Source organism: Ornithorhynchus anatinus, chromosome 4 (genome assembly GCF_004115215.2).
Source record: "Ornithorhynchus anatinus isolate Pmale09 chromosome 4, mOrnAna1.pri.v4, whole genome shotgun sequence".
NCBI classification, from domain to species: Eukaryota; Metazoa; Chordata; class Mammalia; order Monotremata; family Ornithorhynchidae; genus Ornithorhynchus; species Ornithorhynchus anatinus.
The window spans coordinates 107,652,369-107,796,547 of NC_041731.1; positions in this window are offsets into that span (position 1 = coordinate 107,652,369).

A 144,179-nucleotide genomic window follows, 5' to 3' on the forward strand; every position below is an offset into this window, starting at 1 on the left:
TTTAAGATGACAAGAATAATTCAAAATACACCCTTTAGTAATTTAGTTCTATAAATGTAGTCATTGAACACACACAGGCTTAATTTACCCCTTCTCCACCTACTGGAAAAAATTACTCAGTGTGTAATAATGACACTTAATCACTTTTACTTTACATTTACACGTACTCAAACCTTTTCACTGTTGAGAATATAAGGGTAATTGTCTACAATCCTGGTATATACAAAATCATTGGGATTATAGAAAATATCAGTTCTACACTATTAAGTATATGATGCCATCTATTTCATTTTTATGTTTCATACAAAACTGATTAAGTGCGAACTAAAATCTCCAGCTTAAAAAAAAATTATTGAATAGATGAACATTTCAAAATTTGAAAGTGCAGCTGAGATATTTACATGAATCACTACATCCCAGAAGAGAGAAACAGGTCATTGCTGGACAAAAATTGGAGTTAAAACACTTTTAAAGTCTGTGAAGCTTGAACAGAAGCTTGAAATGAGAGTGTTGTTTTCCATCAGAAAAGACACGTTACAAGTTTTGAAAAATACTTGAAATCACACAGATCCCCCTGTAAATACAAAACTAGAGTGAGCCACTTATTTCTCCTTGTTGTGAAATTGCCAAAGCACAGGGAAAGGAGAAAGTCATCTCCCTAAATTGAAATCTATTATTTGAGGCAAAGCAGCTGAATGATGACTGCAAGAAGAGATAACACAATAAAGGACACATATTTAAAAGCACTCAACTCAAACATGGTGGCATATGGAAATTATGAAAATGCTGGCTATTAAATAATGAAGCAGAACAGTAGCAAATGCTCTCTCGCCACACACCCATTGGTCATTTTCTATGCTGATGTATTCAGAGAACATCATCAACTAGGAGTTTTAGAGTGATTAAGATGTGAAGTATTGGTGATCTGTGACTTAATTGGGAACCACCAAAGGAAAGGTCAAGGAAGTTAAGAAAGTCTTGTAGAAAAATTTTTTACTAATCATCATCAGATGGTGGAAGTCTGGTCCTGTTCAGAGAATGATGGGCTTGAAATGTGGATGCTAGATCGTCTTATCCTAACAACAAGTAGTATTAATCAAACCTATTTACTGAGCGCTTACTGAAGATGAATTAGGCTGGAGGTAATGTGGCTAATGAAGATAGGCAAAAGTACGAACATTTCTGCCAACTTGGAAGTAGCAGACCTAATTTATGTTCTATGCAATGAATATTATGTAATTTAATGACATTAGGGTACACAACAGATTAGCAGAACCTAGTGTTTGACCAGGAGGAATACTGACCAACATTCCTTGTTCTAGAGACATTTTGTTCTTCTCTCAAGACCCTGGAGAAACAGGAAATTCTCCAGAACCATTTGATTTGGCATCAGGGACCATGGAGATTTAAAATGAAAGTATGCATAAAGGCCCCCATTGCTACATCAAAACCAGAGGACAAACCAGGTGAAAACCATGAAGTCCAGTGTAAAATTGGTCTAATGACCTCTCTAGTTAGGAACGTAATTTGCTCTAGATATCAATGTAAAACCCAGCTGATTGTCCCATTGTCCCCGTTAGGCAGTGGGAAGAGTCTGTCAGGGCAATTGCGAGGAATGTTTCAGATGAAACAGGCTCCATGTTTTTCAAAAGGAGCCATGCCATTGTAAGTTTTCACTCAATGGTGTGACCCTGGACTTTCATACTGCAGTTGTGGGTTCCTACATCACTACTGCCAATTTCCTCAACCCCTTCTGAGCATTAGTGTAGCATAGGGGCAAAAGCATAAGCCTGAGAGTCAGGAGACCCAAAGGAGAAGAAATGATAATGATGGTATTTGTTAAGCAGTTAATATGTGCCAACCACTGTTCTAAGCGCTGGGGTAGATACAGGATAATCAGGTTGTCCCACAGGGGCTCACACTTTTAATCCTCATTTTCCAGATGACCGAACTGAGGCACAGAGAAGTGAAGTGACTTGCCCAGGGTCACATAGCAGACAACTGGCGGAGCCAGAATTAGAACCCATAACCTCTGACTCCTAAGTCCGACTCTTTCCACTGAGCCACACTGCTTCTCTGAAACCTATCAAAAACCCAACAAAAAGAAACCCATCAGAGAGCAGGTAATTGAAGTTGGTGGACAGGGGGAAATGAAGAGTGGACCCAAATATTTTCAGAAGGACTGAAAGGAAGGGGTCAGAGGTGCCAGATGGAGGGGGGTTGGTTTTGAATGTAACTGGAAAATCTCAAGAAATGGCTACAGAGTGGATACGAGAATGAGAGGAAAACAGTTAAAGAACTGAAAACTGAATCAGAAAACTGATTCTTTTGATTTTTTGTCAACTATCAGCCAGCAAGATGGTAAGAGAAGAGGGAAGGGGAGCATTGGAGGGGAGATTAAAAGTCTTGAATTATATGAGGGAGATAATAGGATGGGGAGCAGATGAAGGAGAAGTAATGTTTCTGAGTGGAGGAGAGGACAGAGAGGATAGGGTTATAGCAGGTAAAGATGAATTCAAAGAACCAAAGATGGCCTGATGACTGGCTATCTGCCAATCAGCATCCACAAGCACCAGTAGGCCATATTCCTAGGCACCATGACTTTTTAAGATGCCTCTGCTTAATTTCTACTTCACTGTCAAACTGCTGGGCTTAGCAGCCTGCAGATTCAGGTTCCTACTCATTCACTGTGCCTCCCCGCTTCCCTGAACCTCACATCCCAATGTATTAGAACCTCAAGAAGGTCCTCAAGAACCCACCCACTAACCTGGAAATCCAGGGTGGCCTAGTTCCCCTCACATACTTTGGAGACACCATAGTTTCCTTGGGCTTAAATACCTGGGGAGAGAAGCTCGGGGAAAGGAAGGAGAGCAGGCTAGGGAATTCCTCACAGCCCAGTGGGGGACTGGGGAGCCTGGTGAGCTAATCACAGCAACAAATCACCAGCTCTGCCTAGTTACTACAAAACTATGAAAGTGCAGTATCACCATTTGCAGTGAAATTTTGTTTTGCTCCATATTTTTGCTTGTTAAATATATGTATATGTACACACACACACCCCCACACACACACCAAACCATCAAATAGTCTATGATTTTCACTCTTTCTGAAAAGATTTCATGACAATTTGGGGGCAATGCTGACTTTAGTTTGAAGACTTTAAAACCCCAAATCTATTTTAAATAGCTTCTTTGGATTGAATAGAGCTAAGGTAACTTTGAGTCATTTCAGTACTCAATGCCGATTTTGGTGATATAAATGCTGTTTAAGGACTTGGATATTTATATATTTGAACTCTGAAATCCATTGAGGCTAGATAAGCTCACTCCCAAGTCTAATATTGTCTACAAATTTTCAACATTTTTACATATGCTATATTTCAGAAAAATAGTGGCAGAACTGGGATTATAACACATGATATAAAGCAACTAATGATTGATATAAGATTAATACTCCCTGGGGAACATAGTTGCCTAGGAATACAATAAAAAATAAGCAAATGCTCCAAGGAATAGTTAAATCTCTGCTTGAAAATTGACGAACTCACAGAATCTTCTCATCAAAAATGGAAGGCTTGGGGAATAGGGTATTTTCTAGATGCTGTGCAACTGACTTTTCACTATTATTTTAGTTTAAAAAATGCATAGATGATATCATCTCTGTAGCTTTTTCTTTCTGAAGAAAATGAATTAAAAATAATCTCTAGATTTTTAGGAACATGGCAGGTAACCATCTGTCCAAGATAGCTTCAATCTCGCCCATCTGGAGGCAGGAGAATGATGCTCCAAAGACACCTTTCCCCACATAATATTCAAGGAAAGCCCACATCCCAGAAATCCATATTCATAAATCCAAATTGCTTTATCAAGACTCTTGGGGCATTTATATTACTTGCAGTGTTTGTTAAGCACTTACTACATGCCTAACACTGCACTTAAGTGCTGGGGTAGATACAAGACAATCAGATCAAAAACAGTCCCTACCCAATATGGGGTTCACAGTCTAAAGAAGAGACTTCACTGACTCCCACGCCCATGCCCTTTGAATACTGGAAGCAGCATGGCCTAGTGGTAAGAAAATGGGTGTGGGAGTTAAAGAAGCTGGGTTATAATCCTGACTCTGCCACATGACTCCCGTATGCCTGACCTTGAGGAAATCACTTAACTTCTCTGTATTTCAGTTTTCTCAGTTGCAATGTGGGGTTTCACTACCTGTTCTTCCTCTTTTACTGTGAGCTGTATGTGTGTCAGGCACTATGTCTGGCCTGGTTATCAGTACCTACCCCACCCAGCAATTATTACCATGCTTGGCACGTAGTAAGTGCTTAACAGGAACAGCAATTATTATTATTTTCCACTAGGCCATATTATTTTAGCTTGATGGTATGGAGAACAGTAGAAGCAGGTACAGATAGCAAAGAAATGTCTTGTGGACAAATGTGGTGAGGACCGATGCTACTAGTGAGAAGCAGCATGGCTCAGTGGAAAAAGCATGGGCTTGAGAGTCAGAGGTCATGGGTTCGAATCCCAGATCTGCCACTTGTCAGCTGTGTGACTGTGGGCAAGTCACTTAACTTCTCGGTGCCTCAGTTACCTAATCTGTAAAATGGGGATTAAAACTGTGAGCCCCACGTGGGACAACCTGATCACCTTGTATCCCCCAGCGCTTAGAACAGTGCTTTGCACATAGTTAACGCTTAACAAATACCACCATTTATTTTTATTTAGTGTAGGCCACAAGGAAAACTGAAGGCCTAGAGATCATATGCAAAGACAAACTCCTAAATACAGTCAACATATTAAACACCAGTCAAGAGGGCATCACAAGTAAAAAGAGAGAGCAAGCTGACAAACCAGACTTTCATGGCTTTAAAATGGGAATAATTAATATACTTTGTTCTCCCTTCAACTTAGACTGTGAGCCCCATGTGAGACAGGGACTGTGCCCAGCCTGACTAACTTGTATTTTATTTCAGCACCTAGAACAGTGCTTGACACACAGTAAGTGCTTAATAAAGGCCATTGTTATTTTAGTAACTAATACCTGTATATTTCACACCCATTTTCCCCTGTTTCCTACCCTCACCTCTGTGAATGAGGTCCCAGTGCAGTTCAGCCCCTTGACAGTGAATAAGCATGTGACCAGCCAAAAAGGTTGAATGGAACCATCTAGAGCGTTTGGACATGGGGATCCCAGACCCAAGTCTTGCGGGGAGGACGTTTGGTTCCCTGCCTCTTCTAAGAGCTCTATCTTGATGGTCAGCAGAACCGGTGGTTATGGGTGATCACTAGACAACTATCTGCCTCTGGAACATTGTTCTGGATAGAAAAAGGAGCTACTCCATCCATGAGTATGGTCTGAATACGTCTGGGATATGATCCAAGGTGCAGATCCCCATAAAGACTTTGGGTTTCACTACCCCAATCTGATCCAATAATTTTAGACAGAATTGGACCTCTCTGTCCAACATCAGGTGCCTATTTCTGACTGTAAGCAGCAGTACCATCCTTGCCTCACAAGCCCTTAACCTTGGCATTATCCTTGACTCCTCTCTCTCATTCAAGCCACATATTCAATCTATTACTAAACCCTGTCAGTTCAACCTTCACAACATCACTAAAATTCCCTCTTTCATCTCCATCCAAACTGCCATCATGCTAATCCAAGCACCTATTCTATCATGCCTTGATTACTCTATCAACCTCTTTGTTGACCTCTCTGCCTCCTGTCTGTCCACACTTCAGTCCATATTTCACTCTGCTGCCCAGATCATTTTCCTTCAAAAAATGTTCAGTCCATGTTTCCCCACTCTTCAAGAACCTTCAGTGGCTGTCCATCCACCTCCACATGGAACAGAAACTCCTTACCATCAGCTTAAAAGCACTCAATCACCTTGACCCCTCCTACCTCAATTCTCTATTCTCCTACTACAACCCAGCACTACACTTCACTCCTCTAATGCGAACGTATTCACTGTATCTCAGTCTTGTCTATCTTGCCGCTGATCTTTCACCCTAGAGAAGCAGCGTGGCTCGGCGGAAAGAGCACGGGCTTTGGAGTCAGAGGTCATGGGTTCGAATCCCGGCTCGGCCACTTGTCAGCTGTGTGACTTTGGGCAAGTCACTTCACTTCTCGGTGCCTCAGTTCCCTCATCTGTATAATGGGGATGAAGACTGTGAGCCCCATGTGGGACAACCTAATTCCCCTGTGTCTACCCCAGCACTTAGAACAGTGCTCGGCACATAGTAAGCGCTTAACAAATACCAACATCATCACCCACGTCTTCTCTCTGGCTTGAAATGCCCTTCAGTTTCACATCTGACAAACAATTCTCTCCCCACCTCCAGAGCACATCCCCTCCAAGTAGTCTTTCCTGATCAAACCCTCTTTTCCTCTTCTACCACTCCCTTCTGCATCATCCTAATATGCTCTCTTTATTCATCACCCCCTGCCCCACAACATTTATGTACATATCTGTAATTAATTTATATTAATGTCTGTCTCCCTCTCTAGACTGTAAGCTTGTACTCATGGAATGCATCTGGAATATTGTTGTATTGAACTCTCCAAGCATTTAGTACACTATTGGCTTTAAGCACTCAATCTTTTTGCCCGCCTCGTACCTCACCTACTCTCCTACTACAACCCGGCTGCTCATTTTATTCCTCTAATGTTAACCTTCTCACTGTACCTCAATCTCATCTTTCTTGCTGCCGATCTCTTGCCCACATCCTGCCTTTTGCCTGGAATGCCCTCTGTCCTCATATCAGACAAATAATTGCTCTTTCCCACTTCAAAGCCTTATTGAAGGCACATTTCCTCCAAGAAGCTTTCCCGGAATAAACCCTCGTCTCCTCTTCTCCCACTCCCTTCTGCATCACCCTGACGTACTACCTTTATTCATTGTCCACAGCATGTATGCATAAAACTGGAATTTATTTATTCATGCATATTAATGTCTGTCTCTCCTTCTAGACTGAGTTCACTGTGAGCAGGGAATGTGTCTATTTGTTGTACTGTATACTCTCCCAAGCACTTACTGCATTGCACACAGTAAGCATAACTAAATGAATTAAATAATTTATCTGTGCATTAGTTCCAACATCTGTAAAATGGAGATAAGACTGTGAGTCCCATGTGACACAGCAGTATGTTTGACCTGATTAACTAGTATCTACCCCAGTATCCAGGACAGTGCTTGGCACATAGTAAGTACTTAACAAGTATGATAATAACTACTATCATCATTCTATCCAAAAGGCCTTAAGTACTTTAATATAGTGCTTGCACACAGAAAGTGCTCAATTAATATGATTGATGGAATGAATAAACTCAGTGAAGGCTGGGATCATGTCTTATGACTATTAAATTCAACATGAACCTTAAGTTTAGTAATTTGCATTCATTCATTCAATAGTATTTATTGAGCACTTTCATTGTGCAGAGCACTGTACTAAGTGCTTGGTTCCCTATCAACATCCATTCAAAACAAAACTCCTCACTCTAGGCTTCAAGGCTCTCCATAACCTTGCCCCTTCATACCTCTCCTCTCTTCTCTCTTTCTACTGCCCACCCCGCACACTCCACTCCTCTGCCGCCCACCTCCTCACCGTCCCTCGGTCTCGCCTATCGCGCCATCGACCCCCGGGCCACGTCCTCCCGCGGTCCTGGAATGCCCTCCCTCCTCACCTCCGACAATCTAATTCTCTTCCCCTCTTCAAATCCCTACTTAAAACTCACCTCCTCCAAGAGGCCTTCCCAGACTGAGCTCCCCCCTTTTTCCCTCTGCTCCCTCTACCCCCCCTTCACCTCTCCATAGCTAAACCCTCTTCTCCCCCCTTTCCCTCTCCTCCTCCCCCTCTTCCGTCCCACCGCCTCAGCACTGTACTCGTCCGCTCAACTGTATATATCTTCATCACCCTATTTATTTTGCTTATTTTGTTTAATGAGATGTACATCACCCTGGTTCTATTTATTTGCCATTGGTTTTATGAGATGTTCTTCCCCTTGACTATTTATTGCCATTGCTCTTGTCTGCCTGTCTCTCCCTTCATCACTCTGCTGTAAGAGATATATGATTTGTTCTGTGTGCAGAACATTGTACTAGGCACTTAGAAATGTACAATCTGTACAACTCTGTTTACAGCTGAGTTGGTAGCTATGTTCCCTGCCTAGAACTATCCTAAAGTCTAGAGGGGGTGGGGCAGATATTGATAAAAATCAATAATGTATAATCTATAATTTATGAATATGCACATTAGTGCTATGAGGTTGAGGTGGGGTAAATATCAACTGCCCAAATATCTCAGATCCAAGTGCATCCTCCCCACTTATATTCAGATTTTGACCCTCCCAAAGGACAAGGATCTTGTTTAATTCCCACCTGTGTATTCCTCTGCATACGGAAAGCACTTAAAGTACTATTACTACTACTAAAGCCCTTGTAATGAGCTACCCTGGTTATGATTAGGTACTGACAATTTTTATTAAAAAAAAAAGAGAAAGAGTAGTGAAGAGCTGAGGATGCTTTCTTCCCAGCAATAACCCGCAGCTGTTCTCTATGCTGTTTCTGTTTTGATTGAACTGGAGTTTTGTTGATATTACTTTCAGTATGTGTTGGGATTCCCTCCACCTCTAGATTGTGAGCTCCCCAGTGGGGCTGGGTTCACATCTCAATCAGTGCTCTTGTAGTTCTCCCCATGACTTAACACAAAAGTTTGCACAGGCAAGTGTTTAATGAATGTTATGGCAATTTTTACCTCGCCCCTGAAGTCTTCTCCATTAAGCACTATATTGCAACACAACCAATAACTCATCTCACATATTCATTTCATTTATACCTGTGACTGTGATTTAAAAAAAAAATCTATGTCTTTCTCTTCTATATCTATGCTTATTTGTTTAGCCTACATGGATAATACATTTTCTATTTTTACTACATGTCCTGTAAATTTTGCAGTGCCTAATTTAGTATATAGCACATTGATGCTTTCAACAAATCATATATCTTGATTAATAAAAATGAAGCTGTCTCTCTCTTGGCTCTGAACTGTGTGGAAACGATATTTTAGATGAGACTCAATAATCCCACCCTTACGAGGTAAATCCGCAGATATTGAAGTGCAAGCAGATCTTTGAGTAGTATTGAGAGTGCTTCTTTGGTTCACAAGAAACATGATAATTCTTGATACACACCTTAGAGAGATGCCAGCTTTCACACACCCACACACATCAGTCTAAATAGAAAAGGATATGAATTAACAGAAAAAGAGTAAGGTAACAGTTTCAAATCCACTATTACCTTCCTAAGTTTCTCACACAATAAAATATTGAACTAGCTCATATAAAAAAAAAATACCCAGTTGGAGAGGTTTTACCAAGAGACAACCAATGTAAATTCCATCAAACAAAACCAGGCATCAAAAGAAGAACCAGTCATCTTCCTCCTCACCTGGTGTTAAATTTTCCAGCATAAGTGGGTGGGGGGAAGAGGAAGTGCAAGAAATTATACTTCCTGTTGATTAGTTAGAATGTCCTTTGCCTTGTGGTAAATGTAGTCTCGTTAGGACGAATTGACTACTGAAGATTTCTTTCCCTCACTCCACCTTCAAAAGTGTTTTGAATAATTTCTTTAATCACTATTTGTTAAATTCTTACTATGTGTCAAATACCAACCTAAGCACTGGAATAGGTGCAAGTCAATTAGATCAGACAGTCCTTGGGACTCACAGTCTAAAACTGATAATAATTATGGCATTTGTTAAGCACTTACTATGTGCCAAGCTCTGTTCTAAGAGCTGGGGTATTTACAAGGTGATCAGGTTGTCCCACGTGGGGCTCACAGTCTTAATCACTATTTTACAGATGAGTTAACTGAGGACCAGAGAAGTTTAGTGATTTGCCCAAGGTCACACAGCAGGCAAGTGGAGAGTCAGGACTACAACCCACATCCCACATCTGACTCCCAAGCCTGTGCCATTTCCACTAAGCCACACTGCTTCTTAATTAGGAGGGGGAAATAGGTATTTCCATTTTACAGTTATGCAAACTGAGACACAGAAAAGTTAAGTGACCTACCCAAGGTCAACAGCAAGCAAGTGGCAGAGCAAGATTAGAAACCAGGTCCTTCTGAATCCCAAGCCTGTGCTCTCTCCACCACAACACCTGCTTCTTGAATACTTGTTTCTAAGACAACACAGCTCCAAGTCAACTTCTAAATGAATGCTACTTAGAAGACATCTTCCATAATCATGGACAAATTAAGGAGTGGAACCGCAAGCAAATGGACAGAAGAAAAGTGAAGTGCTGCAGTGAATCTTGAAATCCCATGGGATAGCCATAGGGCTCCTGGTATTTAACATCAGCATCTGAGTAAACCTGGTATCGAGAGAGAGAGACAGTGGGGTGTGCCCTATGGACAAAGACAAAACATTTAAGGCAGAGAGGCCAAACCGTTCCTATGGTATTTATTAAGTGCTTTCTCTGTTCCACACACTGTAACAAATGCTGGGGTAGATACAATGTTATCCAGTCCCTGTTCTGCATAGGGCTCAGTCTTAATCCCCATTTTATAGATGAGGTAACTGAGGTTCAGAGAAGTTAAGTGACTTGCCCAGAGTCCTACCGCAAACAGGTGGAAGAGCTGGAATTAGATCCCAGGTCCTCCTGATTTGTGATCTATACATTAGGCCACGCTGCCTCTCTGTTAAACCATGCCAATTTTCTGTACTAATCTTAAAATAATACTTTCAGCTGCTCAGTAGAGAGTAGATTTTGTAATGCTTAAAAGCACCCACTGGGGGCTCTTTCAGCAAGATATAACAACAGTGTCAGTCTGGATCAACAACCCTGAGCCCAAGGGACTCTAGAGAGGGAAAGTATCTGAAGAGCTATGTTTGAATGTTATTTTCTATTTATTCAGCCACTGGTGTCCCAAATCATATTCAATAAATACTACTGATTGAATTCCTACTCTGGCTGAGCCCTGTACAATCTGCTCATGAAAGTACAATATAAAGCATGGTAGGTAAACCGAAACACTGCCCACAAGGAGTTTATAATATCATTCAGTCAGTCATATTTATTGAGCACTTACTATGTGCAGAGCACTGTACTAAGCATTTGGGAGAGGACAAAATAACAATAAACTGGAACATTCCCTGCCCACAGTGAGTTTACTCTAGAAGGGGAGACAAACATTAATAGAAGTAAATTACAAATATAATAAATAAAAGAGCATTGGTGGAGCCTAGAAAAGGAGTCAAAGGAGGACCTAAGGGCTGGAAGGAAATTAAGCTACAAAGACTGGGGTCCTCATTCCTCCCTCAATATGCTGAATGTGTTTCCCTTCTTGTAAAACACTACAAATGAATAATAATGTTGGTATTTGTTAAGCGCTTACTCTGTATGGAGCACTGTTCTAAACGCTGGGGTAGATACAGGGTAATGAGGTTGTCCCACATGAGGCTCACAGTCTTCATCTCCATTTTACAGATGATGTAACTGAGGCACAGAGAGGTTAAGTGACTTGCCCACAGTCATATAGCTGACAAGTGGCAGAGCTGGGATTCAAAACCATAACCTCTGACTCCCAAGCCCAGGATCTTTCCACTGAGCCACACTGCTTCATAGAATCTAATCTATGTACATAGAATAGAATCTAGCTAAGGACTTGTCAGAAAGTCTAGTGTTGATGAAAGTTTTCTATTTTTGGGAAGTTTTTTATCTTTCTCTCTGAAATAATTTACAAAATTGACCTAGTACTATGAAATACGTGAAAAAGGGAGCAGGGGAGGCTGGAGTCAATTCCTCTTCCAGGCAATCTCTAAATAGTTAATCAGTGGTATTTACTGTGCATTTCTTCATGAAGAGCAGTGTATGAAGTGCACATATGCTCATTCACCTTCTCACCATTTTATCTCCTTTAAATTTTTTCCTCTAGTACATTTTCCTTTTTTAAAAAATAAAGGTACTTTCCTCATTCCTTTGTTTTAAAAACTGATTATGAATACTAGAATAATAGTATTTATTAATGCCTATTCTGTGTCAACTACATAGTACAGTACCCTGAACACTGTATGTGTTCAATGAATATGAATGATTGATTGAACTGCTGGGGAGTAGATTCACTTTAAAAAGATCAGACACAGTCCTGACCCACATGATGCTAAGTATCTAAGAGGGAGGGAGAACAAGTATTGAATCCCCATTTTAGAGATGAAGAAAATGAGGCACCGAAAAGCTAAGTGAATTGTCCAAGATTACACAGGCAAATAGCAGAGCTAGGATTAAAATCTAAGTGTCCTGGCTCCCAATCCTGTCCACCTTCCACTATGTCACACTACTTCTACAACTTTGAGTTTATTTTATAATTTGCTATTTTCATGATTTGCCCTTCTTCATACATAGTTCCTTCTTCTTTTTCCTTTAGCAGCTGTCTCAGCTTTTTCTCCTCTTTTGCTTGTCTTGATGCCCTCACACTGTACCAGAACTAAAAAAAGCAGAGTTTTTGTTGTTATAGTTCTTCACTGACTTACATTATGTTTTTGGACTTTAGGACTGCATATACATTATTTACAAAAGGATCGGATAGTTATCTGGAATCACACCTGCATTTGCAGGCAGGTATCTGTAGATGATTGTCTTCATGTGTTCACCTTAAGTAGAGAAGCAGCATGGCTCAGTGGAAAGAGCACGGGCTTTGGAGTCAGGGCTCATGAGTTCGAATCCCAGCTCTGCCACTTGGCTGTGTGACTGTGGGCAAGTCACTTAACTTCTCTGTGCCTCAGTTCCCTCATCTGTAAAATGGGGATTAAGACTGTGAGCCTCACGTGGGACAACCTGATTCCCCTGTGTCTACCCCAGCGTTTAGAACAGTGCTCGGCACATAGTAAGCGCTTAACAAATACCAAATACCAACCTTCGGGAATTCATTGAAACTTAATGCAGATGAGGGCCAGATCTCCAGCAGAGAATATTAATCTTTAGGGTTCTTATTTAGTGTGATTTAAGCATTTCTTAAATGGCATACTTCTTAAAGAACATGAATGCAATAGTATATATTCATCACAAATGTTGGGTTAATGAGCATGTTGGAGAGGTAGGATATGTGAACCGTGATTTAGAGAATCACCCTCTGTGACAGATGACCTTGATCCTATTTCTTGTAGTCAGGAATCTTGTCTACCGGTCCTGTTGTACTGTACTTTTGTAAGCATTTAGTATAGTGCTCAGCATGCGGAAGTGTTCAATAAAAAAGATGGACTGATAATGGTGTCTCTGCATACTGTTAATGAAATCTTTAAAGACCAAGATCATGTTTTCTATCACTATTGTACTCTCCCAAGCATTTAGTATGGCGTGTCACATCCACAAAACATTCAATTAATTCTATTAATAGAACTGAATGACTTACAATGTAATATTTTATATTAATAATGATAAGAAGCAGAAGAAGGATATGCTTACTCCTCATAACTATTCAAGCCTTTTATGTTGCTTTTCCGACTGATGGGTATTTAAGTACTCTGGCAATTTAGAGGAAATATTAAATGTGTTTAATATTTAGGTTGAAATAGTTCCTTGAAGATGAAGAAAAATATTATTTCATATTTTCCCTTCTATTTCTCTAGGTTAAACTACTTTATAGATAATTTTAGTTCTGAAGTAAGAAGCTTACAAATCGTGTTTCATCAAAGCAGAAACTGTCAGTCAATCAACCTATCATATTTATTGAGTGCTTGCTATGTTCAGGCATTCATTCATTCATTCATTCATTCATTCATTCATTCGTATTTATTGAGCACTTACTGTGTGCAAAGCACTGTACTAAGGGCTTGGAATATACAATTCGGCAACAGATAGAGACAGTCCCTGCCCAACAACGGGCTCACAGTCTAAAAGGGGGAGACTGACAACAAAACAAGAAAGAACAGGCATCGTACTAAGTATTTTGGAAAGTACAACACAACATTATAGCAGACACATTTCCTGCCTATAAAGAATTTACAGTCTAGAGTGAGAGACAGACAATATAAGCAAATAAATTACAAATATGGACATAAGTGCTATGGGTCTGGGGTGGGCGTGGGGAAAAGGGGGTGGTGGTGAATAAAGGAAGGAAGTGCCAAAAGTGATACAAAAACAATTTTACACTAAGGCATTTACTGAGTATAAGAGACAAGACTTGAGATTTCTAAATTTCAGATTTTTTTTCTTTCTCCTTCATATAGTATTTCTTTGAGGGTGAATTAAAAACAAATGTAATGGAATTGTTGATCCCTCATTTAAAAGAAAATATCACTTGATCATCAGAATACCTTATTTCAAATACTTTTTGTAAGTTTTTGTGAAAAAGTCCTTCATTTCCCCCAAACTGAAAAGTGTGAAAGTGTAAGCAGCACAGTTTAGTGCTTGGGAGTAAGAGGATGTGAGTTCTAATCCCAGCCCCACCACTTGTCTACTCTGTGACCTTGGGCAAGGTGCTTAACTTCTCTGTGCCTCGTCTATCCCAGTGCTTAAAACAGTGCTTGACACATAGTAATTGCTTAACAAATACCATTATTATTATTATTATTATTAATCGAACACTTTCATTACTCACATAAGAAGAATAATGAACAGATTGTTCAGAGAATCAATAGAAATTAACAAATAAAGACTTTACATTTTTGGAGGAAAATTTATGCTCTTTTAGCATGGAATATCAGAGTTTAGAATAGGTGTCAGCATAAAGGGATTTTCAGAATACAAGGCACCTACACATTTTTATTCAAACTTTTTTTTTCTGTCTAAGCATTTACCTGAAACCCCATGGAATTATATCAAACTGGGTACTAGTCATCCAATTGTCAATTTTAGCTGACATATTAATCCATCTCTCCTTTGACTGTGCTTTGGTAAGTCAACTGCGTTGTATTAATCTGATGGCTAGTGGATAGAATTGGATAACACACTGTTGAAAGGAAAGAGTGTGGGAAAATGCATACATTCAAATTTGGTCTACAGCTAATATGTAAAAATCCTAATAGTTCAAAAGTAACTGTCATTTCACATACAAGGAAGTCAATGTAGTAATCTTATGTAAAACTGTTTTGATGAATGTGTCTCATCCTAAATATGGAAATTTAAGAAATAAATCATTTGAACTTTGGAACAGCCTATATATTCCATCTGTAGAATATCTTGAACTTACCAAAGAGTAGTTAGGAATATTGTCTGGGATTTAGCCTGCAGGGTAAGCAATATTTTCATTTCTAATAAAAGTCTTCTCCAATTAATCTCTTATAGTCCACATCCCCCTAAATGCAACTTCACTAACTACCAACCATGCATTTATGCACTCAAAACCATACATAGCATTTCTACACTTATAGGCTTACGTTTACAATCATTTAATTATTTCACAGAATTAAATTTAATTCTTAAATGCCATTTGAAAATTAAACCATAAATGAAGCAACTTTTTCATCTCTGCAAATTAGTTGTTTGTCTTTATTTCCTGCTAGATTAGAAAATCCTAAAGGGTAGGGATCATGTCTACTACCTTTATTGTGTTCTGCACACAGCTGGGCTCCATTAATTCTATGAATTTCTGCAAAAATTTCAGATTTGTTATTTTCTATGTATATGATGACATGACAGCAAGCTAGACAACAAAATACTACTTATATAGTATTGTTCTGTTATTGAATTTTGATCAAATTATAAATTAATAATAATAGTAATGATATTGGTATTTGTTAAGCACTTACTATGTGCCAAGCACTGTTCTAAGCGCTGGGGTAGATACAAAGTAATCAGGTTGTCCCACGTACGGCTCACAGTCTTCATCCCCATTTTACAAATGAGGTAACTGAGGCACAGAGAAATTAGGTGACTTACCCGAGGTCACACAGCTGACAAGTGGCAGAGCGGGGATTAGAACCCATGACTTCTCACTTCCAAGCCCGTGCTCTTTCCACTAAGCCACACTTGGATACATCATGGTCTATCCAGATTTTGGAAGGCATTTGAGGACAATTTTGGAAAAAAATATAAATTTCCAAGTATAGAATCATTTTGGAGAGACTGGCATTGAGGTTGAGGAGCCATCAGGTAGTTTTTAGGGTATTAAAACTGTATGTATAGGGAAGACAGTTCCTAGCAGTAGAGCAAAAGGAACTAAGAAAAGCGGCGTGGCTCAGTGGAAAGAGCCTGAGCTTGGGAGTCAGAGGTCATGGGTTTAAATCCCGGCTCTGCCATTTGTCAGCTGTGTGACTGTGGGCAAGTTACTTCACTTCTCTGTGCCTCAGTTACCTCATCTGTAAAATGGGGATTAACTGTGAGCCTCACGTGGGACAACCTGATTACCCTGTATCTACCCCAGTGCTTAGAACAGTGCTCTGCACATAGTAAGCGCTTAACAAATACCAACACTGTTATTATGAGACCAGAGCAGATCTTGTCTTGTCTTATGCTATCTAGCTGTCTCCAACCCTTAGCGACTCTATGGACGCATCTCTCCCAGAATACCCCACCTCCATCTGCAATTGTTCTGGTAGTGATCCATAGAGTTTTCTGGGTAAGAATATGGAAGTGGCTTACAATTGCCATCTTCCATGCAGTAAACCTGAGTCTTCCCAGGGCAGGTACATAATTGCAAATAAGACACAAAAAGATAATGAGATCAGAACAGTTACAAGCACAACTGAAAAAGGAAAATAGGGTTACATCAAGAATAGATAATCCTATCATCACCAGGAAAACTACTCATGATGGCAATAGCAAAGGGGCAGAGAAACTTCCCCCACCTTCCGCCGGACAATCACATTAATGTTCTTCCCAGTCACAGGTCACACTAGCTGACCTGACCATGACTTCTTTACAAGGACTAAGCAAGTTTCTGACTGGGGAACACCCTGGCATATGTGACAGACCTCACTTTCTGTGATTAATGTCAAAGGCAAGGAAGTCCACTTTGGGGTTCAAACAGGGAAAACAAGGAATCCTGGGTGGAGGAACAAGAAGCAGAGGCATCAGGGTCAATATTTTTTTTTTTTTTCTGCAAGCTGGAGTTTGCTGAACCCTACACCAATATAAAGGTGGATCTTTCAACATGTCATTTCATTCTTGGGTTGGCAATTTTGCCAGAGTGACAGACAGGAACCCGGACATGCTGTTGGAGGAAAGGCAGTTGTCAGAAAAAGAACTGTTCCAACTGAAGTGTTCAGACTGCCTCGTGGTGGTTCTCTCTGACCTCTTTTTAGCTCACTTTAAATGCTTTGATACCCATGTCTGGGCTGAAGCTGGCACCGATTGTGCTCTACCTCATAAGTCCTAAAACATCTTATGTCTTGGCATGCTTCATTTTAGCACACTTCAGTCCATGATGAGAAGGAAAGGTAGGGAATGCCATTCCCAGAGCCTCAGGAAACATCTAAATGCTCACACATATAGTTAGAAAATTAAATGCTGATGAGAATTGTTCTTTTTCTTGGTTTGTGTGCAAAATTTGGTGAAATCTGGTAGGAGAACATATGAAAGTGGGGAGAAGGGCAATTTGCCAATGATTCAGTTCAAAACAAGTCATTTAACTACTAATTTTAATCATTTACATTTTAACCACCAAAATTCACTCCATTTTCAATCAAACACTTTTGCATGTATTTATACCTCCTCTTTATTTATTTTGACCAACCTAGTTGTATATGTCTAGGTTGTCTCTCTCATTAGCATGTGAACTCTTTGTGGGCCAAGAATGAGTCACTTTATCATTCTGTACCTCCCAAAAGCTTAGGGTGTTCAAAAATGCTGCTATTATTTCTACCATTATTCAATCACAAAAAAAAAAAAAACCCTCTAGGGTCAATGTTCAGAGAAGAGCAAGGGTTAAAACAGAGTTTAGGATTGATTTACTTCACTACTATTTGCACTGTCTCTGCCTTAACATTAGTTAAGTTGATGTGTCGACATCTGACCACTTGATATTTAATTTTAGATGACTTGTCATAGTCAGCCTTGGCTGGTCAGAGGGATTTATTCCTGGAAAATGGCACAATTGGCAGATTCACAAATGACAAATCTTTAAGTCAATAGAGAAATGAGAGTTAGATTCCCTCACCAGTAGGAGATCATCCATTAATGTTGTGCAGAAATAAATTTTGTGCAGAACTAATGTGATTTTGGAGTATTGTTGGGCAGGGAAGCTAATTATTTTTGCAGCAATTATGTATAGGGCAACAGATTTTCAGTGGAACTAATGTTGTTTTGAATGATCTTTTTCTAGGGAATGAGTTTTGTGAAGGCCAAGAACCATGGTAGATATCTGATACTCTAGAAAACTAGTGAAAAGGCAGTGGTTCTGCAATTTAAAACAGAAGCAAAAATGAGAACCCTGATGCAAATTACCCTGTTGCAAATTACAAGTTTCTACCCTTATGTGAGATCTATTGGCTTTCTCCCACTATATATTCCGCGCTCTTCTTCCACAACACCCTAGATGTTCCGCTCCTCAAATGCCATCTTGTGCTTAGTGCTCTCAACATAGCACACACTCAGTAAATACTATTGGTTGATTGCTTTTCTCCAATCTCTCTCACAGTTAATCTCTAGCTCACACCCTCCCTCCTGCTTGGATCTTCCTCCTCCTTCATATCTGGCAGGCCACTATTCTGTCCATCATCAAAACCCTTCCAAAATCACATCTCCTTCAGGAGGCCTTCACTCATTAGCACCTCATTTCCCCAGCCCCTTTCCCCCTCTGGCACTTCAACACTTCCACATCACTTCTGTACTTTTCAACTGTATTTCTTCCCCATACCTGTAATATATGTTCATGTCAGTCTACCCAACTAGGTTGTAAGCTCCTTGAGGTCAGGGATCATTTGTACTAATTCTCTTGTAATAATAATTATGGTATTTAAGTGCTTACTATGTACCAAGCACTGTTCTAAGTGCTGGGATAGACACAAGGTAATCAGGTTGTCCTATGTGGGACTCGCAGTCTTAAACCCCATTTTCCAGATGAGGTAACTGAGGTGCAGAGAAGTGAAGTGGCTTGCCCATGGTCACACAGCAGACAACTGGTGGAGTAGGAATTAGAACCCATGTTCTCTGAATCCCAAGCCCATGCTCTTCCACTAAGCCATTCGGCTTCTAATGATGAGAGTGAATGTGGCCCAATTTGATGAGTGGGGGAGGTGTGTGGAGCAGGAGATCAGTGGAGTTGAGATCAGTCAATCAATCAATTGGTGGTATTTACTGAGTACTTATTAAATGGAACAAATTAATCTAGTCCATAACGGAGTTAATCATTGAGACTTCAGGTTTAGTTTAATAAAGGTTGAGTGATGTAATAATAATGAAACATTCAGCAGCTATACGGGTAACTCTTGTCTCTTGATTTACTTCTTTGAACAATATTTTTTCATTACTTTCATTACACCCTGATACATATCATCCTTTCAGCAACTTGAGCACTTATAAACCTATTTATAGCCACCTCAACACTAATATATTTACCTTTAAATAAAGTTATTCATACATTTTTGATATCTCTAGTTATGAAAATTTTCAAATTTCTCTCCCCAAAGTCAGGGAATATATCATTTTATTATTGTACACTTCCCTAGCTCCTGGTACCAAGCACTGAACACAGTAAGTGGTCAATAAATACTTTTGATTGATTGACACTATGGGTATTCAGTAAATGGTACTGTGGCTATTACTTTTCAATCTATAGTATTTACTGAGTGCTTTCTCTGTTTAAAGCACTATACTAAGAGCTTATTAGACAAGCAGCACGGCCTAGTGGCAAGAGCACAGGCTTGGGATTCAGAGGACATGGGCTCCCAAATCGGCTCTGCCACTTGTCTGCTCTGTGACCTTGGGCAAGCCACTTAACATCTCTGTGCCTCAGTTACCTCATCTGTGAAATGGGGTTTAAGATTGTAAACCCCACATGGGACAACCTGATTGCCTTGTATCTACCCCAACTCTTAGAACAGTACTTGGCACATAGTAAGCACTTAACAAATACCATAATTATTATTATAATTCTTATTACCAACTAAATGGTGTCCTGCATTACATTTTTTTTATTAATTTCTATCCTTTTTGCCCATTCACATCACAGGTGGACAAACAACAGGTAGAGGAAAGAGTCTGTGGCTAAGTAATTATTGATACTGGAAATTTTGACATGAGTAGACATGGGATTAATATAAACAGAGTTGTGCTCTGCTGGGAAAGCCAATTACAATCAATATTTGCTATGATTGAGCTGATGAGCTCCCTTAGGAGCAGGGACCATGTCTGAGTCTCACATGTTCTTTCTCCCAGCATTTACTACAGTGCTCTGCACACATGCTAAACATGAGTACTACTAGTTATTGTTTCCAAAGACACAGAGCAATGATATACATTAAACCACTAAAATCGATCAATTTTATTTCTTGAGGTCTTACTGTGTGCAGAGCATAATACTAAGCTTTTGGGAGCATATGATGTAACAGAGTTGGTAGGCATGGTCCCTGCTCACGATAAGATTAAAGTGCTAAATTTATTTACTTTCACATAAAATGCACATTCACTGGGAAGTAGGAATGGAAAGAGCAAGAGTCTGGGAGTCAGAGGTCCTGGGTTCTAATCCCAGCTCTTCCAATTGTCTATTATGTGACCGTGGGTTGATCAAGTCACTTAACTTCCTGCACCTAAATTCTCTCATCTGTAAAAATTAGGATTAATTCCTTCTCCCAAATACTTAGACTGTGAGTCCCATATGGGACAGGACTATGCCCAATCAAATTACCTTATATCTACTGCAGCACTTAGTCTGACCCATAGCAAGTGCTTAACAAGTTTCATTTTTAAAAAAATATGAGAGGAGAAAGGACCCCAAAGATGGAAGGACTGGGTGAGGTAAATGGCTGTTTCAAATTAACTATTATTTAGTTCACTTTTTGAAGTTCTCTAGAAAAAAAAAGTTAATCCTTCGATTCGATGAGCCATTTACCTTAGGTCAATTCACAAGTGATGCCTATTTATTTTAAAAAAGAAGGACATGTCTTGAGACCCTTTGAAAGTCACTTTCAAAATGACATGACAGTCTTCATCTGTTGTTGTGTCCATGGTTACTGCCTTAGATGCTTACACAAATCTCTTCAACAACAGAATCACACTCTTATTATAAAGCACTTAGAAATACTTTGACTGTGAAAAGATGCTATACCTAAATTGAAATTCTGTTCTGTTCCTTTGTTCCTTCTATCATATAAATTTAAATACTTTCTAAGAAATGACTGGCAGCTTGATTTCCAATTTCACAGATTTCAGAGGTAAATCAGATTCCTTATTGTTGAACCATACATTTTGCATGAACTCATGCATTTGATTTGTTTTATCATTTTCCTATTGCTAGGACATTTCTAGGAGTGTTTCTCTCTCTCTCTCTCTCTCCTTAAATTACTGGTACAGAATGAAAGGCCATACTACAGCTACAGAACATTATTGATGTATGAGATTGCAAGGCATACAATACTTGTTATATAGCATTATTAATGCATTGCTCATAACTTTGGTTAAGTCAAAATCAATGAATAGTAGCCTGAAAAATAAAGTTTTGAACTGAACCTGCAAACAAGGGGAAGATGAATGCCTTGGACAACTACAGTGAAAGATCCACCAATTCCCAAATAGATTTTCACTAGATCTGTATTTCTTAGCAGAACTATAAGAAAAACTGATGTTAGTAATCCTAAAAATACTGCTGCAGGGATGTGATTTGCATGGCAATCGTATTGACTTCTGAAACTACTGTGGTGCCCTATCAATTCTACCAACCTTAAGGTGAAGGGGTTGACTTTTTTTCCTGTATGATGCTGCCTCCCCGCTCGCTCCCCTTACCCCAGTCATATGACATAATCCCTAGTGCCTGCCCCCTTCCATTCCCTTCCCCACGGAGAATTTACAGCCTCTCTCACTCCAGTGGCAAGGTGAAACAGTTAATCATCATTTCATGCTGAAATATTGAAGTATTTGGGAATTAATTAATATGATTTGTATTTTAAAACACTATCTTCTACAAATAGAATTCCCTTTAAGCACCTGATAGTCACCCCATCCTCAGCACTTGTGTACACATCTGTAATTTATTTTAATGCCTGTCTCCCCTTTAGACAAGCTTCTGGCAGGTTGAGGTCTACAAAATCTGTTGCACTGTACTTTCCCAAATGCTTAGCATAATCATATGGATTGATTGATATGAAATTCAGTGACTGCTTAGCCAATTGTTTTGTTATCATGAGGAAACTGAATCACAAAGAAGGTGAGTTACTTGCTCCTTGTTTTTCTCTCACTACACCCCAGGTAGAAATCCCTCTCCAATCCCTATCCCTGACCACCATGTTTTCCCAAGCACTTAGTGTAGTTCTCTACACTCAATGAGTGCTCGATAAACACCACTGATTTATTGACTGACCTGACTGGCCCTAAAATTTTCAGGTGAGGGAAAGTTGAAGGTGGAGTGGGTGTTGTAAGGGTATGGGAGTGTGAGATCAGGGTATTTGGGTCATTACAATGTTTAATAATAATAATGATAATAATAATAATAATAATAATGATAATAGTACCAGCATGGCTCAGTGGAAAGAGCCTGGGCTGGGAAGTCAGAGGTCACGGGTTCAAATCCCAGCTCAGCCACTTTTCAGCTGTGTGATTTTGGGTCACTTCACTTCTCTGTGGCTCAGTTATCTCATCTGTAAAATGGGCCTTAAGACTGTGAGCCCCATGTGGGACAATCTAATCACCTTGCATCCTTCCCAGTCATTAGAACAGTGTTTGCAGGAACAGTGTTTGCACATAGTGAGCACTTAACACATGCCATTAATGTCATTATCATTATTATTACTATATGCCAGGCACTGTACTAAGATCTGGGGAGGATACAAGCAAATTGGATTGAACGCAATCCCCATCCTGCAAAGGGCTCACAATTTTCATCCCAGTTTTAGAGATGAGGTAACTGAGGCACAGAGAGGTCAAGTGGCTTTCCCAAGGCCACACAGCAGACAACTGGTGGATCCGGGATGAGAACCCATGAACCTCTGACTCCCAGGCCTGTGCTCTATCCACTTCGCCATGCTGCTTCTCTAGTAGTGCGACCATTAAGAAGTTTTGCATCAGACCCCATGGGAATCCATCCCCCACCTCTCCAGCTGTTTTTAGTGTACCCTGTGTGAGAGGCAGCAGGGGAAGGTGAAGATTGAGGCATGGTAGGGGGGTAGCAATGGGGGATGAGAGTGATGCTGTCCACATTACCCAAGGTCCAGCTGGGCCCTACCTGTGTGGTCATACCCTCCCTTGGAGCTCAAGCAGAGGCAGCTTTGCTCTCCTAAATCCTTCCTTCACTTTCCCTTCTTTCTGGATAATGAGCATTCTAAAAAGCGAAGTAGAATGCAACAGAGTTGGCGGACCCATTGCCAGGCCTCCAACAGCTTGTTTAGAGGTTCCACTATGACCCCTAAGGTCCTACCTTCAATTTCCCCTTGCCTAGACTGTTTAGGGCCACTCAAATCAATCAATAAATCAATAATATTTAATAAGCACCGACTGAGTGCAGAATCCTGCACTAAATACTTGGGAAAGCATGGTGGTTAGGGTTCAGGGTGGGACTGGAAATGCTATCTGGGGTGTAGTGAGAGAAAAGCAAGGAGCAAGTCACACAACTTTTTTGTGTCTCAGTTGCCTCATGATAATGTCCCAGACATTAAAACAAATTACAGATGCACTTAAAGTGAAAAACTGAATTTGTAAAAGCAAGTTAAAAGCAAGAGTTGAATTTAAATACAAATCCTACTTAGACTGTGAGCATCATGCGGGACAGAGTGTGTGTCCCATCTAATTAACCTGTACCTACCCCATTGCTTAATAACAGTAGTAATAATAATAATAATAATGTTGGTATTTATTAAGCGCTTACTATGTGCCGAGCACTGTTCTAAGCGCTGGGGTAGACACAGGGGAATCAGGTTGTCCCACGTGGGGCTCACAGTCTTAATCCCCATTTTACAGATGAGGGAACTGAGGCACCGAGAAGTTAAGTGACTTGCCCACAGTCACACAGCCGACAAGTGGCAGAGCTGGGATTCGAACTCATGAGCCCTGACTCCAAAGCCCGTGCTCTTTCCACTGAGCCACGCTGCTTCTCACTTAATACATAGTAAATGCTTAACAAATACCATAAAAGTCCTACATGATAGTGGATCGACAGAATAATGAACAGAACTATTAAAAAAATGAACTACTCTAATTCATAGTGTTTAAGTAAGATTTTAGAGTTCACAACCATCTTCTCTATTGCCCAGGCCAGTATTAAGTATAAAATGATGATTGGCTGACTTGTGCTTCAGAGGGAGATGAAAGGGTCAAAATCAGGCATCTTCCTACTAAGATGCTAAGATACTAAGTACTTCCTACTATTCTTGAAAATAGGACAGTATTCATAAATTATCTTTTCATCCTACATGCCCCCAGTCCCTGTTTATCCCCCTGCACTTTAATCTCTGGGTGGATGTCTTCCCCCAGGGACCGGCCTGTCTCAGGAGCACTAGCCTCCAAGTTGCCCTGCTAACCCTTCAGGACAGCTATAATGGCATAGCTCTTCCTCTGCCCGGGACCCGGGATGGTCTGGATTGGATCACATGACTTTCAACTCAAAAACTCATTTCCCTATTCCCAGGTACTGCACCCCTGTTTGGAAAGTCTGGCCACTTTTAAATATAAAGTTTGCAGAGACCTGGTTGGGTGATTCTAAAAATTACCACTAAAGAGGATCATCTCAAAGGATTAAGCTTCATTAACATTTCATACAGCAGAATACACCAAACTGTCGTGGAACTGTTATAACCATAGTTTACTGGGCAATTAGAACCCAATATAGCTTTCTGAGAAGCATCTTACTAAGAGAAAAACCACCAAAGCAAATTCTTTGGTTTCCTGGGAATTTAGTTGTGGCCCACGGGACCTCAGTTCTTTCATTTAGGTTTTCTTTGCTGATTTTTCCCTTTTACCTCTCCGGATGTTGGCTGTCTGAACTGTACTCAACAACAAACCTGATTTATGTCACCTCAGTAAAGAGCAAATCAGTGCGAAATAAAGACTTCTAATGATTACCTGTGAGCTTAATCTGAAACAGGTAATTCATAGTTTACAAAACCTTCGTTTAAATGTAATTTATATTGGTTCACCAGTGATGTATGGAGTTTTTTGGTCTTTCAGCTACCTCAGCACAGCAATTAAATTAGTTAGCCTGAAAAAAGAGAAGCATTTTCAAAAAGTCATCGATCAAACTAAAAAAAAAAAGCTCCCATTATGTTATTAAAATCAAACTATATCCTGGTTAATTTTCTTTCTTCTCGAATAGTCAAATCTAGGCTACTTTATTATGCCATTAATTATTTATAAATGAATACTGTAACAGTAACCTTTCTGCAACATGTAACCAAAATGTCTAAGAAAAGATGTATTCTGGGACTACATTGACAAAGAGATAGTTAAAGGTATTGCTGAATTGGCAAAATACTGCATAACTGCTTAGAGTAAGCTTTTAGATTTCACAAAGGAAAAAAAAAAACTAGTTACCTTTTCTTGACTATCTGTCAGGTTTTTCTTAAATGACATGTTCACTTCTTAGGCTCTTTTCCAGAAGTGTTTGTTTAGAAATGATAGGGCACTGTCAACTGAAGTCATTCAGAAAAGAGACAATCTAATAGAGGATCTATGTCCTAGTGTTAATTAGTATATAATATTTTAAACTCTGAATACAACTATGACCAAAAGGGGCAACACAGATTCTCCTAGAATAAAAGCTTGATTTGTTGTTAAATGGACAGAAAGGAAAATGATCCATTAAGCTTTCTCTTCTAAATAGTATCAGGTCCACCTCCCTTCAGTGCAACCAAATCACCAAAATAGCAGTTACAATCCAGGACGTGATTATCATCTGCTTGTGGTGGAAAGGATGAGGAAAAAAGGATCACATCGGAATCTTCTGAGCCAATCTTCAATTAAGCTGTCCTGGAGTTGTATGGTGAGGTCCCCGGAGTGTGTGAAAAGGCTAATCTAATGTAGGCTTCAGAAAATGGACAGATGCAAAAACAGACACTCTTTAAAGAGAAAGAACATTGACAATGGAAACACTGTGATGACTAAAATAGCCAGCTGGCATCTAGCCTGCTTAGCCCAGTTTTGAATAACTGCTAGGAAATTCAAATAAAACATCAGATAATCTGGATAATTTGAATTTACCATGTGAGAGGCCTTAATGGGGCCAAGACACAGGTTGATGTATATTGAACTGAATGGGGATATAGCTGTCAGGTTGATGATACTGATCCAATATCTACCTGTACACATCCCAAATAAATAGGAAAGAATAATATTATGAAATTCTACATAGCCGTGCACTGCCAGACTTTTCAGCTGTGTGCGGCTCTGTATAGAACTGTAAAATATTAAAAAATAAAATGTTAAAATAAATAATTAAAATATTTTGATGAAAAAGAAAGTCTTGGTCCACACACATATTGGCAAACTCTTAAATGATCACTTTCAGGGGTTATGACACAAATGAATGTCTTTTTATGTTATCTCCCCCATTAGAATGTGAGCTTGTTGTGGACAAAGAACAGGTCTTCAAATAATAGACACTTGCTAAAACTTAGAATGAGAAGTCTTAATAGCCTATCACCAAATTAGAGATTCAACAAGAATAAAAGATATCTGAACTCTGGCCAAATTCCAACAGGGAAATCTGCCTGCATATTTTGAAGAATTATTTTGCATGGGTGACTTCCTGACTTTTCTGTTCCTATGTACAACACTGCCATCCTCCCTGTTTCATGAGCCCCAAATCCTGGTGTTATCCTTGACTCATTTCTCTCATTCAGCCTACATAGTCAATCTGTCACCAAATCCTGTCTATTCAACCCTCACGACATCGCTAAAATCTACCCTTTCCTTTCCATCCAAACTGCTACCCCTTTAGATCAAACACTTCCTATTCCACCTTGATTACTGCATCAGCCTCTATGCTGACCTTTCTGCCTCTTGTTTCTCCACAAGCCAGTCCTTTCTTCACTCTGCTGCCCGGATCATTTTTCCACAAAAACATTTACTCCATATTTGTTCAGTCCTCAAGAAGCTCCTGTTCTATTCACCCCCTCATCAAACAGAAATTCCTTACCATCAGCTTACCTCCCTGATTTCCTACTACAACCCAAGCCCCACTCTACACTCCTCTAATGCCAACCTAGTCACTGTACCTCAATCTCGCCTGCCTCACCACTGGCCTCTTGCCCACATCCTGTCCCTGGCCTGGAACATCCTCCCTCTTCATATATGAAAGACAATCACTCCTAAGGTGCCTCTCCTCCAAGAGGCCTTTTCCCAACAGGCCCTAAATCAATCAATCTGTGGTATTAATTAAGCATTTCTATGTTCTAAGCCCTTGGGAGAGTACAGTACAACAGAACTAGCACCCTCATTCCCTCTTCTCTCACTCCCATCGGTGTCAACCCCACCTTAAATGTGTACCCTTCATTCACCCCTTAGCCCCACAGGACTTACATACATATCCATAATTTGCACATTTATATTAATGTCTGTCTCCCCCTCTAGGCTGAAACTCGCTGCGGGCAGGGAATGTGTCTCCAACTTTGTAATATTGTACTCTACCAAGTGCTTAATATGGTGCTCTGCACAGAATAAGTGCTTAATAAATATGATTGATTAATGAAGAAACCCCTTCACAGTTCAGCATCCAGAGAGAAAAGAGGCAGGAAGAGATTGTGTCCTGCCTACTAAGAGAACTCAGGAGCTTGGCTCCCCCCGGTGCACTTCCTGCTGTAGCAGTGGAAGGAAATCATGATTCATTTCCCCTTGTTTCATGGGAAATGTAGTTTCTCCTTTCCTTTCCTGAAATTCCTTTGCATCTTGAACCCAACCGTTTGATACTTTGCTTACCAATCATCAGTGATTCTTTGTGGTTCTGCACTTCCCAATGCCCAGTATGGGGAAGTGCACCAAATGCATGAATGAAGAATCGCAAAACCCTGCAAGTAAAATTTTAATTGAAAATACAATTTAAAAAAAACACCAGAAATTAAAGTCCAGAAGAAATTTAAAACCACAGACTAATATTTACACTGGAAAAAAAGTATGGCTAGATGATCAACCCCTACTTCTCTGACCTACCTTCCCATCAGCTTAATTAGGGAACGTGGACTTACCAGGGGTAATGCTGCTATTACAGTTACTCTTATAAACGTAATTATAAGAAGGGAGATCCTAAAACAACTAAGTGCTAAGTACTAAGTCTGTCTCCCCCCTTCTAGACTGTGAGCCCGTTGTGGGCAGAGATTGTCTCTTTTTGTTGCTTAATTGTACTTTCCAAGAACTTCGTACAGTAAGCGCTCAATAAATATGAACGAATGAATAAGTTCTGCATCCAGTAAGTACTCAATGAATACTGCTGATTGACTGATTGATTGACCTATCTTTGAGGGTAAAGAAAGCCAAGAAAGAAATAGAAAAATGAAGCATTTGCATTAATTAAATGAGAAGAAAAACAATGACATTTACAAAACTGAGTAGAAACTTTTTGGAATACACAGCAATAGTAGAGTCAGATGTTATGAAGAAAACGATAGCCCATATTTGAAGGTTAATCTACTTTATCCAAACTTATGCTCAGAAATGTTTTAAACTAATTATTTAGTAATCCAAATTGAACTATTGGTAGGTTGTTTTGAAGATATTTTCTATTTTTCAAATAGAATGAAAATGTATAATTTTCTCATGAACAAGCATCCCAAATACTGATTTCTAAAAACGATGTTGGTGAAGAAAATGTAAAAACCCAGGAAATGATCTTAGAAAAGATAATTTGTCAATACTTAGAGCAAAGGTCTTAATATCACAGAAATAGATTTCATGAAGTCAAAAAACCAAAAAAAAGCCCCCAAACACTAGGCTCTATTGTGAAAGAATTACACACAAGAAATATAATTCTGCTTCATAAATGAATTACAGATAATTATCACAAGCATCTACTCGGGATTGTCTACACTCTACTAGAGATTGATGAGAACTATGGAAAAATAATGATATGTTTCTCCCCCTTAAGCTGCCTTCAACCTAATGGTGGACACAGGTCAAAACCTCCAAGACACAAGCCTGCAATTAGAGAAATAGTGCAGGTAACTGGGGCATGAAGCTTAAGCCAACAAACTGACTGTGCACAAGATTTACAGAGATACACATAAGGACTGGAGTAAGTGATATGACCTGGGTGGAGAGGTTTAATTTAGAGAAATTCAAATGTCCCAGGTTCCCATTAAGCCACTGACACAAGTGAGCCCGAGAATAAACCTGGGCATGACAGGGCCTCTCATATCCTGATCCAGTTAATGCTAGAGTTGCTGGCTAAGTGACTTAAGTTTAGCGCAGAGTAGGTACTGAATAAATACCATAATTTGTGGTAAAGATCTACTTAATGATAGTCTCTGGTCTCACATCATTTTCCTGCCTTCCACCATTGTCAATGCCACAGTCTCCCTTCATTTTGATATCATTAAACTCTGTCATTGTGTTGTCTGACAGATTAGTCATTAGCACTAACCTCTCCTTCCATTCCCACCAGTGTGCAGTGAAAGAAGAATACAAGTTGCCAGTCCATGAAGAGACTTTAGAAAAGAAGACAGTGTCCATTTATGTTTATTCCAGTTTTGGTTCCTTTGGGGCTGGAGCCTCTCACCCATTTCTTTCCCTTATTGTTTCCCCTAGTAGTGGTCATTTTCAGAGAAGGTTTTCAAATAGTAATGATGACCAGGATTTTAGGCAAAACCACTGACAATGAACACAGGCCAAACCCATTTTGAGCTCCATCACTTATTCTGAACCTAGAAAATGGTCCACCGCTTAAACTCTGACGTCTTCAACTCTTCCCCGACTGATTCGATTCAACTTTATTCAGGGAGCCACTGTGGCCTTAGAGAAGAAAGCATTGACCTGGAAATCAAGTGGCATCGCTTCTGGTCCCAGTTTCCCCACTTGCCTGCTGTATGATCTTGTGTAAGTCACAGTCTATGTCTCAGTTTCCTCATCTGTAAAATGGGGATAAAATATTGTTAGACACTGAGCCTCGGTGGGGAAAGGGAATGTGTCTGTTCCCGCATTCAGCACAGCATTCGGCACAGGCCTTGACACATATTAAGTGCTAAATAAATATCATAATTATTATTATTAGCATGGAGTGGACTGGTGGAACTCCAGTATTTATGACCCTGTTTCAACTCATAGCCTAGAAGAAAGACCACAGGCCTGGGAGTAAGAAGGACCTGGGTTCTATTCCTAGATCTGTCACATGTTTGCTATGTGACCTTGGGCAAGTCACTTCACTTCTCTGTGACTCAGTTACCTCCCCTGTCAAATGTAGATTAAGCCAGTAAGCCCTATTTGGGATAGAGACTGTGTCCAACCCAATTTGCTTGTATCCACCCCTGTATTTAGTACAGTTCCTGGCACATACTAAACAGTTAATAAATAACACAATTTTTAAAATTATTATTATTACTAACTGAAGGAAGATGACTATACTGAAATTGCAAGCCTAGACATTCACAGAATTTCAGCTTTCAGTTGCTACCAAGCAGCACCAGAACTGGAAGCTTTCTATTATTCTGTTCCCAGCTAAACATATTTGCCTAATCAGGAAGGATTGCTTCCACCTTCAATATGATTGTCTAATTGCCAGAAGGGTGCTCCAAGAGGGTGCACCTTATTACTAAAATTGGACCTCAACTGATTTCATTTCTGCATTCATTGGGTGTGTACTGCCTAACTACCTAGAGGTTTTTATGTCCTTAAGTAGTCTTATAAAGAGCTGTCTCCTGAAAAGCATTTGAGTCATTCCTCATTATCCCAATGTTTTCAGGAACATAATCAGGAACAATAGCTGGTCAGACCAATTGTTCAACTAGTTCAATATATATGTATATATATATATGTGTGTGTGTGTGTGTGTATATACACACATATATAGATGTATATATAAATATACATATTTGTATAATATATATACAAATACCATACATATATACATATATATATATATATATATATATATAATATTTGTTAAGCACTTACTATATGCCAGGAACTTTTCTAAATGTTGTAGTAGATAACAAAGTAATTAGGTTGGATACATTTCATGTGGGCTGAAAGTCTTAAGCCCCATTTTAAGGAAGAGGAGTTAATGACTTGTCTAAGGTCACTCAGAAGTCATGTGGATATTATTTTCTGACTGTTCAGTGGGATGTTTGGACACCAGGATGATCATGCTTTCCCTGATGTTCAACACAATAGTTAGAGATTTGCCATTTATGATTTCAGTGTTTCCTGTATATCCCCAAGTCTCTTTATGATTCATTAAGAACAGTTTACTTATGAATTTTATCCAATCCCTCCTTGAACCTAGTGGTATTTTGGGCCCGTGATGAAGGAACAATTACAGGAATTTGTCACTGTATTGACAGACATCTATGCAAATAAATAAAATCACAGATATATACATAAATGCTGTGGGGTTGGAAGGCAAGGGAAAGCAAAGGAGGCAAGTCAGGGCGATGCAGAAGGTAATGGGTGATGAGGAAAATCAGGGCTTAGTCTGGAAAGGCCTCTTGCAAGAGACGGCCTTCAATAAGGCTTTGAAGTAGGCGGGAGAGTAATCATTTGTCGGACTTGAGGAGAGAAGGCATTTCAGGCCAGAGGCAGGATGTGGGCCAGGGTTCAGACAGGCAAGATCAAGTAACTGTGAGAAGGTTAGAACTAGAAGATTGAAATATGCAGACTGGGTTGTAGAAAGAGAGAAGCTAGATGAGATACGAGGGGGCAAGGTGATGGAGTGTTTTGAGGTCAATGGTGAGGAGTTTTTGCATGATATGGAGTTGGATGGGCAACTTCTAGAGATTTTTGAGGAGGGGGTTGACATATCCTGAATGCTTTTTTAGAAAGATGATCTGGGTAGTGTAGTCAGGCTAGAGGTTGGCTTTTGGCAGGATTGCCAAGAAGCTTCAACTCACATGGCAGAGGGTCGCATTGTGGATATACTGGGAGCCCCCGCAAGATGGGGACCCTGGGCTTCAATTCCACTGGCTCCCTGTGGTAACTAGGCCCGGTGTGTATATCCAGGAAAGCCACTTACAACTTTGGGTATTTTGAGATAAATTCTTTAATCAAGGAAATTTGCAAATATATACTTGTGCATTACCCAAATAAATACCCAGTTTAATTTTAGGGATTGCTAATTATATTTTTAACCACTGTATATATTTTTAACCACTGTATTATTAATCAGTAATTGCAAATGTTTCTTCTCCAACAAAGCCAGAAAGCAAAAATGTATCTTGGAACAGGCACAGACAAGGGTTTATTTAAAAATACCCTTTTGGGAATTGAAAAGAACCCAGTCATCTACTTGTCAGTGAGAAGTAAGTGTTTAGGTTGATGAGCACACAGAGGAATGCACTAATTCTCCTTTGCACCCAGTGGAAAATAATTTGCTGGGTCTCAAGAGCTATAGGTACTGACTAGTGAAGTTTAAAACTCTGACTTGAACAGATGACATACTATAATCCCAGTCCCCCTCACAATCCATTTTTTGTTCCTTTCTTGGAAAATGATTCTTTATTCAAGTCACAACAAAGAGGATAGACAAGTCCACATCTTTGAGTTTAATGCAGAATGGAATGTCATTCTTGAAAAAGTGAAACATCATTAATTTTCAGCTATCAACTGCTTTTCAAGGTCAGCAAAATCAGCCTGAAGAAGCTTGATTAGCTTGTACCTGGTAACCCATATACAGATCTTTATAGCAACATTGTATTGAATGGAATCCTTCAATTCCGCTATCCAGGGCAAACATTATGCAAAGATGCACGGGTAGTAAAAAAATGCAGTAATTTCATTTATGACTGAAGATAAAGTGGAACACCAAAGTAACATCAAGTTTTAAGTCAAACCAAAGTGTTTGATATTCTAAAAACCATGTGATGTGGGCTTACCACAAATGTCACATCTAGACATGGCCTAGTGGAAAGAGCATGGGCCTGGGAATCAGAGGACCTGGGTTTCTAATCCCAGCTCTGCCACTTGTCTGCTGTGTGACTTAACTTTTCTGTGCCTCAGTTTCAACTTCTGTGAAATGGGGATTAAAACTGTGAGTCCTATGTGGGACAGGGACTGTGTCCAACCCTATTATCTTGTATCTGCCTCGGTGCTAATTACAGTCCCTGGTACATAGTAAGTGTTTAACAAATATCACAATTATTATCATTATCATAGCAATTTTACTAATCAATCAATTGATTATAGTCACTGAGTTTTTACTCTTTTGCATAATAAAGTATTAAATACTTGGAACTGTATAATACAATTAGTACAAGTATTGTGGTCACCACCCTACCTTCTCTTGAAGCCCTCTTCATTGAACCCAACTTCTTTACTCCTCTGTCCCTCCATCAATCACATCACACCAATGCATAGCTCTAGATCACATCTACATTACACTTCCTTGTCTCCTGAACTTTATAGAGCACAGCTAGCAGAAATTCAAACTTGCATTTCCTCCTACATTCAGGACATCTCTATTGGAATGTCCTATCAACACCTCAAACTAAACATGTCCAACACAGAACTTCTCACCTTCCCTGCTAAATATCCTCCACTCCATCACTTTCCCATTATAGCACCACCATTCCCTCTGTCTCAAAAGCCCAAAATCTTGCCACTGTCCTCACCATATCTCTCATTCAACCCATGTATTCCACCTGTGACCTAATCCTGTTAGTTTCACCTTCATAACATCTGCAGAAGAAGCCTTATACTCTCCATTCAAGCTGCTACCATGCTGATGACATCATTTTCTGCCTTGACTACTATATATCATCCTCTTTACTTAACTTCCACTCCATATTTCACTCTGTTGCATGGCTTTTTTTGTTAAAACCCATTCAGTCCACAACTACATTCCTTAAAAGAAAAAAACAAAAAACACCAAAACTCTAATGGTTGTCATCAAACAGAATCACTTTACATTTGTCTTTAAAGCACTCAATCAGCTCTCCCCCTCATAGGTAATCCAACTGATCTTCTACTATAACCCAATAGAATAACCTACTATACTATAACAATCCACTCATCTAATAACCTACTCTCAGAACTTCTATCTCATTTATCCCACTGCTTATTCCATGTCCACATTGTCTCTCAAACCTGGACCTCCCTCCATTTCATATATGACAGTCCACCACTCTCCACATTCAACATCTTCCTAATATCAAATCTCCTTCATGAGCCCTTATCATACTAAGCCCTCTATTTCCTTAACCAATCTTTCCTCTACATCATCTATACACTTGGCTGTGTACCCCTTAACAACTACCCAGCCCCACAATCTTATGTAAATCAGTCTTATACTTTACTAATTCTCTTATCTGTAATCCTTTTCTCCCGCATGGATTGTAAATTCCTTGTGGGCAGGGATCATATTTCGTAACTCTGTTATATGGTTCTTTCCCAAGTGAACTGCAGACATTTAGCACTGAACTTGATTAACTGATTGACTGATCGATTAGGTGTTGTGAAAACTCTAGGGGGCATAGATTGCATGGAAATGGTGATATGGCATTTGGGGAATATAAATTAGGAAGATTATAAATCTCAGGATTTATAAATCTCCTCCAGGGAAGGCCTCCTGGAGGAGATGTGATTTCAGAAGGATTTGGAAGATGAAGAACGTTTTACCATCTAGACTGATGGAGGAAGGAAGGAATTCCAAGCAGAGGGAAGGGGATGATCCAGACATTGGTGGAGGGCTAAATAAAAATGGGCACAGTGTTCTTGAGAAGAATGAAAATCATTAGTTGAGAAAGGATACAAGAAAGCATACGTAAGGGGAAAAGAACTAAATGCCTTAAAGTTAATGGTGAGGAGGCTTTTTTTAATGTAGAGGGGGATAGGTGACCATGGAAAAAATTTGAGAAAAGATAAATTGAAACAATTTGAGAAAAGGGGAGAGAAATGAAGGGGCAGACATAAGCAGTGATATTTATTGAGGGCTTACTGTTTGAAGAGCACTAATCAAGCCCAGATTTCTAAAATGCTTGGGACTGGTTCTGTGGCCATTTGGATAGAGAGGAAAGGACAGGTCTAGAAATGCTATGGAGGAAGAATCTACAGGATTTGGGGACCAAGTGAATATGGATCTTGAAAGAGAGGGAGGAATCAAGGATGATACCATGGTTACTGGCTTGAGAAGTGGGGAGGATGATCTTATTGTCAGCTGGGGTGAAACTGTTACGTGGAAGAGATGATATGTGAGGAAGGAAGATAGTACAGTGCTCTGCACACAGTAAATGCTCAATAAATATGATTGAATGAATGAACAAATAAATTTAGTATGGGATATTGTAGCTTGAGGGGCTGGAGAGATGCTAGATGTTCTGGACAGTGATGCCACCTACATGTCAGGAAGGGATACAATAATAATAATTATTATTATTATGGTATTTGTTAAGCATTTACTATGTACCAAGCACTGTTCTAAGTGTTGAGGTTTATACAAGGTAATCGGGCTGTCCTTCGTAGGGCTCACAGTCTTTATCTACATTTTACAGATGAGGTAACTGAGGTGCAGAGAAGTAAAGTGGTTTGCCCAGGGTCACACAGTAGACAAGTGGAAGAGCCAGGATTAATAATAATAATGGTGGTATTTGTTAAGCACTTACTGCACATAGTAAGCACTTAACAAATACCAACATTATTATTATTATTATTATGTGCAAAATCACTGTTCTAAGTGCTGGGGGGATACAAGGTGATCAGGTTGCCCCATGTGGGTTTTTAATCCCCATTTTACAGATGAGGTAACTGAGGCACAGAGAAGTTAAGTGACCGACCCCAAGTCACACAGCTGGCAAGCCACGGAGCAGGAATTTGAACCCATGACCTGTGTCTCCCAAGCCCATGCTCTTGCCACTAAGAATCCTGGAAGGTACTCATTCTATAATCACTGCTCACCATTATGCAAAATTCAGGAAGGAAGACACCCTTTTTTACACAAGGGAGTTCTAATATTCTTCCAGGTGAGGGAATCAGTGGCAAAAGCTAATCCATTTCAGACTTTCTGATGCATAGCCATTAGGGAGAAAGAAAGACAGAGTTATTCCAAAGCAGCCTGGAATGCAAGTATAAACCCCAGTAAAAATTAAAAAATAAATTTCAATTGTCCAGTGGTGGGTGATCTAAAGTCATCTAAATGTTTTAATCATTAAAAGGATACTTATAAAATCCCTTTCTTGACCAGAGAACAAGGAAATTGGGCCATCTGTAGGTTAACTTTGATGGCAAATGTCCTATTTCTCAGACTGTTCTTTGACCACTTACAATGGCAAAATAATATGTAACATTTTCTATATCATTTCTTTGGTTTTGAAGATATCCCAGATGGGGCAATTTAATTATGTGTGCAAATGTTGATGAAAAGGCTGATGTATGTCTAACAAGCCTTTCTACATCTTAGTTTGAAAAAGACTGCCTCATAATCTGCTGTTGCATTTGCTTCCTGGCATGTCTGCCATGTGGTTTTTTGGCACTATTAACTCCTCAAAGACCTACTCTATGTGATTCACTCTACTCTCTTCAGTTCACTCCTTTCTCAGAGGCTACTAATTTCCATTTACCAGACAATCTGACTGCCACTGTAGTCTCCTAAAATAGGTTTGTTAAACAGGCCTGTTGTTTCTTAACAACGTTTTTACAAATTTGTTGTTTGTGGTCCCCTTCATTTGCATGTGGCAAATGATGGTACCCTGTTGTCTTTAATTTTCTTCATGTCCCACCTAAAAAGGTGGCATGGGGTGATGACTAATAATAATAATAATAGAATAATAGTGATAATTATTATGTACCAAGTGCTGTAAACAGTGAGATAGATACAAGATTATCAGGCTCCCACATGGGGCTAGAGGGTGAATACATATTGTTTCCCCATTCTGCAGATGAGGAAATTTAGCACACAGAGGCTAAGTGGCTTTCTCAAGGTCACACAGCAGCTAAGTGGTGGACTGGGATTAGAATCCAGGTTCTCTGATTTTTCCCAGCCCTGTGCTTTTTCTACTACATTGGAGAGTAGGCTTTTATAGTTTGTAATTGTGTCTTGCCATTTCATCTTGAGAAATTATTTGATGCAGGTATCTTGATGATGCCCACTACCTTTCAATCACTAAAAGTACCCATTGATCCTCTTGTTTGATATATCTCTCTCTATATCATTGGAAATGGGAGAGGCTTTACAATCAGAATTAGTCAGTTCTACAGTTCAGTCCAGCAGTGGACTAACTTTTCCACTAAGCCTCACTGCTCTTCCACACTCTCTGCCAGCAAGGACATACTATATCAATGATATTTAGTGAATTATCATCATGTGCCGAACACTATATTAATCTCTTGGTGGATGTACTCCACAGAGTTAATCGATATATTCCCTGCCCATAAAGAGTTTATAGTCTACATCCTTTCTCCAGCCCAGTTTGCCTATAACTTCTTTGGGAGAGGTAAAAGGATGTTGCGGGGATGATCCTTGGATATTTAATGGGGGGAAACTCCTGAGGTGGCATACAGTGCAGTGACCATGGTGACCCGGAAATGTGATTTCAGGACTGTGACCTCTGAACCACCACCATGTACCTGAGGACAAGTCTTGAGCCTAGGGGCCTTCTATATAGTGGCTTAGATTATGGAGAAGGGAGAGTTCTTCCATAGATAAAAGCAGCATAAATTCTTAAAATAGTAAAATGAATTACCAGTACCTCTTCCTATACCCATCAACACTGGATTTTTGGACAGTTGCCTTGCTTCTTCCCCATTTCCCACAACTCAGTGTAAAAAATGTAATATAATAATAATATTTTTGAGCTCTTACTATGTGCTAAGTCCTCTATTAAACTCTGGGGTAGATACAAAATAATCAGGTCCCTGTCCCATATGAGGTTTACAGTCTGAGTGGGAGGGAGAACATTTTCATGCCCATTTTTCAGATGAGAAAACTGAGGCATAGACAATTAAGTGGCTTGTCCAAATTCACACAGCAGGCATGTGGCAAAGCCAGAATAGAAACCAGGCCCTCTGATTCCCATGCTCTTTTCACCAGGTCTCGCTGGTTCTCTAATTCCCACAGACAAGCTAGGTTATAATCTCAGTCTTCAGGTATATTCTTGATTAGTTGATTCTCCTACACAGTTTGCAATCATTTGCATTTGTTCTTTTGCTCTGGCTCCAGGTTGTAAACCAGTCAAACTTTTAAACATGGCCCTGCCTGAGGGGTAAAAAAACATGTCAAAACTAATGTTAGATTGTGCTGCCAGTCCCTTTTGAAACTACTCCATCACAACATGTTCTGAGCATCAAAGACCTTCAGCCAACTGTATATACCTCATGGGCATTAAATTCATACATGTTGACTGAAAAAGTGTGAAATCTCTTGTTTAGCATTTATTTATATGGTGTATCAAAGGATTAGCTTTTTTGAAACCTATTGAATGAAAGTCTCAAAACTCTAAGTTTCTCCCTGCTCATAATGAAAATCCCAAGAAGCACTGAGAGTATTAAGAGAATGTGGCCCTTGCCGTGGAATGGAGTTAAGTTTTGCGGGGGAGGGGGAAGGGAGAGTGGATTTAACCATGAACATTCATCTCATCTATATCTTCTTAGACCATTTTGTGTGGCTGCATAAAAAGGCATACATACTTAGAATAAGAAATTCTATTCTGAACACATTTGGAAAGCAAAATAATAACATCGCACATTCTGTGTAACTTGATCCCTAGAGATAGAAAGCATCAACCTTTTTACAAGTAGATTTCTGTATATAATAACCAAACCAAGAGATAAATTAATGACACGCAAAGCAAATTTTCCAGAATTTCAAGGGTTTTAATTTTGGAATTTTTTTGCAAAATGTAACATTGTTTCCTAAAAAAATGGTAGAAATGTGAAGCTAAAATGCCAAAATCAATTAAAATGCATTATCTGATTAACTACACCTCCAAAAGCCTTAATGTTCTTTAAACTATCTTTAGAAGGAGAAACGAAACCTCTATAGCATGTATCAGAACAACTGTTTCATCTAAAAAAAAAAAAATCAGAGAAGCAAAACTCAATGAGAATTCTGAAATGATTAATTTCTACAGAATGTGCCTGACAGTAAGATTTTTTAAAGCTCTAGATAGATATCTGACCTTTTTATAAAAAAAGAAAATAATACGTAGAGTATTTCAAATTAAACACATCTGGTTTATGTTCCTAAACCTCTGGCCTTTATAAAGCTCTGCTCCCAACTCACACAAAATACCGTTTAGGATTGCTTGACATGGTGACCCTTCCCTGTGGGTGGCTGCTTGTATAAACTGATTAAACAGAGTCAGGAATTTAGCATATGTACACCAGGGTAACAGCGTGCATGTAGTAAATACTCACTATTTCCTTTCACTTTCTACCCAGTGCATTTTATGTCATTTGGTTATTTTTAACCTATGATTATTAAGAGTTTTTTTAGTTAAAACATAACCTCCAGCAACTTGGAGTTGGAAGGAAGACTACCTCAAACTGAAGAGCTTTGTGTTATTTTTAAGCTTTAACTATCACAATACAAAGGACTCTTAAGGTTGCCAGTAACTTAGACATTCTGTCACTAGTAAAAACCAGTGAAGGATATGGTTGGGTTAGGTACATAAATCCAAATGACCAGGAAATATTTAACCAACTCTTTTGTACTCAATTGAGTTAAAAATTAAATGGAGCATTGGCTGGGAAGATTTCATTTTTACCACTAGGCCATTAATAGAATATTCAGTGTTATTTGTGTAGAGTGTAATTCCTTCTGACTTTGCTTTCCATTTGCCTTCAGGACAAACCAGTTTAAAACTGTTCAGTTCACTACACCATGCATAACAGGTAATCTGTCTAATTATGGCCTATAAAAATGTTCAAAGTAAAATACTGAAGAGCAGCGATAACCTGACTTTCACCTCCACTTTGTACCACAGCTTCCCAGGCTCTGAGACACTCTGGCCATTAACTCAACTGTTTACCCTCTGAGCTCAAATTCTCCTTTGCCAGAATGGTTCATTTCACAAGTTACAAATCTGTTTTTTCATTTATAGGTAGAAGGCATTTTATCAAATTTTTACACAAGCATGCCATGTCTTGTTCTGTTAGTGAATGATATAATATTTGCCCGCAATTTCCATATGTACAGTATAACTAGAACCTAACCAATTGGAGATCTACTAGGATTTATATTCCTTGTTTTTGTGCATTCATTTGGTGCATTTCAATGAATTATTAATTATAGCCAACAATGAAATATTATTTTGCTCTGATGCACAGCAAGATAAAAGATGCCCAAGAGAAATCTGGCTGACAGCTCAAAGAAAATGGCCAAAGTACACTCATAAGTTACTCATCAGGAACAGCATAACATGCATCTGCCCATCAAATGAACCAAAGTGACGGACTTTCTGAAACTTCAGATGTAATCTAAAGGGACAAAACTCAAGATTTAGCATACAGATAAGGTAGCATCGATTTCATTTTTAAACAAAAGCAATGGCTGACTAATAGCAGAAGTATTCCTTTGTTTCCAAGTTCTGTGTCATTTTTTTAAAATGCTGGATGTGAATTTAAAGGAAGGCTCTATATTCCAAAATCTTCATTCAATAAAATCAAACTTTAATCAAGCATTGTTTAGTTTAATAGAAATTTGACTAGAGATTAGACCTCAACTAATCATTACGTCGCCACAATAAATGTTGAAATTGTTTGTATATAGATTTATTACCTTGGTTGAGGGTGGCGGGAAGAGGAGGTTGATTCAGTAATTTGCAATTCATCCTGCTTACTAGAGCCTCTAAAAATATTGTGATTGTATATTAATGCATCCCTTTTCATTTTGTTAGAACCTTCATCTTTTAAAAGATCACAAAGAAAGTATTATTATTCATATATTTTACCTGCATGACATTAGCATTCATTCAACAGAAGTTACTAATGAATGTTCCATTAAAAAATAAACAGACTTTCCTTTACTCTCAAGGTCATTACAAGAGTTGTTTTCCAAATTAAAATGAATACATACTAGAAGCTGAAGTAGATTCCTTGGTTTTTTTCAACCAATGAGACAGAATACAGATAGGGAAATATTCATATTCATAACATTGAGTGAGCAGAATTAAAAACACAAAACTAACCATAGAAACCTTTTTATTTCTTTTACTGGTATTTGTTAACTGCTTATTATGTGGCAGGCATTCTTCCGAACACCAGTACAGATACAGGAGAATAAGACTGGACAACAGTCCATTTCCCATTTGGGGCTCACAGTAATAATTCCCATTTTACAGATGAGGTAACCGAATCACAGAGAAGTTGTGATGGGCCTAAAATCTTTTAGACCTAAGATAAGATAAATGTGTGAATTTATTTATTTTTATCTCTAGAACAAAATTGCCATTGTCTAGTCCATAAAGGATTTTATCATTTGTTGTCCACAAACTTCCATTCAAGACCAGTCTAACATCCTTTTGTTACAACCAGAAACATACTTCAAGCTTGAAAACTCCATTGCAAGACCTCACGGTCATGATCCTTCATCTTCAGGTGTGGCTTGAGGATGACACTAATAAAATTGATCAAGGGTTCGGAATTTCACATAGACATAAGGAATTTTAGACACAGCTGCCTCCCTTTTTCTACCTGGGATTTGGTACTTAGTGTTCATTTTCCAAAGGACATTGATGACCTGAAAAATAGTGTGGCTCAGTGGAAAGGGCACTGGCTTGGGAATCGGAGGTCATGGGTTCTAATTTTGGCTCTGCCACTTGTCTGCTGTGTGACTTGGGCAAGTCACTTAACTTATCTGTGCCTCAGTGACCTCATCTGTAAAATGGGGATTAAGACTGTGAGATCAACGTGGGACAACCTGATTCCTTGTAGCTACCCCAGCACTTAGAACAGTGCTTGGCACATAGTAAGCACTTTAAAATACCATCATTATTATTATTATCATTATGGATTCATTTTTCAACCTTTTAAATAGGCTTATCTTTGAACGAAGTGCTCTCTATCCAAGCAGATTCGGTCGTAGATTTCAGATAACAAACTGACAAGATACTGAAATGGAAATGCATAGGGGGATAACAGGTCAAAAATCATTCACAGAATCATAGTAGCAGCATGGTCTAGTGGATAGAGCATGGCCCTGGCAGTCAGAAGGAACTGCAGCATGGTGTAGTGAGTGGATAGAGCACAGGTCTGGGAGTCAGAGGTCATGCGTTCTAATTCTGGATCCACCTGGTGGGTGACTTTGGGCAAGTCTATTCATTTCTCTGAGCCTTGGTTACATCATTTGTAAAAAATGGGGATTAAGAGTATGAGCTCAATGTGGGATTGGGACTGTGTTCACCCTGATTAACTGTTATCTACCCCAGTGCTTAGAACAGTGGTTGGCACATAGTAAGCGCTTATCAGGTACCATTATCATTATTAATCTGGCTCCACCACTAATCTGCTGTGTGACCTTGAGCATGCCTAAATGCTAAATGTTAAATCACAGTAGCGGCGTGGCCAAGTGGATAGAGCATGGCCCTGGCAGAAGGAACTGCAGCATGCTGTAGCGGTTAGAGCACAGGCCTGGGAGTCTAGGTAATGGATTCTAATCGTGGCTCCACCTGTTGGGTGACTTGGACAAGTCACTTCACTTCTCTGTGCCATTTACCTCATCTGTAAAATGGGAATACAGATTGTGAGACCCACATGGGAGTGGAACGGTATCCAACCTGATTATTTTGTATCTACCTCAGCACTTAGCACAGTGTGTGGCACATAGTAAGCACTTAGCAAATACCACAATTATTAATGATGCTATTTTTTATTGAGCACTCACTGCATGCAACATGCTTGTGGCCATGTTATCCCATGCCACAAGTACCTTGTACTGCTAATGCATGAGACAAACATTTATAAGTAGAATAAGCAAAACGAACACTTGAATACACAGTTTACACCTTTTTATGAAACTACTAAGGACGATACGATTAATATATATATGTGCTCTCTGTGACAGTGGACAGAGTATGACGGACTGTCAGGAATTAATTGGGGAAGGCTTGTTGGAAGGATGTGGAATTTTAAGAGGGCTTTAAATAATAATAATGTTGGTATTTGTTAAGTGCTTACTACGTGCAGAGCACTGTTCTAAGAGCTGGGGTAGATAGAGAGTAATCAGGTTGTCCCTTGTGAGGCTCACAGATGAGGTAAGTGAGGCACAGAGAAGTTAAGTGACTTGCCCCCAGTCACACAGCTGACAAGTGGCAGAGCCGGCATTAGAGCCCATGACCTCTGACTCCCAAGCCCGTGCTCTTTCCACTGAGCCACGCTGTTTCTCTGTTGGGAGTTCTGTTGGATTTTGGGAGATTGGCTTTCCAGGCCAAAATACAAATAATCAAAAGGTAAGGAAGGTGAGTGTTATGGGTAAGGATAAAGTCAGGACTATAGTGAGCATGAGTGGATCTATGTTGTAACGTGGAAGCCATTTTATAAGAGATTGTTCTTTGACCCTGTGAACAACAATATCAAATGAAAGATTTGAGGGAGAATAACAATAATAATGATGGCATTTGTTAAGCACTTATGTGTCAAACACTGTTCTAAGCACTGGGGTACATACAAGGTAATCAGGTTGTCCCACACGGGGCTCACAGTCTTAATCCCCATTTTACAAGTGTCTTGCTATCAGGCAAAAGAAAGACCACTGGAGGTGAAATGAGATAGGCTATCTTCCCAAATGGCCCGGCCCATGGGGTGGACCTGGGGGGTAGGGTAGAAGTCCCCCATGCCTTGAGACAGAGGCGTGGACCAGTGAATTAGGACCCACCGTGACCCCCTCAAGGAAACCACCATGACTGAATAAAAAGGAGAAAAGAACCAGATCCCATGCAACTGGTGGCAAAAGCAGCGTGGCTCAGTGGAAAGAAGCCAGACTTGGGAGTCAGAGGTCATGGATTCTAATCCCGGCTCTGCTGCTTGTCCGCTGTGTGACCTTGGGCAAGTTACTTCACTTCTTTCGGCCTCTGTTACCTCATCTGAAAAATGAGGATGAAGACTGTGAGCCCCACGTGGGACAAGCTTATCACCTTTAATCCCTCTCCAGTGCTTAGAACAGTGCTTTGCACATAGTAAGTGCTTAACAAATGCCATCATTATCATTATTAGAAAAGAAGCATGGCTCAGTGGAAAGAGCATGGGCTTGGGAGTCAGAGGTCATGGGTTCAAATCCCTGCTCTGTCACCTGTCAGCTGTGTGACTTTGGGTAAATCACTTGACTTCTCGGTCCCTCAGTTACCTCATCTGTAAAATGGGGATTAAGACTGTGAGCCTCACGTAGGACAACCTGATTACCCTCTATCTACTCCAGTGCTTAGAATAGTGCTTGGCACATAGTAAGTGCTTAACAAATACCAATATTATTATTATTATTATTATTAAAAGACTACCTAAGACCCATCCTGGGACACATACATTATGGCAGTGAGGAACCAGCGAAGACTTGAACCAGGATGACATGCTGTGGCCAGCTGGACTCCTTGAACTCCTCCAACATGGGAACATCTGTATGAACTTGAGGCAGAAGTTGGATGGGTAGCTCTGTGTGTGTGTGTCTTGTGCGTCTGCACGTATGCATTTACCTCTTCATTTAGACTAAGAATTGAATAAATTGTCACTGTATACACTGGTAGTCTGGTTTCACTTTGAATTTGTCATTGAGTGCCTAACTAAAATCTAGGCCCCAGTTGGTGGTGGATGCCCAAACATCCATGGAGGTCTCAGGCCCAAACATAAGGGAGGATCCTTAGACAGTCAGAACCAAAAAGGTTAGGCGGGCTAGAGGGTGTGGGGCTCCTTTAGTCACTTCCAGGAAGGCTGAACTAGGCAAGGATCTCAGAGACGGGTTCATAGCCTGAGTGACTGAAAATAGGGGGAGGTGAATTCTCAGATGAACTCTCAAAGGTGGGTGCCCATCAATAGTGGGAGGTAAATCCTTAAAAGCCAGGCAGGGGAAGTATCTCTGAGACAGACTCATGACCTAGGCTATGCTTAAGTGTTATGATTGGAATCCAAGCACCTGCTTCTTCAATATTAAGACTGTAGGAACCCTCGATCACATGGGGTGAGTGATCCAACTATGAGATGATTCCATTTATCATTTTACATATGATTCTGTCTAGAGTCAGGACCTGTCTTCTCAGTGGCCTCCAGGGCAAATGCAGATGAATATTGGAGGTAAAAATTCACCTTCTCTACAAGGATTGGGGAAAAAGTAAGGGTTAAATTCAGGTTCAGGATGGAAAAAGTTCAGACTCTGCATTTAAAAGGGGTATCTATGATGGTCCATATCTGAAGAAGGAGAGTTCTGATTTTTTGAAGTTTCAATCCTTGACTCGTGGTATTCAACTTGTGTTCTTGATCTTGCTATGTTTCAACTCTTAGAGATTGAAGAACCTCTCCTTGTGTTTGTATTTTCTTTGCTTCAGCCTGGTACAAAACATTAATCTTTTGTGGTCTCATTGTCAGTCCATGCTTTGTGCTGATTCTGCAAGTGATCCATTATATTTTGCATGTCTTCTAGTATGCTTGCTTCAAGAACCTTGTCATCAACATACGGCTGATTCTGGATAATTGTCTCAAGGGCCATTACTCTGTTGAATTAAAAGAGTTTCCCAGAGTTCTGGGAATGGCTTCTGAATTATGTGCTCTGTTTCTAAGCATGATTGCATAAAGAACACTGAATACTATTAACCTATTTTACCACCTGGCTTCACTCCAGTGTGAGGGAAAGTGTTGGTCAGAATATAATCTACTCATAAACAACAATCTTGGGAATTTCAAGACTTTCTATAGGAGTCAAATGCACTCAGAATCTGTGACACTGACTTTCTCAGGGAAGCAAAATCCATGCGGTTGCACCTTCTCTAAACTTGATTATGCGCTTTGAGGAAGTCATTGAAGTTGGCATCATTGCAGTAGATTCACTAGTGTCTAGCTGATTTAATTGTCAAATTAATTGTGCTTTAATAACATATTTTACTAAGATCTGCGGTTTCATTTTTATGCTGCAAAAATAAATGTGATGTGCTAAAATAGATTTAATTGAAGAAAATAGAGCACATATTTTAGAAATGACTAAATGGTCACATTTCATCATCATGATAATGAAACATATGAAATGCTTATAAAAGATTATTCAGGCTGCTTAGTTGAAGGAAAAATGAGTGTAAATGGATTTTAGTGGATTGATTATCCTAGTAATATCAAATTCTTTTTCACACATGCAGTACCCAAGAGATCATCAAACTACAGTCAAAAAGTAAGCCCTTTGACTTCCAAGGAGCACTTAATAAATTCCCAGGTTAACACCCTATGACTTGTCAAAGAAATATATTTTGTGCTCATCACTTACTTTCAAATCTTGTTCTTAAAGTTTATTAATGGTTGTTGAGGTCAACTAAAAACTAAGAGAATGATTTACCTACAGTCTTGCTTTCTTCTTTACAGATGCTTTGACAAATACAGGGCTTCTCATTTGTTTTCACTCAAGTTCTTTAATTGTTTCATAGTGAACTAGCTGACACCTGGAGAAATTCTAGTCACTTAATTTTCCATCTCTACTAATAATTCCTATTATTTATTAAAATTGAATGCCAATACCTGTGGAAAAAGTTCGAGGATCTGGGTTCTAAACCCTGCTCCATTGTTGGTCTGCTGTGTGATGCTTGGCAAATCACTTAACTTTTTTCTCTGTTCCCCAGTTTCCTCATCTGGAAAAAAAAGATTCAGAATCTGCTCTCCCTTTTACTCAGACTGTGAACTCCATGTCGGACTTGGATTGTATTCAACCTGATTGTCTTGTATCTATCCCGTCACTTAGTACAGTGCGTGGCACATAGTTAAGTGTTAAACAAATACCATAATATTAGTTATTATCACTGCTCTGCTCAAATAAAATCTTATGGTGCTACAATCCGTCTAGACTCTTAAGATCTTTGTGGGCAGAGAACCTGTCCAGCAACTCTGCTGTGTTACACTCTCCCAAGAGCTTAATATTGCTCTGCACTAGGTAAGTGCTTAACAAATGCCATTAATTGATTGATTGATCTATTCAATTATAAGTCAAATTTAGTAAGGACCCAAATCTTTCACAGGACCTATGATTCATAACATTGAACATCTATATATTTTATAAAATTACCAGAAAATTCATAATTTGAATCTATTTCAAAGTAGTTTTCATTAATTCCCATTTTAGAAAGTTTTTTTTTCTGATTTTGGGGGGCCAAAATCCCATTTAAATTGCTGAAAATTAATTTTTTTTTTTTACATCTAACTATTCCCATTTTACAGACAAAAATACCAACTCACAAGACCTGCCCTCTATTAGCTTTGAAACTTACTTGGGAGACAGACACTAAAAATATCACAGGGGAAACAATTGCAAAGTACATGAATAACTAGGGATGGAGGGGTGAATATCCAAGTGTTAACGTGCTATTTTCCCATCCTCTCACGTTAGCACTTAGATATCCACCCCTCCATGCCTAGATATTCCTGTAATTAGTCTTTATATGCAATTGTTTCCCCTGTGATTTTTTTAGTGTCGGTCTTCCAAGTTAGCTTCAAAGCTAATAGAGGGCAGGGATCACATCTACAAACTCTACTGCAGTCCCCCAAGTGCTTAGCTTAGTGTTCTGCACATAGAAAATGCTAAATGATTCTATGACTTGATAGCTTGTTTAATGCTAGCTTGCTTTCCTGATTGACAGGATCTTTCCACCTCTAATCCTATTTCCCAGTGAAGGCCTGGCCACAGACTAGGCTGCAAACAGACTCCAGGCAAGCTAGGAGTAACATCTGTCTACCTGGCAGATTTCAAGGTGGTTAACATAAAAAAAAAATCCTCAAGACAAAAGCAACCTGTTTTCACACACTCGTCTAATGTTCTTCAACTCTACTGCAAGATTAATTCATTTTATTTTTACTGGCTTATTTAAATGTCTTTAAATTCACTTTTTGTGGATGTATTAACTATGTGAATCTTAAGATATAACTTATAATGTTTATTTCAATAAATGCAAAGGAGCATTTTACTTTAGTGCATATATCAGAAGGACCTGGGTTCTAATACTGACTCTTCAACCTGTCTGCTGTGTGATCTTGGGCATGTCACTTAACTTCTCTGCATCATTTCCCTCATCTTGAAAATGGGGATTAAGACTATGTGGGACAGGGACTTTGTCCAACCCAATTATCTTGTATCTACCCTAGTGCTTAGTACAGTGCCTGGCACATAGTAAGCATTTAACAAATTCCACAATTATTATTATTAATAATTATATTAATAACAATGATTAACCATTGAGGTATTTGTTAATTTTGGTACTTGTTAAGCACTTACTCTGTAACAAGCACTAGGGTATTTTCAAGATAATCAGGTTGGACACAATACCTGCCCCATATGGGTTTTGTAGTCTAAAGAGGAAGCAGCATTGCTCAGTGGAAAGAGCACAAGCTTGGGAGTCAGAGGTCATGGGTTCTAATCCCGGCTCTGCCACTTATCTACTGTGTGACCTTGGGCAAACCACCTTACTTCTCTGGGCCTCAGTTACCTCATCTGTAAAATAGGGGTTAAAACTGTGAGCCCCACATGGGTAATTAATTATTATTATTATTAAAGGGGTGAATAGGTGTTTAATCCCCATTTTACAGATGAGAAACTGAGAAACAGAAGTAAAGTGATTTGTCAAGGGTCACACAGTGGCAAGTGGCAGAGCTGGGATTAGAACCCAGTTTCTCTGGCTGCTAGGACCTTACACTTTCTTTTACTAATAATGATGGTATTTGTTAAATGCACACTATGTGCCAAGCACTGTACTAAGCACTGGAGGAGATACAAGGTAATCCGGTTGTCACACATGAGGCTCACAGTCTTAATTCCCATTTTCCAGATGATGTAACTGAGGCCCAGAGAAGTTAAGTGACCTGCCCAAAGTCACACAGCTGACAAGCGGTGGAACCTAAATTAGAACCCAGGACCTCTGACTCCCAAGCCAGGGCTCTTTATATTAGGCCACACTGTCTATGTGGCCTTTAAAACAATTCAAGATATATCTTTTAGGAAAAACGCTTAGCTTCTCTGAAGCTTCCATGGATCAACAAGGATCCTATACTCTTCTTTATTTTAAAAGCTCTACAGTTTGTAGTTTCCTGTATTCCTTTTCACTGTCAAGGGAGAAATGCTTAGGAGAAATGACCTTCTAATGTGGTAAATTGAGATCCAATGACTAATTGCTAATTGTTATTGCAATTCTTGACCTGATCTGTAGAGCTGGAAATCAAACCTCAGTCTCTTGAGTGTAACTGGATCTAACAGGCAACCTCTGAGTTTGTGCAGACAGTGTATTAGTAATTGAGTGACTTTTAAAGTGTTACCTTAATGAACAGTATCAGACCTAGTGTGTTTTGATGCTAAACCGAGATGAACCTGCAGTTGCTTTCTTGTCTCTGACATGAATGAAGCACAGTGTTACTCTATGAGTTTTGTCAGAATAAAATTCTTCATAATAGTAAAGAAAGTATAGGAAAACATCACTGTTGGAACTTTTTAATAGCTTCAAGCTGTTAACAGTTACACTGTGCCTAGGTATGGGGTGGTGCATGTTATGGTTAACTGATTAGTTTAGAGCCTCTTGACATACAGGCCTTTTTGCGGTACCAGTATCAGCCATGGAAATGTATTTCCCATGCAATTAAATCTTAACTCCTGCTGGTTCGGAAGCCATAAACTTTCAAATTCCCATTCAAATTATTCAACACCTACCACTGGCTTAAAAAAATATAACTGCATTAGGCAAAGCCACAAAGAAATCAATTGACATGTTTTTGAGTGTCTTTTACATGGAAGAGAAGCAATACCCTTGAGATTGTAAATTAATCACACCATCCAGAAAAATGTGCTCAAATTTTCATTTCTTTACTATAAGATTTACTTTATTAGCTCAGAAACTTAATAATAAGTTCCAAAAGAGTGCAACATGGAGAAAAAAAGAGTTAAAGCAGAATTCAGGAGGTGGGAGGAAGGTTATCATCATAGGTGTTCAGGCCATGAGGGCAATATGGGAAGGGACCCTGCAGTTTCTTGACTGAACCCTGACACTCGCTAAGCCAGGGTGCTGACAAGATCTGAGCATTTAGAAATGGGACTGAAAAAGACCCCATATAGTTATTTTCCAGTCTGTTAACCCACTGAAGCTTGTCCTTTTGAAGTCCCCATTCCCTGAAGATCTGAACTCCACTAGTGATCCATATTCAAAATGAAAAGTTGATTCCTATGGTTTAATTCTGCTATACCAGGAGTAAAAAACCCCAAAAGGCCAAGTTGAAAAGTTGGAAATCTCACATATATTAATTGCTTCTTTTATACACTTCCAAATGCTTAGTGCAGTGCTCTTCACTCAATAGGCATTTAACATATTTCTTCTGCTGCCCACCCCTCTGTGCCCACTGTGGACTTAACCATCTGCCCCTCGAGTACTGCAGTGCTCCCCAGTGCAAAATACTAATGTGAATATTCTTATACTCTACTATTTTTCCTATTCCTCATCTCTTTTATGAACCATCTCCCCTATAGGCTGTAACCCCCTCGTGGGCAGGGCTTGCTTCTACAAACTCTGCTGTATTATACTTTCCCAAGTGCTTGGTACCGTGATCTGAGCACATTAAGTGCTCAATGAATACATTGATTCATGATTGAAATAAATACCACTGATTGACTGATATTGGCCGGTTTACAGGAGTTCCACTAGGAAATGATGGGTTTGCATAAACAAATGGCACCTCCCAAATGACTTATCTCACTTTGATTAAAAAACTGTTTCCACTCTGATTCTTTCATCACTCTTGTCATTACACTTCTTGCTTCTTCCATTCTTAAGTTTGTCACTCCCTTCATCTAAGTCTGTGAAAACCAGAGGGCTTTGTGTTGGCCTTGGCTTGGTATTGACCTTGACTTATTAGGAAATGACTTTCTTGTAGTTGATTGTGACTTGGCATTTTGCTTAGTATGTTCTAGGTAAAATATCTGTCCTTTAGAAAGTCTCATCCTTTATCATTCTTTTATCAAACTAGATGAGGTTGTTCCAAATCTCAGAATAGCATTCACATCTATAAAAATAGCATATTTGGAATTAAAACCTCCAGTTGAATTAAGTATAACTGAATGGCAGAATTTTCAATTAGATGTTGCTAGAGGCAAAGAAATAGCGTGTTAACACTTTCAGCTGTGGAAGTTGTAAACTTGGAATTATAATTTAGAGATAGTTCTCAAAGAATACATATACATTATGTATTTCAGAGTCAGTATTTGGTTTATATTCCCATTCCATTGGATGTAGAACATGGTTCTTCTTACAATACTAAGAGATTTAGAAGCTCACATTGAACTCAGTGAATGGTATTAACTGAGCACTTACAGTACAACAGCTTACAGTACAACAAAGTTGTTGGACACATTCCTTGATCACAAAGACTTTTTAGTCTAGAGGGGGCGTGGAATATAAGCAAAGGAAATATGACAAATGTAGGTTTTACATTTAAAAAGGAAGTTAGCCCACGAAATAAATAAATAAATGGGACATATGGGATCTTTTTGGAGGAGGTAATGATCAATCTGGAAGGCAGAGATAATTATTTTGCCATAGACTTGCAAGATTACCTGAGACAAAGCAAGTGCTATGCATCTCTAATCTCTAAACTGAGACATTGTACTTCATTACTCACAAGAATTAACTTTTAAAATGCTTTGAAATCCTCACATGTTGTAGCAATAATGGAGTGCTGTTGTTTGGATGAATGCAGGTGGCTGTGGGGAACAAAAAGACTTTATGGGCAATAAATAGGAAAAGCCAGAACCAGAACCAAGTAGGGGATCAGGGGAACTACATGCAGTGGAGACTAAAATCTTTCCAGACATTTCTAGTAGGGCCTTTCCTTGGATAGGCACAACTAGGCCTGTTCCCAAAGGCACCTCTCCCTAAAGTGGTCATGGTTGGTTGGTGAGCAGCCATACGGAAACACTATTGTCGAGAATGTTCCTCACATTTCATGGGCAACAGCATGGCCTATTGGAGAGAGCAAAACAGGAAGTTGGGAGTCCTAGGTTCTAGTTCTGATTCCATTACGTGCTGGTGAGTGTCCATGGCAAGCCACTTAACTTCCCCATGCCTCAACTTTCTTATCTGTAAAATGAGGATTAAATTGATTTAGACTGAGAGCCCATGTGATACAAGGACTATATAAGTTCATTGTGAGCAGGGAATGTGTCAACCAAGTCTGTTATATTGTACTCTCCAAAGTACTTAGTACACTGTGCTGCATACAATAAGTGCCTAATAAGTACCATTGATGGATTGATTAGATCAGGGGCCTGGGAGTCAGAAGGTCATAGGTTCTAATCCTGGTTTGCCACTTGTCCAGTGGGTGACCTTAGGCAAGTAACCTGACTTCTGTGAGCCTCAGTTATTTCATCTGTAAAATGGGGATTGGGATTGTGAGCCCCACACGGGACAGGGACTGTGTTAAACCTGATTTGCTTGTGTCCACCTCAGCAATGGGTATAGTGCCTGGAATAAAGTAAGCACTTAGCAAATGCCATCATTATTATTATTACTATTGAATCAATGGTAGTTAAAAGTCCATCCAGAGTCCCAAGACTGATGTGAATGTGTCAAGAACTCTTCCAAGTGCTAGGGTAGATAACTGTTTATCAGGTTGGACACAGTCACTGTCCCACAGGAGGCTCACAGTCTAAGTAGGAGGGTGAATCAGGTGTTGAATCCCCATTTTTCAGTTAAGGAAATTAAACAAAGAAGGTAAGTAACTTGCCCAAGGTCACAAGGCAGGCAAATAGCAGATCTAGGATTAGAACCCATGATCTCTGACTCCCAGGCTTGGGCTCGTTCCACTTGGGCCATGCTGATTGCTGCTCTATTTGTTAAGCATTTACTATATGCAGATCATTCTTCTATGCACTCTAGAGAGTACAATATGAGCCCATGAGCCCAATAGTACAATATACAATAGTTGGTCAGACTACAGTCTAAAGGGAGAGGCAGACATTAAAAGGGATTATGGAGATGCACATAAGTGCTGTAGGGCTGAAGGTGAGGTTAATATCAAGTATTTACATGGTACAAATCCAGGTTCATTGGTGACACAGAAGGGACTTGTGGAAATGAGGGTTTAAGTGGGAGAGCTATGATTTTAATAAGGCTCTGAAGGTGGGGAGAGTGATGGTCTGTCGGATATGAAGGAGGATGGACTTCCAGTCCAAAGGTAGGTTATGGGTGAAGGGTCTGCACTGCGAGGGCTGAGATCAAGGTACATTGAATTAGTTGACATTAGAGGAGCAAAGTGAGCACGGTGGGTTGTAGAAAGAAAATCAGTAAAAATAAGAGGGGGCAAGTTAGTTGAGTGCTTTAAAGCCAATTGTAAAGAGTTTCTGTTTGATGCTGAGGTGAATGGGCAACCACTGGAGGTTCTTGAGGCATAGGGAAACATGAATTGACTGATTTCTTTTAGAAAAAGGATCCAGGCAGTAAACTGGAGTGGACTGGAGGAGAGGCAGGAGGCAGAGACTTCAGCAAGGAGGCTGATGCAGTATTCAGAGAACTACTTTTGCATTTTTGTCTGTCACATCTGCCTGTTGTGAAATGTTTGGCAAGTCACTGAACTTCTTTGTGCCTCTATTTACTAAACTGTACAATTGAGGATTAACTATTCCACCTTCCCACCTAGATGGTGAATTCAGTGAGGAATAGGGACACTGTCTTGTTTTGTATCTACCCTAGCACTTAGTGCTGGACTAGGCACATAGTAAACATTTACCAAAAATCTTTACAGCTGTAGCAAGTTCTACACAACAGTTGCTCAGTAAATACCAATGATTTATCCACCCTCAAGGTGCTGAGAAGGAGGGCTTTTGAGAATTCAGTTTCTTTGGGGCATGTGCCTTCTCCCTGGAGGAAGGGGCTGCTCTGGAATGAACACTATAACAACTCACACTGCTTAGCACATTACAAAGTTTTGACTGGAGACATTTGATGTATAAAATGAAGCCAACTTTTAATTAGCAGGTTCTACATATTTACAAGTCCTTATTGAATTTAGTAAATATTTACTCGACTGCAATTGAATAAAATTCACTGCAGTTTTCTTTCAATCCTCAGTCTGTTCTCATTTGTAATAATACCCTAATCATTTTCAATTCCTGTGGTATTTATCACAAGGGCATTAATTCTGATGAATTCATTTGGCATTAATGTGGATGTCATAAGTACTTCAGGAGGGAGAGAATTTCTCTTGGAATTCAGCATTAATTAGGTAGGTCATTACTTCAAAGTAATACCTTTTCTTTTCGAATAGCTACAATTTTGCTTACTACTTTTTTGGAAGTATATCAAGGATCTTACAAGTGTAAAGGACAGGGGGCATTTCTAAGTGTTTCAATCCATCACAACTAAATTCTGGATGTGAACTGAAGAAATAGAAAAGGTGTTGTAATTCAGGATTTTTTTTTCCTCAGATACGAGAAAATGGATTTTTTTTAATTGAGCTACTCTAGTTCCTACAGTAGGTTGAATTGACTTGATTGCACTTTAAATTCCAGTTCAGCAGAAAGAAATGCTGGCATTAAATAAAAGGTTAAAATAAGCCCTTCAAATCTCTATGGAAAGAAAAAAAAATTAAAGATCATGGAAAGTAATCTACTTACTCAGGGACTACTGTCTTATAACCTTAGCAGTCTAGAAACTAGTAGATATTGATTACTATAGGCTTTTTTTATTACCTTAACATATAGCTTTAAGTTTTAGAATTTTGTTTTTTTGAGAGGATAAAACACTTCTGAAAGAGAAAGATTTCACTTTAATGATTTGATTACCTTAGTCCAACACAGCTTTCGTTCCTTAACAGAGTTATTTTTATCTGCATTTAGAGTGTCAAGGTCAGTCCATTATTCAGTAAAATAGGCAGGATTATAAGTGATTTAGCCACATTACTGAGGTCTCCACTACATCATAGATCTTTATAAAGCAGATTGACTAGATAAAATGTTAAATTATTTTTGGATTCATACATACTGGAGGGCGAATTCATTTTTCCACTCATTGACCTCATAGCACAGAGTAACTCACCTTCTAAGGAACCAGGTTTATAAAGAAGCTTTTTTAGTTTGGAGAAGGTTCAACAAGAGAGCCAGTATTTCACTTCTTCTTGACAAGGATACGTAGAAGCTGTTTAAAGATGATGTTAACACTTTGATTTTCTTAATTGTTATTCATTAGGATTTTTCATTGACTATGAATTTTAAATCTTTGCCTTTGCTTATAATAATCATGAATTTTGTTGAAATCTTTCATTTGGATATTTATCCATTAAATGGTGATAAATCACTCCTAGAAATTTAACTCAATCCTCAAGCAGGAACATATAACAAACACCTAGTAAATGTGTGTTTAAAAATAGTAGTAATAATAATATTAATAATTGGGGCATTTGTTAAACTAAGTGCAGTGGTAGATAGAAGATAATTAGGTTGGAAATAAATTAAGATCATAGTGTAAGGGGTTGAGAAAACAGGTGTTCAATTCCCATTTACAGACAAGAATACTGAGGCCCACCAAAGTTGTGATTTGCCTAGTGTCGCACAACAGGCAAGTGTCACAGCCGGGATTAGAACCCCTGTTCTCTGACTCCCACACCACTCGAGAGGGGATTTTCAATTATAAAACTGGGTGGGGGGAGATAAAATGGAATTTTAGTATTTGTTTCTTTTTATTTTGAAGTGAAGAAGCTAAACACGTGTACAGAAGGAAGTGTCAGAAAGATCCAGTTTGACGCTTTTAAAGTTGTCAGATAGATCATCAGCGAGCTCACCACAGTTACTGAGAACCTGCCGTGTGCATAACGCTGTCCTGCTGTGGCAGTTACAAAAGAAGAACAAGACACAATCCCTGGCCTCAAGAAATTTGCAAAAGAATGAGGCAAAATAAAATAAATACCAAAATGTAACAGGGATACATACAAAGTAACTTGTGACAGGAATACAGGCAGGTAAACTACACTTAAGCACACAAAAGACAGAAACAAAGAGATTTTTTGAATGGAGATATACACTGAATCTGAGAGTTAGTGGAGTGTTGTGTCTGGCTGGAGTCAAGTGGGGCTAATTTGGGAAAATGACAAGAAAAAAGGTCACCTTCAAAGCTCTGGAGGAAGCTGGGAAGGTTATACCATAATGAGGGAATGGAGGGAGCAAATGCATGGAAGCAGGAATAAATCATAATATAAGCAGTGTCATACTGCGCAGACTGCTGATTCCAGCTCTTCAGTACCTTGGGTTCAGGTTTCAAGCTAAGTATAATCCACGGACCATTCTGTGAAAGCATGTTAACCCAGTTTAGGCCAGTTAGAGGAAGCAGAGGAACATTTCATGGTTATTCCACCCATTCTTAGAACATCACCAAAGTTTTTAGATACAATAGTTTTAAAGAGGGAGAGAAGGGAAAGACAGGATAAATTTTTTAAAAAGCTTAATGTTGAGAGGTACTGGCGAAGAGTTTGCCCTTTTTAGGGAATTAGCATCAAAATCTCTGTTAGAGTGCTTATAAGGCAAAAAAGAGGATACAGAAGTTTTCCCAGATCCAAAAAACAAGCCCTCTGAAAACATTTTGCAGAGCTGTAAAATTCTGATCAAATAGGTTCAATAATGAATGCTATTTTAATTAAAATCAAAAGTCAAAAAATAAATTGGAAAGCATGTAAAAGGAGATTTAAACCTGCAACCTAAGATTAAACCAGAAAGCCCCCAAATAGATCATAAACCTCTCCAGCCTACCATCCTATAAACGTAATTTTCATTATGAGATATAGGAGCTTCCTTTACTATGTGAGCCTTTTTCTAAAAGCTGTGGATAGATATATAACTCACTGTACCAGAGCTGGGAAGAAGAGAGAAAAAATTTTGCTTCCACCCTGTTCCACTCAGGACAATCACTTACTCTTGTAAAAGGTAACAACGAGACAGCCCCTTTGCTTCCTCAGAAATATAGTTTTCCCTCTTGTTCTCAGCAACTCCCTTGTCAGCTTCCAATTGGACCACTAAGTGGAAATCATCCGGTTCTCAAGCAATAGACTTGATCTAACTGAAGCCTAACATCCCCTAAGAGTTATATAAGCTTCAGTAATTACCCAAACACATTTTCTTGGCCAGAGCATTATAGTCCCCACTAACAGTAAGTCCCTTGAAGACAGGGCACTAAAACTCTTTAAGGGCACTTTTAAAGATATATCTTCTGACAGTCCTTCCTTACTTTTATTTCTGATAAAAGCTAAGAGCTGCTGGCAGGGATTATGTCTACCAATCAATTAATCAATGGTATTTATTGAGCAGTTTCTATACACAGAGTACTGTACTAAGTGCTTGGGAGAGTACAACACAATTAGCAGACAATTTCCCTGCCCATAATTATATCTGTATTGTACTCATCCAACTACTTAGTACAGCTCTCAGCTATATAGTAAGGTTAAGATTTCCTCATACCATTGTCGTTGAGCAATGAATCTTCCAAAGCACCCTATTTATTTTGGACTCAGATATAAGCCATCTTGCCTGCATTCGATTCTACCTGTATGGGCCATTAAATTTTTCTAGTGTTCTCTTTGTTTAAAAGTTTTAATCAACTCTTTAATTTTTATCTCATACACTGAGAGTTCCCTTCAAAATTATGACAGTGTAATTTTCACAGAGCTGAGGCTATAAAATTGAAGTGAAACAAGGCTAATTGGAAGTAATGTAATCTATTTCAGAAATTATTTCAGCTAAAACTGCTTTTGTATATGATTTTCCTTTCATGATCTTCTTTTCCAATTGCTACCCATGTAATTCCTCCTAGTACTGGGCATGTTAATTCATTAATAATGATTATTACTAATAATATGCACCTCATAAAAATTTTTTTTAAACATTAATTATTCCTCAAACATCTTCCCTATGTGGTATCACATTATATTTTTTTCTCGCTCTTTTCAGAAAATTGGTAATTTTTTCAGGATCATTCAGCATGCCACTGACAAGGCAGTCACTAGACCATATGTTCTGCTCCTAGTCCTGCTATTGACATGCTGTGAGACACACTTAAACTCCTTGCCTCAGTTTCTCCCATCACTAAATATGAAAAGTAATGGTTTCTGCCTTCCAACCTCATAGGGATGTTGTGAGTATTAATGAGAATGGCTGGAGAGTGTCTTGACAGAATGAGGCAAGGATCCAAAAGACATTAAACCTAATTTAAGAAAGTCATTTTAATAAGGCAAAGATTACCACTGAGCAGTTGTACAGTTCTATGCAGATTTAGCTATTCCCCAAAATTCACTGCAAAAGAATGATTTTAAAATCAATGCATAGAGCCAAGTAAATTAAGGCAGTGACTAAGCTATATTTGCAAAATATACAGATATCTTCATTCCCAGTCAAATCGCCAACATTTGGAGCTTAGGCTTCCACCCCCAGAAATAGTGGGGTAATAGAACTATTGACATGGAAGTATAAGATCATCAGAGAAGACAGGTGTGCAATATTTTCATCTCCATAAATGGATCAAACAAAGGTATTTATTAAACACCCACTGATTGTCAAGGAAGGTTGGCAACTGGCAGTATATTTATGCAGTGGTGTCTGCCACAGTTGCCATCAAAATAACTGGGGTAGTGACCCCAGGGTTGTCAGCTGTCTAGTAATTCACGGACAGTTTAGAAAAATGAGTTAAAATTGGACATTTTCATGCCACGTATTGCAGTGGAGGCAGGCTTCAGTATGCCACTGCACCCACTTTTTGGAATTAACTGCAACAGGCTCAGCTGCATACATTCATGGATATTTGGAAACCCTGGTGATAGTTACCATGTGAAGTGCTTAATGACATTGTTAGCAAGGACCTGGGTTGCCAGGCCAAAAATATTTACAGAAAATGGAAAGCTGAAAGAAGCAAGCAAGGATAAAGCAGAAAATAATTCCAACACAGCAAGATGAAATTTCCAAACAAATAACTGCATGTTCCACATAATAATTATATGTATGACTGTAGGCTCTATGTGGGCAGGGAACATATCTGCCAACTCCATTGTATTGTACTCTCCAGATAATAATAATTATGGTATGTGTTAAGTGCTTACTATGTGCCAAGCACTGTTCTAAACTCCAGGTTAGATACAAGGTGATCAGACTGTCCCACGTGGGGCTCATTGTCTTAATCCCCATTTTACAGATGTGGTAACTGAAGAACAGAGAAGTGAAGTGGCTTCCCCAAGGTCACACAACAGACAAGTGGCAGCACTTAGTATAATGTTCTGCACATAGTAAGTGCTGAATAAATAGCACTGATAATGATGGTGATGATAGATGAGTGTTGAGAATAGGATAAAATGAAATGGAGCTGATTTGATGGGTAGTTGTGGATTCAAGTGCTCTTTTGGGTAACTGGCCTTGTAAAGTGCACAGACTGGTTATTGTTTGACAACTGCAACTTGGTACATTTTCCTTCCTCTTGACCCCACCTAATTCAAAGCATTTAGAACCACAAAATGATTTGAACCCTCTCTTTTGTTATTTTTAACTTTGAATTGCATTATCACATAAGCAAAGACATTGATCATTCAAGTAGCATAAATGCCATTGATATGATGGATGTCTGACTGGCTTGTCACTTGACTGGTGAAATAATAATAATAATAACATTGATTATGGTATTTGATAAACACCTAAGTACTATTCTAAGCACTGGAGTAGATACCATGTAATCAGGTTGGACACAGTCTATGTTCCACATGGGGCTAAAAACCTTAATCCCCATTTTACAGATAAAGTAACAGAGGCACAGAGAAGCTAAGTCATTTGCCCAAGGTCACACAGCAGACAAGTGCTGGAACTTGGATTAAAAAACAAGTTCACGTGACTCCCAGGCCTGGGCTCTCTCTGCAGGGCCATACTGATTCTCACTTTGATTTTGAGTTCATAGACTGACTCTGGACCTTTTATGTGGGGAAAAATGTATTTTAAAATCCTTTTTATATCCAGAAAAATGAGTAGCATTGCTTCTTGTTGATATAATAATGTTGGTATTTGTTAAGCGCTTACTATGTGCAGAGCACTGTTCTAAGCGCTGGGATAGATACAAGGTAATCAGGTTGTCCCACGTGAGGCTCACAGTTAATCCCCATTTTACAGATGAGGTAACTGAGGCACAGAGAAGTTAAGTGACTTGCCCAAAGTCACACAGCTGACAAGTGGCAGAGCTGGGAGTCGAACTCATGACCTCTGACTCCGAAGCCCAGGCTCTTTCCACTGAGCCACGCTGCTTCCCCGATATTGATATTACTCTGGGTCTGTCATCCTCATTTTAGATGGTGAGCCCCTAATGAATCTGGGATTTTGTCTTAATAATCATATTCATTCATTCATTCACTTGCATTTATTGAGCACTTACTATGTGAAGAGCTCTGTACTAAGCATTTGGAAAGTACAATTCAACAGTAAAAGAGACAATCCCTGCCCACAATGGGTTTATATATTATCCCCAGAACACAGTAAAATTCTTCTAACTGCAATCAATTAATTATTATTGTTGGATTTTCTGCCACTAAAATAGCTTTATAAGATCTTCCAGGAGTTTATCCAAATTCAAAATGCCTTTCACCAGCTGGAAAAACTTAGTGTCATCTGCAAATTTGGGGATTCACTTATCAGTCCTTCATGCAGTTCATTCATGAAAATGTCAAATAAAATTGACTTTAGCATTATTCCTCAGGGACTGATGTGATTTACACTCCTCTAACAAGGAAACTGTCCACCCTTTAACAAGTTTCCCATTCTCCTTAACTATTTTTTAAGGATGACATTTTCTGATAACTCATTTTACTTTTGAATTCCTAACAGCGATTCCCAGTATTACTGCTGTTTTGTGTCTTCCCTTCCAGACTTTAGGTCAATTTGATTCTCCTAATTTTTGCATTCTCCAGTGTTTCCTCCACCTTAGAGGAGGCATTTTTTTTTCAAGTGGAAGTCATCTTTCCTGAGTTATATGCATTATCATCTTTAGGGTTTGACTTTTTCAAATTGAGAGTCTCTCTCAGTTCAGGAGCACAGTAGCAACATAGGTCTATCTCTACCTCTTGGGCCTATATCCTTGAATTTATACAGTATTTCCAAGATTAGTTGCCATGAAGTTCATGAAATTCAATCTCAAGTGGTTTAAGACCTTCCTCCTACTCTTCTCATTGTCACTGACACCAGTGCATAAGTCCTACTAGACTGTAAGGTCCTTGAAGGCAGGGATTGTGTTTACTCATCCTATTTACTTTCTCAAACACTACACTATCATTCTCCTCTTTCACAAGTCCACAATCTTGGCATAGCCGTAACTCCTCTCATTCAACACATGTTCAATCATGAAATCTTATCAGTTATACCTTCAGAAAGGTGAGATTTGTTAAAAGCTGTCTAGAGAAGCAGCATAGCTCAGTGGAAAGAGCCCGGGCTTGGGAATCAGAGGTCATGGGTTCAAATCCCGGCTCTGCCACTTGTCAGGTGTGTGACTGTGGGCAAGTCACTTAACTTCTCTGTGCCTCAGTTACCTAATCTGTAAAATGGGGATTAACTCTGAGCCTCACGTAGTACAACCTGATTACCCTGTATCTACCCCAATGCTTAGAACAGTGCTCTGCACATAGTAAGCGCTTAACCAATACCAACATTTATTTTATTTATTTATATCGATAGCACTATACTATATAGAAATCACGTGAGCTGATCAGACACAGTCTCTGTCCCACACTGAGTTATAATTTAAGAGGGAGGGAGAAGCAGGAATTTTATCCCGATTTGACAGATAAATAATGGAGGCACAGAAAAGTTAAGTGGCTTGCCCAAGTCACTCAGCAGGCAAGTGAAACAAACTGAATTGCAATCCAGGTTCTCTGACTGTCAGGTTATACTCTTTCCACTAAGCCACCTTCTACATCTCTAGAATCTGTTCCTTCCTCTCCACCCAAACTACTCCCACATTGGTCTAAACATGTGCCATATCCCTCCTTGACTACTGCATTGGTCTCCTCACAAACCTCTCTGCCTCCAGCCTCTTCACATTCTAGTCTAAACTCAAGCTGCCTGAGTAGACCTCCTGAATCATTTTTTCTAAATATGTTCCTGTTCATGTGAGATGTTCGGTTGCACTGATCCTGTCATTTACAAGAGAGAAGAGGAGCCTAGAGAGTCATCCACGGTACCTCTCCCTGAGGGAAGTGTAAATACTTACCTGAGCCAATTAGAGAGAAATACTGGGAAAGGAGTAGGGGGAGCATGTAGTTGGAGGAAAATCCCTCTATCATCGTGAAGATTAGGGAAGTAAGCTACAAGCCAGGGAGAACAGGACCAGGAGAACTCATGCTTTGGACACTGAACAAGCGTAAGGCATAGGGAAGGGATGAAAAATTATCCCATGTGAAGGTTAGGATACACTGGGAATTTGGGCTCCAGGACTAGGACATCCTGAGGAAGAAGAGGGACACAATGCATCCAAATGACTCGGAGTGGCTGAGACTGGGACCTTGGATGCCTGAAAGAAGAAGGGAAAGGACCAGAAGGTGAACCTTCTCTTATGGGGAAAATAATTCCATCCAAAGAAATCTAGTTTGAACTAGATGTTTCATAGGTAACAAGTTAAGAAACTTACCTATTGTTGTAACCTCAGACCTTGGTGTCTGACTGCAGCACGGCTGAAGGAGAAGCTTTAGATGCTGGAGAGAAGTACATATGTGGGAGGGGAAGGGTGCACTTTCTCCATGAGATTCCTTTAGCCAGCCCAAAAAGGGGTTGGAAAACTAGTCTCACTTTCAGGGAGACACATAGGCTTCAGTTGAGTGATGGCAGGGACTGTGGGAGCACTGTGCTGTATCTCCCTAAGCCCATATATAAAGAATAGAAAAGGTAGAGGGCTTTAGGGTCTAGAGGAGGGTGATTGTAGTTGAGGAGCACCTAAAGTGACTACAGGTGCTCTTTCAGCCAGGATTTAGGGCTGATAATACTCACTAATGCCACAGCTCATCTCTTCAAAACCTCTAATTGTTGCTCATTTCAAACAAAAACTCTTTACCATCAACTTTAAGGCACTCATCTGCCCTTTACCTCATATATAACTTCACTCATCTTCCCCTATAACCCAGCCTGCAAACTTCACTCCTGAAATGTTAAAAAGGTTAATCTCATCTTCCTCTATAAATCCTTTCTCCTGTCTTACCTCCTGCCAGGAACTTCCACCCTCATCATAGCTGACAGACCACCACTCTTCCTATCATCAGAGCCTACTACAAGCCTGCTAAAATGCCTTCCTTGACTACTCTCTCATTCTCCTAGCCTAGTCTCCCTCCCTCCTGTACCCACTATGCACTCTGTTTGCACTGAGTCTGTATGCACTCAATCCACGCCTACACGTATTATATTAAGTACAGGTCCTTATATTCTGCTGCTTCCCATCTTCAATTTATTTTAATTTCTTACTCCCTGCTAGATTGCTGACTCCTTGTATGCAAGGACTGTGTCTACCAAATGTTAGTTTACTTCCCAGTGTTTAGTAGAGTGCTCTGCACCCAATAAATGCTCAATAAATAACCATTATTTGATTGAATGCTTACCAGCTCCTACCCTAACATCACAAATAGTCCATCTGCATAATTCATGAGATCTGCTACCTTTATGTACAGCAGAAAAAAAACACTGGTGAATCTCTCAGTGAACACAAAACTAGTTTGTTGTTAATCAAAAGCTTGAATCATCATTAAATCCTAAAATCATATATCACTAAAGATCTGTTTGACTGTCATAACTTTGCCAAAAACCAACCTGTCCTTTCCATCCAAATTGCTACTGAATTAATCCAAATATTTGTCCTATCCCCACCTTGATACTTATATCAGACTCTTTGCTTCCTCCTGCCTCCTGTTTCTCTCTATTTCAGTCCATACTTCACTCTGTTGCCTGTATTATTTTTCTACAAAAAAAAATTCAGGACATGTTTCTCCATGCCTCAGGAAACTTCAGTGGTTGACCAACCACTTCTGCATCAAACAGAAACTACCCACCACTGGCTTTATAGCACTTAATCACCTTGCCCCCTCCTATGTCACCTCACTACTCTCCTACTACAATCCAGCCCACACACTTCGCTCCTGTAATGCTAACCTTCCTTTTTTTGTCTCAATCTCATCTATCTCACTGCTGACTTTTTGCCACATCCTGCCTCTGGCCTGGAATGCCCTCCTTCCTCATATCTGGCAGAAAATAACTCTCCCCCTACTTCAAAGTCTTATTGAAGGAATATCTCCTCCCAGAGGCCTTCCCTGACTAAGCCCTCCTTTTCTCTTTGCTGACTTGCTCACTTTATTCATCCTCCCTCTCAGCTCCACAGTACTCACGTATATATCTGTAATTTACCTATTTTTATTAATGTCTGTCTTTCCCTCTAGCTCATTATGGGCAACGAATGTATCTGTTTATTGTTATTTTGTAATCATCAAGCACTTAGTTCAAACACTCTGCACACAGTAAGCACTCACTAAATATAATTGACTGAGTGATCTAATGTCTTATGAGAAACTTTCCTCTCAATAGAATTTTGGACATCATATGAGGTTCTCAGAGGATACCATAATTGTATTTTAATATTACCCTTAGTAAAGGAAGTAAATGTAATTACCGCCTAGGCATAGAGAGACTACTACTAATTCAAATATACTCTTGAAACTAGTAACAAACCAGCAATCAAATGATTAGAATATCCATTAGATTTTCAAGTTTTGCTGTCTTAGCAGTTTTCCAGTGAATTTGGGGTATCTAGATGGAAAAATGGGAAAATTAAAGAGAAAGGTTTTTATCATAATATGGGGAGACTTTCTGGTTTGTTTACCTTTTCCTGTGGTTAGCATGGTAATAAAATTTGAAGTTGTGGATGATTTTCTGGAATTTTTCAAATTATGCAATGTTTCTATCCCTAGAAAATATACCAAAATCCTTTCTGAAATTAATGGCTCAAAGAACAAATGTATGTAACTTCCTAAAACACTCTCCTAAACATCCCATTTCAGCAGACACCTAATGGTAATAGACCACACTGGTGATATCCACAGGAAAATATATCTTTACAGAAATTACCCTGCAGAATGTATTTATATTGAAATATACATATTATATCCACAAAGCCAAAGTATGTTTAAGTTAGGCAAAACTAACGATTAAATGAGAAGACAGTTTATGCATTCTGCAGATGTACACAATCATAACATTAACTGTTGATTTACTGCAGGCTTTGATTCTTTAACTTTATCAACAGGAGATAATGAATGCCTCAGTGTAACTAACTCAAAACATGTCTCTAAATTAAACATCTAAAGTAGATGTTTCTGATTGACCTGGTAAATAAATCAGCATTTTACCCCATTTTACCCCATGAAAGCAATACCCATTTCCTACCAATTTTTATGAAAGCTGTGAATTAAATTGCTTTCAGTGTCTAGCAGACTGCTACTTGAATCAAAAGTCCAACCGTTAATTGTTTCCAATATTTCTTTCAAATACCTTTGCTTTAGTTAAAAAGAACTATAAGGTGTATTTAGCAATAGTATTATTTTATCATTGTTATCTGTGAGCATTTGTTAACATTAATTTCTTGAGACAGTGTGTAGATTGGCAATCATTTAACAAATATTAACCTCTTAAGAAACTCATGGTACCAGTCTCAAATGATTGTGGAATTCTTCCCAACCTGTGGAGCTTAAAGCTTTTTGTGTGTAACTTGATTGAGACTGTGACTATGAAACCACAAGGAAAAAGTTTAGCATGTTGCAAAATAGTGCATTCATTAAGCTGTGAAGACAACGGATTATTTTAGTCACACTCCCTTTGGCAAAAGTTCAGCTCACTTGTTGATTAGAAACTTTTTAATTTTGTTAGTAGCCATCTGTGCATCTTTTGCAGCAACAGCTCCCAGGAAGTTCTTGGAACAAGGTTCATTATTAGCCAGATATTCTCATGTGACTCGATGATTACTCACCATTCTGTAATTATTCCATTACATGATGGATAATGAAATTGCTTGTCTTTTTTTCCAAACATAATAACTATATGACTTCTCTAAAGACAGTTTAAATGGTGCTGATGAATGACCAGAAAATCGGGAAAATATGACACTGGAGCATACTAGAGTTCAGAAAAATATAAAATGAAAGTAAGGAATGAAAATGAATCAATTTGAAGGCACTTATTTGCTATTCTTTTGTTCAATGCTAATTATGTGTATCTACTTTCATGACTTAACTGACATGACATAACTCCATCAATGTATTTGGCTTAGTTATCTTCCCTAGTATTTGGTATGCTCCCCAAATGCCTAAAACAGTGCTCTGCATATAGTATGACTCAACATATAATAATAATAATAATGTTGGTATTTGTTAAGCACTTTCTATGTGCCAAGCAGTGTTCTAAGTGCTGGGGTAGATACAAAGTAGTCAGGTTGTTCACATGTGGCTCACAGTCTTCATCCCCATTTTACAGATGAGGTCACTGAGATCCAGAGAAGTGGAGTGACTTGCCCAAGGACACACAGCTGACAAGCAGCGGCGCTGGGATTAGAACCCATGACCTCTGACTCCCAAGTTGGGGTTCTTCCCACTGAGCGACACTGCTTCTCCATATAGTGCATGATGATGATGATGTGGAGGAGGAGGAGGAGGAGAAGGAAGAGTTAACATTGGGCAACTTTACAGACAACATTATCTAAAAGGAAATGAATCAAGCCTTTCACTGGATTTCATTAAATGAATAGTAAAATGAGTGTCTCTTTACCCCTTTTAAACTATACAGTACATCTTATTCATCTGACACCTCAACTCCTCTTGAATTTGGTAGTCATAGGTTGATAGCTTTTTCTGAGAAGAAGAATTTTTGGGGGAAACTTGGATACCACCAGCATCTTCAATCTGAGAGTGGAAGGGATACAGGTACATTTACAATGAGTGTAAATGCTAGTAACATGAAATTGATTTTCAGGTTGATACCATCTCAGGGAGTGTTGACAGTAAGAACTTCATAATAAAGTCAAAACTCTTCCGAAGATTTTACTACTTCTCAAATGTAATTAAAATCAAATGACAGTTGAAGTTTTTTTTAAAATATATTGTACAATTTAGCACAGAAAAATCCCTGGAGGAAGTTATAAATGTTTCCAACAAACAAAATGAAGAGAAACATTAGTCAGTTTCAAGCCTCATTTACTCAATGATGGGAGGTAACAATGCCATAAATCACTGACTACCTTTTAAGTCATATGATCCTTTATGCCATGGGCCCTTTATAATCTTTTACTTTTACCAGCATGGGAATATTTGATGAATAAATATTTTTGAAAGTTCAAGAATGCTGATTACATACAATATATTATCACAATAAACAATAATGAAAAGCAATATAAGCCCTTTAGAGACCTTCAGATAATAACACACAATTTATTAAGAGTACGTAATAAGTTTATCTTTTCTGGAAAGTCATGTCTACTTGTTAAACAGATAAAATGTTTACAGCAGTGTCTTAACCTAAACTCAATATATGAAAAAAGGAAATGTAACTGTTCTTTAGTATACAATACAACCTTATTATTTAGTTGATTAGGCACATATGGTCAATTTAGGCACATAAATATGTATGATTACTAAGAAGGGAAAGAAGACATTTTTAAACGGATGAGTAACCTTATGGACAAAATTTTATAATTAAAACATACTAAAATCTGATAAAAAAACCAAGTATGTTTTTTAAAAAGAGTGCTAGAACTAACATGCTTTGCAAAGTTAAGGCCTATATTAAGTTGAATTCAATACATTTGACATTTTTGCTTATCATGTATTTGCAAATTCCTTTAAAAAGTGACCCAACCATTAAAACCCAAATACTTCTTTTATGTGAAATACAATTTCCCAAACAATAATGAGTAATTGCAAGTACCCTATAGAGATTAAAATCACCTTAATAGGCACATGGATTATGCAAGAAGCCCAGGCTATTCAAATGTATTCTGGGATTTATCAAATTCCCAAACATTTGGAAAATACTGAGACTTGATGAATCCAGAATACCAACTTAATCTTAAGAATCATCATTTGTTTTTGAAGAAGTGAAGAGAAAAACCTCTTTCTGATTTTCAGGAGCACCACCATGAATTTATAAACACTCCATATAAGCAGCATAAAGGTAAATGCATATAGTAAGGGAAGAATGATTTTTAAAAAATATTTTCAATCTTCATTTCCTGGAATTTCTAAAATAAGCTATCTTTTTTTGTGCATCTCTTTTTTATGTCCTCTTGATCCCCTTGCTTCTCACTGTACTAACTTGCATTTCCCTACCAACTCTTTTGCCTGAATATGCCCTTCATGTATGGTATTCTCATGGAGAGGTTCAGAAGGCTAGGAGAATTAAGTTTCTTTTGCACATGTTACAAAAGTAATATTTTCTGATGGAGAACCAAAGTGTTGGACCCTCTAAATGTCCTTGGCCAGGTCTATTGCAATAGATTCTGTAGTCTGATTGTATTGAATTCCTAGAAAAAATACTGTTTTTTTGTGGGGAACAGTCATTTGTCCTTTTCTCTTCTCTTCTGAAGATCAAGTGGCAAAGGGAAATGCTATAGCATCTCTGTGGTATTTGTTGAATGCAGATACAGTTTCTCTTCCTGAAAGAATTTTTCTCAGGAACCATTTTAGACCCTACAATTTATTTAATTTCCAATTTTCATTTCAGGTCTATATTTCTGGCACTTGTCTTGATTCAATTTTTCCTTATTTCCAATAGTTTATATGGTTGCTCAGTATCTAACATAATAATGCATTTTGTCCAGCAGGTCAAAAATACAGACAGCTGAAAAAATACTTAGGCAGAAAATAACTGCTACTTGAAAAGATGAATGTTTTCTGCATAATAACTATAAATTCTTTCCAGCAATCAGGCACATAAATAAGGTTGGTATTGCTAAAAGTCCAGAAACTCCCACCTTGATACTGAAAGATATTTAACATCTATAAAGATTTAATTAGAATATTTATGTATATTCACTCAGTGAATGACACTCTGTTTCTTATGCCATTCATTATTTACTTTGTCTTCAGGTTGTTTCACACAGATATACCACATTTTGGAAAATAACCTTCACTTTGTATTGACAGGAAGAGCATATACTGCTATGTTATTCAAAGTACTTTCCCCAAACACATTCAATTTTAAGAGTATTGGAAAGGTCACCTTATCTTCTTTATTGAGAACAGTGGGAAGAAAATTCAGCAGAGCATAACACACCTTATTCACCACTTAGTACTTTCTTCTCTGTGGAGTTGGGTATCTGTTGTTGCTGAAGGATAAACTGTGGAGGAGAAAGAGTAAGTGGGGATGGAGAATATGAGGAAATATAGTAAAGTTTTTTTTAATCCAATGCTAATTTAATGATGAAATATCCAAATAACGATTATGCTATTTAAGTGCTGACCATGTGTCAATCACTATACTAAGCGACAGAGTGGATACAATCTGATCAAGTATTCATTCATTCATTCAATAGTATTTATTGAGTGCTTACTAAGTGCAGACCACAGTACTAAGTGCTTGGAATGAACAAGTCGGCAACAGATAGAGACAGTCCCTGCCGTTTGACGGGCTTACAGTCTAATCGGGGGAGACGGACAGATGAGAACAATGGCAATAAATAGAGTCAAGGGGAAGAACATCTCGTAAAAACAATGGGAACTAAATAGAATCGAGGCAATGTACAATTCATTAACAAAATAAATAGGGTAATGGAAATATATACAGTTGAGCGGACGAGTACAGTGCTGTGGGGATGGGAAGGGAGAGGTGGAGGAGCAGAGGGAAAGGGGGAAAAGAGGGTTTAGCTGCGGAGAGGTAAAGGGGGGGTGGTAGAGGGAGTAGAGGGAGAAGGGGAGCTCAGTCTGGGAAGGCCTCTTGGAGGAGGTGAGTTTTAAGTAGGGTTTTGAAGAGGGGAAGAGAATCAGTTTGGCGGAGGTGAGGAGAGAGGGCGTTCCGGGACCGCGGGAGGACGTGGCCCAGGGGTCGACGGCGGGATAGGCAAGACCGAGGGACGGTGAGGAGGTGGGCGGCGGAGGAGCGGAGCGTGCGGGGTGGGTGGTAGAAAGAGAGAAGGGAGGAGAGTAGGAAGGGGCAAGGTGATGTAGAGCCTTGAAGCCTAGAGTGAGTACTTGCCTCATTTGGGGTTCACTAAGAAGAGGGAGAAGAGGTATTTAATCTCCATTTTTGGATGATAAAACTGATAGACAAGTTAAGTGACTAACTCAAGGTCAGACAGCAGATGTATAACAGAGTCAGGATCAGAATCCAGTTCCCCTGACTCCCAGGACCGTGCTCTTGTCGTTAAGCCATGCTGCTTCTCATCACTGATAGTTACTGAGATCCAACTGTCCACAGAACACTGTTGAGAGTAATACACAACAGCCAAACAAAGGTCTCCCAAGTCCCTGGGAGTCAAAGGAAATTTACCAGTATAAAAACTAATTTGTCTTTCTAATTTTTATTATTTTTTAAGGATTTTTAAGCATCTGGGAGTGAAGGGAACCATACCATCATAAAAACTAATTCACCTTTATAATTTTTTATTATATTTTAAACTTCTTTAGGGCAAAATAGAGAGGTTTTATGCTGGTATAGTTCACAAATAAGTCTTTTTTTGTATTACCTTCTTGGAAATGGCTATGCAGATCTGGTCATTGTATAGTGTCCATAATTTGAGATCAAAACATTTAAGTGTGGGTTGCTATTCACATCTCTTAGTAGAGTCAATAGAGAATTTTGCTACATACATAAAGGGTATGCTACTATTTCACCTTCAGCCTATAGAGATATAGCAGCCTAGGCTATAGCATTACTGAATGTTAATGGTGCTTCTCATCAGGAACAAAGGACAAACCTTGGTCATGAGACTTCAGATCTGGAAAGCTGCATGAAGGAATTGATGGAAGTGCGGGTGGTTTGAGGAATGCCATTGACACTCTCTCATCCCTGCCAGTCATATTCCCACTGGGACATAGAATTCAATAAATACTATAGGAGCAGGGGTTCACCACATTGCACAATGTATGAGGAGATTTCAGACAAGTGATCCATTTCATTTAGGCAAGATCCACACTACCAGTGTTTGGCCACAGTGCCACAGCCTTGGTAGCTGCTGCTAGTGCCAGTTTGCTCACTGTGCCCCGATCTCGCCTATCTCACTGTTTACCACATTCCCACTTCCTCCCTCTGGCCTGGAAGTCCCTCTACATAATGTAACCACCACTGTACTCACCTTCAAGGCCTCATTAAGGTCACAGCTCAACCAATAGGCCCTGTCTGATTAAGCCCTCTTTTCCCTGACTCCCTCTCCTTTCCTTCTGCATCATCAGTGAACTTGGATCCATTTATTCTTTGGTCAATCACAACCTCTCAGCACTGATGAACATATCTGAAAATCATTTATTTATATTAATGTATTAATATAATTAATATTTACATTTATATTGAGCTCTTTGTGGGCAGGGATAGTGTCTACCGACTCTGTTGTACTTCCCCAAAGCACTCAAAATTAGGCAGTCAGTAGATCCCATTGATTGAATGGTTGATTGCTGCAGTGTTTGCAAAAAATAGGTGATTTAAAAGCTGGTTCTATAAGTCAAAATACCACTCCTCTATCCTTGGTAGTAGACACATTTTCTCAAAACAATCAACCAGGCAAGAATCCTCAGCAATCTAATTTCAGACTTCACTTGCCTGAGACCTCTCTCTCTTAAGTTACCAATAACCTACTTCTTCCTTCTAGCTCTGATTTATTTCCTGTTCCCAAAATCAGATTATTATTTAGATACAGGGTATCCCTAAATATATGTTCTCGAGCTCCAGATATCCAAAACTGAATTCCTCATCTTCCCTCCCAAACCCTCTTTTCCACATTTTTTCCCACCACTGTAGATATTGCCACCATCTTGTCAATCTCTACATTATGTAAACACTAGTGTTCTCATTTTCAAAGCTTCATTAAGGTCACATCTCCTGCTAATCTCTCAGGCCTATGACCTTGGTATTATCCATCTCTTGTAAACCAAATATTCAGTTTAACATGAAATCCCCTTCATTCTTCCTATACATTTTCAGTAGCCGGCACTTGTCTTGCCTTATGTCGTCGAGTCATCTCCAACCCATAATGATGCCATAAACATATCTCTCCCAGAATGGCCCACCTCCAACTGCAATCATTCTGTTAGTGGATCCATAGAGTTTTCTTGGTAAAATTACAGAAGTGGTTTACCATTGCCTCCTGTGCAGTCAAATTGAGTCAACACCCTCAACTCTTTCCCATGCTGCTGCTGTCCAGCACAGGTAAGTTTTGACTTGTAGCAGATTGCCTTCCACTCACTAGCCACTGCCCAAACTATAGGAATGCATACGCTTCTGCTTGACTCCCCCTCATGTAATCGAGACTGGTAGAGTACTGGAAACTCTCCAAGTGTGACCCTGAGAGGGGGCCCAGCACTTACACATTAATAATAATAATAGCAATAATGGTATTGTTAAGGCCTTACTATGTGCCAAACACTGTTGCAAGTGCTGGGGTAGATACAAAGTGATCAGGTGGTCCCAAGTGGGGCTCACAGTCTTAATCCCCATTTTGCAGATGAGGTAACTGAGGCATAGAGAAGTTAAGCAGCTTGCCCAAGGTCACACAGCAGACAAGTGGCGGAGCTGGAGTTAGAACCCTCGTCCTCTGACTCCCAAGTCTTTGCTCTTTCCACTAAGCTATGCTGCTTTTCACTTTGCTGATCCAGGCCTCCATACCCTGACCTTACTACTGCGTCAACCTCTTCATGGTCTCCATTCCTCCAGGTTCTCTTGCCATTCTGCTTCCCAGATCATTTTTCTCAAATGTTGTTCTCCACACCTAAAAAAAAATTCCTCTTCAAGTCAATCAATCAATCAATGAGCCCTTATTGTGTTTACAGCACTCTACTACACGCTTGGGAGAATATAATGCAACAGAGCTGGTAGACATGCATCTTACCTACACCAAGAGTACAGTCTAGATGGGGAGACAGAGAATGATATAAATAAATAAATTATGGGTATGTACATAAGTGTTGTGGGCAGAGAGTGCATCAAGCAGAAATTCCTAATGGTTAGCTTTAAAGCACTCAATCAGTTCTATCTCTTATCTAATTCTTTCTCCAACAACTTCTCTGCTCATTCTCTTCATGTCTTCCAAGCTACTTTGCTGACTGTGTCTTGTTCTTTTGTCTTCCCAAACCAACCTCTTGCTAAATGGAAGTCTATTCCCTTCAAAATTGGATAGACCACAGCTTCCTCATCTTCTAACTCTCTGAAGTGGCATTGTCCTCCTTGAGGGCTTCCCCAATTAATTTCTAATCTTCTGACCTTAAACCCTGAAATACCACTTTAGCACTTTTACACCATCTTAATTTAGCACTTTAGCACTTTTACACCACCTTAAGAAATCAAACTTTAGCCTATCAGCTCAGTTTCACAAGGAAATGTGACTAATTAATTTTTTAATGAATTTGTCATGGACCTTTTACTATAGGTAGTTACTATCTTTTAAACATGTAAGTACTTTTCCCCTGAATAAAGATCCGGGAAATGTTGCATCCTCTAGCCCTTGATGTCCAATTCCATGTCCGACTGGGAAACTTAGAAATGGAGGAAAGAGATGCCTCAATAATATTAGTCTTGGAGACAGAGGCAGGAGTTCAGAACAGATGTTTTGTGGTGGCAGGAGCAGGTGGAACTACCAAAAGCTCTTTTTTTGTTGTCTTTTTATAGTCCAGCGGTTCGTTTTCCTGTTACTGATTGTTGACATTATTGAAAACCTAAGAATGTGTATGTTTTACCTTTCCCTCTGAAGTAGGGAATGAAACCCATTCCTGTAGCATGCCTGTGGAGGACCAGAAGCCCTGGCCATACATCTTCAAGAGGAGAAACAACATTATACATTGTGAAAAGCACCTCAGAGTTGGATGTTCTCTGATGAGGAAATGATGGAGAAGTTTGAAGGAAAACCACACTAAAGAATTATAAACAGGATTCTGAAATCCCACACCGGGCTAAAATTTTAAACTGTGTATGAGAAAGAGTAAAAATTAAACCCATTGGTTTAATTTCTGGTTAATATTCTACAAGAGAAAATGTAAAAATAAACCCTCTAACTAGGATTAAGTCAGAGACAGACAAAGGATAAAATACTAGAATGCCCATGGCAAATTTTGGGAACAGACTTGTTCACATGAATTGGGAATACACCATTAAGCCATGACAGGCTGTGTTTTATTGGTCCATTAATACATGCCTCAGGTGCATTCAAAAGCAGAAGGCCATAGGCTATTACTCAGGATATTTTTGAGACGGACTAACTTTAGAACTCCAAAAGCAGTAGTACAGTGAGTTATGTAATCATCCATTCAAATGAGTTGAAAGCAAACCTGAAGAAAATTGACAATGGATCTCAATTTTTAAATGAGATTTCCTAATAATTTTCAGAATGAACTTTAAGCACATTAATGAATCACAAATTAATCAACTCAAATGTGGATTTAGCAAGATCGGCTTTAAGTGATGCAGAAAATATATCTCAGAAAAGCCCATTACACCACTGGCTTTACAGAAAAACTTAGGTTACATGTTTACCTTGAAAAGCAGAGGATACATTTTTGAGCTCTCTGTTTCAGAGATAATCTTAGGCCCAAACAACAAATGACTATTAAGATGACTATAAAAGGTGGATCTCATGGGCTGGATAAAATTGTTGATGTAATACTATTACTGAATAAAGTAAATTACAGATATACACAGATATACACACTTTATATATATATATATATATCTGTGTATGCTGTGGGGATGGGAGGGAGGATGAATGTAGGAGCAAGTAGAAGTGGTGTAGAAGGCAGTGGGAGAAGAGGAGCCAAGGGCTTAGTCAGGGAAGTTTTACTAGAGGAGATAGCCACAAACAACCAGTAAGAGAGTATGTCAGAAATGGATGCATAGTATTTCTCCAACTCGTCTTACAGAGGGATGAAGAGACACTAACATAAATAGGAAATTTAGACTACGTAATTTAAAGATATGTATGTCAGTGTAGGGTTGAGTGTGGGATGAATGAATATCAAATGTCCAAAGGTCACAGATACAAGTGCACAGAAGTCACAGTAGGGAGAGCAAACTGGGAAAAGGAGCAAGCTGCTTAATTGAGCAAGGCCCTTTGTAGGATATATAATCTTAATAGGGCTTTGAAGGTGAAGAGAATGGTGATCTAGCCCATATGGATTGGGAGGGAGTTCCATGCTGGGGGAGGACATGGGGAAGAGGTCAGCTGCAAAATTGGCAAGATTGGGGCACAGTGAATAAGCCTGCACCAGAGGAACTGAATGTAGGAAATCAGTGAGGTGAGACAGGCCCTAGACTGTAAACTCGTTGTGGGCAGGGAATGTTACTGTTTATTGTTGTATTGTACTCTCCTAAGCACTTAGTACAGTGCTCTGCTCATAGTAAGTGCACAGTAAATATGATTGAATGAAGGCTAGGGAGAACTGATGGAGTGCTTTAAAACCAATGGTAAGGAGTTTCTGTTTGACTCAGAGGGGTCTTGAAGAGTGTAAGACATGATCTGAAGTTTTTTTGAAAGATAATCCAGGCAACAGAGAGAAAATGGACGAAGGTGGGGAGAGACAGATGGTCAGGAAATCAGTGAAGACACAGATTCAGTAGTCAAGGCAGAATAGGATAAGCAAGTGCTTGGATCAGGATGGTAGCCGTTTAGTTCAAGAGAAAGGGCAGATTTTAGAAATGTTATGAAGGTTGAATCAACAGGATTTACTGAAAGACTGAATAAGCAAGTGGAATGAGAGAGATGAGTCTAGGACAACACCAAGGTTATGGGTTGGTGAGAAAAGGGAGGATAGTGATATTATCAATACTGGTGGGAAAGATGGGGGAAGACAGGGTTTGGGTGGGAAGATAAGGTGTTCAGTTTTAGATACATTCAGTTTGTGATAAAGATGGACATCAAGCTAGAGTTGTCCTGAATGTAGGAGGAAATGCAAGATTTCAAGGAAGGAGAGAGGTTGGGGCTGGAAATTAAGATTTGGTGATCATCTGCATATAGAGATGAAAGTTGAAGCCATGTAAGTGAGTAAGTTCTCCTAGAGGAAGGTTGTGAATAAAAGGGAACCGAGAACTAAACCTTGAGAGAGATCCCCCTGACAAAAAGTGGGAGTCAGAAGATGAGTAAGCAAAATAACAAAAAAAGGAGTGGTCAGAGAGATAGGAGTAGAACCAAGAAAGGATAATGTTTGTGAAGCTAGAGTTAGAATAATGTTTCTAGGAGAAGGGGGTGGACAATAGTGTTGAAGGCAGCTGAGAGGTCTAGGAGGATTAGGACAGAGTATAGGCCATCAGATTTGGTGAAAAGTTCAGTGATTACCTTAGAGATGGCTGTTTATGTGGAGTGAGGCGGAGGGAAGCCCGGAACCAGATTGGAGAAGATCTAGGAGACCATTAGAGGAGAGGAGGTGGAAACAGTGGGTATAAACAGCTTTCTCAAGAAGTTCATCTTGAGAACATAACATCTCACAACTATGTAATACTTTTGTTTCCAATACCTAACTATGGATATCATCTCATTTTATACTCCTACCAAACTTGTAAGATAGGGTGGAACAATTAGTTTCCCCAGATTTGAACTATGAATACTGAGACCCAGAAACAATGTGTAATGTCCAGAATTCCACACAGTATGAAAGTCAGAGATCGATTCGCATATAGGTCTTCAGGCAGCATGATGTAGTGGATAGAGCATGGGTCTGGGACTCAGGAGGTCAGGGGTTCTAATCCTGGCTCCACCACTTCTATGGTGTGTGACCTTGGGAAAGTAACTTCATTTCTCTGAGCCTCAGTTAACTCCTCTGTAAAATGGGGATTGAGACAGTGAGACCCACGTGGGACAGGGACTGTCTCCATCTCAATTTGCTTGTATCCACCCTAGTGCTTAGTACAGTACCTGGCATGAAGTAGGCGTTTAACACATACCATCATTATTATCTCACACTTTAGATTGCATGCTCATTGTGGGTAGGGAATGTGTCTGTTTATTGTTATGTTGTATTCTCCCAAGAACAGTGCTCTGCACACAGTAAGTTCTCAGTAAATATAATTAATTAATGTTTAACCACTAATTGGTAGCGTGGCTCAGAGAAACAGCGTGGCTCAGTGGAAAGAGCATGGGCTTGGGAGTCAGAGATCATGGGTTCGAATCCCAGCTCTGTCACTTGTTAGCTGTGTGACTGTGGGCAAGTCACTTAACTTCTCTGTGCCGCAGTTACCTCATCTGTAAAATGGGGATAAAGACTGTGAGCCCCACGTGGAACAACCTGATTACCCTTTATCTACCCCAGCGCTTAGAACAGTGCTCTGAACATAGTAAGCATTTAACAAATACCAACATTATTTTTACTTTTATTACACTCTAGTCTTTTAAATGTTCATCTCCCTAAGGAAATTTTCAGAAACCTACTCTGAGATAATATGTATATATCAGAGTTATCGTATCCAAATTCTTCATTCTTCAAATCACTCAGCAATACTGCAGTGGCTCATATAAATAACATTCAATCAAAAGGTTTTACTAAGCACTGAAAAAGTGTTATCACCTATGGAAAACAGAAAGGAGTAAATTCCTCCCTTCAAAGTTTCAGGTTTCAGACTATATCAACAGTCCTTTTTTTTTTTTTGGCAAAATTGCTTCAGTCTTGTCCATTTTTTGGGCAAAATCGCTTCTGAGTGTGTCTGGTCAGAGTGAAGTGAGAATCTGCATTTCAGGTGGAAATCAGTTAAAACTTGGTAACACTTGTTTCTATTTTAAATTCAAAGGATAGGAATGCATACAAGAAGACAGAGAACTAAAATAATTTACATGAAATTAACACACGCCAAGCTTCTCAGAGTTATCCAACTCTACTTTATCTTAAATTTAATCCATAAATTCAACATACAGAACCTATTTTTCTCTGCTCTTTGCAATTGCTCGTTGTCGCTGTAGTACAATTGGGGTCATACATTATTTCCTAATGTAGGCTTGCAGTTGCTTATAGCTACATCTATACTTTCTTTTCTTTAAACACTTATCCTAATAGCTTTTTTCCTACTCATAGCATTAAATCACAAAGGCAGAAGCTATTGTGTTTGTGTTTGTTTTTTTTAAGGAAATGAATGCAAACTATTAGCTTCAGAAAGCGACTTTTTTGTGACATAATGATAAAATAAAGTAATTATTAGCCACCTAATAGGCTAGAGTCTATGGTTCATTATGGACAAAAGACAGTAAAATAGCAAGTCCTTTCTATAAGAGAAATATGGAACTTGATTAATATATTGAAAACACAATTCAATCTGTTTTATATACAAGATCATCTTCATGTGAGGTTTCTGTGGTTTAATCTCTCTTCAATATTACTGAAGTTTTTGGAAAACTTCTGAAATAAATTAGAATTATGGAGCTGAGGAAAAGTGTCTTCTCACATATATGAGCTGAAGTTGAATCACTAGTATGAAAGATGATTAAGGATTTAAGTTCTAAGCCTTGGTTTTAATGTTCATTTGTTCTCAAACTATTGAAATACATTCATATACGAAGAGGAAAAACACCCTTTCAGCGGGGCTTAGTGGAAAGAGCATGGGCTTGGGAGTCAGAGGTTATGGATTCTAATCCTGATTCTGCCACTTGGCAGCTGTGTGACCTTGGGCAAGTCACTTAACTTCTCTGTGCCTCAGTTCCCTCATCTGTAAAATGGGGATTAGGACTATGAGTCCCACTTGGGACAACCTGATTAACTTGTATCTACCTCAGTGCTTAGAACAATGTTTGGCACATAATCAGTGGTTAACAAACCATTATTAATAATGGTTTTACCTCTCACTAGCTGAGACACAGGATTTTTGTGGTTTTTATCTGTCAATAAAAAATAATATTTGAGGTATTTGTTAAGCACTTATTATGTGCCAAGCACTATACTAACAACTGGGGTTCTTCTTCAAACATCTTTGAGTTATTTCTGACCCATAGTGACTCCATGGACACACCCTTTACAGAACGTCCCATCTTCTGTCATAAAGCCATTTTGGTACGTGTATCCATAGGGTTTTCTAGGTAAAGTTACAGAACCACAGAGGTAGATACAATATTATCCAATCAGGTATAGTCCCTGCCAAAATAGGCCTCTCTATCTAAGTAGGAGGGAAAATAGGCATTGAATCTCAATTTTACATTTGAGGAAACTGAAGCACAGATAAGTTAAGTGACTTGCCCAAGGTCACACAGCAAGCAAGTGACAGAGCTGGGATTAGAACCCAGCTCCTTTGACTCCCAGAGTTATGCACTTTCCATTACACTATGGTACTAAATTCTCCCTCTACTCTTTATCCACCTAACTTTTCAGGTTTCTACCTGCTTTTGTGTGCAACTTTTTGGGAATTCTACTTCCCTTTCTTTCTGCAAATTTGTCAAAATTAATGACTGTCTTCCTGCTTGAGTCTTTCTGTTTGGGATACTTCATTTTGCTTTAATGTACCCCAGTCTCATCCAAACAGCATGGTCTAGTGGATAGAACACAGGTCTGGACATCAAAAGGAGCTGGCTTCTAATTCTGGCTCCACCACTCATCTTCTATGTGACCTTGGGCAAGTCACTTAACTTCTCTGGACCTGATTGACCTCATCTGTAAAATGGGGATTAAGACTGTGCCCAGCCCGACTATTTTGTATCTACCCCAGCACTTAGAACAGTGTCTGGCACATTGTAACCACTTAACAAATACCATACCTCACTAAGGTGTGAGAAGGGGGATGCAGCCAGAAGTAGGAAAAGCCTTGCGGGGGAGGCTAAGCCATAAGTGGCAAAGGTATATAAACAAAAAAAACTCCCCAGGATGTCTAACATTATTCCCTCCCACACCGCCACAGCATTTATGTACATATCTGTTATTTACTTATTCATATAATTATACATTTATTTATTTATTTTAATGTCTGTTCCCTCTCCAAACTGTAAACTCACTTTTGGCAGGAATTGGGTCTAACAACTTTGTTAAATTGTACTCTCCCAAGTGCTTAGTACAGTGTCAATAAATATGATTGATTCATTGATTGAAATGTTCAGCTGGCTAACATGAGTGGCGAAGATGGCAGCAACTATGGAGTGGTCTATTTTGTGTGTCCATTCTCTCGTGTGTCTCTTTTTTCCCTATGTGTGTAACTGTTCTAATGTTTCTATGTGTATGGTTGTCTTTGTGTAGCAGTTATGATGATGATAACAATAATAATAATACTAGTAACTAATAATTCAAGACATTCTGGTTGGACACAGAACCACTTGTGGCTCGCAGTCTTATCGGAGTATTTAATCCCCATTTTACAGATGAGGAAACTGAGACACAAATAAATTCAATAACTTGCCCAGGTTCACATAATAGGCAAGGAGCAGATCTGGGATTAGAACCCAAATCTTCTGACTCCCAGGTTCTTCTCACTAGGTCCCACAGCTACCCTCCTGGATATTCTTCCATATATTTCTTTGTGCAATATGTATTTCTATTTGAAGTGTGTGTGTGTGTGTTTTCATCTCTGCTGGTGTATAAAGGTGAAGATCTTCATGTGTATCTACTATATGTGTGTCTATATGAGTTTCATTTTGTACTCTTCTTTTCTAGGTATTTGGTGCTTACTATGTTCCAGCTACTGCACTAAATACTGGGATAGATAAGAGATAATTAGGTGGGATACAGTCCATGTGCCACATGGGACTCACAGTCTTAATCCCCATTTAACAGATGAAATAACTGAAGCATAGAAAGGTTAAGTGATTTGCCCAAGCTCAGTCAATCGTATTTATTGAACGCTTACTGTGTGCAGAACACCGTACTAAATGTTACACAGCAGACAAGTGTGTGACTATGGGTCATATACGGTATTAAGGACCCCTCTCAGGGTCACACCTGGAGAGTTTCTAGTTGTCTACTACTCCCTACTTCAGGAGGGAGAGTCAAGCAGATGCAAACACATTCCATTCCTAGCTTGGGCAGTAGCTAGCGAGTGGAAGACAATGTGCTACAAGTCAAAACTCACCAGTTCTGGGTGGCAGCTGGGCAGATTTGACGGTAGAGACTCAAGTTTACTGTGTAGAAGGAGGCATTGGTAAACCGCTTCCATATTTTTACCAAGAAAACTCTGTGGATACAAAACCAGAACAACTGCAAATGGAGGTGGGGTGGTGTGACTATGGATCGGAGACAACTCAACAGCATAAACCAAGCCAAGACAAGACTGTATTAAGGTCACAGAGCTGGCAAGGTCCTCAGAAGCCAGGTCCTTTGACTCCCAATCCGTGTTCTTTCCAGAAGGCCATGCTGTTTTTCTGTGTTTAGGTATTGTTTATATGGCTGTCTGTGTTTAGCCACATACATACATTTTTTATGGCATTTGGTAAGTGCTAACTATGTGCCAGGCACTGTACTAAGCACTGGGATAGATACAAATTAATCAGGTTGGACATAGTCTCTGTCCATGAAGGGCTTACATTCTTAATCCACATTTTACAGATGAGGTAACTGAGGCACAGAAAAGTTGAGAAAATTGCCCAAGAATGCATGGTAGACAAATGGAGGATCCAGGATTAGAATCTTGCTAACACAGGAAAGAATCATGTGGAGAATGAAAATGGCATTGAGACGAAGATGAAGATAGAGGCTATGGGGTACCCAATCCTTTCATTATTTAAGGAGAAACTGGGTGACTGTAGAGAAGCAGCGTGGCTCAGTGGAAAGAACCTAGGCTTGGGAGTCAGAGGTCATGGGTTCAAATCCTGGCTCTGCCACTTGTCAGCTGTGTGACTGTGGGCAAGTCATTTAACTTCTCTGTACCTCATCTGTAAAATGGGGATTAACTGTGAGTCTCAGATGGACAACCTGATTACCCTTTATCTACCCCAGTGCTTAGAACAGTGCTCTGCACATAGTAAGCACTTAACAAATACCAACATCATCATTATTACTATTATCATTATTATTAATGGCTGTCACACAATCCCCAGGTGACAGCAATCTTCCTATTACTGGCTGGTAGAACATGTTTACTAAAATGGCCATTCTTCTGGTTTTTCTTTGGACAGTCTGGTTTTCAGCTGATCAGTCTCTTTGTCCAGTAATGATATGGCAGCTGGCATATTTATGCCATAATAATGGTATTTGTTAAATACTCACTATGTGCCAAGCACTGTAGTAAGCACTGGGATACATGCAACATCATCTGGGTTGTCCCACATGGGACTCAGAGGAGCAGCATGGCTTAGTGGAAAGAGCCTGGGCTTGGGAGTCAGAGGTCATGGGTTCTAATCCTGCTTCTGCCACTTGTCAGCTACGTGACTTTGTGCAATTCATTTAACATTTCTGGGCCTCAGTTCCCTCATCTATAAAAGAGGGATGAAGTCTGTGAGCCCATGTGGGACACCCTGATGACCTTGTATCTTCTCCAGAACTTAGAACAGTGCTTTGGACATAGTAAGCACTTAACAAATGCCATCATTATTATTATTATTAAATCAGAAATAGTAGGATTTAATCCCCACTTACAGATGATAATAATAATAATAATAATAATAGTAATGTTGGTATTTGTTAAACGCTTACTACGTGCCGAGCACTGTTCTAAGCGCTGGGGGAGATACAGGGTCATCAGGTTGTCCCACGTGAGGCTCACAGTTAATCCCGATTTTACAGATGAGGTAACTGAGGCACAGAGAAGTGAAGTGACTTGCCCACGGTCACACAGCTGACAAGTGGCAGAGCTGGGAGTCGAACCCATGACCTCTGACTCCGAAGCCCAGGCTAGATGAGGAAACAGAGACGTTGAATAACTTGCCCGAGATCATGCAGCGTGGCTCAGTGGAAAGAACATGGGCTTGAGAGTCAGAGTCAGCTGTGTGACTGTGGGCACATCACTTAACTTCTCTGTGCCTCACTTACCTCATCTGTAAAATGGGGATTAACTGTGAGCCTCACGTGAGACAACCTGACTACCCTTCTACCCCAGCGCTTAGAACAGTGCTCTGCACATAATAAGCACTTAACAAATACCAACATTATTATTATTATTATAAGTGGCACAACTGGGATTATAACCCAGGTCCTTTGACTTCCAGGCCAGTGGAGTCCAATAATATTTTCAGATTTTTTTTGGCCCCTCAAAAAATAGCATCCCCTCAATCCTCTTTCATTTCCTCTTTTCATTTCGGATTTCATAGATGGAATTCAGTGTCGCATGGGAGAATGGACCCTGAGAACTGTAGGTCAAGAAACAAATAGTTGCCACCGATATCACAGCTACAGTTTGGGTAATAGCTGGGACTGCTAGCCGATAGTAAGTAGGGAGAGGTTTCAAGTTTAGGACCCAGTAGCCACTGCTTTAAGGGCATAACTTGCTTCCGGGAAGCAAAGGAACAGATCTGGGGTTCCAGATAGAGCCAAATCACATGAGTAGCCAATAGGGTGACCACTGATGATATTAAAGGATTACAGACATTCTTTTGCCAATCTCAGTCTTTGCATAATCAATCAGTAATCAATCAGTTGTACTTATAAAGCACTTATTATGTGTACAGCACTCTCCTATACACTTTGGAGAGTACAATATAACAGAGTTGGTAGACATGTTTCCTGTCCAAAAGAACCTTACAGTCTAGAGGGGAGAAAGCAAATTACAGAGACATATTTAAATGCTGTGGGGTTGAGAGTGTGTACAAATCCAAGCGCAAGGGTGATGCAGAAAGGCTAGGCCTTTTGGGGGAGATGTGATTTTGTTTAGACTTTGAAGGTGGGGAGAGTGATCATCTGTGAGATAGGAATGGGGAAGGGAGTTCCAGGTCAGAAGTAGAATGTGGGCAAGGGGTTGGCGGTGAGATAATCGAGTAGGTTGGTGTTAGAGTAGTGAAGTGAATGTGTTGAGTTGTAGTGAGTAGTGAGTTTCATGTCATTGAGATATGAAAGGAGGTGACAAGGTTATTAAGTGCTGTTAAGCCAACAGTAAGGAGTTTCTGTTAGATGCAGAGATAGATGGGCATAGTCTTTTCCAAGTCATCATAGAATGGGGTATAGGAAAATTATTTTAAAGTAAGTCTCACATAACCACATTAAATGGTGCAAACAGCACCTTCTATAATTGAAAGTCATCTAAAATATGAGCACGTTTAAAATTTCTAGAAGCCTAAAGTTGCCTTTGTGACTTTTTACCAGTCTTTTTTCCTGTCCTGGGTTTACAATTTTACCTCCAAAACCCAAAGTTGTTTCTCCTTGGATTTCCTACCTTTGTGATCTCACTACCATCTCTGCTATTTCGAGCTCTCCAAGTAACCAGAAGGCTCAGAAATAAAACCAACCACATTCCATATATCTCTAAACCCGCTCTCTTCTTCCTCTGGAATATTTCATGGAACTCTCTTCCTCTCTTACTCTGGTTCAAGTCTCATCATCTCACCATCTCAATGAATCATCTTTCATCTCAAATACATTTTTAAAAATGTTGCTCAGAACGCATTACACATCGAAATCCTTCAATGCCTACTCATATTGTCTATTCATTTCCTTTCACAAAAACTCCTAACATACACTCCTCCACTAGACTTAAGAGTCTCGAGTGCAGGAAATAATATTAATAATAATTGTGGTATTTGTTAAGCTCTTACTATGTGCAAGGAACTGTACTAAGGGCTGGGATACACGCAAGCTAATCAGGTTGGACACAATCCAAGATAGTCTCCCAAGTGCTTAGTTCAGTGCTCTGCATATAGAAAGAACTCAAAAATAACCTATGATTTACTGGTTCACTGTTGTCTTCCATGCCCTCCGTCAACTGCCCTCTTACCACATTCTTCCCCTGCAACACACCAATTTGCATTCTTTCTTGTGCAATGTTTATCTTCAAACTGTAACATGTTTGCAGCTCTTTTGTCACCATCCTGGCTTTCAGTATGGAACTCCCTTCCCCTATGTATTTGCCAAACCACATTCTTCCTCACATTCTTCTTTAAAGGCATTTCCACACTAGTCAATCACCTGCCCTCATAAGCATGCCACCCTTATGTTTCCTGTTCTCAATATCTATATCTGTTTATTTACTTAATATTTATTCACCAATTGTTTATTTTGCTCTTACTCATTTTATCTAATCTGCTTTTGGCAATTTGTGTCAGCCTCGCACCACTATTAAATTATCAGCTCCGTGACAGCAGTGTCTGCACTTTTTATTTTGAAATAAACTTTTTATTTTATGTTCCAAGTGTCTAGTAGAGCACTCACACAGGAAAAACTCAAGTAAAATACTTTGAAATGGCCAGATAGAGTACAGATCTATGGGTAAGCCTCATTTAAACAAAAAAAGAAACAAACAAAAAACCCCCAAACAAATGAACAGAATTACTCAAATGTAGTAGACAAAAACTAAGGAATTTTTTTTCCATTACTTAACTTTAAAAAAAACTGAAATAAAAGTATTATTGGCATTCTAAAGAGTATGAAAATCAATTCCATGATTTATAAAACATATCAAGAAGGTCAGATCATGTGGCTCAGTGGAAAGAGCATGAGCTTTGGAGTCAGGGCTCATGAGTTCGAATCCCAGCCCACTTGTTGGCTGTGTGACTGTGGGCAAGTCACTTAACTTCTCTGTGCCTCAGTTCCTTCATCTGTAAAATGGGGATTAAGACTGTGAGCCCCACGTGGGACAACCTGATTCCCCTATGTCTACCCCAGCGCTTAGAACAGTGCTCGGCACATAGTAAGCGCTCAACAAATACCAACATTATTATGATTGCTTAACATGATTTTTGAAAACCCTTGAAGCTAAGTGGAGTTTCTGTCTAAAGGACAACATTGGAATTTGCAAGTTTGGGGCTTCATCTCTGGCTTAGTCAGTACTAAAGCATTTTAATTGTTGCCCTGCTCAATTGTTGTTTATCTTTTCTATTGGCAATGTGTTAGAATAGTTATACCAAAGGCTACCCCAGAAATCTAAACAATAAAAGGCAGAATTATAAGATTGTCAATATTTTCAGGCATAATTCTTTTACCTTTTACAGCACAGATGTCCCTTCAGACACCCAATTATATCTGTTGAAATGAAGATTCCGGAAAATTACTTTCTTGAATGGATAAAACATATTAAGATTATTTGAAAAAAATGGTTTTCCCAATATATTAACCAACTCATCCAGGCCAGAGTCAATTTTAACTAAAGAAACAAAATGCATCAGTTGGCATAAGTATCTAGAAAATGTGAATTTGTCAGAGATATCATACATTTAATATTTATCAATATCACATCACAGTGGGTTATGAAGATATGTGTTAGAAATAATAAAAATAATAGAACAATTAAAATTTCTAAATAGAATTTAGAAATCCCTAACATCCATTCAGCCAACTCTATTATGAACATAATAGCCCCTCCTTCTCCCTCATGTATGTAATAATAACAATAATGATAATACTGCTAATAATTATTACTTATTATGTGACCAGAAATGTGGTATATACAAGATAGTCAGGTTACACACAGTTCTTGTCCCTAATGGGGCTTACAGTCTGAGTAGGAGGAAAAGTGGTTACTTAATTCCCATTTGACACATAAGGAAAGAGAGGTATAGGTTAGAACAGCAGGCAAATGGTGGAGCCGGAATAGATTCCAGGTCCCTTGGTTCCCAGGACTATGCTCATTCTATCAGGCCAGTGGGTATGTTGTCTTGAGAAAAATGAAAGTGTAGTGGAAGAAGAGTCAAGATAGACAGGGGAGATTAGTAAACTCCTGTAGGGCAGGGCTCCGGCCTACCAATTCCACTGTATTGTACTCTCCCAAGTTTTTAGTATTGAGCCCTGCACACAGTAAGCCATCAATAAATACCATCAATTGATTGAGGGAATGATTTAATGAGCATCTTTGAGCCTGCAGTCAGACTTTTATATTGATGCAAAATGAGTAAATATTGGGGATTTTTTAAGAAGTGGGGAGATAAGGTACACAATGGCGTTTTAGAAAAACAGCAGAATGAAATGTGGAGACTCATGTTCCCCTAAGCACTGTCATTTTGTTATGGCAGGCTGCTGCTGTTCAGATTTTCCAGATCCTGGAGCAGTCTCCCTACCAGACATGTGTGATCAAAAATGAGACTAACAGAAAAAGAGAATGGGGACTTCTTCTCATCATCACTTCTGGGAACTTGTTTACTCCTTGCATAGGGCAAAGTGATGCTACTTATTACTCACTGGCCACCAAATTTAGAATTTTCCAATTATTTTTGTAAAATTTCCTTGGAGCTATTAATTCAATATTTATATCAATTAATACCAGTACATCTAATCTAATGTGATCTTTTTATTTTGTTTTGTTTCTAGGGAACTTTACTATACATTCCAAGTGGCACTTTACTTGGATTTTAATTTTATCTCACACATCCCACCCTTGTCAGTGGGAGTGAAAAAGAAAGGCTTCAGAAAATCTCACTGCACCTTTACTCTTATGCATTTCTGCCAATCAAGGTAATCCTGGAGATAAATGTAACAATAAAAATAGACCCCATTTCTTTGTTCACGACTAATTCATCACGCTTTTCACAGCAGGATCTCAACTGAGAAGACACTTTCTTGACCTTTAAATCCTAGCTGGGCTACATTTGATCCTATCTCCCACAGGTACAACTTCATTGAATTCATTCCTTCTCCTTGCCCTTTTTCCATAATTTGACTTTGATTTATCTTTGAACTATCAGCAGTTAACATTGACACGGGGAAGCTTCACGGGAGTGTGAAAGCCAAGTGGTGAACATTATCAGTCCTGTAATCATATATATCTATCCAATACAGCTCTATTAACTTTAAGGCAAAAATACAATCTGATTTTATTGATTTACCAGCAGAGCAAATTTGCACAGTTAGTTATCTTTTGCTATTACTACTATCTCTGCCTTGGGATTCTCAGTTGATTCATCTTCCTGCCCATTCTCCTGAAGGCGTGTACACACACACAGACACACACACATACACACACACTCACACTCATTCTCTCTCTCTCTCTCTCTCTCTAGGAGATTAGAAATGATTCTAGTTAAGGTTCAGGAACATTATTCCGTACAACTATGATTCATGGAAAAAAAAAAGACTAATCCTGCTTTTTGCTAATAGGCTGCTCATATAGACTAACAATTGATCTCAAATTTAATTCAACGGGTTTTACAGAGCAATAAAAAAGTAAATCCTTAAGGAGTACTTTTTCCAATGATTGTTACTCTTAAACTGAAATAAACCTGCTTGACCCCCCAGTAATTTTTAACTTCTAGCCAACTGAAGTTAATGAAGCACAAATTACACTTAGGAAGAGAATTGGCTATTTACAAGGAGCCAGAAAATGCCCACAGTGGTGACAGAACATTAACAAATGTGTCAATTAGCCTGGAAGGTATTTTGACTTTTATGGAGTTTGTACACCCATTCAATTCATCAAATACATTTACATCAGTTCTCTTAATTTCAATTTCTGATACTAACATAATATCCTTCATATTCATTATTCTTAGCAAATTTCTCTACATATTAAAAATGGATTTTCAGTCTGTCATTCATAAGGGTAATATTAGAGGCTTCAATAATAAGATCAACCTTTTCAAAATAAGGGCCTGATCTTTTTACCTTGATTTGTTGATCAATAATACTCTTTGGGAGCTGCAAGTTCACAAATTCTTGACACCCTTATCCCAGGAACTAATATTAGTTGAAATTAAAATATGTTTGCCTGTAATTAAACTAGTAGGCTCTCTCTGCAATTCAGATTATCTAAATCATTTATATTTGTTATCAGCAATACCACAAGCTAAATGGTCAGAAAGGATTATAAACAACAAAGTTCTGGAGTAAAGTCAGTTCTCTGGCATGGAACTAATGCTCATCATAGACCACCTTTCCTCAGTGGCATAAATGGTGAGAATAGAGGATGACAGCAGGAACTGCCGTAGGCCATGTTGAGCAGTCACAACAAGAAGTGAGGAAGTCAGAGTGAACAATTTAAATGTATAAACTCCAGTGTCGCAGTACAATAATGAACTACTGGAAGACAGTAGTGTAAAACAAGACCAACTGAGTGTGTGGCTTTTAATGGCACTTGACCTAGACTTGCTAGAAATCAATTTCCCTTTCATCTTCTCCCCCCTGTTCTTCCCCTCACAGCAAACACACATTAGATGTCTCAGGCCCAACCTTGTTGGCTCATTCCCCCAAAATTATGGGTCAGAGTCTGCACCACTGAGTTCCCAAATATTCTGGCCTTCAATGGACATTTTAATCTAAAAGACTCAGGTTTTCTATTTTGTGGTTCAGTTGCCTCTCCTACAAACTGATGCCTTATTATGGCAGGAGAGTTTGCGTACACTGATGAAAGTTAGAGCTATACCACATAGAGCTACCCATAATGCATAATTATGCCATATTTTGATTATTAATTAAAATTAATTATATTAAAATTAGTTAAAATTAAAATAATTTTGCCATAATTGTCTAAGCTGATGCATCAATGTAGATGCATCAGACAAAGTAGTAGGGCAGTAGCGGAATGGGAAAGAGTCAATGGTGGATGATCAGGTGATCAGAACATTGATCAAATACAATGGCAAGAGACTCAGATTTTTACTGTGTAGAAGTAGACAATGGTAAACCACTTCCATATCTTTACCAAGAAAACTCAATTAATAAACATACCAGAATGACTTTATGACAGCAGACAGAACGTTCTGACGAGGGTGGGTCCTTGGAGTTGCTGTGGGTTGGAAATAAATCAATGGCATTTGAAGAAGATGGCTCAGTTGCAGTACAGTTTCAAGAGTTCAGTTTTTTCCAACATTTCGACCATCCATATTGTTTTTATTCATTCATTCAATCGTATTTCATGAGTGCTTTCTGTGTACAGAACACTGTACTAAGTGCTTGGGAGAGTACAATACACCAATATGCATACTTTCTGCCTACAATGAGTTTAATTAATTTTGAGCTTTTATACAAAAAAAATCAGGAGATATGCATCAGTAGCCCCATATTGGAGTATAGTAACGGTACTCCTTAATGGAATATGGATGGATTTGGGTGCATTGGAATACGCAAATTCACAGGAGCACTGAATTTATCCATTTCTCCATGTCTACAGCTTCTTCTCAGCTTATACTTCTTTCAACAACACCCATAGAATGGTACTTAGAGACTTGGTTAACTCTGTTGGGGAAATTTATGCAGAAAACAATTTATAAGCCCAATAGGGTCCTTAAAAGTCCCTTAAATTACAGGGAGATGTATACTGTGTGCAGTAATAAAGATATTTCCCAAATGAAGGTGCTTTCTTATCCATTAAAGATTCATCTATTCCCCAGGAAAGCAGAAGAGAGGAAAAAATTAAAACATACATCAAATTGCATTATGCTCCAAAGAGAAATTTTTATATGTGAATGCATTCGAACTCTATTTGTATTCATTTATTTAGTTAGAAAACAGCATTTCCACAAAAAAAATGACTCGCCATATCACTGATGACTTTCAAAATAATTGTCTGACAAACAATGTAAATTCCAAGCTTAAAACTGACTAATTAGTATTGTATGAGCTTGAAACCAAAGGTTTTGTTGGGTTGCCAGGGTGGATATTCCATTTGACCCTTTTGTGGTTGCATAATTCATGGTAGGTGACATTCCAATTAGTAAACAATAAATTCCCTGCCGAATGGAAAAATAAATTACGTTTTCTGTACCATTCAGTTCAGCTTACCAACAGGCAATGTCATCACATGACATAATTCTGGAAAAGGTGGTGCAGGATGATGGATCACACACTTAATTTGAATGAGCAAAATTCAGGGAAGCTTGAATCTTTATTTTTTTCATGAAATCCCAATAACTTTTTTTTGTTTTTATTTTTGAACTAAATATCTTTGAAAATATAAATGGAGAATGTCCTTTCACTTAAAAGGGCTTCTGCATTTTCAGAAAACATAAAAATCTCTTTGAAAAGATGAAATTCTTTTATAACTTTCACTGATCACACTTGGCCAGAGATAGAACAATTTCACACCCAAAGAGTTTGGATGTCAACATGTTTTTAGGAGCTATAGAAATATATCCAGGCTCATTTCAAAGCAAGTATTCAGTGAATAAATTTCACTTTCCTTGGTGGTAGAAAGCCGATGATAAACACAGTGATGATGTGAGTTTCCCAATAACTGAATGAGTCCAATTTCAAATTTCCTTCAGTTGGACTCTCCCTCATTCATGAAATTCACCTTGCATTTATGTTAGAACCATCACGTTGCTCAGGTTACATATGAACTTCCTGCTTGAGAAAAGGCTGTATTCCTTTGAGAACTATCAAAACAATCAGTGCAAAACATTAGGACAATTGATTGATTGATTACATTCTTATTGAGGTTGAGTTTACTAGAATGAAACTCCTCCCAGGAAAGCTGCATGAACTCTTTCAGGCCTCTAGAGTGCTGTTAAGGAAATTACTGTTTCAGTACACTAAATGACACTCCTGTGGCCTAAAGGAGTTAATTAGCAGCTTCCTCGAGTACTTAAATCGACTGTCAGCAGGGCTGACCCTAGACCCTAGAAACTCTAGCCTGAAGTATGTGGCCGGGGGCAGGTATAAAATAGGGTGGCATGAGGTTGGTGTCCAGCAGATGTGGTATGTTGAATTAGGGAGGTAAGGGGCCTAAAGCCTCTCACCATTACTCCCCTAAGCACAGGCACTTCTGCGCCACCCTGACTTGCTCCCTTTATTCATTCACCCCCACCCCCCCGCCCCACAACCTTATGTACATATCTGTAATTTACAGATTTGTATTTACAGATTTATATTTAGGTCTGCCTCCCCTCTCACTGTGGACAGGAAATGTGTCTGTTTATTATTATATTGTATCCTCCCAAACACTACAGTGCTCTACACACAACAAGAGCTCAATAAATGTGATTGATTGATTGAATTGGCATTTGAAATTCAGATATGTGCTGTTCATCCCTGAAAGCAGTCACTCATCCTGTTTCAGGAATATTAAGAAATTTTTGGTGTTCTGGTTCCACCCCACCTTGGATCAGCCTATGGTATTTCATGAGCATTGACTGTATGCAGAGTGCTGTACTATGTGCATCGGATAGCACGCTAGATATGATCCCTTCCCATGAACAGATCAAAGTAATTTCCTCTAGGACATCTTTTCCCTGTTGATGTTGTTTCATCAGTCACACTTAGTGTTTACATTATTTATTCCATTTATCCAAACGATATCCATAGAAACAAAGGACAATTTAAAAGAAAATTAAAAGAAACACATGTGAGAAGGATACACTCCATTTGGAAAAAATGTTTCCTGGATGATACGCTCTACTTCTCCTACCTTCAGGATTCCCCTAGAACCGGTACCTTCAGGACCAATGGCAGAAGAAAGAAATTCCGTTTCTCTGAGAAGTGAAGGGGATAAATGACTGACTAAATCACTGGTTAGGCTGGTGACAGCCTAGCTCATCTCCTTCTAGACTGTAAGCTCATTGTGGGCAGGAAACGTGTCAGTTTATTGTTATATCATATTCTCCCAAGCGCTTACTACTATGCTCTGCACACAGTAAGTGCTCAATAAATACAATCGACTGACTGTCTGCTAGCACCTACCACCCTCTTTCCTCAGGGCTCCAAGTTGGGTGACAATTTCCCAATCAATTAATCAATAATATTTATTCAGCATTTTCCGTGGACAGAGCAGTCAATCATATTTACTGAGTGCTTACTGTGTTAAGGGCACTGTGCTAAGTGGCTGGGAGGACACAACACAACAGTATAACAGACTCATTCCCTTTACAGTCTAGAGGGGGAGACCGACATTAATATGAATAAATGAATTATGGATTTGTACGCAAGTGCTATGGGGGTGTGCCACAAGGCCCCTGGCTCATACTGATCAGGACCTTCCTGGAACGGGGTAACCTCAGTGACACGTAATAGAGTCAAACCACACCACCGACCACCAAGGTTACTTTGAAAAGTAGTTTACTTAGTTTTACCAATGTGCAAGGGAGTGACACCTACACACCCACACTCACTCTCTCGACTCCACCAAGTGGAGTGTGCTGGTTAAGGGACCCCGTTCTCCTGATGCTTCCTCTTTCTGCTTCCAACTGCTGTTGCCTTCTGCTGCTTCCAAATGCTGGTCTCCTACTGCTGCTGCTCTCAGCATGCTTCTTCTTGCTTCTCCTCTGTGTGCTTCTCCCCTGCGTGCTTGCTTCTGAGCGCTTCTGCTTCAGGTGCCTTCCTCTGAGAGCCTTCTTGTGATTCAAAGTGACCGCCTTTAATCTGCCTTAGGCACCACAGCAGAGGTGCTACGTGACAGTGTTGTTGATAGGGCCACGCCCGTTACCAGGTAGAGCAGGGAGAGATGGTCACACCTACCTCCATGCTCTGACCCCCATGGGCCAGCAACCACCTGTCCTCAAGTACAGTCCATCAGTGACTTCTCCAGTCTCTTTCTTGTTGTTGTTCATGGGATCATAAACAGTCACTAATTAGGCAGCTTGTTGTGGGCTTACCGCAGAGTGGAGGAGGGTGTGTAATAATGGGAGCAAGTTGGGGCAATGCAGAAGGGAGTGAGAAAAGAGGAAATGAGGGCTTAGTTGTGGAAGGCCTCTTAGAAGAGATGGGACTTCAATAGAGCTTTGAAAGTTATTGTCTGTCAGGTTTGAAAAGGGAGGATGTTCCAGGGAAGAGACAGGACGTGGGTGAGAGGTCAGAGTCAATATAAACCAGAACGAGGTACAGTGAGTAGGTTGGCATTAGAGGAGTGAAGTGTATGGGTTGGGTTGTGGTAGGTGAAGTAGGATTGGGAAAGGGCACTGAGTATTTTAAACTTGATGGTAAGTAGTCTGTTTGATGCGGAGGTGTATGGGCAACCACTGGAGATTCTTGAGGAGTGGGGAAACATGGACTGAAGGGATGGGGTCAGATGCGCAGATGGAGAGGATGGATTCCGAGAGAAAGCAGGAGAAGGCAGGAGAGCACTGCTATAAATCCTTGGGAGAGTATAGCAAAATTGGTAGACACATTTCCTGCCCAAATTGCTCTTACACCTTACTGTTGTCCTTTTCTCCAACTCATTACCATTTAAACCTCCATGTTCTTCTGCTTCAACTCCAGTACTATTCCCTCATCTTCCCATTGGTGGAAATGGAGCTTATTATCCAAGAATAATCTTTTCAAGGGAAACTTAATTGGCCATTGAGATTTAGTTGGATCAGAGAAGATGAAAGCTGGATTAATATGATTTCTTCTGATAGAACCACTCAAAATGTTTGTGCTCCACTTATCTTATTTTAAATCAATAATCTGTGAAGAGGCCAAAAATGATTTTAACATTTGAAGTGTCTATTAATATTTTTTTTTCTTTGATTTGATTTTGGAAGGATATCCTACATGTGTTTAAAACCCTTTAGTAGCCTCTAGCTAGTTTCAGGAAACTGGCTGCTCAAACCAATACTAAATAAAGTAAGGGTCATTGAAGATGCGGACAGTTTAAGGCATGGTAACTCAGGAAAATGATGATTCTTTTTCCCCCTTGCTGTTGTGTTTTCAAGCATTTAAAAATTGGCATCAGTTGAAACAATATCTTGCTGCTCTGTAATATGGTTTTTCAAAATATCTTTTTTTCCCTTCCACTTCCAGGGGCAGGAGCTCCAGAGGGTTGCAAGTGAAGGTCATCATGTCCAGTTCATTATTATTATTATTACGGTATTTTGTCTAGTGCTTACTATTTGCCAGCCACTGTTCTAAGCACTGATGGACCAAGTTTATGGACCAAGTATAGCAAAAATGACTGCAGCAGGTTTGGGGGCATTAAAAGTTTTGTTTAGTTACAGATGTCTGCTTTTGAATTGGCAAAGTGCAGTGATCACTTGGGCCTAGGCATGCATTCGCAGACGATAGGAGAGAAGAGAAAAAATGTAAAACAGGGAACCAACAGGGAAGGGGTCAGCATACACTTGCATAAGTCAAGCTGGAGGACATGAAAAGTTGTCTCCTCCTAAGAGGACTCCTATTCTCAGGATTATTTAATATTTCTTTGATGTTAATATATTAATCCAAAGAGCATAAGGATCAAATGGGAGGAACCGAAGGGTCACAGGTTTGGTGCAATTAAAGCAGAACAGAGATGGGGAGGCGTAGTACAGGGCTGGATGGATAAAAATTGTCCAGGAAAGACAGATGGGGAAAAAAAGGAAGGTGGTGTTGTTCTAGTTGTTTATATAAGTTAAGAAAAGAGGAGACTGACAGACTGCATGGGTTAAAGGGAAGCAGGAAAAGAATGAAGCTTGACTGATAAAAGGATTCCAAATAGACCTCTAATAATAATAATAGTTATAATAATAATGGCATCTTTTAAGCACTTGCTAAGTGGGGGGTATTAATTGATCAGGTTGGACACACTGTCTGCCCCATTGGGGTTCACAGTCAAGGAGTAAGGAGGATATATTTCTAATTCACATTTTACAGATGAGGAAAATAAGGCATAGTGTCTTGCCCAAGTGCACAGTGCAGGCTTGTGGTGGAGCCAAGGTTAGAACACGGGTCTTGCAGATAGAGAAAAAAAAAGTAAGGTGATGTTATTTTAGCTGTTTTCATATGTTAAGAAAAAAGGAGGCTGATAGATAAATGACTGCATAAGGCTTGAGTTAGGACAAAGCAGGAAGAGAATAATGGGGCTGGACTCAGGATTCTAAACAGGCCTCTGAACAATAATGATAATGATGGCATTTGTTAAGTGCTTGCTATGTGGTAGACATAAGATGGTCAGGTTGGACACAGTGCCTGCCCCTAATGGGGCTCACAGTATAAGGAGGCTATGATTCTAATCCCCATTTTATAGATGAGAAAAATGAGGCACAGTGTCTTTGTCTAAGGGCACATTGCAGGCGAGTGGCAAAGTCAGGGTTGGAACCCTGGTCCCTTGACCATCAATCAGGTACATGCTTTTTTCCCCTGGGCCAAACTGGACCACAGAAACACACACACCCTCCATCCCCTAAAGGGTTCACCTTGTGGACATCTGGTCTCGGTCCCCTGCTGCCGGCCATCTGCCCCCTGGAGATTCTCAGGCCACCCCGGCCCCACCGCCTCAAGCAGAGAAGGAGCCTGGCACCAGAGCTGGTTGTTGGGGCGAGCAGGCAGTGGGTAGTAGGTGTGGCTACTGGCATGCCCTTGTCCATAGCCCCGCTGGGAACACACAGAGCTCGACCCACCTCTACCAGGGAAACACGGGAGATTGCAAGGTCCTGGAGGGCAGGCATCGGATGCCTTACTTTCTCCAAGTACAGTAATCAGCGCTCAGTAAATACCATTGACAAAGAACTCTGTTTCCAACCTCATTAGCTTGTATGCCCCCTAGCGCTTAGAACAGTGCTTGATACCTAGTAAGTGCTTAACAAATACTATCATTATTATGGATAAAGTCTTCTTTGGTTAATTTTAGCAAAGGAGATTTTGGTCAGGAACTAGTGGTAATAAGAAGTCTTTGGCTTGATAGCTGCAGGAAAAGGTTGTGTATCTCATCTTGCATCTACCCAGAGCTTAGTACAGTGTTTGACACATAGCAAGTGCTTGACTGTAAGCCCGTCACTGGGCAGAGATTGTCTCTATCTGTTGCCTAATTGTACATTCCAAGCTCTTAGTACAGTGCTCTGCACATAGTAAGCACTTAATAAATACTACTGAATGAATAAATAATTTAGAAGCCGCATGGCTTAGTGGATAGAGCATTGGCCTGGGAGTCAGAAGGTCATGGGCTCTAATCCCGGCTCTGCCACTTGCCTGCTGTGTGACCTTGGACAAGTCAGTATACTTCTCTGTGCCTCAGTTATCTCATCTGTTAAATAATGATCTAGACTGTGAACCTTACTTGGGACAGAAACTGTGTCCAACCCAATTTGCTTGTATCCACTCCAGCGCCTAGTACAGTGCCTGGCACATAGTAAGCACTTAACAAATACCATCATTATTATTATTGTCTACTAATTCTGTTTACTCTCCCATGCACTTAGTACAGTATTCTGCACAAAGTAGGGACTCAGTATATACTATTTTTTGATTGATTGATTGAAAAGCAACTCAGTATAGCCACGGAACACTGGAGCAGGTTTTGGGTTTACACTTGGGACAATATCTTAGTGTAGAATCAACTGAGACAAATGTTATTGACCAGAAGGAGAAATCATTAATATTCAAGTGATGAGTGGGTTCCTTATTCATTCATTCATTCATGCAATAGTATTTAACGAGTGCTTACTATGTGCAGAGCACTGTACTAAGCTCTTGGAATGTACAATTTGGCAACAGATAGAGACCATCCCTGCCCATTGACAGGTTTACAGTCTAATCGGAGGAGACAGATGGACAAAAACAGGACAACTTAATCACGATAAATAGAATCAAGGGGATGTACACCTCATTAACAAAATAAATAGGGTAATAAAAATATATACAAATGAGCACAGTGCTGAGGGGAGGGGAAGGGAGAGGAGGAGAAGCTGAGGGAAAAGGGGGGAAGGGAGAGGGGGAGAAGCAGAGGGAAACGGGGGAAAGGGGGCTTAGCTGAGGGGAGGGGAAGGAGGGAAGGGGGAGGGAGAGGAGGGCAGAGGGGGAGTAGAGAGGGAGCAGAGGGAGCAGAGGGAAAAGGGGAAGCTCAGTCTCTAGGAAGGCCTCTTGGAGGGGGTGGGCTCTCAGTAGGGCTTTGAAGAGGGGAAGAGAGTTTGGCAGAGGTGACGAGGGAGGGTGTTCCAAGACAGTGGTAGGATGTGGGCCAGAGAGGTTGATGGAGGGATAGGTGAGAATGGGGGATGGTGAGGAGCTGAGTGGCAGAGAAGCAGAGCATGCGGAGTGTGCAGTAGAAAGAGAGAAGGGAGGAGAGGTAAGAAGGGGCAAGGTGATGGAGAGCCTTGAAGCCCATAGTGAGAAGTTTTTGTTTCGTGCAGAGGTTGATAGGCAACCACTGGAGGATTTTAAGGAGAGGAGTGACATGCCCAGAGCGTTTCTGCAGGAATATGATCCGGGCAGCAGAATGAAGAATAGACTGGAGCAGGGAGAGACAGGAGGAAGGGAAATCAGAGAGAAGGCTGACTCAATAATCCAGCTGGAATATTATGACAGCCTGTACCAGTAAGATAGCTGTTTGGATGAAAAGGAAAGGGAGGATCTTGGCGATATTATAAAGGTGAGACCGGCAGGTCTTGGTGACGGATTGGATGTGTGGGGTGAATGAGAGAGCAGAGTCAAAGATGACACCAACGTTGCAGGCTTGAGAGGCGGGAAGGATGGTCGTACCATCCACAGTGATAGGGAAGTCAGGAAGAGGACAGGGCTTGGGAGGGAAGATAAGGAGCTCAGTTTTGGACATGTTGAGTTTTAGGTGGTGGGCAGACATCCAGGTGGAGACATCCTGCAGGCAGGAGGAGATACGAGCCTGAAGGGAGGGGGAGATGATCATATTTGTGTTTCATAATATCATGCATTCATGACTATACCACAGGATGATCAATATAATCTAAGCAGCATAATGTGAAAGAAACTTGACCACAAGCCTTTTCCAAATGATAGATTAAAGTTGTGTTGGAGAAAATATGATACAAAACAGAAGGAGAAAGATCAGCAAACCTCAAATGTTTATAAACATGAGTTTTACACCCAGTCCCACCAGGTTTTTTGATTCAGCTGATCACATTCAAGTCACTTGGCACTGAAAAGGCAATCCTCAACCTTCTTTCCTCAGTGATGATGATGATGATAATGATGATGATGGTATTTGTTAAACACTTACTATGTGTTAAGCATTGTCTAAGTGCTGGGGTAGAAAAGAGCTCAACAGGTTGGACACAAGCCCTGCCCACTTGAGGCTCACAGTCTTAATCTCCATTTCATAGATGTGGTAACTGAGCCATAGAGAAGTGAACTAACTTGCCCAAGGTCACACAGCAGACAAGTGGTGGAGCTGGAATTAGAACAGGTCCTTCTGACTCCCAGGGCCGTGCTCTATCCATTAGGCCATGTTGCTTCCCTACTCTGCCACAGCCTAATCTAAAAGCCAGTTAATCATTAGAACAATTAGAATATAAGTAATTCCATTCCAATTTAGTAATAATGATATTTAGTAAGGCTTACGTTAGTTGGAGTACTGGGGTAGAAACAAGATCATTAGATTGGACAAAGTCCTTTTCTCATCCAGAGTTCACAGTGCTAAGCAGGGTGGAGAACAGGAGTTTTATCTCCATTCTACAGGTGATATGACTAAGGTACCGTAAATTACATAGCTTTGTCCAAAGTCATACAGCAAGGGGCAAAGCCTGGACTAGAACCCAGATCTCCTGACTCCCAATCCCTTGTTTTTTTTTCCGAAGCTACAATGCCACTGGGACTCTGGGCCATGTCAAGATACCACAGCCGAGAAGCCATATGGCTCAGTGGAAAGAACACGGGCTTTGGAGTCAGAGGTCATGGGTACGAATCCCGGCTCGGCCACTTGTCAGCTGTGTGACTTTGGGCAAGTCATTTAACTTTGCATTGCCTCAGTTACCTCATCTGTGAAATGGGGATTAAGACTGTGAGCCCCACGTGGGACAACCTGATTCCCCTGTGTCTACCCCAACGCTTAGAACAGTGCTCAGCACATAGTAAGCACTTAACAAATACCAACATTATTATTATTATTATTATTATTAGGCTAAAGCCAAATACATCCAACCATGTAGGGTATGAACCTGTGGGGAGGGGGAATTGAAAATGATGCTAAGATCCTTGAGAGCAGGTAGCACGTTTTCTACCTCTATTGTGCTCTTCTGGTACTCCGCATAGAGTAAGTGTTCCATAAATTCTATTGACTGAAAAAAAGAATCTCTAAGGATTATAAGGATTTTGCATTAAAATCCAGTAAGGGTTTTTTTTCAATTCATGTTTACTTTGGCTTTCATTTTTATGACTCACATACAATAACATCTGCATGGCAACTCTTTCTTCAATTATATTGTTCATTATTATGTTTACAAATGACTAAACTAGTATTCAACATCACAACTCCCAGTGGGCATTCAAACAATATTAAGATAATTTTGTTTAATTTGAAGTGTTGGGTTCCAACATCAATATAAAATGTAATAATAGTCTAATTGTAGTTGAGACCATATTCTGAAACAAGAAGAATAATGACATTCACGTAAGTAGTAAGCAAAACCCGGAAATACTAATTAAGCAAGGCATTTTCAAATGTTTAATAGAGTGGAGAGAAAAGAAGCATGGCCAAGTGGAAAGAGTACAAACTTGGGAATCAAAGGACCTGGGTTCTAATTCTGACTCTGCCACTTGTCTGCTGTATGGGCAAATTACTTAACTTCTGTGTGCTTCAGTTTCCTCATCTGCAAAATGGAGATTAAAACTAAAACCTACTCCCTCTTACTTAGACTATGAGGCCCATGTAGGACAGGGACGGTGTTCAATGTGATTATCTTGTATGTACCCCAGTGTTTAATAGAGGGCTTGGCACATACTCAGCATTAAATACATATCATAAACAATTTCCAGAAAAAAAAGATGCTTTTAAAATTTTCATTCAGTTATTGAATTCTAAAATATGATGAATCCATTGAGGGTGTAGATATTCAGAGTGCAGCACTACCATGCTAAATTAACATTAAACCTCTGTGGCGAAATAAGAATGAATTGGTAACATAATCCATGTCACGGTAAACTTTAAAGTTTTTCAGGTTTAACATTTTAAAAATTGGGAGGATTGAAATAAGACACACCCCTAAAACTTTATCCCTTCTATACAAGCTTGTAGAGGGATAGCGCAAAGTAAATGCTCCAAGGAGCTTAGATTTCTTCTTTGAATGTTATAGAGCTGATATTTTATACTATTATTCATTCATTTCCGTTTTTTAAAAAAAAACAACAATTTTCCAAGAAATTATTTCAATCTATCCTTCATTGATCAATCAATGCTATTTAATGAATACTTACTCTATTCAGAGTACTCTATTAAAGCATTGGGAGAGTAAAATACAACACAAATGGTAGGCAGGTTCTCTGCCCACAAAGACCTTAGGAACTTCGGGAAATGTAGTCCAAAGCTTGAGAGGAGTGCTGGAATTAGCATTCTACTCCTTTTGTCAATTTTCTGTCCACAGATTGCCCTGAATAGTCACCCAACTAGGCATTATTTACTTTAATTATCATTTAGTTCCCTGGTACAAATACATTCTACCCATTTTATTCAAAGGATTAAATATCTACTATACCACACACTGGGAGAGTCCACCCAAAATAAAATTAAAAAAAAATCTTTAAAAATTACAATAGAATAAAAGCATAATTAATCTTAAAAGCCACACAATCACCACTCTGAATCTGGTCATATATTAACTGCCTAATATACCCTCCATGAAGCATATTTCACAGTTTGAATAACAGTTTGAATAACATTGTATCTTTCTATAATATTCATAGAATGAGTATGACTTAAAATCCATCCCATTTCAACTCTAATAATGTAATGTCATTTATAAGTTGCTTTTTCACTGTTTTCACAGTTCATTTGGTGAATGAGCCATATTTCCTTTTAATGTTGGAAAAAAAATTTTCTCTACTTTTTACATTAAAACCCTTTGGTTCTGTTAGTATTCAATCATGACTTTGTCCTCATATTTTGACGATGAAAAGAACACTACTGTTTAATTATGCTGCATTTTGCTATCATTGGACAGTCAAAGATTTAGAACTGCTGACATTTACTTATTAGTGAACATAAAGCCTTTCCTGCTTATTTTCAGACTGCAAAAAAGCCAATCACAACAAGAGAGAACCCACATGCCATTGTGATCAGATCATATTTTTGTAGCCAAGAGCAATTTAGTATGATTGGTATTTATTCACACCGCCTTAGATCTTATTTTCATGTCTTTCCAACCCTGAAAAATATAATTTATTTGGGCATTTTTTAAGTTACAGAGATCTTATATGTGTGCATTTTTTTAAAAAATCACTGAGTTCATTACTATTAGTCATTTCAGGGTTTAGATTTTATAAAATATGTTACTTGTTATTGCCTTTTTACAATAACATTCCCATTTTATAAGAAAAGTATTTATAGATTTACAATTATAGATTTACAATTCTATGAGAAGCAGCGTGTTTTAATGAAAAGAGCCTGGGCTTGGGTATCAGGGTTCATGAGTTCTAATCCCAGTTCTGCCACTTGTCCACTCTGTGACTTTGGGCAAGTGACTTAACTTCTTTGTGCCTCAGTTACCTCACCTGTAAAATGGAGATTAATAATAATAATAATAATGGTATTTAAGTGCTTACTACATGCGAAGCACTGTTCTAAGCCTTGCGGGGAGATACAAGGTGTTCAGCTTGTCCCACGTGGGGCTCACAGTTTTCATCCCCATTTTACAGATGAGGTAACTGAGGCATAGAGAAGTTAAGTGACTTGCCAAGTCACACAGCTGACAAGTAGTGGAGCCAGAATTAGATTAGAACCCACAACCAACCAAACCACTCCCAAACCTGGGCTCTTTCTACTGAGCCACGATGCTTCTCTATTAAGATTAAGACTGTGAGCACCATGTGGGACAACCTTATTACCTTGTATCTCCGCCAGTGCTAAGAACAGTGCTTGGCACCTAGTAAGTGCTTAACAAATACCATCATCATCATTATTATTATGTTTTTATAAATCACAACAGTGCTCATTCATCGTTCTGGGGTCCATAATGATTCCTAAAATAGCACAAGATGCTTTCTGAAGAATGTCCCCTTTGCTCTGTTAAATACTTTAATAGTTTTAGTTCCAATCAACAGTTTTTGAAGATTCGTATCACAATAAGTCAATATCATTGTCAAAGGGAGTATCACTGCCTAAATGGAAAGAATTATGCTTTTAGCCATCACTGTGATTAGTGCAGTATTGAGCTCAGATAGGCTGTTGTTCAAAATCACCTTCCCCTATAAGTCTAATTATAGTACTGTCTAGTAAATTAAATCGTACACTGTTTATCTCTGTCTGTGGACAGAAAGATATTTATTAGGAGAATGTCACTGATCTCTAGGGCTGTCACCAAATTAATCACCCAGGTAAACTACTATATCACAATAATCATATAACATGTAAACAGTTTAACTTAATAATACCTTTTATGTCTCATTGCAAAATTCTATATCCCTTATAGTATCACTGTATTTTGGAAATGGCCTGGTTATGAATTAGTAGAAATCAGTGGTTATACTGAAGATATGTGCTTATGAAATGATTGTATCTGGGAACGTAACACCTATGATTTTTTTTCTCAAGTTAAATCAGCTAATTTGGATGAAGGATTAATCTACTCTAATTATACACATCCAAAAGGGTTAATAATGTCCTGTGACCAAATGCATTAATGGATGACTTTAATTAAATTTTAGAAAGAGCCTTTGGGAATTTACAATGGACATGTGTGGTACACTAATGTTACATTGGTTTCTAGGAATTAGCACAGATTAATAAATTGCTGCCAGCTACCAGCCATTGGACTAACTAGCAGAGAGCTGAGCTTAAGCTATTGTGAACATCTGAAGTGAAAAACACTTTAATTATCTGAGCCTATGTTCCCTTCCCATCCAAAAATGGCCAGCCAAAAATGGTTGGAGTTTAAACTCTGAGGGTATTTAATCAATTTATTTTATTTCAGGATGCCTGTTTAATTAGCACAGATTAATCCTTTCATCGTTATTGTCTATCTTTTAATTTTGCTCGCTCTTCTTGTTTTGCTCATTTCTTGTTGCTGTCCTTTGTTTCCCTCTCGGATCTTGGTATCTATCCATTACCTCCCCTGTCTGCCCATGAGGCGGGTTCACCAGTGTAGAGGGGCAAATGCTGGACCCCTCCTATTGCTGTTGTCTTCAGTTCTGAAACCAGTAAGTAGGAAAGGGATTTGCTTGCCTCACTGGCCCCAACCTCCATTGCATCATCTCACCCTAAATCTATTGTCCTTCCTTGATGCTTGTTTCGTAGTGAGGTAAGAAGACATCAAGTGGTGGTCCATGTTCTGATTGTGACCGGGGTCACAACAACACCAAGGGCTGAAACTGATGTGCTTCCCTTTGCAGCAGACTTTTTGGCAGAACTTTGACCTCACTTCTCACTGCTCTCTCTAGCCCAAGAGTTCATGGGAACTGACTCCACATACCTGCCCCTCATAGTGGTTAAAAATTATCAATGTGGAAGCAGCATAGTTTAGTGGCAAGAGCATGGGCCTGGAAGTTAAAGGACGTGGGTTCTAATCCCAGCTCTGCCACTTGTCTGCTCTGTGACCTTGGTCAAGCCACTTAACTTCTCTGTGCCTCAATTTTGTCATCTGCAAAATGGGGATTAAAGACTGTGAGCCCCACCTGGGACAACCTGATTACCTTCTATCTACCCCAGTACTTAGAACAGTGCTTGGCACATAGGACGTGCTTAACAAATATCATAATCATTATCATCATCAATTGCATTTATTGAGTGCTTACTATGTGCAGGGCACTGTACTGAGCGCTTGGGAGAGTACAACACAAAAGCGTAACAGACACAGTCCCTGCCCACAAGACTAGAAAACTGCCCAAATGCCCATTGGATTAGTCTGGACCCATTTGTGAGTCATTCCTTGCTAATGTAGCCCGACTACCATCAGCTGGCCATAGGCATAATTTCATTCTACAGCATGTTTGGTTAAAATTGAACAATGCAGCACACGCCAATATAACTCTCCAAGGTCCTGGCAGTAGTGAAATCCTAGATTTTTAACACTGATGCTCTCTTTTCATTTGCACCTAATTAATTAGTAATACATGGAGAAATGATATTATGACCTAGTTATAAATCTCTAAAGACATAGTGTATTTGAAGAATATCTGATAGATTATTAACATGTACATTCCTTTAAAATGCTCTATGTAAGACTTTATAGAGATATGACAATCTAGCTGGAATGATTCATCACACTATTATGATTAAAAAAAAACTGCTATCCCTGAGTATGCTTTAAATATTACACCTCATATTGATATTTGAACTTGTAGCTCAATATTTTGTATGTGAACTTTCACCTCCGATGAGAGTATTATTGATCTAAACAACATCTAACACTGCCTGGATCTTTAGAAAATCTTATTTTTTTTGTATTTCCTTTTCCCTCCATAATACATTTTAAATCCTTTCAGAATTCTCAGATGTACACAACTCACCTAACTATAATATTAGTCTTTTGATGGGATAAACTTCTCAGCTTGACTGTCAAATTTTAAAGCCCTATGGTAGCCTTCATCATTATGTTAGGGAGGCCTTCTTGCGGTGATGTCTCAACATAGCAGAAAGAAATCTGCAAATTAATACTGGTAATCATGATGGTAGCTTTTTGAGTGCTCCTCTGTGTAATGGACTATAGTAAGCATTTGGACAGTACAACAGAAACACTATCCATAGATTAATAATATTTATGAGGACATACTGCGTACAGAGCACTGAACTTAGCATTTGGGAGAATATAATATAAAAATGCATTCCTGCCCACAAGAGCTTACATCCTAACATAATAGATAAGTATAACTACAAATATTTGCAGATAGGTCTTAGAAGAAGTATCTGTAATTCAAAGTTTGAGATAAGCTTTTAAAAAAGAGATCCTTCTTTAGAGTTTGGGCTGGAACTCCTTCTTCCCTCTATAGCCAAAAGACCAGCACTCTCCCCTCCTTTGAAACCCTATTGAAATTGTTTCTTCTCCAGGAAATCTTCACTGACTAATTTCTCATTTGCCTACTTCTTTTCCTTCCCATGCACTTAGTAACAATCTCTTAGTACTTAACTCTACATTTCTTTTTAAATTTTTAGGGCCCCTAATCCTAATTATTCTACAGAAGATAGGTTTAGTTCAGGTAGTCAGATTTGAAGTTATGTTAAGTACTACAGGATGATGTCAACACTGACATCTCCTTTGGGAAGAAAAGTGAGATAGTTGTCAGAGGAACCTATTTGAGTCATTTCACTCTCCTCAATTGCTGTAAAGAAACTAACTGTAAAAATGGGGATTAAGACTGTGAGCTCCTCATGGGACAACCTGATTACCTTGTATCTACCCCAGAGCTTAGTACAGTGCTTCGTATATAGTCAGTGCTTAATAGATACCATAATTTTGATTATGATTATTATTATTAACTAACTAGGATCATTCAGAATGGGATATCGTAGGACTCAGAATCATAATGTGGCTTCTGACTAGAGAATACAGTGTGTGTGTGATCACTGTTAGATGCAGGAGAAATACAGGGAGCAGCACTAATGCATCAGTCCTGCTTTCACAGGCTTTATAAAGGCATTTATCCATCAGTAGATCTGAGCTCTGGAACTACTGGATTGAGCCTTGAGAGAGTCAGCAAAGGTTTGAAATTGCTATACTTTGGCATGGTCTGTTCTGAGAGTGTTGAAGATACCCAATTCTCATCACCAACAGAATAAACCAGGGTTGTATAATAGTTTAAACCAAGTAGGTATGGGGAAACCATGATGGAGAATGCAATTATTAACCTGGAAACTTGTACTGGATTATTTTATATTCTCAGGAATCACACGCATCTTATCCATTTAAACTGAAAAACAATAAGCATTTCCAATCCTTAGCAATTCAGTGCTAAAGATGCTGAAAGGATCCATGTGACTTGACAAGGGTAAGGTGACTTTGAGCATCTGTGGTAAGTGTCCAGGAAGTTTAGAGGCACCCTGAGTATTCTGAGAATGTAGATGACTGTGCCCTAGAGGCCCACACAGAGGAGACAAGCAGATGACTGTGAATTGCTTTGTGGCTTCAGCTATGAACTTTCAGAAAGCGTAAAGAAAACCAAGACAATTTACAGTCTTGAAAGAGCATGAAATCTCACTGGTTGTAAATTATACATAGAAATAGATATTCGGGTTAGATAGGTCTATTTTTTACAATTAACTAGAACTTCATGTGTCATTCTTCCTGAAAATAGTAAATACAACACAACAAGGCACAACCTTTTTGTGAGCCCAATGTGGCTAGGACTGTGGATCCCACACTGTCCTTTTTGCCACACATGTACTCATATTGCCACACATGTACTCATATGTGAACTTCACCATCAATTGTATATTTTTTGAATACAAAAGACCACTGTGATTGTATCACCTTCAACATATCAACATACAGACATACATTTGGAATATGAAGAAAAGAAGTGAAAAAAATACACTACTACAGCACTTTTTTGTTGTTTTTGTTATGGTACTTATTAAACGTTCACTATGTGCCAGGCACTGTACTAAGCACTTGAGTAGATACACACTAATCAGTTTGGATACTATGTCCCACATGGGGCTTACAGTCTTAATCTCTATTTTATAGATGAGGTAACTAAGGCACAGAGAAGTTAAATGACTTGCTCAAGGTCACACATCAAATTGGTGGCCAAGCAGGATTAGAATCCAGAAACTTTTGTCTTCCAGACCCGTGTTATGTACACTAGATGACACTGCTTCACTGGGCCATGCTGCTTCACTAGGCCACACTGCTTCACTTTTGTACATCCACAGCACCTTTGTGCATCCACAGTACTTAAGTACATATACATAATTTATTTTAATATCTGTCTCCCCCTCTATACTGTAAGGTCATTTTGGGCAGAGAATGTATCTACCAACTCTGTTATACTCTCTCAAGCACTTAGAGCTCTGCACACATTTAGTATTCAATAAAAGTGATTGCTTGATACCTTGGCAGGCAGAAGATGGTAGGAAAATTCTTATTTTAAGACAGGGAGTGTCTGACTTAACTTTTACTTATCTCAGTGTTTAGAACAGTGTTTGACACATAGTAAGCCCTTGAAAAATTCCATTAAAAACACCGGATATTATGCAAAATCCTGTCAGGGGTCTAATCCTATATTAATATAAGGTAGGAATTCAGCATCAGACATCGTTTTATCAGTCTTTCTCATGACACTGCTACTTAGATTAAGATAAAACCAATTGCACTGAAATGTACAAAGAGTTCACCCTGGTTATCACAACCACTAGGCACAGACCATGTCTAATTCCATGTTCTTTTTATCACTAAGAACATTATGGGTGCTCAATGAATGCTAAATAATTTAATCACAACAACTCTGTCCCAAGCATAATGTCTAATGTCCCTTAGGAAAGCTGAAGGGAAAGAAACTGTTTCAATGTTCCATGAATACAGTCCCCTCAGGGAAACCAAATTGTGTTTTAGGATTCAAAGAGAACTGTCTCATGCCCCAAAGCTCCAGCACTCTTTGGTAGCCCAGCTGCTTCACCTTGTTGTTCCTGCCCTCTGTCTCACAATAGCTGTTCAGTCCTAGACATTTCTGGTGCCAGTGAAATGAAGGCAGAAGAGATCATTTCACTATTAAGATGGAGTGGAAGGGAATTTTGAGATCAGAAAGCAATAGAATGTCTTTTGTAATGAGAGATGACTGGATTACTGTCAACGGAACCTGAGGGAGTGCCAGACATCTGGTTTGAAAACTGGTTGAGCTTTCAAGTGAACTTTAGAAAATGAGTAAATAGATTACCAGAGATTGCCTGTTTGGATATTTAACAAACATAAATATATTTAACAAGCATACATTTTCTCTGTCACACCCACAGACACACACACAAATGAATGAGCTCTTTTCCTTGGAACAGACGTGTTTTGAAGATATTGTACTGCAGAGAATTGTTTAGGGCAGAATTTCTATGTTTTAGAGCTACACTGTTAACTTCCTGTCTCCAAGACCCACTGTTATTTCAAATAACAGCATGTTCAATGATGTACAGAGAGCATCCTAGATATTCCTATTGGTATCCCTTTCTCCGCACCCCTCTGTTTCCCTGTGTGGGGAGGTAGAGAGAAGTGAAAAGGAGAAAGAGGCAAGACCTGGATAGCCTCCAGAGTCCAGAGCTTATCTCCAGAGATAGCCTGGAGATAGTCTCCAGAGCTTGAACCAACTGGTTAATACTCCTGAAGCATTGGTTATGTGACTCAGCCCATGCAGGCATATATTTCTATTTGTGTGTCCTCCTAAGAAACTTTTGATGGGTTGGGAGTTAGCCCCATTGATATCTGATGCAATAGCTCCGACCTGATCTCTTGTTCGTGGATTACTCTGAAGATTCCCTTCCCCAATCTTGGTTGGTAGTGAGGAGCTGAAGAGAGTCTGGGGCCAGAAAAGTCATAACTTTCATTGATAATCAATAAAATGTACTGATCTAGGGTCCTTAAATGAGAAATCCCTGGAATATTTTGAAACTTTGGTTCATTAATCGGAGATTCCTTCAGGACTGGAATGGAAGAAGAGGTTACTGTAATCACTAGGTACACTGATAAACTGCCCCAGGACCTTCCCATTCACTCATGAGTCCGGATCACAGGCCCATCTTTCTAAATGCTGGGAAAACAATACAGGTTTAAGAATTAGCTATGGACTGTTGAAATCAGAACTTTCCCCGGTTTTGATGCTGGAGTTCATGCAACAATATTTTCCTACATTTCCTGAAGCAGTGTGGCCTAAAGGAAAGAGCATAGGTCTGGAAGTCAGAATGACCTGGTTCTAATCCAGGGTCTGCCACATGTCTGCTGTGTGCTCTTGGACTCTCAGTAGATCACTACAAATATAATTATAATATACTGTAACTCTGTTACATTGTACTCTTCCAAGCGCTTAGTACATTGAGCTGCACACAGTAAGTCCTAAATAAACATGATTGATGAATTGATTGATTTAATGATGCTCTTGCATCATCACAGTTTGATTAACCTAGGCCACAATTTCCATAGAACTCTTATTGAGTTTAGGAAATGGGATACTACAAATTCAGAAGAATATATGTTTGAGTTTTTGTTTCCAGTAATGGGGATGGTTGGCACTGAGTCAACCACAGTCTTTGAACTAGCTCCTGCACTTTGCATTATGGAAATGTGGAAGGCATTAATCAATTAATCAGTGGTAGTTATTGGATGCTTACTGGGTACATTGCCTTGAACTAAGCGCTTGGGGGAACAACTCTATCAATAGGGTTAGCAGACATGATCCCTGCCCTGAAAACCAAAATGGATAGAAAGATTTGAAAATCCACCCTTTTTCTCATTACCTGTACATACTGGTGTTTATTGGAGGGTGGAGGGATTTCACAAGCCAGGCAGTAAAGTGGTCCTATATCTGTAGCTGGGATCCACTGATGGGAAAGTTGGGCAAAACAAGAAAACGTTTTACAGTGTCCATAATCCAGTAAAACTGAATATAGAAAAAAAATAAAACATTGCAAAGTTTTAGACTTCAGAAAAACATATTCTTAAATATACAAAATAAGGTGAGAATGAAATTCCATTAACATTGAAGGCAGGTATAATTTACAGTTGGCCTGCTGATTAAAGTGAAACAGATTACAATTATCTAAAACAAAGGGATTTGCAGATCAAATAACTTGGTGAAACATTATTCAATATCAGCAGGTGAAAGAAACTTCTTCAGTGGAAACAGAGGTCTCAGACAGAAACTAATTAGGAACTAACAGCTACATTTTACATTGAAAACTTGAAGGTTACTAAAAATTAATAATTGGCTAATTTTAGCAAAAAAGGGATTTCAGAGGAAAGAAGTGTTTAAAAAACAACAACTAGGGAACAGGAGATAATCAGGAAAAATGGTCCTGCTAATACATGAGTAGGGGCATAGTATTTCTAGTAACTTCAAAATAATTGAGATACTAAACTCCTTTTAAAACTAAATTTCACAAGGAAAGTCAAGGTGCATGGAAAATTAAGTAATGAAGTTCCTTCAGAAATAGTTGTTGTTATAAAGTGGATGGGGAATACAGGGACCGCTTAGTATTTTGTGATTGGAAGCAGTCACTTACTTTCACGAAGTAATCCATTCGTGGCTGTTTCCAAAAATTCCTAACTCTTTGGGAGTAGTGAACGCAGGGGAGGATTATCTCAATATGTCATGACATGTGGACTTTGTGAGGTCTTATGTAACTGACATGTTGACTATGATAAACAGAGTGGGTCAAGACATTAACACCTCTGAAAATAGGAAAAGGAAATAATGTTTCATATCTGTTTTTTGTCTTTCAATATCAGTAAATATACTGTAAGCTCCTTTATTCATTCAATCGTATTTATTGAGTGCTGATGTTGTGCAGAACACTGTACTAAGCGCTTATAATAATGGTATTTGTTGAAGTGCTTACTATGTGCCAAGAACTGTTCTAAGCGCCAGGGTAGAAACAAGGTAATCAGGTTATGCCACATGGAATTCACAGTCTTAATCCCCATTTTACAGAAGAGGCCCAGAGAAGCTAAGTGGCTTGCCCAAGGTCACACAGCAGATAAGTGAAGGAGGCAGAATTAGAAGCAATATCCTCTGAGTTCCAGGCCCCAGCTTTTGCCACTAAGCCACCCTCTCTCAAGAAGTAGAGTGCCTCCAAACTTTTAGTAGAATCCTTAGGTGTCAGCTCGGCTCAGTGGAAAGAGCCCGGGCTTTGGAATCAGAGGTCATGGGTTCGAATCCTGACTCTGCCACTTGTCAGCTGTGTGTCTGTGGGTAAGTCACTTCACTTCTCGGTCCCTCAGTTACCTCATCTGGAAAATGGGGATTAACTGTGAGCCTCATGTGGGACAACCTGATTACCCTGTATCTACCCCAGCGTTTAGAACAGTGCTCTGCACAAAGTAAGCACTTAACAAATACCAACATTATTAATTAACTCCTCCATAACTACTTCCGATTGTTTGGCTGAGAATGATGAATAGGGAAACCATTATGAGTAATGGGTAAAGAATTTAAATAAGCTAGTGTCGGTATTCATATGAACAATAGGGGTGGAAGTACTGAAGTGCCAGGAGGGGAAAGGGAAGGTTGTGGTGGTGAAAAATCAATCAGAGAAGGCCTCCTGTAGGAGATGTGATTTCAGATTAATCTTGAATATGGGAAAAAAATAGATAAGAAGGTGATGGAGGGTTCGACAAAGGAGGGATGATGAAAGCAAGAGGTCAGCAACAAATAAATTGAGAATGAGACATGATGAACTGAGGTGTGGTGTGAGAAGTGAATGGATAAATAAGATGGAAATAGCTAAAAGCTGTTGCTCAGGAGTTTCTCCATGATGTGGCAAGAATGGGCAACAAGAAGGGGGTGACAGTCAAACTGTGGCTGGGCCAAGCAGACAGCTGGATAAGGATGCAAAGACAGTGAATAGTAAAAAAAAAAATTCTAGATGTTAAGACAAGAATGGAGGAAGAAAATGGGTAATAGCCAGATCATGCAGGGGAGTCAAGACAAGGGGTTTTCTTTGTTGTAGTTGTTATTTTATTTCATTTTATTTTTGATTGGGAGATATGGACAGGTTTGCAACGAGTTAAGGAGCCATCAGAGAGTAAACAATTCAAGATGGTGGTCAGGGAGGAGAGAAGATTGGGAACAGGTGTTTTATAAGATGCAAAGTGTTACTGTCAGAAGCACAGGTGGAAGTCTATATGTTAAGAGCAAGTAATGGATAACCTCTTGAGAGACAAGCTGGAAGTCCCTTTATCTATCCAACCCCTTAGCTCTTTGGATGAGTGAAGTGTCTCCTACAGCTATCAATTAGGTAACCTTATTTTGGGTTTTTTTTTCATGTTTTATCGATTGAGTCATCTAAAGACCATTCTTTTTCCTAGTTTTCCTAGACCAAGAGTAGAATTCTAGAATATAAGGAGGAAAAATGAAATCTTATACTGGTTACTTGACACCTAAATGAATCACTTTTCTTTCTCTGAGTTTTTTATAGTTTAATTTGTTCTTTGAAATGGGAAGTGTGATTCTGTTTTAGTCTACTCAGTGTCTAGCATGACAATAATTATCATTGTGACTAATAATATTGCTAGCTCCCTGTATTGTGTTTAGCTTTTTCCTAGCATGGTGACAAGGAATATATTTCTGCTCCAAGCAAAATCTCCTGTGTAAAATGTGAGAACAAACTTCTAAATATTTGTGCCCATTAAAGAGCCCATTTTTTAAAAAAAAAATTAACTTTGCATGTTAACCCCAAGTTCCTGGAATAGGATCCTATTTAAACCATTGTGTTTTTATCAATTCAATTCCCCTTAAAAACTTTTCTTCACTTAATATTGCTATGTATCAGTTGTGTTTGTTGTCATCTCCCCACTGATGTTCCTGCATTTCAGTGTGAACAAAACACTCTTTAGTGGATGCAGTTATTTCAGTTTAATTTTAGTAATGCATTACATATTAGCCGAAAGTAGATCAAGGAGGGGAGCCATCAGATATGCTGTGGTTGAAGAGAACCAAATGTGTGGAAATCTGGATCAATTTCTAAGACTGTTGTTATCCCCACCCATCAGAAAAAAACAAACAAAAGAACCCCCAAAAACGTCATTTTAGAAGGGTTCAGAGTTCTGTAGATTTCTGTTGCTAACAATTAAAAATGAGTCATTTCAGTCGAGAATCGAAAGTTCATTAAGAAGCTGGGAAAACGGCAAACAAAAGCATTGCCTAAAAATGAATGCAGGTTAGAGATAGAAAGGGTTGTTTGTTTTTTGTGCTCTGAATAATGGCTGATGACAACACAGATGTTAAACACAAAATATTACAGGGATTAATTCATAATACTATAGTTTGCATCCAAGGTCGTGAGCAGTGCAAACAATAAGTTACATCCAGGCAGCCTGTAGTGGCAATTAAGGACCACATAGTGGGAGGTGAAGCTGAAGGTGCCCTTAACCCTAGGAGATCTGTAGTCACTTCTGGGGGGCTCCTTGGAGTGCCTTCTTGCTAATATAAATTAAGCAAAAGTGAATTTTCTCTCCTTTAGGGAACAAACAATATTCAGCTCAGTTCCTGCAGCCTAAGCATTTTCTGCTCCTTGTGTTGCAAGTGAATTTCCCCTAAATCACAATTAACATTTTAATTGTATTATTAACAATTTTGATTTTAGCAATTTATAGCTTTTTTTTGGTATTTATGATGCTCTTCCCAATTCTATCTGGAACTGTGCTAAACTAGGACATGTCCAAAGGAGCATGGATTATACCTAGCTGTCATTCATCACAATTCAGTTTTAACATGGCTGGATGAAGATGATATCCTGGGTCAAGAAAAATGAGATGCCAGCCCAAAATGTGGATTGGAGTGAATGTTTCTTATTTTTTATAGAGGTGAAACAGTAGTGTTATTTATTACTACAGTACATCATGCAAAACAGACTTCTTGGCTACATTTGGGGTATTTCTACATTATCTCCTCCAAGAGGCTAGTACAGTGTTCTGCACAGGGTGGGATTGCCATAAATTCTGTTGACTGAAAGGGAAATTTAGAAGCAGCATGGCCTAAGGGATAGAGCACAGGCCTGTGAGTCAAAGATTCTGGGTTCTAATTCTGACACTGCCACTTGTCTGCTGTGTGACCTTAAGCAAATCACTTCACTTTTCTGTGCCTCAGTTATCTCATTTGTAGAATGGGGTTTAAGACATAAGCCCTATGTGGGACAGGGACTGCATCCAAGCCAAGTAGCTTGCATGTATCACAGTGCTTAATTCAGTGCCTGATACATAGTAAGCCCTTAAGAAACACCATAAAAAAATTAGGTTAAATTTGTAGGTACCATGATGATGATGATGGTAATGTTGGTATTTGTTAAGCGCTTACTATGTGCAGAGCACTGTTCTCAGCGCTCGGGTAGACACAGAGTAATCAGGTTGTCCCACGTGAGGCTCATAGACAATCCCCATTTTACAGATGAGGTAACTGAGGCCCAGAGAAGTTATGTGACTTGCCCATAGTCACACAGCTGACAAGTGGCAGAGCCGGGATTCAAATGCATGACCTCTGACTCCCAAGCCCGTGCTCTTTCCACTGAGCTACGCTGGTGTTAACTATGCATACACTGTGTGCAGGCCACTGTACTTGAGTATGCACAGCAGCAGCACAGGATATGTTGTCTTTTGACCGAGAGGGCATACACTCTACCAGGGAAGACAGAAGTGACAATATTTACAGAATAATCAACTTACTCATCATGGCCCTTCCTCCTCCTCCTCATCGATAGCAGCCTTTTTTTTAATGGTGTCCAGAGTACTCTAGCAAGTGTATAATGAGTGCAGAGCACTGTCCTAGGGTTCTCTGCCGGGAGGAATTTACATTTTTTATATTTCTAATCCTCTGACCTGGAATGAAATTCTGGAACAGACTGCTCTCTTGCGAGAATCTCTTTCACAGATGATTTTAAATCAGAATACACTGCATTATTTAGTTTATTTAAACACCTGAGATCTGAGTTTCTAGTAAATGGGATTAGGATATTTCCCAAACCAAGTGTAAATTGAAACTATTTTCCCATTTCATCTCATGAAATACTAGCCAATTAGAATAAAAGGCTCTGGGTGTGGTACTTCCTGAATGGCAGCTACAGCTCTGTCCTTATTTTACTATCTCTGCTGAATTTCTATTTTTTACTGTAGTTACTGCGTAGCAATTCCTCACTGTCATATGTTTTGTGTACTTTGATGGTGCCTTTCCTGCTTTCTCATAATTCTTTGAGACCACTCAATATATGCATTATATAGGTTTTTCTGTTTTGCCCATCCTTAGTTTACTATTCAACTGATTTATCAGGTTTAAAAGGAAAAAAATCCTTCATAATAGAAACGGGTTGAGACCTATTGAGCTCACATTTATTTTTCAAATAAGAATGGAGCATTCATTTTACTCTGAATTGCATTGACTAAATTCTAAGTTGAATCAAGAAATCATAATCAAAAATAATTTGGTTAACCACTCAGCTTTTGACACTAACTTTTCTTTTTCTCTTTTTGATCCATTAAAGTCTACTTAATGAGCCGAACACATGCATTGTTTCCATATGAAACACTAGGCATTCTAAGTCTTACATACTTACATCTAGTTTTTGCTAGCAAGGGAGCTCATTAGCAGAAACTTCTTGTTGTGAGTAAAATGCCACCTGAGAGTATGAGAACTCCCCAATTCACAGGTTCACATTCTTCTAAGAGGTCACTTAACCTTTCAAGTCAATTACAGCATATTAACAATATGCTGTTTTCAGCAGATTACTTTCCAGGTTTTAGACTTCTATTGGATTGTAACTATTTAAACACTACCAGATACTCAAGTGTTTGCCTGAAGTCTAGATGCCTTCTTTTTTCTTTTGAAATTGCAGGGGTTAAATTAGTTTTGAATGAGATACAATCTATCAAGGGAAATACCTCATAGTTATTTTGACTGCTGCAACATCAATATTCAAAATAATATCTGGGAATGATGAAAAATTCCTAGGCAGCAAAAGAAATGACAAGAGTAATGAAATTGCTGGTTTTTATTAGGTTAACACTGTGATTGTGAAAGGTGCAGGATTCTCAGTCCAAGGAACTGAAGTCTTTACCCAGAGAACGAGAAGAGCATTGAACGCGGCACTACTTTTCCACTACCTCTGCCAACATACGGCAGACTCCTGAGGAGATAGGCTTGAGGGAGTGGAGAAGGAAATGGTAGCTGGGCAAAACCAAGCTGAGCTTATTTTTCTGGATGATGTCAAAGTTGCTAGGTCATGCTACTCATGTTCACATTCTTCCAAGAGCCATAAGGTTGTGTCTCAGGAATACACCTCTTTATTCAAACATAGCAGAACATCTTCATGCAGTACATGTTCTCATCCCCATCCAGTTTATTTACATCATGTCACCTCTAAGAAGCCTTCCCTGACGAATCTGTCATTTCCACACCGCATTCACCCTCTTTCTGTATCGCCTATGCACTAGGGCATGTATCCATCTCTTCAGCACTTTGATACCTCACTCTCCATAGTATGTAAGAATATATCCCCGTACTCTCCTGTTTTCCCTTCTGTAATTTATTTGTCCATCTTCTTCAGAATGTAAGCTCCTGTAGGGAAGGAATTGTCTCTATCAGCTTTATTGTACTGTACTCTCAAGTGCTTAATACAGTACTCTGCACACAATGAGCACTCAGTGATCAATTGATTCACAATCAAAGTGGACTGGACTGGACCTTGCACTAGGACCTGGTTTAAGAAGACTATCTGTCCTGTGTAGAGGTTATGAAATTGGGGATCCCAACGCGTCCCTCAGACAGCCTCAGGAAGGATTAAGTGGAGTCCTGTTTTCAGTTTAGGTGGCAAAAGGCAAATGGACATCTACTGTGGTGGTAACAGAGGCAGTACAATAGAGAGCTGCCCTATCCATCATTGTACTTATTAAGCATTTATTGTGTAAAGAATGCTAAATTAAGTGCTTGGGAGAGTAAAATGTTCCCGAATTGACAGACATGTTCCCTACCTACAACGAGTCTCCTCGTATGTATGTATGTATGTTGTAATGTAGGGACATTAATATAAATGAATAAATTCCGGATATATACCTAGTGCACAAAGGGATGAATGAAGGGTTCAAATCCAAGTACAAGGTAGACACAGAAAAGTGAAGGAGAAGAAGAAATGAGAGTCTAGTCTGGTGGGGTTGTCCCTTCAGTAAGGCTATGAAGGACATTTGGGAACAATGATAGTCCGTCAAATATGAAGAGGGAGGATGTTCCCGGTCAAAGCAGGATGGGGGCCAGAGGTTGGCAATGAGATAAATGAGACAGTGCTTTAATGCTGATCTCTCTCATTGAACCCACAGTATCAGTCTGTCCCCAGTTTTGTCAGTTCACCCTTCACAACATTACTAAAACCCACCCTTTCCTCTCCATCCAAACTACTAACATGTTAATTCAAGCATTTGTGGTATCACACCTTGCCTCCTTGCTGACCTCCTTCTCTCTTGAATCTCCCCAATCCAGTCCATACTTTACTTTGATGTCCAGATCACTTTTCTATAAAACTGTTCAGCCCATGTTTCCCCACCCCTCAAGAACTTCCAGATATTTTCCTCTTCCTTTTCCTGCACTTCAGCCATTCCAGTTTCAACACAGTAGGTGAAAGGGCTGCTTCCTTGATCTTTTCCGGGAATTATCTGGTGTAGCCACTTTCATATTTTGTCTGCCCTTGTCAGAATCTATGAGAGGGAATTTGGGTAGCAGTGAGTCTTGCTGTTGAGACCCATATGGTGTCAAATGATAAAGTCTGATGGTGAGGAAATAGCAGCAATGATGTCAACAGGGTAGGTGCTATCTGTGTGTGTATGTGCTTGCGTATGAGTCTTCTCTTACCTTCCAACACATTACTCTGTCCCCATTTTTCTGTGAGCTTGCAGAGTCTTCTCTCCTCTTCTTTTTCCTTTTATACCTTGGTGGCTCCTTTCACAATAGGCTTCTCTTCCACTATGAACTCACTGAAAATGCTGTCATCTTACCCTGGCAATGTGACTTGGTGGAAAGAGCACAGACTCGGGAGTCACAGATCCAGGGGTCTAATCCCAACTTCACCGCTATAACAGCTGTGTGACTTTGGGTATGTCACTTAACTTCTTTGTGACTCAATTACTTCATCTGTAAAATGGGGATTAAGACTGTGAGCCCCATATTGGACAACCTAATTACTACCTGATTGTATCTACTCCAGCACTTAGTACAGTGCTTGGCACATAGTAAGTGCTTAACAAATGTCATCACCATTACTATTATTATTATGAAAGCTATATTATCAACAGAAAAAGACCTCTTACATTATGTGGGGACTGTTTTGGAGTAGTAATAGTATTTATTAAATGCTTATTGACTGAACACTGTATTAAGTGCTGGGAAAGAGTATATGTGTGGGAGTTTTATATGGACCCTGTCCTATGAGGGGCTCACTTTTATGCAACATTTTTCTAGGTTGCTTGCTCCACCAAAACCCTAACCTTCCCAGATCTTGTTAACATAAGTATCATCATCTAGACTGTTATCATAAGTAATGTCATCTAAGCTGTAAGCTCATCCCTCTAGGCTGTAAACTCACTTTGGGGAGGGAATGTGTCTGTTTACTATTATGTTATACTCTCCCATATACTTAGTTCAGTGCTCTGAACACAGTAAACACTCACTAAATACAATTGAATAAATAAATGAATGAACCATTATAATCAACATCACCGATACTTAGTGGAGAGCAATGTATTTCATGTGTGATCATGGCAAAGGAGGCATTTATAAGTCCCAGAGTGGTGACAATCAATCAATTATATTTATTGAGCACTGTACTAAGCACTTTCAATACAACAGAATTATCAGACCCATTCCTTGTCCATAATGAATTTAGGGAGTGTGTCTACCAACATTGCTATATTGTACTCTTATAAATGCTTAGCACAGTGCCTTGCAGTCAGGAAGCATTCAGTAAATATGATCGACTGATCGATGCTGAAACTACTTCATGATGGTTTGGCTCGCAAGGTCAGGACTGAGGGTACTCTGTCTTTGGCTTTGCCCATTATCAATAGAGTCAAGCAGGGATGCATAATGGGCCTGGTGCTATTCCCTCAATCAGTGGTATTTATTAAAGCAAATACTGTGTGGAGAGCCCCATAAGAGGAGCTTGGGAAAAGTACAATATAAAATAGTTGGAAGAAGCAGTGTGGTCTAGTGGCAAGAGCATGGGCCTGGGAGTCAAAAGAAACTGGGTTCTATTCCTAGTTCTATTTCTGCCACTTGTCTGTTGTTTGACTTTCAGGAAGTCACTTCACTTCTCTGTACCTCAGTTCCTGCATCTGTAAAATGGGGAGTCCCATTTGGGCAGGGACCGTGAGAGAACCCGATTCACTTGTATCCACCCCAGCACTTAGAATAGTGCCTGGCACATAGTAGGTGCTTAACACAGAAATTCTGGAAAATGCTACAATACCAGCTGTTAGGATATGCTTCCTCACCTCTAAGGAACACTTTCAATTTGTACATTTGTTATATACAATAATGTGTATCTTATTGCAATAGATTAGGAATCCCTACAGAGATAAAAATTAGAATATGCCACCAGGATCTGGGATCAAGGTGGCTGAGACATCAGCCAAACAATACACATCCAATTTGGAGAATATTCAGATAAGAGATATTGACAGAAATCCCAAACCTCACTAAGAGGTACAATCCTTCCAGCCACCTCTCAGATCTGATCCTTAGGGAATGTCCAGAGTAACTCTGGTGGGCACTTGTGCAACTTTTTCAGTTCCTTAATCTGCAGTCTCTGGTGTCTGGCGCATCAGGATAAAAGACCTACAGAACCTACTGATTCCATTGCTGCTCTAAGTTTGAGAGCTGCTGAGGATCAAACAAGAAAGGTTGAATAAGCATGAAAAGCAGCATGGACTAGTGGAAAGAGCATGGGCCTGGGAGTCAAAGGACCTGACTTCTAATCCTGGCTCCACCTCTTGTCTGCTTTGTGACCCTGTACAAATCACTTAACTCCTCTGGACTCATTTAACCTCATCTGTAAAATGGAGATCAAGACTGTGAACCCCACGGTGGAACAGGGACTCTATCCCGATTTGCTTGTATCCACCCAGTGCTTAGTAGAGTGCCAGGCATACAGTAAATGCTTAACAAATACCACAGTTATCATTATTATTATTATTACTAGGTCACACAGCCGACAAGTGGAGGAGCTGGGTTTAGAACCCAGGTTCTTCCTCTGAAGCCTGTGCTTTATCCATTTCTGACTTGTGAGACAGGAAAGCTGGTGATTTTGTCTACAGTGATGGGAAAGTGGGAAGGAGAAGACTGTTTGCATAGGAAGATGAGCAGTTCTGATTTAGACCTATTAAACTGAGGTGTCAGGTGGACATGCAAGACTGCAGAGAAGGAGAACAGTCAAAGCTGAGTTGGTAATTGAAGCCATGGAAGTGAATGAGTTTCCCAAGAGAATGACTGTAAATGGCAAAAAGCACCCTGAACTAAGACTTGAGGGACTCCCACAATTAGAGAGTGGGAGGTAAAGGATGAGCCAGTAGTAAAAGATACTGAGAGGGAGCAGTTGAAAAATCAGGAGAGGACAGGGTCAAGACACTGTATTGTCAATGCAGTCTGCTTTGAAATCAGCCAAGATTGCTCTCATTTTAAAGGATATCAGAAGTGATGTCATCAAAGCCTTTGGCTGGCAAAATCTTGAACCACACAGTTTTGCTATGGAAAAGAACTCAGAATTAAACCTGATACAAAGTCAGTCAATCATAGTTATTGAGCACTTACTGTGTGCAGAGCACTGTACTCTGTTGGGAGTGTACAACATAACAATAATAATACTGGTATTTGTTAAGCGCTTACTATGTGCAAGTCACTGTTCTAAGCGCTGGGGTAGATACAAGGTAATCAGGTTGTCCCACGTTAGGCTCACAGTCTTAATCCCCATTTTACAGATGAGGTAACTGAGGCACAGAGAAGTTAAATGACTTGCCCACAGTCACACAGCTAACAAGTGGCAGAGCCAGGATTTGAACCCATGACCTCTGACTCCCAAGCCCGGGATCTTTCCACTGAGCCACGCTGCAATACTCCCTGCCCCCACTGAATTAACAGTCCAGAGGGGGAGACTCCACCACGGGGTTTATCATCTGCAAATTAACCAATTAGTGGCATTTATTGAGTGTTTACTATGTACATACCACTATACTAAGCACTTTGAAGTGTACAACAGATTTAGCAATCTGTGTACTGTGATATTTTATCACCTGCCTAGGAAGAGTCCTAATGATGGATCAATACATCACCAATTCATTTCAACTAGGAAAGCAAATCCCCATTAGAAAGCAATAACCTTTTGAATTTTAGTCAGCAATATGGAGATAAAAGACTTTGAATCTAGTTACCAATCCCCTGAGTTTGCCAGTCTATCATATTTTGACTATGGCAGCACTAATAATCAAAATAATGTTTGGAATTAATAAAAAATAATCCTAGACAGCAGGGGAAATGACTGTACTAATAACATTTTCTCCAAAAGAATGGCAGGTTGACTTTTTAAATATTCAGAATATTATTAAAATAGTCATTGGCTATCATACTTATGTATTATTTTCTTTCTAAGTTCTTGAGTAAAAGGACTCCCTAAAGGAAATTTCTTCGAAAACTTTTGAAGCTTCGGGAGTTAATTCACTGAGGAGGCAAATATAATTCAATGGTTTTATCATACTCGTGGAAATGTATATTTAAATATTACATTTAATTTACAGTGGTGCACAAGAAGCTCCTAATTTGCATTTTTGAAAAACTATATCACATGTATGACATAAAAGTTATTTCTGTCTGTACAGTTAATTACTTCAGTGTATCCATGTAAATTCAGGAAACCCCCATGTCTAATTGTGGGACACCAGACAGATCTATCTTCTATCCTTAACTTCCAACTAAGAAGCAGTGTGGCTCAGTGGAAGGAGCCCGGGTTTGGGAGTCAGAGGTCATGAGCTCTAATCTCAGGTCTGCCACTTGTCAGCTGTGTGACTTTGGGCAAGTCACTTAACTTTTCTCTGCCTCAGTGCCTCATATATAAAATGGGGATTAAGATTGTGAGCCCCACATGGGGCAACCTGATTACCTTGTATCTACCCCAGCAGTTAGAATAGTGCTTGGCACATAGTAAACGCTTAACAAATACCATAGTTATTATTATAATTAACTAGGTGCCTGTCAGAGGACAGTTTTACTGCCTTGAAGACCTCCACAATTGCATGTTTGACCTCCTTCCCAGTTGAACTGAGCCCAGTTAGCCTTGTCTCTGCTTTGGATGTGCGTGGATTTGCTCCGCCTCTTTTGCCCCATCCACGCTTTCACCAGCTTTCCACATCCTGACCTCACCCCCTCTTCCCTCCTAACCTCCATCTTCCAAAGCCACCCCATTTTGCTCTCGGCAACATTAGACACTTGGACTGACATGGTAGTTTTTGCCCTCTCTAGTCCCCTGTATTGGAGCTCAAAGTTGTGGGGGAGGGGGGTTTGTCATGGAGGAGGAAGAGCTGGGAAGAGCAGCTGGTGACAGCAGAAGAGATGGAACTGTGGGTGGAGACCCCTTCACCTCCCCCAGCAAGCTCCCTCCTTCAGGGAAAGTCCAGGAAATTTGAGGACCGGAGAAGACCAGGCAAAGAAAGAAGTTGAAGGTACCTTTACTTTTATGGTATTTCTTAAGCACTTAATATGTGCCAGGCACTGTTCTAAGCACTGGGGTAGGTTGTATCCAGTTCTCATCCCACATCGGGCTCACACTCGCAATCCTTATTTTACAGATGAGGTAGCTGAGGCACCAAGAAATGAAGGGACTCGCCCAAGTTCACACAGCAGTCAAGTGGCAGAGCTGGAACTAGAACCCAGGTCCTTCTGACTTCGGGGTCTGTGCTCTATCTTCTAGGTCACGCTGCTCCTCCAAGTCAAATTTCACAAATAAGAAAGATCAATCGCTATGGACTTAAAAAAGAAGTGATTCCGCTCCACTGATCTGGAATCTCCAGATAGCCAAACCCCGATCCCCATAGGTCTCAATGGGGGCTGGATGAACACCAGCTACTTTTCAATTCAAGTATGAGGTATGAGAGGATGTCCTTGCTGGTTTGAGTTCCCTTACATCGTAAGTAGATGTGGAATCCATCTCAGCACTCATGGTTTTAAGAAATTCCAACCCATTACTAGTAGACATAGAGATTTTCAACTAATACTGGTGGAGTTGGAACAGAAAAGAGGACCCCTGCTAAATCTGCTTCCTACTTTGCCTCCATTCTTCCCAAGAAGGATTAATGCCAAAGTGAGGTGGCATAGATTAATGAAAACTATTGAAAATAGACTAGTCCTGAGAGTCAGCAGCCTGAGGTTTTAGCATCATCTCTGCTGCTGCCTGTTTTTCCTAATCTGTAAAATGGGGATAAAAAAATATGCTTCTCCTACCTCTTATATTGGGATCCCTGTGTCAGTCTTGATTATCTTGTGTCTACCCCAGGGTTTAGCACTGTGCCTGGATATGCAGCGAATTCTTAAAATATTGTATTTACAAATTATATATAGTTTAAGAAGCAACACTGCCTAGTGGATAGAGCACAGACCTGGGAGTCAGAAGGATCTGCGTTCTATTCTCAGCTGTGCCACAAGTCTGTTGTGTGACCTTTGGCAAGTTACTTCACTTCTCTGAGCCTTAGTTACCTCATCTGTAAAATGGGGATTAAAAAGTGTGAGTCCCATGAGGGACAGGGATTGTGTCCAATCTGATTAACTCATCTACCACAGCATTTAGAACAATTTTTGTCACATAGTAAGCTCTTAACAAGTACCATTATTACCATTGTTAGAGTTTACTGCTATAGTCGGTTTTCACACTTTGTCACCAGGCAAATGAAATCCTATTACCCTTTCTTTAGTAGTCCTATCTTTAGATGGTCTACTCTCATAAACAACAGTCCACTGGCTCTGCCACTTATCTATGTGATTTTTGGGCAAGTCACTTGACTTCTTTCTGCCTCAGTTGCTCCCTCTGTAAAATGGGGATTAAGACTGTAAACCCCATATAGGACAGGGATGGTGTGCAACCTCATTAGCTTGTATCTACCCCAGTGCTTAGGACAGTGTCTGGCTAAACACTTAAATACCATAAAAAGCCCCTCTACCCCCACCTAAAAAGACATACTAAAATCACTTATTATCATTATTATTAATATTATTATGATTATTATATATGGGTTAATGACTTACTATATGTCAATTACTGTTCCAGAACTGAGGTACTTATAAATTGTTATTATTACTATTATCATTGTATTTGCTAAGCACTTACAATGTGACAAGCATTGTTGTGTGCGTTGCAGTAGATAAAAGTTAATTAGGTGAGACACAGTCCCTGACCCATGTGGGACTCACAGTCTAAGTAGGAGGGAGAACAGGCACTGAATCCTCATTTTGGAGGTGGGGATCTTTTCACACACCTCTTCACTGTGGTAACAACTCTGAATCTCCCCTGATCATACTGTCTTTCTAGAAAATACTTCAGCCACTTGACAAAAGCCATTTGAAAGGAGATTTGTTTAAATACTGGGATGAACTATTTTGATTGGCTTGTGTCAGTTGGATTAGAAATATCTCCTCTAACAGGCCTTCCTCAGCAAAGTCCTAATTTCCCCTACTCCCTGTCCCTGCTGCAATGCTTATGCTTTTGGATCTGTATCCTTTAAGCACTTGATATTCACCCTATCCTCGGTCTCAAAGGATGTATGTATATACCTAAAATTTATTTTAAAGCCTGTCTTCCCTTCTAAACTGACTATAAGCTCCTTGTACACTCCTAAGCGGCTATTATGGTGCTCTGCATGCAGCAAGTGCTCAATTAATACCATTGAAGGATGAATTGATATACCTAACATCGTAATCAAACTTTTGGGCATTTCAGGAACTTCTAGAAAATAGAAATTCAATCTCCTTCTCTGTGGAGGGGGACCAAGAATTTTGAATCTACTGTTTAACGAAACATTTCTCTCAGTCCATCATTTAATACCTCTTAGATGCTTGAGTTCAATTTTATTTCATTTTGTCTCTGTGTTTAAAAATAGGAATTTACACATTTAGGTCTGATCCCTAGTCCTGAGTTCTGTGGCCTTGGGAAAGTTGCATATAAGGCTTCTGTGTTTAAGTTTTTTTATCTGTCTAGAGGGAAACACAATACTCTCCTACCAGGAATCTTCAAGGCATTAATTATTCAATGTTTGTAAAGAGCTTTGAAATATGATGAACTACATAAGCACTTGGTTTTATTATTAAAATGCCATCTATTAAATGAGGGTAACGAAGTAATACCCACTTGAAGTGCTAGAATGGTAAACATTTAATATTAAGGAATTATCTCCCCAATCCTGTCTTTTGAATAGCAGCATGGTGAACCAACTGATACATTTCAATAATGGACTCTCTTCTCCTCAGCTTTCTTCACTTGATCTACAAAAGAGATTCAAAGAAAAGAAAAATAATTTTCACCAAGTCCCAGCGATTCCTAACCTGAATCTATGACAAATGACGGTAGCCAAGCGTGCCCCTCTAGTACAGAAATCAACTTTAATGGACATTCTAGTCAGTTACCTTGCCATTATGACATACTAAAAAGACAAAGTTCTTAACATCTGAAAGAGACTTTCAAACCAAATTTCTTTCGGGTTGATTAAAGGGAAAAATTTTAAGAAGCAGTCAGATCACAGAAAAGAAGTATCAAAAGCCAAGGTTGATGTCAAATCAATGCCCAGATCTGGTTGATCTTTACTATATTTAGATTCTGCATTGATCTTATCTAGAAAGTGCTCCGCTGATTTGGAGTTCCAAAACAATGTCTTCTCTGCTTATTATACATGCAAGTGAATAGAGTGTCACATTGCAAAAGAACTCATTTTTGTCAAAGGAACTTAATCTGTCTTCTTGAGTATTTAATGAGGGAGGGATAGACAATGATTATCTTTGATGTGTCCTTTGCCCTCTGTTCTATATTTTCTCTGTGCTTATCTTGAAGGATCAAGGTTTGCAATCTACTTCTTTAAGGAAACTAGCAGGTCTGAATCTTTTCTCTCCCCTCTCCCATGCCCTCAAAGCATCCCCCATCTGATATTTTAATCTTATTTTTCAGTGTTTTGATGGAGCTTCAGGGTATTTGGTTTCCTTTGATAGCGATTTTTTTTAAATGATGACACACGTGTTATTTGGCTCTCCCAGCTTTGTGGCAGTCTATACATATGGCTTTGGAATGTATTTCTACCAATTCATCTCTTTTCTCCAAGGACTGTCACTGTTTACTGATTGAATTTTTGCATCCCAGACAATAACAGCTTCCTAGACCTTGTCAGATTTAGCCCTCAGTTCATGAACGAGTGGGAGAATTTTACCATTTGTTGGAGAGAGACATTGAAGATATTGATGACTTGCCCATTTTGGCAGCTAATTCTGAGTAAGGTAAGCTCTGAGTTTGGTAGGTCATCAGTCTCCTAATTGAGGAAAAGCTTCCAGGGCCCCTTTATTTTTATTTTTGGGCATCTCAATTACCTCCAGTGACCCTAAAGTGATCCATCTAGGGTCAAGGCAGGAAATACTATGATAGAAAGCAAAGAGAAAGGAAATCAGATTGTGTAGTTCTATTAAAAATACTCAGGGAAAGAAACATGCATCACATACAATAAATGACTATTATCCAGTCCTTCCAAAGGATAGCAATCTTAAAAACCAAGAAATGGGCTTCAAGTATAGAATGGAGACATACACTTTTAAAATCTTCGTCTTTAAATAACGAATGGTAAAATGCCACAATCTCTTTTGCTTGATGCAATAAATGTTACCAGAAATAACTATCTCCTCAGAGTCTTTTCTAAGAGGGATATTTTACTAAAAATATTTTAATACATTTCAAATTGTTGTTAATAGGGTCATACTTTTTCCTTATTCCAGTGGTGTATATGTTTCTTCAACTTCACATTTCAAGTGTCTATGTAAGAAGATGCTCACTTCCATTAAAGAAGTCTGTGAAGTATTCAGTAAACAGCAGCGTGGCTCAGTGGAAAGAGCCCGGGTGTGGGAGTCAGGGATCATGGGTTTGAATCCCTGATCCGCCACTTGTCAGTTGTGTGACTGTGGGCAAGTCACTTAACTTCTCTGTGCTTAAATTACCTCATCTGTAAAATGGGGATTAAGACTGTGAGCCTCACGTGGGACAACCTGATTACCCTGTATCTCCCCCAGCGCTTAGAACAGTGCTCTGCACATAGTAAGCACTTAACAAATACCAACATTATTATTATTATCATTGTTAAACACATTCAATGATATTCACTGAACACCTATTGTGTGCAAAGCACTATATTAGACATGGAGAAAGAGTACAATAATGGATAATTGAGATGTCGTCCCTGGCCCTCAGTCTAAAGGTTCAACAGACATTCTCATGACTATTTACATTGTACAGAGAGGATCACATTGGAGTTCTACACTACAAAATTCATAACATAGCAAATGATATAAATTTACATGAATTTGATTTTTCACTTCATACCGGTTATGTAATTGAAGACCTGATGCAACTCAGATCTTACAGCACTGCAAATTCAATTTTAAACTGGGTTAAATCATGTCTCTGCAATATCCTCTCATGTGCCTGTAAGCATTTTTTTGTTTTACACACATTTCTGAGTTAATTGTATTACGTTGTCCTAGAAATGAGACATGCATTTCCTCCCTAAACATGATTCTCTCAGATTAGAGCCACTAAGTCATCTGCTAACAACAGAAAAAACAACTCCATCTAGTCAAAAGTCGTAAATCAAAAGCATTTAAGGAGAATGATTATCCCTCCTAGAGATTTATAATCTCCTTAATAAAGAAAATAGGAAAATTATTTCTGATCTGGTTAATTCCAAATAGCATATGGAGAGAACAAGTATTAATTCTCTATTTTCCAGATGAGGAAACTGAGAAACAGAAAAGTTAAATGACTTGCCCATGGTCAACAGTAGACAAGTGGCAAAACTGGGATTAAAAACCAGGAAGTCCAATTTTCGGTCTGTGCCTTTTAAACTGGGCTCTGGATTTTAATAAAAGCTTACTGTTATCAGAGCACCATAAAAAATGTTTGTGAAAGTACAGTGGAATGATTCTGTCACCAAAACCTGCTGGTCTCACCTTCACAACATAGCCAAGATCTGCCTTTTCCTCTCCTTCCAAATTTCTACTTTGCTAGTACAGTCACTCATCAAAGCCCAACTGGATTACTGCATCAGCATCCTTTCTGATCTCCCAACCTCCTGTCTCTCTCCTCTTCAGTCTATACTTCACTCTGCTGCCTGGATTATCTTTCTACAGAAATGCTCTGGGCATGTCACCCCATCTCCTCAAAAACCTTGAGTGGTTACCTATCAACCTTCGTAGGAAGCAAAAACTCACTGTTGGCTCCAAAGCTCTCCATCACCTTATCCCCTCCTACCTCACCTCCCTTACCTCCCTTCTCACCTACAGCCCAGCTCACACACTCCGCTTCTCTGACAGTAGCCTCCTCATTCTACCACCTCCTCACTGTGCCTCGTTCTCACCTGTTGCACCATCGACCGCTGGCCCATGTCCTACCTCTGGCCTGGAATGGCCCTCCCTCCTCATATCTATCAAACTAGCACACTTCCCCCCTTCAGAGCCCTACTGAAAGCTCACCTCCTCCAGAAGGCCTTCCCAGACCCCTCCTTTTCTTCTGCTTTTCCTCCCCTTCCCATCACCTGACTCTCTCCCTCTTCTCTATCCCCTCCACCTCCCCACAGAACTTGAGTATATATGTGTTGTTTATTATTCTATTTATTTTATTAATGATGTGTATATACCTATAATTTTATCTATTTATATTGATGCTATTGATGCCTGTCTACTTATTGTGTTTTATTTTGTTGTCTGTATCCCCCCTTCTAGACTGAGAGACTGTTGTACTTTTTAAGGGCTTAGCACAGTGCTCTGCACAGAGTAAGCACTCAATACATACGATTGAATGAATGAACGATTGGACATCATGACTTGTGTTAAGGAGTTTGGAATTTAATGTAGGAGGCAGACATTAAAATAAATTACAGGTAGGGGAAGTGATGGAGTATAAGAATATGGTTATAAGAGTTATATGTTTTGTGTATACGTAGGGGTTGGGGGTAAAACACCTAAGTGCTTAGTGGGTACTATTAATAATAATAATAATAATAATAATAATGTTGGTATTTGTTAAGTGCTTACTATGTGCAGAGCACTGTTCTAAGCACTGGGGGAGATACAGGGTAATCAGGTTGTCCCACATGAGGCTCACAGTTAATCCCCATTTTACAGATGAGGTAACTGAGGCACAGAGAAGTGAAGTGACTTGCCCATAGTCACACAGCTCACAAGTGGCAGAGCAGGGATTTGAACCCATGACCTCTGACTCCCAAGCCCAGGCTCTTTCCTCTAAGCCACGTTGCTTCTCTACTAATAATAATAATGTTAATAATAATTACGGTTTTTATTAAGCGTTTACTATGTGCCAAGTACTGTTCTAAGAGCTGGGGTAGATACAAGGTAATCAGGTTGTCCCACATAGGGCTCATAGTCTCAGTCCCCATTTTCCAGATTAGGGAACTGAGGCACAGAGAAGTGAAGTGACTTGCCCAAGGTCACACAGCAGGCAAGTGGTGGAGCTGGGATTAGAACCCACAACCACTGACTCTCAAGCCCAGGCTCTTTCCTCTAAGCCACGTTGCTTCAGGATGAGTCGGGACAGATTTTTAAGAGGAATATTGATTTTTTGAAAATACCACTTGCTCTGGATAGACATATCACTGTTTGTGTTTTCAGAGTTGTTTAAATGCATTTTTCCATTACAGCCTGCCTGCTAATCTGGTGATAGGTTCTGTAATGTTATTGACCATATAGTTCATTCTGTCATAATTTCTAATCCTGGGTCTGTGACTCAACTGCCGTGTGACCTTGGGCAAAGTACTTAACTTTTCTGTGCCTCAGTTACCTAATCTGTAAAATGGGGGTTAAAACTGTGAATCCTATGTGGAACAAGGACTATGTCCAACAGGATTAGTTTGTACCTACCCCAACACTTAGTACAGTGCTGATACATAGTAATTGCTTAACAAATACCATAAAAAAATTGAGATTCCATTGATACTGCTAAAAGAGTATAAATATAGAACTGGGTTTCTTTATGTTCTATTGTCCTGGAGCTGAAATTCTGAGCTTTCACACATCTGGGTATTTTCATTAAGAAAAATGCATAATTATTTCTCAATTTAAAGTGTTTGATGATGATTATGGTAACAATGAATCATCATGGCAGCAGAAATGAATTTTTCCCTTAGACTGTTTGGTTGTTTTGAATCAATGTTTTTAAATAGCAGAAGACTGCAGATTGGTGGAGGGTCAATAATCTCTGTTTGCAATATAGTTCCAATATGGTCATCAGTAATTTTTCCTTTAAGGATGATGCATGACATATTTTTTTTTTCTTTTGCCTGAAGGTCCTGCACATCTATTAAACATAGATTGCAAGCTCCTTGTAATCCCCTTGTGGGCAGAGATTGTGTCCACCAACTCTACTGTATGACACTTTCCCAAGCTTTTAGGACAGTGCTCTTTACAAGGTAAGAGCTAAATAAATATCATGATTGATTGATTGATTCTGGGTGACCTTCCACCACACCACACCATGTTTTACTTGATCGGTAGAATTTGTGGGGCAGAGAGAGGACAAGAGAGACAAAGGAGGAAATATTGGTTTTCCAGGGTTTAACAAGTAAGAATAGCAAAACTACACCCTTATATCATAGGAATGAGCTTTGCTGAACCTGCACTTTTTATGTACTGGTGGTTCACTTCAAGGAATAACAATGGTATTTATTGAGGTCCCATTGAGTGTGGCTCAGTTCCACTGTAAAAGTGCTTGGGGAAGTACAGTCGAAGCAAAGGACAACATTCCTGTTCATAAAAAGCTTGCAGCTTGTCTCTGCATCCCCAAAAGGACATGAATCTTGGACTGGGAATGCAAAAACACAAAAGAAAGTTCAAGCTTTTCCACTTCTGGTGTTAGGCTGCTTGTTGGCCAGAGTAGTTTGATTCTCCACTACCACTGGCAGCTTCCTCACTCTGTCAGCCTAACCTGAGCTCACTAGATGTGGTGCTTTCAGAGGTTCCATTTGACATGGAGTGTGTTCTCCCTCAAATGGGTTTTTGGTACTCGTAAATGCCCAACTATCTCCTTATTCATCAGTCTCTTCGATCTCCTTCAGAGGAGATGGCATTCTAGTCACCAAAAATAAACCACAGACTGTTTTTTTCCAAAGAATTCCAAATAATTGCAAAGATCGGCAAATACTATTTGGCCAAACACTCTAAAGATAATAGGAAAGGTGCTTATCTTTATACCTATTCCCTTTCCTTGATCTCCACTGGGTTCTGGCTAATTAATGTGTTGGAAATATCATTGCCAGCACAGCTTTTGTTCTGTGAGAAATGGTTAGAAAAACCTCATTATGCTAATAAGAATTTTAAGTGATAGATGCCTGCTGCCTGCTACTAATTGTGGGAATCGTGGATGTAGCAGCAGGCTCCTAGAACTTCCTTATTCATGCCAATTCACAAGCTATCCTTAGCTGCTAAAATAAAGCTTCTTGGAAAAATCTGGAAGCAAGGATCTTCCCCTTGGGAGGGGAATGCAAATCAATCTTTAGCTTTTGAAATTTTCACTGTGAACCCTTACTGGGTTTGGTTTTGACCAAATATCTCATTTTTTTCAGGGTATTGCCTTTGATTCTGTGTTTAAGTACTGGTCTTAATTTCTGTCTGTGATATCGGGGGTCATATCGGGGGTCCTGGAATGGCCAGTAAGTAGAGGCTAGCCTTTTCCAAAAGTAATAGCAGGATTATGTATTCATACTCTAGGCAGAACACTGGACTAAGTACTGGGAGAGAACTTCAGGTGAGACTTAGAATCAGCCCCTGTTCCTTTGGGAATTCATGATATTAGAGTGGGCAAGACACGGCCAAGCGTTGGTGCCGAGCACTGGACTGAGTGCTGGGAGAGAATACACAGCTGGAAAATAAACAGGGTCCTTGTCCTTTGGAGGACTCCCAACCTGAGAATGGACAAGGCATGAATTTGCCAAATTTGATCAATTTGATTATCTTTTGACGTCTGAATAGTGAGGGAGAAAACGGCAGCTCCAGTCAGTGGAGAAACTTGGGAAGTGAAGATTATGGAAAGGTTGGTTTGTGGGATCAGAGTATGGATCTTATTTCTGCATGAGGAAATCATCCTTTAACTCTTTGAGGTTATAGAGGGAAGATAAATTATACACAGACATCATCTCATACCACAAGGAGCTTATGCTGTGCCCAGCGAAATGATATCATTTAGCTTTTCCTTCCTACATGAGGCCATGAAGTTGTCCCTCAACAGATTTAAGACGAGTGAGATGTCTACTTGGAGAAGCCCCTTGACCTAGTGGAAAAATAATAGAGATGATATTTAAGCACATACGATGTGCCAAGCAGTGGGAGTCAGAGGATGTGGGTTCTGATCCCTGCTCTGCTTATCTACTGTGTGACCTTGTCCAAATCACTTAATTTCTTGTTGTCTCAGTTTCCCTATCTTTGGAATGGGGGTTAATAATAATAATGATAATATTTGTTGTATTCATTAAGCACTTACTATGTTCAAGACACTTTACTAAGCGTTGGGGGTGAATACAAGCAAATCAGATGGAACACAGTCCCTTTCCCATGTGGTGCTAACAGTCTTAATTGTCATTTTGCAGATGAGGTAATTGAGGCACAGAAAAGTGAAGTGACTTGCCCAAGGTCACATAGCAGATAAAATACCTGTTCTCTGTTCCTTTTATCCTGGGAGTTCTTAGACAATGACCATCACCAATCCTTCTATCCATTATGATGATGGTGGCAATTGTTAAGCACTTACTATGTGCCAAGCACTTTAATAAGCACCGGGGTAGATACAAGGTAATCAGGTTGTCCTCCGTGGGGCTCAGTCTTAACCCCCATTTTACAGATGAGATAACTGAGGCACAGAGAATAATAATAATGATGGTATTTGTTAAGTGCTTACTATCTGCCAAGTACTGTTCTAAGTGCTTGAGTTAAGTGACTTGCCTTAAATCACACAGTTGCCAAGTAGCAGAGCAGGGATTAGAACCCACCACCTCTGAATCCCAAGCCCGTGCTCTTTCCACTGAGCCACGCTGCTTCTTTATCTATCTTAGTAGAGTACTCGGCATGTAGTAAATACTTAACAAATACTACAGTTATTATTATTGTTAAGACAGGGAAATGAGAAGAGGTAGGTTCAAAGTTTAGGGCTGTTTTTGTTTTGTTTTGTTTTTTAATGGTATTTGTTAAGTACTTACTTTGTCCTAAGTGATTGGGTAGATACAATATAAACAGGTGGGACACAGTCTCTGTCCCACATAGGTCTAACAACCTTAATCCCAATTTTGCAGATGAAGTAACTGAGTCACAGAGAAGTTAAATAACAGGCAGAAGGTCACACAGCAGAAAAGCAGAGGAGCTAAGATTAGAACCCTTGACCACACACTACTAAGATGTGCTGCTGTTATTCCAAATCGTCACTCCTTTCCATTAATATTGCTATGTTAGCTCTCTTGCCTTTCATTCATATTGTATTTTCAACCTTTCCTGGACTCAGCCTTATTATCACCCCCGTTGCTGCTCAGGTAGTCCCGAGTTCAAGGCAGCTGGTACCAGCAGGGTCAAGCATACAGAGGAAATGGCTAGAATTTATGATTTACAATAACTGAGCTTCCTGGCTCATCAGCAGGGAGTCAGGAGAACACAATCTCATAAACAAAAATCCAAGTCTGTACTGGCTCAACCCCACTATTTCAAATGATTCCTGAAATATTACCACACATCTTTCTGTTTGCCAGTCCTTTTTGGTTTAAGTGAAAGGCGGCTGAGCATGTATTTCATTAAGAAACATGTGTAATCACGATCTTTTCATTTATTTAGTTTTGATAGTTCTTGTTTTGCCCTGGGCTGACTTGGATGCTGTATTGAATAAATGGGAGAAGGGACCTTAGGGGTTGTATCTAGCAACCGTATTCTGTTGTGCTCTTCCAAGCATTTAGCACATTGTAAAATCTCAGTAAATAGCATCAATTGATTGGTTGGTAGTCTACAAGGGAAGGAGTAAAAAGTTTTGTTTCTGAGGTGTCTTATTAAGGTCACATCTTCTCCAAGTGGCCTTCCCCTCTTTTCCCCAGCTCGCTTCTCTTCTTGGCTTCATCTATCCACTTGGACATTTGGACCTTTAGACATTTGATATTCATTCCACCACCAGCTCCACAGCACATCTATATCTATCTATCATCTATTTATCTATCTATCTATATCTATCTATATTTAACTTCTTAACTTATTTATTCATATTAATATGTGTTCCCCCACTGGACTGTAAGCTCGTTATGGACAAGGAGCATATCTGCTTATTCTGTTATATTGTACATTCCCATGCTAATTGCGGAGCATATAGTAAGCACTCAAAAAATACCACTGATTGATTAGTTGATTTAACATTTTCAATGACCATATGGAGAGTTGAATAGAAAACATGCTCAAAAGATTTGTAGCTGAAAGTCAATTTAACAGAGTTGCCTAGCACCTTAGAAATGTATAAGAACTCAGAATTATACTGGAACATTTAAAAAGCCTGAACCATGATAATGAAGATCAGAAAACAGTTTCTGGTAGAAGAAATAGATCCAGGTGTCAGAGTGGACCTTATACTAGTGGACCTTTCGAGAAAGGAAAGGAGGCAAAAAGGACATTTGTAAGTCCAAGTGAAATGGAGGGTAGAATAATTGTCCCTATGGTTTGTTTTATCTAGGAAGCATAGCTAGATATTTCAGGCAAAAATCCACTATGGGAATATAATATCCAGTTGATCTGATTACCTAGATCGCATTAGATTTGATTGATTGACATTAACTAGGTAATTGCTCAATTCTCCACTTCACTGTCCTGTGTGAATTATGTCCAATGTGATTATCTTGTAACTACACAGTTCTTGGCACTTAATAAATATCATAATTAATTAATTAGTAATAACAATAGCATTATTAAGCACCTATTTAGTGGAGGGCTCTAGGCACTTGGTAAGTACACAATAATGAAGTGACAGGTTTCCTGCCAAAGGGAGCTTAATAATGCCCTCATACTTATTATTATTATTATTGTTATTTTTGAACTAGAAAATAGAGGTATAATGAAAGAATAGGAGTAGGAGTGGTTTAAAAAAATCCTGATTTTCCTGCTTCATTGGGCAAATTCAGAAGTACAATCAGGCACTCCTCTAGCCCTACATAAAAGTAATTTACTGAAGCCAAATTTTAATCCAGATGTACCTACACACACATAGAAATTCAGGGTAAAACCCATCCGTGACACTATAGTGGAAGTACATTTTAAAATACTTCTACAATTCAGACTTTTCACTAGTTGGATTGGCTGCATGGTACTTCAGATTACAAGTATATTTACAGTTTGACTTATTTTCTTCCATATTTGCAATTTTTTCTTCTGTAGAAGACAAGCTCTAATGATATAAATACATTTTTATTTTTCAAAATGCAGCAGTAAAACCATAATTCTTTCTTCTGTATGTTCAATATAGATAGTGCTCTGTTTCTCACTACAATAGTATAGTAAAACATGGGCTAGGTCCTAGAGAGAAACCTGATTTTCAAGTATATGAAAGGATTTTTATATAAATATATCAAATATATTACACAGAATTTTTTTTTCTCCCAGGTTAACAAAGACCTCTTGTTTTCCTGTTTCAGTATCCATTTTTCACCAGGTTCCTCTCTTTCTCATGTAATAGCAGCAAGGCAACTACAACATATTTTCTTCCTCTTGTGAAACCATAAATCATATAAGGACATTTCCCCCCCCAAAGCCAAACCAATAAGTAATCTGAATAACGTTTCTGTTTTGCTTTCATTTGGGACAGGGTTAGTTATTCCTAAAATACATGTCAATTAATATCAATAGAATAAGGACAATGGTGGCTTTTCAATAACTCAGTCAATCTGTAGGTTCATTGTAGCAGGGAATGAGTCTGTTATATTGTTATACTGTACTCTCCTAAACGCTTAGTACAGTGCCCTGCACACAGTAATCACTCAGTAAATGTGACTGATTGATTGATTAGGTGTTTTCTTTTTCTGAGCCCTGTACTAAGCTCTTGGGAGGGTAAAATATAATGAAGTTGGTAGTTGTGATCTCTACCGTTGAGGAACTCACAAACGAATGGGGAGAGACAGACATTAAAATAAATTACTGGGAGAGGAAGAAAAAAATGTCATGAGTTTCTGACCAATCAACTTCTGTCCTTTATTTCTTCCCAGAGTGCTAAGAGGAGAGATGGGAAGAGAGCCTGAGATAGCTTTGGAAATGGAAAGCAGAAACCCACAGAGAGATTTGGCAGAAGTGTGTTTCTTGTGGTTGATCTATTCTAAAGTTCTTGCCTCTCTTTCCAGAGTCTGAACTACTCCACCTCTATACCCACCTCACTTCCAGGTCCAGTTAATTTTAGGGAATCTGACTGTTTGAAAGATATTAACCAACCGTTCATTTGAATTATATAATGCAATATCTATGTATATATATATATATATATATCTATTTACATATATAGTATCATGATACTTTCATTAGTCCCTGCATTTCATCTCTCATTATTTTAGTGATGTACTAAGACAGTCAAATGCCAGCATCAGAAAGGCATTTGTTTATGACCGGTACCAACAACTGTGTAGCCAAGATGGAAGTCTGCAAATGATAATCTCAACATTTTCACAATACACATCTGATATTTTGTATTGTCATTGCAATCTCTGTTGTTGTGATGAACTAAGGTTATACCTTTTCCTTTTCTTATAATCTTTGACTCAGAATGAAGCCAGATAATTAATGCTTGGTATATTCTGGGAAATGCTATCAGCTTTTCGCAGACTTATTAAAGTATGTTTGTTTTTGAAAAACATACTGCACATTTTAACTGGCTGTCTTCTAGAAATCTCACAGGTTAGTGAGGTCACGTAAACATAAAAGGATGTAAAAACGCTAGGTGAACCAAAGGGAAGAAAACTGGGGTCAGAGTAGAACACATTACCACTTTCACAAAATATTCTATGTGATGTATCAAAATTATTACTTGCTGATTTGTGAAACTGACCTCAACCAGAGTGACGCATGGAGAAAACTGAAATATTACTTATTGCTGAAAATACTACAAAATTAATGGAACTTGGGCTTTATTTGTCCTCTTCTGAAATATAAACAATGGGTAGTGCAAGATGACCTTGGGAAATTTTCTGGTTTGAAAAATTGATTCAGTGTACAAAATACAATATAACTTTTTTGGGGGGAAGGGGGCTAGATACTCCTAGCTCTTAACTTACCACAAATACATGATTTAGGTGGTGGTAGGGCTTGACTATGTATAATAAAAGTGCTAGAATTATTGTGTGCATTAAATTGCCAGTGTCAGAAAGATTTGACAAATGAATGTGTCATTAATTTGAATTAATAATTTAAATAATAATTTTGATGTCTGTTAAGCACTTGTTATGTGTCAAAAAACATTAAGCGCTGGGATAGACACAATATAACCAGATCAGAAACAGGCCCAGGCCCCTGTGGTGCTCATAGTCTAAGGGGGAAGGAAGTAAAAGAGGGATTTAACCCCATTTTATAGATGAGGAAACTCATCCATAACAAAGAAGTTAAGTGACTAGCCAAAGGCCAGCAGGTGGTAGAGTTGAAATAAGAACCCAGACTCCCAGCCATGTGATCTATTCATTAGGCAACACTGCTTCCCTAGAAGCTTTTCTAGAAGTGTATGAACTCAAGAGTTGCTATTCCAGAGAGAAAATGAAAATGTCTTCTATGTGGCCCTGACCAAAGGATATAATAAAAGTGCCTAATAAAGAGCAATTAATCTATCGTTCAATTAATGGTATTTTGGGAGCCCATATTGGCTATAGAGCAAGGGCTTGGGAGGGTACAATAGTCAGTCAGCTGTATTTTTTGAGCACTTACTGTGTGCAGAGCACTGTACTAAGTGGTTGAGAGAGTATGATATAACAATAAACTGATACATACCCTGCCCACAATAATACAATTGGCAGACATGATTGTACTCACAAGGACCTTACAGTCTAATTGGTGTAGGCCTGCAGTAAGAGAGGCTGGGTGTCCTAATACCAGCCTGTGGTGTTTTAATCTGTTCCATGCTAAGTTCCCCCTATACTTCCCTAAGGATTTGAGGAGGAATACAGGAATAATAATAATAGTAATGATGCCATTTGTTAAGCACTTACTATGTGCCAAGCACTATTCTAAGTGCTGGGGTAGATACAAGGTAATCAGGTTGTCCCATGTGGGGCTCACAGCCTTAATCCCCATTTTACAGATGAGGTAACTGAGGCACAGAGAAGTTAAGCGACTGACCCAAAGTCAAACAGCTGACAAGTGGCAGAACTAAGATTACAACTCACAACCTCCGTCTTCTAAGCACGTGTTCTTTCCACTAAGCCATGCTGCATGTCTTGGTGTCTCTGTGTATGTCTATCTGTGTGTTTGTGTGCGTGTGAGCTCCTAGAAGACAATTAACTAGTTCAAGGATGTCCCTTATAACTGGTTCTGGGACACTTTTGTAGAACCGGTGTCAGTTTCTCAATAGAGTTTGATTCTGAACACTTAAAACTAACCGTCCAAACTTGCGAACACCCTACTGCTTTCCCTTAGGCATAACTGGCAGAGAAACGGCTGCTGCTGACATGTACTTAGGTCTGGTCCCTCAGGTCATGGGATGAAACAGTCAGGTGAAATCGATGTGAGAGAGCAAGAGTCAGGTTGAAGCACAGAGAGAGATGGTCTTTTTCATATTTTTATATGAAACATTTCTGTGAACTGAGAGGGGATAAAAGAATCAGGGATTGAGTAGGATTTTACAGCAGAAGAGTGGTGATGGTGTTTGAGACGATTTTTCCTTTCATCTTTTATTTTCAAATTTGTCAGTGATAATGTGTTTGTAAAATGAAACCCTGAGTACAAACCAGAGTAAATGTCTAAACTTAGGGGAAATATCTGAACAATCATTTTCTCTGTGACTTCTTGGCATCACTGAGGAACACCTTTCCTATTTCCTCTTTTAAATAAGTGTGTGTTTTGAACTATTTTAGTTACTTTTTAAAGAGTGATCCTCTCTCAACAAAGAATGCCCCAGGTCAAAAAGGGGAGCAATCCAATTTTCCCTTAAGTTTTACACGTGCTTTCACAATTTTTTTTGGAAAGAGCTTTGATCTCAATCTAGTTACAAAACAAAATTGCAGAATTTAGCTGACATCCATACTGCTCCATCTTCTATAAAGCAGACTTTACAGACTGAAACTATTATACAATTTATTTTAAAAAATGATGAGCATATTTTCTTAGATCTGAAAGAAAAGAACAAGGGGAGGAAAAGAAGATAGCAGTATGGAAAAAAATGGGGTGAGGAACAATTACATTATGATTGCCCTGTGAGTGATGAGATGAGGAGAAAAAAAAACATTATGTTTTTCTCTTCCCCTCCCACCCCCACACCTTGGAGTTTTCCTGATTCCTCCCTAGATATCTTCAACCTTCACTTCAATCTCTTGACTTTCAGCTTTGCACACACATACCACACGTTCCTCCAGGGCAGCACTCAATTCCCTTACCTGTTTTGACAAGAAATGCACATTGCAGTCACACGCCAGAGGCTACGGTTACACAAAAGTCACAGGTCAATAAAGATCACTTACATTTCTTATAAGCCTTTTCATCTTCCTTCCCTCCTGTGGGGGCAGGTCTAGCAGAAAGGAAAGGCAGAAATGTCAAGGGGATCCTCTGTCAAGTTCTTTAAAGAACCCCCACCCCCCCAAACAATATGATGGCCCTTAACCTTTTGTTACTTTGCCGTAGGAAAAGTGGCCTTTTTCTCTGGGACTCCACTGCCCCAAAGTGTTCCTCTCTCCTTCAAAAATAGGGTAGTGACTTCTCCTTTTCCCTTGATGATTTACAAGAAAGCCAAAAAAAAAAAAAAGATTAATCAGTTTTCCTTTTAACTGTCTTTTCTAGAGAGGCCAATAAAATGATCTATGTTGTTTCACGGTCCAACATATTTAACATCTGTAATAGATTCACTTCATAAGTGTGCTTTTCCAAACTCATACATATGCTTCCCACAAGCATCTCTGAGCTCCTTTTGGTGTTCTTTGGGTGCCCTAACCAATAACTATTTTAGTATTGTACTGGTCATCATTTTCTTACTGACCTATACTCGGACACCTTAGACCAAAGATCATCTAATGATAATCAAATGTGTACTGAAACCTTCAACAAGTCACCTCTAATAATACTGGCAGAAGCAACTCAGTTTCATTTACCTCATCTCCCCACCCTATCCTCCCTCCCTTCTTTGCCACTTATGCACTGAGTCTGTACCTGCTAAGCACTCTGATACTTACCCCTGTGCATCCCCAAAACACTTATGTACATGTCCTGCAGCTTCCCTGATCTGTAATTTATTTGAATGGTGGTCTTTCCTTGTCTTGTCTTATGCCGACGAGTCCTGTCTGACCCATAGCGGCACCATGGACCCATCTCTCTCAAAACACCCCACCTCTATCTGCAATTGTTCTGTTAGTGCATCATAGAGTTTTCTTGGTGAAAATATGGAAATGGTGTACCAGTGCCTCCTTTCGCACAGCAAACTGGAGTCTCTGCCCTCTACTCTCTCCCATGCTTCTGCTGCCCAGGACAGGTGACTTTTGACTTGTAGTAGATTACCTTCCAATTGCAAGCTACTGCCTTGGCTAGAAATGGAATTGATATGCCTCTGCTTGACTCTCCCTCCTATTGTCAAGACTGGTAGAATCCTGGAAACTCTCTGTGTGTGACACTTCCAAGTGGTTAGTAGAGTGATAGCCACACTGTAAGTGCTCAATAAATAACATTGACTGCTATCTGTAAAATTTTTATTTGGATCCCAAGGTTTTTGTTTTTTCTTTTCTAATTTCTAATAGCATTTATTAAGCACTTACTAAGTGCCAGACCTTGAAGGAGGTACAAACAAATCAAGTTGGACACAGTCCCCATCCCACATGGGGCTCAGAGCTGTAAAGCTTTGTTGCAGATGAGATAACTGAGGAACAGATAAGTTAAGTAACTTACCAAAGGTCACACAGCAGACAAATGGTGGACTTGGGATTAGAACCCAGGTCCTCTGACTCCCAGGCCTGTGCTTTTTCCAAATAAGCCACACTTCTCCTCTAAGTTCTCCAATAGGATCTCCACAATCATCAGTGGTTGCCAACATCCCCATGGTTGACCTGGACAACCAAGTCCTTTGTTGAGCAAAACTGAAACCACCATGCTGGGGCCATCCAGCAGCTCCTCAGGAATCAGAACCACCATGTGAACATAGTGATGGATAATGGACATTTGTCTGGGGAAATACGACACAGAGGCATTAAGTCTATAGTACACAGTTTTTCACACTAAAAAAAAATGTAGCTAATAATAAAATAAAAAAAAGTTCAAGTCAATTTATTTGAATGTACTTTGCTACCACCGTTACATCAATATGTTGAAGTTTTAGACATTTTTTGCTCCACTTGTCAGCCTCGTTGTGCTCTACAGTTGATGAACTGTTTCATTACTTGGCCACATCCTGCTCACTCCATAAACAATCCGCTGTTCTTTTGAACATAAAATATTTCCCTTCTCTAGGCTGAGTCGAAGGATACTATTTTTCAAAGTTGAATCCATATTATGCATATTCTCTAGCTTCAGCCCTCACACTGGAATGAAGGGAGAAGATTTGTACAAAATTAAGGATTGCTTTCTCTAATAGTGGTATTAGGTTTGGTGAGGAAACATAATGTGAATAGACTCCTTGCTTCTCTAGCTGACTTCAGGGAGCAGAAGAGTTCAATCATATCAGAATGGTAATATGTACTTAAACGTATACTTTCTTCCAACAATTTGAAATTCCAAGATTCTTAGAAAGAACAATGGACTCACTGACAGTACCCGATCCACAACAAAGCTGACCTTAAGGAGTGTTTGGTACAGCTAAATAGCTTGTAATAAGAGTAGGTGCTGGTCCTGAAAGTCAAGGATGTGGAATTAGGATATACAAGGAGTACCCCCATAATAAATGTAAGTAGAAGTGATATTGAGAAGGCTTTTCCTTTGTGAGGTTTCTGATATCATGGGAGCATGAATTTGGGAGCTCAAGCTAGCTCAAGAACCAATCAATGGTAATTTTTGAACACTAACTCTGTACATAACACAAAATTTAAGGATTGGGAGCACACAATACAGTAGAGTTGGTAGACATGATCAATTCCCAGAAGTAGTTTACAGTCTAAAGGGGGAAAGATAGACATTATAACAATGAATCAATCAATCAGTGGTTTTTATTGAAAGCATACTGTGTGTTGAGCACTGTACTAGGCACTTGGGAGGGTGCAATCCAACAGAGTTAGTAGGCATATTCCTTGCCCATCACAACATTATATAGACAGTCACCTGTCCAGCCAGGTGCACATCAGGGACAGGACCTGGACAGATTATCTCTCAAGAATGCCTTCAAGCTTTGTGATTCAAAGTTAAAATCAACCAGTATTCTTGAATCAAAAAAAGAGCTATATGAGAGACCAAGGTCTCAACTTCCTGAGAAAATTTGTGGATAATTAAAAAAAGAATCAAATTCATTTGGCCAGAACTGCGAGAAAATGAAGTCAAAGGACATTCTTCCTTCTGAATCATCAACACTTACTATGTGTAAGGCACTGTACTAATTCAGGGGAAAATACAAGAAGAAATTGAGACACAAGTCATATTGAACCCAGAAGAGAACAATCTCAAGTTGGGGAAGGCAATACATAATAAATGAATGTATTGTCAATTTCTTAATAGCTTCTTCAAGACGGTAGAGGGTGGGAAGAATCTTCAGTAAATTCAGTTTTTTTGACAAGACATTCCTGTTTCAGATGACAGACGTTAGAGTAGCCAGAACAATGATGCAACATTTTCGGGATTCACAT